Raw genomic sequence first — 144,179 nt, 5'->3', positions numbered from 1 at the left:
TCAAATTCATGAGTCTTTCTGCTGTATAACACATGAATTTTTAAATTGCCTTTAAGGTCTATTAAAAAAATTAGCATCTTTCAATTCTAGTATTAAACAGCAGAGACTGACATAGACATGATTCATCGTAATTGACAAATGCATTGTGATTTCAAGTGACTGAGTCACTATTAAGCACACAGTCATCCCAAAGACCCAAATGCCTAACAAAAACCGAACACTAAGCACACCAAATCAGCGTTTCACATAATCAGACAAAAGACTGCCATTTAAAAATAGTTTGAGTTATTAGTATTTAAGAAAAACAGCATTTAGAGCTCATGAGAATATATAGATTACTTACAAAATCATGTTAGGACAGGTGGTCAACCATTGGAAGGAGAAAAAAGTTAGAATCACATTATGATTGTACCAAAAAACATTTTTAGATGAGTAAATGATGATGAAATTTTGGGTGTGAAAGTCTTTCTAAATATGACTGCTAAGTCAGGAAACATAAACCATTCAATAGATGATTCTTTTTGATATTAAATAGTAGAAAAAACATTCCCATTTGTGGAGATATCTATATCTATATCTTTAGCTGCTTATCAGAGTCACCAATCTTAATGCCAGTCTATGCAGCAAAGACAATGAATAGACAATCCGTGTGCACGTCATATTTGTATTAAATAAACCCACAAAAACTCTGCCAAAAATAACTAAATAATTATGAGGTTATATATGTGTGTGATATAATACATGTGTATAGTACACACAAATCTATGTATATTTCTGAACTTATAAATAAAATTTATAATTTTCTGGTAGAAGTTTTTCATTAGTACAATTTTATTTCCTTCCTAAATTCTGATGCAATTATAAGCATTATAATCTAAAATTTTAGGTTGAAATCATTATCGTTTTAAATTGTGTACTTCTTTAAATAAAAGTTTTATTCTGAAGAAATTTCCAACATGTAATGAACTCCCACATACCCTTTGCTGTAGTAGGAATAATAGTTCCCCAAAGATGTCCACATATGAATGCCCAGAACATTTGAATATATTACGTTGCATGGCAAAAAGGACTTTGTCGATTTGGTTAATTTAAAGATTCTTTTTTAAAATAATGTTTTAAATTTATTATGGTGACATTGATTAAGAAAATTCATTAAGTTTCAAGTGTACAATTCAATACTAGGTCATATATATATATATCGCATTATGTGTAAAAGGGATCAAATATGTGGTGACAGAAAGAAATCTAACTATGGAAGGTAAACACACAATTTAAAGATCTTGAAATGGAGAGATTATTCTGGATGATCTGGATGGGCCCAACATCTTCACAAAGGTCCTTATAAGAGGGAGGCAGGAGGGTTATCATCAGAGAGAGATTTGAACATGATATACTACTGTTGGCTCTGAAGATGACTGTGAGTCCATCAGCCAACTGATGCAAGTAGCCTCTAAAAACTAGAAATATTGAGGAAATAGATGTGCCCCTAGAGCTGACACGTGACAAACACAAAATGATGATTTTCTGACTTTTTTGTTACTTCTACTTTTATTAGTTGGTATTCTCAGTATAAAGGACACTTGTTTGTTTTATAGTAAAAAGGGTCCAGATCTCAATTCCAATTGAGGAGGGGTAAAGGTTTCCCCAGCAACAAGGAATTCTCTGAAACCAGCTCAATTCTGACACTATCTACCCAGCGATAGTATCAGATTCCACAGGTTGAGGGCTCAGTCCTTAAAGACTGTCCCCTCTACCTGCTCCCTCCCTGCCCCACCTTCAGATCCCAGTTGCAAACTTAAATTATCTCATAGCTTCTGACCAACCAGCTACAGATTGGAGGCTCCCCAGGAGTTGAGTTTGATGAGGTTACTAGAGTGGCTCACAGAACTCAGAGAAACACTTTACTTACCAGATCACCGATTTACTGTAAAAGGATGTAACTCAGGAACAACCAGATGCAAGAGATGCATGGGACAGGATATGGGGAAAGGGTGCCAAATGGCCCTGCCTGCTCCAAGCTCACCACTCTCAGAGCCCCTTCATCAACCTACAGGCTCTTTAAACTCTGTCCTTATGGATTTTATGGCAGCTCCTTACAAAGTAACAATTGATTAAATCATTGGCCATTGGTCATTAGTTCAACCTCCAGTCCCCAGAAGATGAGAGATGGGGACTGAAAGTTCCAACCTTCCAATCACAGGGTTGTTTCCTCTGGCAACCAGCCCATCCTTGGGTAACCTAGGGGCATTCCAAAAGTCACCTCATTAACATAACAAAAGGTACCATGTCTCTCTCACCACTAAGGAAATTCCAAAGGTTTTAAAACAAAGCTCTGTGCTAGAAACAGAAAGATCAAATACATATTTCTTATTATAAATCACAATATCACAATAGTATTATTATGGACTTTTGAATTTCTAAATGTTCTATATTCTATTACTGTCATTCATTTTATGCTCAGATTTCCCCATGTTTGCGCAGTGGGAACCTCCTGTGTTATTTTAAGTTTTCTTATTTCAGACACAGCAATATTTTGAAGGCTCTTTTTGTGCTTTCCCTGTTACAGCCCTGGAATTAGACATTTTTCCAAAGACTTTAATACCCTTTAGTGTGGAATGCCATTTAGGAAAATATATGTGGACATTAATTGTGCTTATTCTCATTGGGCTGTTATTATTTCTAGGTCATTTTACAGGTCAGGATTAAGAAATATAGAGCTGTTTTAAATTTTTTTGCCAGAAATTTACCTATTTTGCTGTACTTTTCAAAGAAAAGGGCATGCATCTTTGAAGCGCTCTCATTTTCATCTTCTGTTCTAGTTCATTAATATTTGATCTTCTCTTGATTGTTGACATTTTTATATATTCTGTTCATTTTTTAACCATTTAAGTTAGATGGAGATTTAGTTCTTTAATTTTTAGGGTTGTTCCTTTTTTGTTGTTATATCAGAAATTAATTTTAAACAAGTCATTATAAATAGTTAATATTATATATGATTTTAGTCAAACTATAAGAATAGTTAAGTAAGTCCAATAACTAATGCACACAGCAAGAGTGCTTTGTTATGCCAAAAAGAGACAAATACTATGAAATTTAACATAAAATGTGCATCACAACTAGAAAGAAGAGTATTAGGACATTATTTTGCTATTAGGTTCATGAACTGTTTCTGTGCCTTATTGCTCTTTGAATGTGGGGTATTATTTGGTTTTGATTATTTGGTGCTTTCTATTATAATCAATTACTTGGTAGCAAGGTTGTAAAGGAGAAGCCTTTTCATACCTTTACCTTTAACAATTGGTTGCTACCAGAAGCTACAACAACAAAATCTCATGGCTAATAAGAGTTCATAACATTAATATAAACATTTAGACAATATATATTACTCTATGTATTTGGAATCTGTTTGATATATCAATTTCTGAGACAATTGTGTTAAACTCCATTGTTTTAGTAGATTCATCTATTTCACCTACTTCTATAAATTTTTGATTTACTACTTTGAAGTTATGTTCTAAGATGTATAAAGGTTTATCATTTTAAAGTGTTCCTATTCTGCTTGTGATTTTGTCATTACTGATTTATTCAGATATTTCCACCAACGTATTTTGTACTTTTTATCTGTCCTTTTTCCTTTCATTTTTTTCTCTTCCCTCTTTCTTACCTTCAGTTGGATTAATTAATTTTGTGTTTGTCTGTTTCACTTTTTCTTTTCTTACTCTGGAAATTATACTTTTTATTTCCGATCTTTCATTAGATATATTATAGATATTTTACTACATATGTTTATGTGTATTTAACTTAGATAAGTCCAAATTAGTCATTTGCTTTATGCCCTCCCTTTCTAGCAAGATACAGACTCAAAAAAGTCCGAACTCTGCAATTTGTTGTTCAATCGGCTCTCACATCAGGGCTTTTTTGTGAACATATGCTCCAGAGACATATCACATGGGAATTTTTTAGGCTAATTTTAAAGTGAGTCCCTTATGTAAGAAGGTACAGCAGATAGCCCCAAGCTAACCTGAATTTTACTTTTCTACATTATTTACCCATCCTTTCTGGACTCTTACTCTTACTTTCAAGTACCACTATTTAAAAAATATGTTCAGTACCTTATTTAGCATTTTAATGTGTACGGTACATCTAGCTTGACATGATAATATAAAAGGAAATCAATCTATATTATTTTCTAAAGCCGTCATTAAAGATTTCAGAATACTGTGAGACAAAATAAGTCAAAATAATTTTTAAGTACATTCTTTTATTGTCTGATAGACAATATTATGTAATGTTACCTATAGAGTTTTCTCTAGCCTCTGCAATTGAGTTTTTTTTCTTTTGATTCTATTCAAGCAGTGAAGAATTCTACCACCTTACTTAGAAGAGGGAGGCAAAAGGAGAGATTATTCCCTGGCCAAAATGACTAATAACCCAAGAGGGACCTTATATAAACCAATGATTGGCAGTTGTGAAATCCAAATGCTATTCTTTGCACAGTCGAGACACTGAAAGCTAATTCATTTTTTCCTTTTCTTTAGGAAAACACTAAAAAAATAGTGAGCATGCATGTTTATGTGTGTGACTGAAAAAAGAGAGAGACAACTCAAGAGGACAAGAGAACTTTTCTTCCCTTTATTAAATATGTAAAAATTATCTTCTTGGACAGATGGCCAGAGCTTTCAAAGATCCTTCATCAGAAGCAATAATGAGTGATATGAATTCTATCTCTTTCCAAGTGGAGAAAGAATTGTAAAAGTAGGAAAATATCTAGAAGCTTTTCAGTCTACAAGATGATCATCTGAATGTCTGCAGGAACAGTCATCCTCAGAATATTTCTATGAGCAACAGGAAACAATGTTCTCGCTTCCATTGGGACCATGCCCTGTAAGAAGTGTGTTGCTGTAGTTGTTTGCTGCATTATTTTCTGGTCAAGCAGAGAAGCTCCCCACAGAGAATGAAGATGAGAACAACATCATGGAGAAGCCAAGCTGGAAAATTGCAAAACAAAGACCAGGTGATGTCACTCAGTCAGTCAATCATGCCTACATCTAACACTGCATGTAAGTATTTAGTTTTGTGAGGCAATGTATTCCTCCTTCTTTTATTCTTAAGTGTTTTTCTATTTTGCTTATGTTATTAAAAAAATAATTATGCTAACACAATCTTCCTCTCATAGCCACCTGGCATGCATATATATATCATCAATATTACCAGTTTATATGCAAACATAAGTAAAACTATAAATACCAGTATATAGAAGCATTAGTAATTTTTTTTCTTTTGAATAATTTTATATATTACTCTGGATCTCTCTTTTCATATGTCACTATATCTTTTTAGGTCAATTCATATAAATCTAATTATTTATAAAAGTAGAAAGAATATCATAATGCATTCAACTTTTCATCCTTTATAAACATGTAGACTGCCCCAGATTTTTATGTATTACAAACAGCGCTGCAAAAAAGCGTATTGCCAAATATAGCACTGATTTTAATACATGGTTGAGTTTAGAAATATAATCAGAAAAAGTAGACATTGAAGTAGCAATGGAAATAAAGTCAATCACAACTAGCTTCATGTGTTCAGGTTATTTACTAAGATTCTTTGAACCTTATTATGTTAATTTAAAATGGAAGATTTAAACTATCAAATATGGCTAATCAGTTTTAATTCACCTACACAATTGAAAAGGAATGCAATGTTGAGAGAGATTCTAAAGTTATATTTTGTCACAATGGGGAACATGCTATAAAATAAAAAATTAGTAGCAAATGCAGTATGTATTTATCATCTAGTTTTAGCTTAATATTTTATGACTATACCTTACAAGATGGTATGAGACCTGAATTGTTTTATGAAGCTCATTTAAATAAACTAGCAATATTTGGCTTAGAAAAAGAGAAAAGTAGGAGAATATATTATTTAAAATATTTGACTTAATTCTCAATGTAAGAGTTAAATCAGTTGGAAGTGACAGAGTGAGATTTAGACTTCAAAAAAGGAAGAATTCTCTAACAACTGAGAGTGTTTAATAATGAAATAAGATGCTTCTTTTTTGGATTTATTCATAAGAAGCTAGATCACTGTGGAGGATGTTTTTAGAAACAACTCATGTGAGAACAATAAAGGAAAGAGCATTTACTATGTGTCAGATGCCATGATAATCATTTTCACATACATTACGTCATAGTTGATGATTAGAATAAATTCTCACAAGTAGTAGACATGGAATTAATTATACTAATTATGGTAGAATAAAAGGAAGAATTGATGATCAGTCTGAGAGACAATAGTTCTGAACGCACTTGAAAGTCATTTATCCCAATAAATAAGCCAATTTCGATTAATTTACATACACTTTTCAGTTAATACTCTGTCAAGATTTCCACTGTAAAGACTCATTTCAAAACTTTGTCTGCCACCGCACAAAAGGGTGGAGGGCGGTATGCTATGAGGTAAAACTAAGTCAACCAACTGTCAGCCTAAGCACATTTCTTTTATTCATAATTATATTAAATTGCTAAATGAAAAAAATGCAGCAAAAGAAACATAGTTTATTATGGGAAAATGATGTATGGCAAAACATTAACGTGTTCAAATTTAAAAGTAAATATTATTCATGTTAAATAAAAATGCTAGTATAATGTTTATTACAAAGACAAGGTGACCTCATTTTAAGATTATTCTCTTAATTGACAATCAAGAAATTCAAAATCTCAGAAAAACATAAAAGAAACTACAAATTTTAACCTAATCTACATAATTTTGACAAGATGCAATAATTTCTTTGCATGAACCTGAATAATTTTCTTAGGCTAAATTTTAAGAGGGAGAAATTTAAATACTGTTATTCAGTTTGGAAGAATGATAACTTTAGAGGCAGATGAGTGGTCAAAGAAAATATTACTCTATTTTTAGCAATTTCCTGAGGGTAAGCCTGAATGACATCTTTAGTACAGTATTTCCACTAAAACCACTCTTATCCAAGCCCTAATTATCCTGATTATTATAACTCCTTGTTATGAATTTCACCATCACCTCATCCCTGTCTAGTTTACACAAAAAATCTTCTAATACGATTATTTTATCATATTGTTTCACTGTTTAAAAAACCAAGATACCTCTTTATTGTATACTGCAGGGGCCAGCAATCTGTGTACCATGTGTGCAAAGTTGCTATAAAAGATTATTTTAAATGGTAGAATTAAGGTTTTATCTGGACAGTATTAAGAAGTTGCCAGAGTTGTATCTTTATTTTCCTTCTCCTCCACTCACACTAACTTTCTCACTTCTGGATTCTTTCCCTTTGCTCCATGCCATTTCGAGCATCAGTAATTAAACTTTTTTCAGTTCTGCATTTCTCATGTCTACTCTGTAATATGACTAAGGCACTGCATCCTTTAGTAGTCAAACAGAGTGAAGTAGAATCAGTAACAAAAATAGTCATTTGAATGATCTTTTTAATTCCTTACTTTCCTAGATGGAAAATTTGGGGGCATCAGTTTGTGTAAGGGTTAGGGAGTAGAGACAGGGAGAGTGGCATTTGATTACCATACAAAGAGTCCTGAGGAATACAAATTAACTATTTTTTAAGTGATCGATTATTTTTATTCTAAAAATAAAGTAATACTCATTGTAACAAATTTTGGTAGTGCTAGATCACAGGAGTCCCGGGAGGGTCATTGAAGAGTTTTAAGCAGGTAAGAGATATAGAGAGATTTATTTTTTATTCTTTCGTGGTCTATGAAAAAACTGAGCCAAGAGTTTTGAATGGTTAGGTGATATTTAAATAGAGAAGTCTTTAAATATTAGAATAATGTTAATGACTAATGTCAATTAGATATATTTGCCAATGACAATATCGTCCAGAAAACACGATTTCTCAGTATGGCCAAATGAGATGCCCAGTACTCAGGGATGAGAACAGGAAATCTGGATTCAGGAGATAGGGATAATATTTAAAATAAAAGTTGTGGTCTAATTTCAAAAAAGAAAACAAACAAAAATCCTTTAAAAGCCTTTTTGAATTATACTCTAAATTAGTATCCAAATAGTAAAATAAATTTAGTCTTTAATTTTTATAAAATACCAATTTTTCAAATATTTATTCTCTATATGCACACGTGCACAAACCAGGTACATCGCATTTATTATTTATTATGCTGATATTTTTAATCAAAGAGCTCTTTTTTCTTTTCAGTCACTTTTTTAGTCTCCTATCTTTTTGTATAAATTTGATGTGATTTTTTTAAATTCTCTTCTCAATTCCTATGTAGTGCTCTCCTTTGCATCTCACAATAAAGTATACTATTTCATTTACTTTATTTCTTCTCTTACACGTTGCAAGTCTCTTCCTTTGTTTGGCTAACTTTGGTTTTCAATTCATGTGTGAGAACACACTTCCGGGTTGCCGTACCTGGATAACTATGTGAATGTCCTTGGCTGGGATTCTCCCGAGAACCTAGGCTCTGAGAGCTCCATGTTTCTGTTCAGCAGCCCCCTCTTGGGGATAAGCAGAGTGAGGGCTAATCTATGTTTGGAACAATGTCCATCAAAATACCACCTGTATCTCTAAGGTTCTGATATCTGCATTCTCCAATCAACTCTTACAGTTTCTTTAAAGAGAAGTCTTGCTGAATGCGTTTGATTGTTACTGGGAGTGAAATACTGAACCTCCTGAGCTCTGTGGGTTCAGAGTGGTGGCAGTTCCAGGCAGCTTGTCTCAGGGGCTGTTGCTTCCTCGTATGTTTTATCCCTTATGTCTTAACCCTTCGGAAATGTATTAAATTATCAATTGTCCTCACTCTTTAAATTCTCTTTCTCTTATGCTTGTTTGACTTCATTTTTCAATGTCATTTTACTCAGGCATTAGGAGTAAGGAGAAGCCAGTGTTCAAGAATATTGCATAGTAGCTAGTCATATTTATATTACATTTACAGGTGTTCTTACTTTTAGAAAAACAAATTGAGAACACAGGTTTTCATTAAATCTCTGTAATGCCATCTTTTCCCAAGAAATACAATGATTAAATACGTTTCGAGTATAAAAAAAGAATAAATACACTTCTATACTTGCAGAAGTCAGTGTAGAATAGCTTTGAATCGAGAGAATGCGACCTGAACTGCAACCCCAGCACAAACTTGTGTCTTTGGGGAAGACACCTAAACTCTCTTAAGTCATGCCTCCTTTACAAGGGATGTGCAGTAATTAAAAAAAAAAAAAGCTGAATATGTGTGATGCATAGCAATGTCGGGAATAGAATAATACGTGCTCAATTAACAATGATATGAGTATGAGTATAAGTATAGATGTAGATAGGTATAGAAATAGATATATAGACTGACTACTAAGTGCTAGGCACTCACTATAGTAAGCCCTGATGGTAGACTAGGAAGATAAACACATTTTCTGCCTTTAGAAAACACAGATAATTAAACAAGTAATTAATTGCAGTAAAGATAGGAGAAGCAGAAATTTGTTTAAAAGAGTGGGACTTTCTGTGGTGAAAAATTATTTTCAGTAAACCTTTCCAGAAAATTCTTTCAATACATTTTAGCCATTAGAAAGATTTCAGTCTGCCTACCTGTGAGCTATAATACCCCACAGGGCTCATCAATTCAGCAGAGTCAGGGTGAATCATTTATTAAATTAGAGGCCTACAAAGAGAACGCCCAGTGTGAGTCAGAGAGAGCTGTTGCTAATGCAAGGATTGCCTGCTGGCTCTTTGAAGTGTTGTTGAACCCCTGTCCCAGTGTGGGAGGACCAAGTCAAAGAGACAGATGCGGGGGATGTTTAAACACTACAATTCGATTATTTTTCATTTAAGGGCCTCTACGGGTTTTTTTGTTTTGTTTTTTGTTTTTTGTTTGTTTTTTTGTTTTTTACTGGCCTTAGTGCCAATTTGCAGTGATGTTTCCTTCTGCAGAAGAGAATGTTGCTAAATCAAGGAATTTAAGCAGAAGAAAACTGAGGCTGCTTCTAGAATTTCATTCACAAGATCTATCCTAGGACAAGAACAGCAGTCTCTCTCTCTGTATTTCCTTCCTTTATTTTCATAACTCCCTTGTGAGGTAGGCCCCAACTCTGAGGATACCTCACCCTGTGATGTCCTATTAGTCTTACACTAAGAGTTAGAATCTCCTCTTGAGATACTGAATTAGAAAAACATTTGCATATTAAGCCAGTGTAGAGAGCAGATGGAGAAAATTCTATATAGTCAAAATGGAATTGAGAACTAAGATGATTCAGGAATAATATATTTTTTAGAATGGTTTCAAGAAAGGCAAATTTCCTGGATTAAAAATAGGGGACTCCCCTTTTTTAACTGACTATTGAAACTAAATGAATATAGCCTGTTTTTTTTCTTTTTTCTTTTATTTCTTTCTTTTTCTTTTTTTTTTTTTTTTTAATGCAACAACAAAAAATAGGCTGGCGAGATTTTAGTAAAAAACAATTTTAATTAAAAAATGGAAAATATAGTAGAAATGGCTTTTTGCAAATAATAAAAATAACACTCAAAATGTAAGTTTTGTTCCTAAATATTTACTGTCTGTCCTTTGGCCTGGTGTCCCCAAGCCATTCCTTTATCTGCACATAAAAAGAGCAGGTGTAAGTGCTTTTCTACAATGCCAACCTAATAACATCTTTCTAGATTATTTTTAGAGTCACTACTTTTAATTTTTTTTAAAAAAACTATAAATTCAAACGGATTTGAATCATTGTGATATTTTAAAATTACTCATCAATGATTTTAATTATGTCCTGTCAAAAAATTTTTATTCTTCAATTATCACATGCATTGTACAGTATTTTTTTGAGAACGGTCTATAATAGCATTACCTATATATACTAATCAAATTTAACCTAGTGATATCGCTCATTCTTATCCCAGATGCCTTGTGCCTCCTTCTTTTATCATTCAATTTTGTTTCCTTTGAGGTTGTCTGGTGTCACAAATATGGTTTTCAGCTTAGAATCACCCTTCAGAAAGGTCTCGCATCTCTGCCCTGTAGGCCTTGTTTATGCCCCATGAAGCCTTTCCAGGGACCACTGAATTGCAACGACAGCACTATCTTCCCAGCAGATTCTGTCCTCATCTAATTATTCGAAACACAAAGCACATAGAAAACAACTTGGCAACTCTCTTCAGGACCTTATGTACCCAAGTCTACCAAGATGAGCAGTTTTGTTGTATAATAGCTACACTTTTGCATGTAATGTGTATTAGTTCAGTCTTATAAGGAGTTATTATGGAGAAAATTGAATTCATCAAAATTCCAGAAGATCTGGCTTAGTGATAGGTGGGAAAAGTGGTCTGCATTGCCCAGCCGGTTCTAAGAATGTCTTCTGTCATCAAGTATGTTTTGGAAAGTGTTGCAAACTGAATTATTAAAACTGGAAAACTATGCTGGATGTGATGATTCCCCGCCCCCGCCACCTTATATCTTCAAAACACTGTGGGATCTGATGTTTTCGAAATAATGGAGACTAAAACTTAATATCTTAGTATGATATTGGGTGTAATCGAGCAGTCCAAAATTTCTCAGAAATGGAGACAAAGAAAAAGCAAGAGGAAGTGAGTCATGGAAAGTATGGGGAGGGCCTTAATCTTCCCAAAGTTAAAGAATTGGAGAGCAGGGTAGCCTAACTTTAATCACCAAGGGTCAGGGTGTTTATTACATGATAGAAATATGCAATAGGTCAGATAATCAAAAAACAATAAAAACACTGATCAAAAAAACAATCAAAAACTGCAAAGAAGTTTTATGATAACATGGTGTCCCCACAAGGCAAATGTCAGCTCTTACCAAAACCCCAAGTGACAAAGGAGTCCCAGTTATATGGCTCAGAGAAGGTACAATCTAGGTTCTTATTACACCTTTGGTTATATCTCGTGTTATAGTCAGTCTTGAAATTATATAGAGGTAGAGCTGCATTAAACAAAATCACTTTTTTCTTAGGCTTTGATTTAAATACATATGATATATAGCTCTATATATCTATCTCTCTGTGTACAACACATATATGTCAAAGTAGGTAATTCGAAATTTAGCACAATCTATTCCCCATTACAACAGGCAAAGTGGACAAAGGCAATTGAGATCCATTTCTCACAGTGTACTTCTCTTAACAAAGTTCTTCAGTGAACAGGTTGAGTTTTCCTCTTTTAATTAAAAGTGAAAACTGATCTTCCCATTAGGAGATCTTAGATAACATACCTGGTTGACATTTTACTCAACACAAAGCTGTTGACAACCGTTCATATCTACGGTCCCTGATATTCTGCCCTGCCATTCAGTTTTATGAAAGACTCTAAAGTTACTGGAAGTAAATACAGATGTTCTCACTTACTTTTGCATCTGCTCCAGCTATCAGCTTGTTTCCTTGAACTACTTTTCAATTATTCCCTTAGGTCAGAAAAACATCAGACACATTTTTATTCAATATTTTGAGCGACATAAGAAAACATTTTGGGAAAATAAGAAAATGTTTTGGAGGTAGTAGAGAGGAGATCCTTGCTTTTAATACCTAATTAGAGTGGTCTATAAACATGAATCATTGAATGACTTGATGGCATCTTTTTTATGGCTTGAGTATTTATACTTTTATTGGTACAATGAACACCTGGGATAAAAAATCTTTTACTTTCATGTAATAAAAATCATATCATAGTTTCCTTGTCATTATTGAATGTAAATGACAACCTGACAGATTGAATACAGCAAGTAACTAACTTAACTTTAATTTAATGTTAACCAAATGGATGTATAACCCAGATATCTTCACTGTGTCACTGAATATTAAATCAAAAGCTTATCATAATAAAAAGCACCTCCACATATCAGAAAGTCAGGAAGCTTTCTACATAGCAAGATTTCTTGTAGATTATTTCCATTATAAAGAGATTAATTTGACCAAGGCCCAAGTCTTTATTTTTATTACTCTTTGATATATAAAATTCTTCTTAATGTCATCTGAGAATTCCTAGGTTAAAGAAACAAGTTTAGAAAATGGCCTTTGTATAGTTGCAGGTTTGTGTTAATGTTTCTAACGTTCTGGGCAACATAAAGAATAGTTGTATGTCAGTAAATATTTTATTACCTTTTGTATGAGATGATGAAGGAACATGACTAGTACTTTTAGAAGATTATAGTTTGCATTCGAAATAAGAGAGAAGGTCTCAGGCATTTAAAATACTATCGTAGCTGTTTTCTTTCAATTTTTGTGTATATCAGTTATAGCCACTGTTTCAAGACCACATATCATGACTAAATCAAAGAAGTCATCTACTCTAAAATGTTTCCCTGTTAGAAGTTGTGGATGATATAACATTATCAACATTCATGATTACACTAATTTAAAATAAATTCAAAATTAATGGTGGTGAATCAGAAATATAATTTATATATAAAAAACTTCATTTATATTTGAAATACTACATATATCCATATATCCTTACAGATGGAGATGAGAAAGAATAGTCTCCACCAATATAAAAGAAGAGCCTGGAGAGAGAGATGCTTATGACAATGAGGAGAATGCTCTGTCCTTATTCTCAGAGAATCATGCACACAGGTGTGGCTTAGTTGAAAATAACCCGAAAGTGGGCATGGTGGCTAAACAGTATTCAAGGTGGCATCAGAGGAGCCAGGTGAAATATTAAGATTTTTATGACAGGCTGAATAATATTTTGTATTTAGAAGCCAGGGGAATAATTTGATTTCAAACTCCAGGTCTAGGGAATTTAAAGACCTGGATTTCCGAGGACTCCCCCAGTTTTAGTTCTGAAGGTCCTGCATCCTGGGAATCTCCTCAGTCCTGGGTAAAACAAGGCAGTCGGTAGTTTTTCAAGAATATCTATGTATGGACTTCAAATAGCAACTGTAGAGTACCCAGCTGCAGCTCAACGATGAGCCACAGTCAGGCACCTGGGTTGAAATCTTCTCTTTACTCTTTACTTGGTAGGTGACCTTGTGTACTTTATCTTTCTGGGGTTTAATTTCATCATCAGTAAAAGGAGATAATATCTAATCTAATAAATTTAAGTAGTAATACAATGATGTATATGAAGTAGTCAACACATACTGGGTTTGACATAAATGATCTTTTTATTCTCTCCCAAACTATAACTTAAAAATAAAAGTTTTTCCCATGAAAGAGAATGGCAAAATCAGGCTTAATACTAAAGCTGTTTGAAACCATATCTTATCAATATATCCTCGCTCAAATACATAGGGAATACAATTACATTAAATCAACCTTCTTCTTCTCCAATCACACAACGTAAATGGAAAGCATCCTACACACAGGATGAGTGGCTAGCTTTAGTATAGCTAAGAGATGCTGATACTAAGTACTGATACTTTGCATCACTAGAGGGACCATTCCTTTCAGTCAAGATTTTATGTTTAAAACATAAGAACAAAACAGAGATGTATCACAGCCAAATCACGATGATGAATGCCAGATATTTGCTCCTTCATTTTCTTTTTATTGGGTGAGAGAGGAGAGAGAAGGTCTGTGGGACAGTACAAAGCGGCCTACAGCACCTCTATTCTGGTCTTTCAACTGGGATGAAAAATCCAAATATACAATAGAGGAATGGATTTAAAAGGCATAGTGTCCTTTATTCTAAGAAATGTATATTAATGATTACCAGCTGGAAAAGCAGAAAGAAAACATTCTTATTCCACCCTGAGAGTAAAAACGAATAATTTATAGTATAGCGTAAAAATGATTCCACCTTGTTATTAAAGCAATTGTTCCCTGTGAACCCCTTGCTAATGACAGCCTATCTCCACAGGGATTTAATAGTAACTAAGTTGTGTGAGCTTTCTGATTATTTTCGTCTTCACACAATATTTTTTCTCCGTGTGTGTATATGTGTTTTACGTCTCCTTTACACTATCCCTTTATAGACACATTTACCCCTTTCCCCTCAGCACCCCTAACCCGACACTCACTAATTGGTTCTTCAAGTATATAATTTTGCCATTTCAAGAAGGTTATATAAACAGAATCATACAGTACGTGACCTTTTGAGGTAGGCTTTTTTTTTCCATTCTGGATAATTCCCTTGAAATTCATCCAAGTTGTTGCATTGCTAATGGTTTATTCCTTTGTAGTGCTGAGTAGTATTCTATAGGGTAGATGTACCACACTATGTTTAATTATTCTCCCACAGAAAAATAGATAGGCTATTTCCAATTTCTGGCCATTATAATAAAGCTTCTATAAACATCTTGTATGCACATTTTGTGTGTATGTAGGTTTTTATTTCTCTGGGACGAATGCTCAGGAGGGCAACTACTAAGTTTTACCATCAGTGTACATTTAGTTTCTTCAAGAAACTGTCAAACTGTTTTTTTAAATCCCTTTCACCCCACACAATATCTTTAAATAAAAACAGAATAGCCCTTGTACCAATAACAAATTTGCACATATATATTCTGACTTTTTATGCATTGGTTTTGAAAGTTTCAGCTAATTTCTAATACTAGAGGAGTCATTATTATCACTAAATACATGGGTAAAGTGATGGTGCTTGCTGACAGGAAAACCAATAGTGGAAATAGAGAATTGTCTACATATATCATGACTTTGATTTTTCATACTTTTGTTTCACATCTGTTTCATCACTGGCAACTATAAGTTATTCTTTTATTTTCATTGGCTAGACAGAATCCTAGATTACAACATTATAAGGGTAAGAGGGTATTCAAAAATCACCTGTTTCAAGTTCTTCGTAAATGAATTGAAATAGTAGATGAGGTGAATAAATTCAAATGGTGAATAATCTGCTTGGGAAAAAAAATAAAGATTTGATGATAATAACAGTACAATAAGTGGAGAAGTAATGGGGAAGCAGAATTCGGAAGGGACTGAAGTTAACATTGAGTCATATCACATGGCTTCAAAAGTCATCCGTGTCGAAGAGGGTATTTCAGCTAATAGATAAAAATGCTATGTTTCTCAAAGTTCTTTTAGAATATTATCTAGAAAAGAACCAGCTGCCCATGGTGAGGTCACTGGAGAGGAGTTCTCACTTAAAATGCACATACTTTGAAGAAGTAGTGAAAGGTTAAACTTTTAACAAGGACTCCAGGTGAGTTTCAAATATACTAGGTCTTGAGAATCACTAGACTGTGATTTTGAGGACTCTACTGTATTTATAATCTATTTATAACTTGTCCAGAATTATTATTTTTTCTTTTTACTCCATATTTTGCCTCATAATAGTGAAGTATAAAATATATTACATGTTTATTTTTGTTTGTAGAGGCCGTTTTCTACTCTATTGCTATTCTTGAGAGAAAAGAACTTCGCAAAAACAAAGCAGAGGGATGAGCATTTTTAAAAAAAGAAGAGTCTGATTCCCAAGGGCCCTGGACATCATGAAAAAAACACGAGCAGCAGTTGACATACTCGGCAACTTATCATTTGAGTGGTAGAACAGTGGTAGAACTTCGTAGATTCTATTCTAGTTAAAATCATTATTTCCTCCCTTATCTAGAAAGGCTGAATTACATGGCTTCTCTTAGGAACTAAAAACACAATTTTAATGATTTTGACCTTTTAGTCCTACAAGAACTGAGCCTCAGTTAGGGAATGAGTTAGAAAATCTGGGGCGGGGGGGGGGAATCAGAATTGAGAAACAGGATGCATTAAAATGAAAATAGCTTTCTGAACCTGGAAAAGTATGTAAAACTCTGCAAACATCAAGCATCATTTGTAAAATTAGGAGGTTGAATGAGACGATGTCTAGTTTCCTTGGCCGCGTGGCTTTCTATCTATGGGGGTACAATGCTTTACTCTCTTCCATCCATTCCAGAGGACTCTTAAGTAAGACGTGTTCTGTTATCAAAGAAAGTGTGGAGTCCTCTAAGAGAGAGTTTATAAAAGAAGGAAATAATAAATAGAACTTCTTGAGGTCAGTTGCTTTCTTCTGTTGTATCTTTCTCTGATTGTTCTTTGCTGTGTTTTTCCTCACCTTCTTCATTTCAGTGCAGCTGGTTTGGTAGAACACAGCCTGGGGTAGCTACTCATTAAGGTGGCTCCTTGGGATGGGTCTAGGGAAAAGAAGCAATGAGGATCCTTCCAGCTTCCCATATAGCCTTAAACTAAATTGTCCTTGGTATTTACACATAGTTTAGCTCACTAGCCTACAATATAAGAATCTGATTCACGTTTAGGAGTAATTCACTTAGGTAATGATTAAAAATTAGTTTTTCCTTGGGTCTCCCCCATATGCATATCCTTAGAATTCATTCAGAAGGGAAACCTAACTGTATTTGATTGATCAGGATGCTATTCTCATTTCTCACCTCTCTCGTGATTGTTACTAAGTTCAAAACTTGCTCTCAACAAAATAACAATAATATTCTCTTTTGATTGCCTTAGAAATAACAATTGTGTTTCAACTGTCTGTTAATATAATTTACTTTGGATCAAAAAAATTGACATAAAATACAACCATTTTATTAGAATTATATTAGCATGGATCAGAAAAATTTTGTTTTGATTTTCTATACAGATAGAAAGAGTACCACATGCACAGCCAAAAGTGAGGTGGAAACCTCATGAATGACGAGCTATGAGCATTTTGTAGAATGGACTCTCACTCAGGTGCTGATTCCACATGCTTTTCTTTAGAGATTTTCGTACTTAATTATAGTGATCTCATAGATTATAATAAAACTTTCAATAGTTGGAATAATTTGTCCTTTCAAAAAGTGTAGGGTAAGCAGTAAATAATCAGATTTTGATCTTAAAACATTAAAATGAATTACATTTGAAATTAGGTTTTAGTCAGAATTCAGAATTAGAATAAATTGCACAACTATTAAAATATATTTCTGTATATTTAAGAAAAACACTGAGTAGCACACATTGAAAAGCCTACCCCAAGCTGAAGAGATTTTTTTAAAAAAAGAATCTCTTAATTAAATAAACTAGAATTGTAGTTTTTCATTAAACCCATATTTAACTAATAGGTAACTCTAGAGAGGAAAAAAAGGCTAACAATTATTTTACATAAAATATTACCTTATGTCTGTGATTTAAGATGAAAAAGTGTTTTGTCAGGGACTCAAAAGCCAACAATTTAACCACTCAAAACTCTTCTATGCTTTCTTCTTTCTTGTATTCCCAAATGACTTAGTTTTGAAATAGCCTCTTGCCCTTTGAGAAGAAGAGGAACATCATTTTAATCCAAACAGGTCAAAATTTAACTATCTAAAACCATTCTTAATGCTGGATAATGGAAATATGACACCAGAGGGCATGATAGTAATCAATTTTCAGAATGGTCAAGAGACTAACACAAAGCAAACTCCAACTGTTACTATTCTTGTGAAATGAGCACTTTCTATAGAAATTGATTTGAAGCTATCGATTAAAAAGTCAATATGCATAATGAAGCTAGCATTTGGGGAGCTATGGAGTAAAGCTAATAATCGGAAACAATTATTACTAATACAGACAGATTCTTCAGTTTTCAAAATGCAGTGATATGCTTGTGTTAAAAATATAATTTAATTTATGAAAATTCAACTTACGAAAGTCTTTTCCTGTCTAATTTCCATATTGAAGTGTTACTTTATGATTGTTTCTGTAAAATAACTACCATGCAATAAATAAATGGACTCTTCAGGATTTATCCTAGAGGAACAAAGACATGTTATACAAAAATCTGTACACAAATGTCCACAACAGCTTTACTCATAACACAAAACCGAAAACAACCCAAATGTACTTCACTGGGTGAATGGCTAAAAAAAAAAAACTGTGATACATCCATACCATAGAATACTACTTAGTAATAATAATTAATAATAATAATAATAATAATAATAAAACTATTGATACACACATCGACTTCTATGGTTCTTCATAGAAATACTCTGAGTGAACAAAACTAATTCCCAAAAGATAAATATTGTATGATTACGTTTATATAATATTCTTGAAATGGAAAAAATTATAGAAATGGAGAGCAGGTTGGTAATTTCCAGGGGTTAAGGATGAGGGCGAGGAGACAGGGGAGGAAGTGGGTGTGACTACAAAAGGACAACTGGAGGAATCCTCGTGATGACAGAAATGTTCTGCACCTTGACTGTATCAATTTCGATACCCTGGTTGTGATAACACACTATCGTTTTACACAATACCGCCATCGGGGGAAACGGTGTAAATGGTGCATGGGACCTCCCTGTGTTATTTCCTACAATTGCATGTGAATCTGCAATCATCTCAAAATAAAAAATTTAATTTTATAAATCATTGATAAAAAAACATAAAAATTAAACATAGAGAAAATACTATCCTAAACAAATTCCCAAGTAATCAGATATATGTCACATATAATTTTAAATTAAGAGCAGGGAGATACAATCATTAAATCATATTCATTCAACTTTCAGATGAACAGGTGCATAGAATTATTATACTGCCTAATGACTGCTAATGCTGGCTGAACTGTTGATCTATTTTTCTTTGGTCAGAAAAAAGAGAGAACTGCTCTAATTACTGTTTTACTAATTATTTTTTCAATATAAGCAAAGTCAGACCAACTATTAATTTTCTAAATGTCTCTCTAGTGCCCTAGTAGAAAGTTTCCTAAAATAGTCATCTCTGAAAGGCATATTTAACACTGTGCCACTTCAATAATTCTGTTTAGTGGGTGACATTGCAAGCTTGAGTCTCAACTGAGAAGTCACTTTACCAACAGAAATGCAAAAAAACATTCTCCTCTATCCTACTGTAAAATAGAAAACACCAATAAGGCACAATGTTAAGTGACAGCGAAGAATAAAATAGAGCAAAATTAAGACCAAGACATGAAGTCCTTAGACCCCAAAGACTCACTACAAGGCTCAGGTCTTCACACCCGGGGGAAAAAAAAAAAAGAATTCTGAGGTGAGAGGTAAAAGATAAGTCTGAGCCAGGTCATTGGAGCAGATGCACAAGCAGAGACTGAACTTTTAGAATCTCGGCCTAAGTAAGTGATCTTGTACCACACACAGGCACAAGGGAAATTTGATCATATAGGCAGAGTACAATCTAGCAAATCTTATCTTCCAACAACCCTGGTTCATAATTTTTTACCAAGTCCTTAATGAAGAGAAATGGAAAGCTTAAGTCAGAATTTCCATGCGTATTACTTGTGGTTATGTATAAATATGCATACATTAACAGTACAATTTTACATTAACTTAATAGAATGTCTTATTTCTAAAATTAAGATTTTTCTAATATTCACAAAGTACCAAGTAAAAAAAAAATATACACAGTCTGAACATTATTGTGGGTAGGCATCTGGGGCACAGGATGCCAACTAGAACCAGCCCTGACACCAAAACCCATGTTTCTTTTATTAGTATATCCACCAATGGCAGTTAGCTATCAACCTACTACTAAACTAAAACTAGGTAATGTTTTCAAATAAATTAGACCTAAGTGGGTAATCTATTTACACCTTCAGTCATATTTCTTTACCGCTCTCAATTCTGACATGCAAAAAGGGAATAAGAATAAGATTCTACTTTGAATTGTATATGCCATCCTGGCAAATGTCAAAGGTTTTGTTAACCTGGCATACAGTGCAGTACTGAGAAAACAGTGATGTCTTTGTTTTTACCTTTAGCTTATGCAAAACATCTGATACAGTACCATACTTTTTATCATTTGGAAAAAAAAACAAAAAAGTGATACCAAGGCATTTATTCTTGTTATTATTTTCTTTGTTCAATACAGGACTTGAATCCAGGTTCAGAATCTTCAAATCAAATACCACAATAAAAAACATCATAAATGAGCGAGATATGTAAAGAAAGAAAATATATTTTGTTCTATACTGTTACTAAAAGCAAAACGATAGTTTAACCTCATAGTACATTAGATCTAGAAGAAAACATAAAATCATTAGCTTTAACTTTGTCATTTTTCAATTGTGGAAAGTTTAGGCCCAAAGAGGTTCAGTGATCTGCATTGCATAGCATGGTGCTGGCAGATGGGAAACAAAACAGAAGTCTCTTAGTTTCAGTTCTATTTCTTTTTCCACCAAAACATCTCACTTCTTATCTTCTAGAGATGCTCAAAAATTTACTAAAAAGAACTAGAACATTATTGATTTTCCTCAAAACACAACCCATGTCTAATGGAATGTTTAGAAATAAACCTTTTTCATTTAAGCCGAAAAAGAGACAGCAACAGAAATAAAAATAAAATCACAGCAACTATAAAGTAAACATTTACATTTGATACATTTTGTATGTTTAGATCATTGGCTCTATCCTTGACCTATCTTATAGATTTTGGAAGGTGGCTTCTCTATTAGTGGAAAATATCTCACACATGTGCTCGAGTGGAATCTCTCTCTCTCTCTCTCTCACACACACACACACACACACACACACATACACTCCCATGTGCACATGCACACAAGCACATGTGACAGAAGAAGTGCAAAGCGGAGCCCTTATTAATTTTTTAATGACAAATGGGAGCACAGAGGTCTTTGATCTTTGCATGCCATCCGCATGACAGACTGGTATTTAATGTAGTTCAGGAAAATAAAGCAAATCAAAGTAAAACATTTTTAATTAGTGGTTTAACTACGTGATTAATGATGCCTTTTTAAAGAAAATGCCTGTACCACTAAATGAAAAACTCATTATTTCTAAAAGCTGGTTTTTTCTACTTAATGACTTCTTCTAATAGGCAGATAAATTGAACAACAACATATGAAACCTATTAGCCTGAACATTTTCACAGAGAACAAAATTGAATGTTGTGTTGCAGGTTGTTGATCAGCTAATCTGAGAGTAATGAAACAAACAACATTATACAAAGGCTTCTGGTAAAATAACATACAGCTAGCTTTTAAATGACTGCATAACAGAGCCGAATCTTATTTCCATAACAGAATAATCTAAAATGAAAAGTACTTACAAGAAGATTAAATTAGCCCTTGAAAACACAATTCTGGTTGTGTTAATATACTTTATCTATTTATTTGGGGGAAATTTCAACCCTGTTTGAAATGTACAGAAAATAAAATTTATCTCAGGAAAAGAGGTCAAATAAGTCTTGAGTATCTGGTTGAAAATACTGGCAGCACACAAATATTCAAAAGCAGTGAAACAGTCACTTTGTCAGTAAAATATAGTAACCAAAGTCTTGGTCCCCAGGGCCAGCCAAACTTTGTATGACTCAAGTGTAGTGATTTCATAGATGAATGTCTTAAATGTTTCCTGAATATCACTGAGCCTCAGTGGACTCATCTGTAAGTTGGAGATAATAACATTACCTATTTCAAATGGTTATACTAAAGTGCAAGATGGTGCATGTAAAGCATTTTATAACAATATCGTTATGCTATATGCAAATAAAACATGGTTAATATCTTCTTTACTAATTAATTGTGCTTGCCATTATGTAATAGGGTTACAAAAGCAAAATGATACATCTACTTCTTTGAAAATTTATCCAATTTTCCCTATGCTGCTTTTACAAATTAATTCTCAAAATAAAACACAAACATGACTCTTGTCAGCTGAGTTTTCCTAAGGTGGTTATATCACCCATGAGTATAGACATGGATGAGGGTTAATTTAACATGCTCTAACTTCACTTTTTTGCTGGAGGGAGAGATATGTTTATTTAGGGTGGGAGAATAATTATTGAATCTAATTTAATACACTACCCAATAGTAAACTTTTTATTGGAACTAGTTATTCTTAGTATAAAAAGTGTGGAAAGTGCTTATCTCCTTTCTCCTCATGGCTGAAATCATACTCGTCCTTCAAGGCATAGATGCTATTGTTTTTTAAAAAAGATTTATGCAAATACTGAAGTCAAATTAGAGTGTTCTTTTCTCTCTGGAGCAACATTGAGTTCCTTGTACTTTTCTTTGGCCCTTCTTTCATTCTGTTCTTATTATAATGGTCTACTTTTGTGGACCATAGGCTGTGATCTGCAGTGGCTTCCAAGTGAATCTCAAACTCCTCACAGGGTTTACGAGGACAGATGTGATCTGGCTCTTGATTACTTCTCTAGCCTTTCCCTGAACCTATTGTCTCTCTAACTTATACATACGCCATCTAATGTTCCAGTTCACCACCATCTATCTGTATCTGTATCTGTCTGAAAGGCTCTTTTTCTGTATCTTCATGTGTCTGTTCTCATCCTTCTGGTTTCATCTCAACATTAATCCTTAAGAGAGGCTTCCTCTGACCATACTTTCAAAGTATGGAAGCCACTGTCATCTCTGACCTGGACCCTGACAATAGCATTAGAGCTGGTATCTCAGCTACAGTGATCACGTAAGAACTTGTGTGGCTCATGGTAAGCTCTTGAAAATGTTGTGGTATGGTTTTTTTTTTATCATTAGGATTATATATTCTTTTCCTGACAGTCTTAATTATTTACTCCTTTGACAAATGCGTGTAAGAGCTTTCGCTGTCCAACTCTCAGAATAAAGTGTTGGTAGTACATATATTTTCAAATAGAGCTATAGAAGCAATCTAACTGTCACTTGGCAAAATTCAGCTCTAGTTAATTTTCCCAAAGACAAATTAGGTGTGAAAATAAAATATGAAATAGTGATTTATGATACTGAGTGAATCTATTATATATGGATCACCATCCAAACTAAAACTCAGAAAAACATGGCATAATATTTCAGAAAGTGATTGCTACCTTCCAATATAGACCAAATAAAATTTTTTCTACTTGAATTTTTCAAGTAATAGAGGAAAAATAGGTTTTTAAAAATTTGTTTGTTTTTTTACATTGCATTAAAACATAATGAGTAGTATGCCCAGTTAGTAATAATCACAAAGCACATTTAAACTACATATCTGAGAAAAATAGCTGCATATCTAATGTGTCAACTTATCAAATGTGCAATACCTGTGCTATGGGAAAATAAATGAAGAGTAAAAATAATATATGAGGGTTATTAATTTCACAAATGAAGCTAGTCCAACAAATTCTCATTAACCTCTATATTAAAATACTCTGAAACCAATTTGTGTCCTGCCAGAATAGCATGTTTAATACTCTCTTCATAATTTTAATTTGTTCTCTATCTTTTCTCCACAGACCTTGATATTAAAATTAAAAACTATACATCACCATTATAAGTTTAATCTTTAACTCTACTTGGCTGTTGCTCACCTTTGGCTAAAAGGTAGAGTGATATATAGTGAACGAATAAAAAAGTATATTTTAAAATTTCCATTCGTTTTGTATGTATTTGGTATATCTAATTATGTTCCCAGTGATTTTAAATAATAAATGTAACATTAATTGTGTCACATAATAGAAAATAAGTTGAAATGCTTTATCTTATGACTGCACATTACCAGTGAATATAAGAAAACCATTAATTTTAGATGCAATCATGTCAACATCAATCTACATAGCAGCCAGAGTCTGACTGGGAAATAATATGAACACATGAATTTGCAAAGTTCTCTGTTATGTTTTTATATATGCATGTACATTTAACTGATAGTTTTCTATCTAGGTGGTAGGTAGGTCAATTTTTATCTCTAGGTTGAAAAACCTTATACCATGAAACTGAAAAGGAGCCTATCTTGCATTTTAATTTTCCAGTACTAGCTTCACAATCTCATTTCAGCAAATACTAGGGGTGTGGAAAGTGGCATATGTGAAAACCCACTGATCTGTCAGTTTCTCTTGTATTTCTGCCAAGTTGCATTTTATATATTTTAAGTCTCGGAGACCTCAGAAATTTTAATTTCTATACTAAACTATACTAAACTTAAAAAAAAAAAGAAACAAATTTGTACTGTGATTTTTTACATTCTAGTTATGTATTTCAGCTTTGTCTTCATTTTTTGACTCTATAAGATATTGTTTTATATACTCAATGTTTATTAAATATATCCTCATATTTACTGCTTCGTTTGCTCATGATCACTTCTTGCTTATTAGACTTCCAAACTAGGATTACTTTTGGTGTAGAGAGAGTCTGCAATACACTCTTTACTTCGAGTCTATTTGTAGCAAATGTTCTAGTTTTTGTTTATATGAAAATTCCATTAGTTTACTCTCATGCCTAAAGGATGGTTTTGTTGGTTATATAATTCTATGTCCTTGGTTATTTTCTCTGAGAATTTTAAAGTATTATTTCATTGTCTTCTGGTTTCTATTGAAAACTTAGCTCACAGAACTATTGTTATTTGATTGTAATCAGTCAATTCTCTGTGGTTCCTTATAAGAATTCTGTGTCTTTGATGATCTACAGTTTCACTATAATGTGTCTTTGCGCAAATGACTATTAAGATAGGCTTCATCAGGGAGCTCTCAACCTCAGCACCACCGACATTTGGGTCTGGATAATTCTTTGTTGTGGAGACTTTTCTTTATCTTGTAGGATGTTTAGTAGCAATTCCTGGCCTCTGTCCAATTGACGCCAGCAACACCATCACCACCTCCCTCTCCCAACTGCAGCAACCTAAAATGATCCAGACCTTGAAAAATAATCCTGGAGTTGGGAGGCAAAATCACTTCCTATAAAGAACTGCTTAGCTAGTTTGAACTGCATTAACAAAAAACTTCAAAATTTATCAGTAGATTATAGCAATGAGCTACATGTCCATTGTGGGCTGACTATGGCTTTGCTCCATGTCATTTGTCTCAGATATAGGCTAATAGACAAGACTTACTGAAGGCATTTTCGGGATCATGACAGAGGAGAAGGGAGGCTGACAAAACTTTTGCTATCTCTTAAGGCTTTAGCTAAGAAGAGACCCATGTCACTTCTCCCTCCATTTCTCTAACTAAAACAAGTTACATTGCCAAACTCAATATTAACTAGGTGGAGAAATAATTTTCCTCCTTAGGAAGGAGCAGGAAGTATTTGGGAATAATAATATGGTTTCACGGAATATGAATATGTTTTATTTATTCGACTTATTGATTATACAAATTGTAATCTTTTATGAATTCTAAAATATGAACACTCGATATATCTTCATATCTTTTTTTCTCTATTATCCTTTTCTTCTGGAACTTTAATTAGTGGCCTAACAGACTTTCTAAAACCTCTGTTTAAACTCTATTTCATTTTACACATGCTTATTCCTTGTACCGCATTCTAAATAATATCATTAAATATATCTTCTAGTTCACGTGCCTTCTCTATAGCCATGTTAAAGACCCTATTCTTTTATTGATTACTCTTAACTTTTTAATTAATTACTCTTAAATTTTAATGTGCATATTGGACTTGATAAAGGTGTACATTAATATTTTGTTTTACTCCTACATAATACAAGGAACTTAGAATTTTGACCCATTTTCATTATAATTTTTGCCTAGTATATTAATTCCCCTTTGTGTTTAAAATTTTTTAATTTGCTTTTATAATCATTAAGTTCTTATTATATTTTACATATTTACCAGCTTCTTTTTTTTTTTTTTTTTTTTACTATAGCTCTTTTCTGGGTTTAATTTCTTTCTTAATAAATGTCATCCCTTAATGGTTCTTTCAGTAAAATTCTACGAGTGATAAAAATTCACTCTTGAGTTAAGTATCTTTATTTTATGTTTACTATTGAAGAATACTTTACGTTGATAATTATTTTCTCTCAATATTTTCAGGATCATATTTCTTTTTCCACACTTAATTTTTGCTAAGTGACATTTGCTGTCAAATTATAATTCCTGTGATTATTATTAATAATTCGTGATTTACTTCTGCACATTTTAATATTTTTATCTTCATCTTTGTTCTGCAGTTCTCCTATAATATATCACGGTGCCTTTTTACTGATCAGGATTTAAGTTGCTTCTACAATCTAAGGGATTATTTATCAATATGAAAAAATTCTTTATTACTTATTCTAATTTTGTTTCTTCTCTGTTTTCATTTGTCTTTTTTGAACCCTCATTAGATGAGTGTTGCCTTTGTCTTAGTCTATCTTTGATATTTCAACCTTTTTATATTTTTTATCTCTGTGGGGTTTTTTTCTGTCCTCAACCAACTAGAAGGCAAAATAGCTTCCTATACAGTACACAGAACATTATAAAAGATGCTATTAACAAGCACAAACAAATATAGCACAAAATGACCACTTAAATATGCAAAGACTAAGAAACTTTTCTGTATCATAAATTTAAAAAATCTTTTCAATGGAAAAGGATGAAATATATTTTTTAAGTAAGAATATAAAAACTAACATTCCCATACATTAAAGGCAAATTACTTTGAGAGTGAAGCAGATAATGCTCTTTTTTAAAAATATGTATTTATGTGATTTTTCTGTTGTTAAGAAAAACCCTGACATGGTAATGGTGAAGCATAACATGGAGATTTATAAAAAGTAGAAATGATCTAAGCTTTGTGACTTTCTCCCTAGATTTGTAACTTCTTACCGTCTTCTCGTCTTCACCCTGAAATAAAATGGCAACAATAAAAAAATGGTTTTGGAAAGTCCATTTCATTCAGCTCTGCAATGTTCCTCAATAATCAGTATGATTCTAAACTCAGAGAGATCAGCCACATTTAACTACATGTTCCTTTGATCCTTTTCTTTACAGTTATGCCATTTCATTCTCTTTCCATTGACCAGGACTTCTCATAAGATCTGTCTCAGCTATGCTGCAGTAGAATCGCTTTCCTGCTAATTAATAGAAAATATGAACAAGTTTAAACCTTTGATCATTAGAACAGAAAAATAGCAAAATGAGAAAAATTTTTCTTTGAACCAAAGGAACTGAAATCATTAGTGACCAATGCTATGTGCAAAAAGAGACAGAGAACGAGTGAACAGAGGGGAAGCCACACAAGGACAATTCAGTTCAGCTAAAAAAAAATAATAATAAGTCAAGATATTTTATGAGACAAAATAACTCTAACAGCTATAGAAGATTTTCCTCTTTATGTGAAATAGTCTCCAAAAAAAAAGAAATGCCTGAATGCTCACTATAATAAATATGCTACCAAGCATTCCACATATCTACAATGAATGCTTCTCTTTCTCGATATTACTAAAATCAGCAGCAAGCATTTGCTGAGAACCTATGGTGGTCAAGGTCACAATTTATTCTTATACTAAACGTGCTTAAATGGGATTGGAGCAGAAATATTCTTAAAGAAAAAGAAGGAGAAAGCTACACTACTATATAATGGACCATGTAATTAATGTTTATGGACTCCAGTGAGAAGTAGTAGCCTGAAAGAAATTTTTTCACCTCCTTATAATGTCAAAACAGACATTTCTACCTCAATGATCATTTTTCTCCCCTTTGGTTTGACAATGGGAAAGATGAAAGCACATAAATGATGTATTATTCCAAGCTGGACATCAAGATACCCTAACATTTAATTATTTCTTTCTACAGTCATGTCAATGCTGCACAACAAAGAGAGGACCTAGGTAAGCATCTTTTAAAATGATGTTATATGAAACATTTTAATTCATTACCCGGCCATTTGAAAACTCCTTCTTCTCACTAAAGTTGCCATTGAACTTGCAACTCTATTTTACCCTTGTACATTTGCCATCAAAAACTATCCTGCGATAACCCCATTCTAAACTACTCAAATACACTAAGATGGAAATTTAAGAGAAACAAAACATTAACGCTGATTACAGCATCACTAGGATATGGAACAAATTGTATGTTGAAGTTCCCCTAAAGAATGCTATCTCTCTCACTGATACAGGCGGGACTGTAAAATAGCGTTGGCATCTTAATGCTAGTGTGCTGTAAAGTTCCAGATGACAGCTGCATAGCCAACATTTTAAAGCGATCAGAAAATTTATGCTACACACTGGTCACAGCTGGACCCATCGATCAAACTGGTTTTGCTCAAATGAGATTCAGTAGTTCTTAGAAAATTAAACAGTGCGTATTCCAGACTTTAGGATTTTAACTATGGGAGCTAGATTCAGAAGAAAGCAAAAATTTAAAGATTTTCTTGTTGTTTCAGCCTAACGTGAAGATTTTTAAAACCCTGCATGATTCTAGGACCTTTAAATAGTGTCTGCATTCAGAACTGTGTTCTACGATTGTCATCAGCTGTATCGGTCATCAAAGTGATGAGCAGTTAAATGTTGAGACTGATTTAAAATGCTAATATTCACCCTCGTGAAAACTGTGTTCACTATCGACAGTAAGAGTTTCTTTTTTCTTCTTAAGCAGAGTCCAAACTAGAGTACAGTGGAAAAAGATGGACATCAGTTCCGCTACCCTGAACTTTTGGGCAGTATGTCAGTCAAGACGATTTTCACTGGAAGATACAGAAAACCCTAATTCTAATGGCTCAGATTATGACATTATTATTATATATTAGAGTTATAGAAATTCCAACATAGAAGCATTACAAAGCTAAGGTAGCTCCAAGTTCAGTATAATCAGGGCCCCAGTTAGCTTCCATGAGACTGCTTTGGCTCTGACTTCCTGATGTTTTGTTTTGTTTCCGGCTAACACTTAATGACACTATCTGTGTGTCAGCCTTGGTTTAAGGGCCTTAGAGATGTTTTAATTCATGTCATCCTCAAAATAGTCCTATGAAGGAGACCTCTTATTAGTCTTACTTTTACAAATGAGGGAAATTTAGAGACATATGAATTCATTTATCCTCAAAATATTTTGTGAAATTGACACTATTATTGCCCACATTACAGAGAAAGGAAATGAAGCACAGAGCAATTAACCAACACGCATAAGACTGCATGGTTAGCAAGTGGCAGAGTTGGAAAGTAAAGCCAGCGTTCAGACTCCAAAGCCCTTTTTCTTAACCTTTAATCTGTCTAACTTCATTGCTGTGAGATGGAATAACGGCTGCAGGAATTCCCTTCATACATGGTTGCTTCCAAGGGCAGAGGATGAGCTCACTCTCTTGTTTTAATTTTTAAGAGGCTTCCCCCCTTGTCAGAGGCCTCCTGCAGACTTTCACTCAGGTTGTCTCTCTGTCATATTGCGTGACCTAAATGATCAAGTGCAATAGGACCACTGCGAGGGCCTCATGCTCTCACAATTTGCCCCATGGGAATGGGATGCAGCCAGGTTCTCCTGAAGTCTCTCAGAGAAGGGAAACCAGGACAATAATGAGAGCTCTGCCAGCAAGGACATGGGAGAATGAATGCAGGCTTAGCAGCCAGCAGTGTCTGCTATGGGTGCCCACCATAAAAACTAGGTACCAGGAATGCTGAGTTGAATATATGAAATCATCAGTCTTTAACCTTTGCCCTCTCTTTAGGATTTCAAATTATGAAATCATTATGCTAGGCATACACTAGAAAAGAAAAATGCTTGGAGCTAATTCATTTTCCCCTCAAGTACCTCTTACAGCAGAAATTCATTCTTTCCTCTGACAAATATTTGCTGAAAACCTTCTGTGTCATTTTTCTGGTGCTAGAGATAGAGTAGGAAACAAACAGATATAATCAAGTTTGTAGAGTTTACATCGTAGTAGAGGAATGACTTAAATAAACATTATAATTACAAGATGAGGGATTAGAGAATAATCAGAGTGAGGCAGAAGATATTTTAGATAGGATGGTCAACCAATGCTTCTCAGAGAAGGTGACATTTAGATAAAGACTTAAATGACATGAAGGAAAATAAGAGGTGGCTTCACAGTGTTGGCATCAGGGCTCTGAGGTTCGACTACATCAGTTCAAATCCCAGCGCTGCCACACACAGGCACATACATCACAGCTTTGTGCCTCAGGTTCTTCACCTGTAAAGCTGGGACACCTCATAAGTTTGTTGGGAGAATTAAACGAGTTAACACATTTCCCAGTGCATGTGCTACCGTGCGTTTGGGACATTGTGAGCACTCAGAAAATGTTAGCTGCTGTTATTGCCTCAGAAAGAGTAGTCCAGGTAGAGGTTACAGCAGGTTACCCTTGGAAGAGATGATGTTATTGGGGAGCAGAAGACAAGGTGGGGGTGGTGGGATGTAGGAGGTTAGTGAAAAGGAAGAACATGGTAGGGAATGAGGTCTGAAAGGAGGACAGGGGCCAGCTCACTCCCATCAGTAAGTCCCTGGGTAGGGTTACCTGCAGATGAATTAAATCAGAATCTCTGAGAATGAAGGTCAGGCTTCAGTTTCTGAAATTCAGCCAAAGAGAAAAATCACTGATGTGAGCTTTGTACGCTAAAGAAAAGAGCTTGAATTTTATTCTAAGAGAAAAGCCAAGCCGTTCTAATTTTTGTGATGTCCTGCCACTCTGCCTTCAATCTCATTTCTGCGTATCAAATTCTTAACTACTTTTCAAGGAGTCGCATTTTCTTATATTAGAGTACACCTATTACTCTCTCTCCTTCTTCCTGGCCCTCCAACTCTTTTCCTCTACCTCCTGATGACACACAACTTCACAGATTGTGTTGTGTTGTATACACGCCTTTCTTTCCCCACCAGAAGGTGAATTCTTCAGCAGCGGGAACCATGTATCCTCCAATGGTGTCTTGTATGTTAACACACAATGAGGCATTTTTAAAGAATGAATTTAAGGGCTTTGCTTAGAAACAATTGCTTCCACTAAAAGCTGACATTATACCAAAGCTGTTATTGCTTTAGCAAATCAGTCCACTTGGCAAATATCCAAAAGTCAAGCACTAGAAAACAAAAGCACCAAAAATGGTTTTATCAGGTTACAACTATTTGTAGAAATTGGGAATTCATAGAATGTCAGGATGCAATCAGAGACAAAAACACAAAATGAGAATGGAAATACATGTTTTTTACATGTTGTAAGTGTGATTTCCTCCCACAAGTTAAGAAAAGTAACATATACTTAATCAAAGTTCTGGATGTCATATCATCATGGTACCCAAAAGCAATGGTTTCGATTTGGGAGCAATTTCGAGTAACAGGAAAAATCATAGAAAAATGGGATCTCTCAATTTAAACTGATGTAAGAAAGAATTGTTTGAAGACTTAACTGTGCATTCTGCTTCAGAGATAAAACTGCACCTAGTTCTATGTGCATAATTTATGTCTATTTATCAAATAATCTGATTTTCGTGACTGTGACAGACATCTGGTTTGTCGTAAGTTCACAAATGGATGAACATTGAAGGAGAAAGAAGGCAGAATTACTTTCTGGGGCTTCTAAAGTGTTTTGCAATGTAGTAAAGAGAAAAAAGATTGACTCACAAATGGAAGTGAACCCCATGTGGAACAAAGGCAGTCACTTTACATGGGAACTTACTTTGCATGGCAGTCTACAAACAAGATAAACGTTAAAAAATGGCCTTGTAAGTTCAGGACTGGAAGAGCATTTAAATCTCTGGCCAACTCTAGTTTACATTGTGATATATAGTTCTCTTAGGTGCAGACTGTCAAGCTGAGTTAGTGTCAATAAAAGAAAATGGAAGATGGACTTTCAGATGTTCTCATTCAGCTATAAAGAAAAATACAGTTCAAAGAGCTTTTAGCCATTGAGCTTTTCAAATAACTACTCAGTAGGATGTACACAGTGCTTGGAAGAGAGGGCTCATAGGAATACTCAGAGAATTTGATATCTATCTTCATTTTTAAAAAGTGAGTCCAGGCAATTTCTTCTGTCCTTTTACTTTAAAAGAATAAGCGGTTGCTAAAGATAATGTAATCATCCAACTCACATAGTCACCTATCTAGTGAAGTGAATTTAGAATAGATGCTCTTAAGTAGCTTTCATCTAACTCTTACATCAACCAACGGATGCTTTCTATTATCTCTTAATATGTATTAGTCAGTATTACCCATGGCCTCTGACCTTCCAAACTTCACCTTCTACAGACGTTAGGTCAGGGATAATATAAGTGGCCCTTAAAGTTGATAGAAAGGGCATTCAAGATAATCTAAGTGGGGTCTTTAAAATTTTTTATCTCTGGATATACAGCAAAACCTAGACTGACTGTGAAATGTAAATGTAAAACTTAGACTCAAATTTTAAGTTCAACTTTTATGTAAACTATACTTGTATGCATTGTTCATTGATAACACTCATACCTTTCATTTGCTAAATTCAGACATTTATGCAGCATCTGGCAGTTAAATATTTTAAGCTCTCTCATTTTGGATGGTACTTTGACAAACAGCTTAATTTCAGAACATCACCATCTTTATCAATAAAGCAAGGTTTGTCTTATTATGCGAATGTTTTATTTACTGACTACAATAAAGCATCTGCTTTTATGCTTTGTAAAAATAGAGTGGAAAATAAAAGTGTTGATGCTTATAAGAAGCATAGTCTCAAAAACTTAACGAGGATGGATAAGATTAAGCTGGTCGTCTGCCTCAATAAGCCCACTCATCTGGCCTTAAGTTAACCAATCATGAGTACAATTGTGAAAGCAGAGATAAAAATGTAAGACATATATACAGTTCTGGAAATACATCTTTGAAAGTTGTACCTTAAAACTTCCAGGTATAATTGGAGATCTTATTTACTTTTTTTTTCTTTTTATTGTCTAGAGAATTGAGTTAATTATACCTCTCAATTTATATTATAATATTAATAAATTCTGTATATGTCTTTGTTTGGTTTTGTTTTATTAATTTGTTTTTCTCTTCAACTCAGAGATACCTGTGTGTTGATGAGAGACTAATGCTTTGCCTACTGCTATGAGACCAGCTATTTACTGGTTGGAATGAATTCCAGACAATTTAAATTGCTACAGATATGCAATTAGAAAAAAAAATGAGCTCCAAACAGATATAAATGGTAAGGCTAAAAGCACGTGAGGTCTTAAGGTATAAAACTACTAAATATTTGCAATGTATGAAGAAATGTCCCTAACTGGTTCTAAAGATAAAGATATTAAAATAGAGGATACAAAAAAAAAAAAGAGGCATTTGATATAATTCAGTCTTAGCTCCAATGATAAAACTATATAATTTTAAGTAGACTTAGGCCAAACATGAATGTACTACTAAGATTTAATCAAACACTGAGCAGAGACAAATAGGATTTCTCAAAATTATGAATCTAACTCAGAGAAGCTAAGGGAACAGATGAGTATCAAATGAATTAATTTGATTTTAGAAACTTGGAGTTCTTAAGATGGGAAAATCTGAATAAATCATTCAGTCAGTGCTTTCCTTTAGAGTTGTTCTACTAAAATCTCCAGTATTGAAAATTTTAAAGGGCCATCTTCTCTGCCCAGGCTTCATCTTGCTTCTTTCCTTCTTGCCATTCACTCTTCAAAATGGAAATTGAAACCTCGGGTATCTGAACCAGAAGCAAACAAAAAAGAAAATAGTCATTCAAAGTGAAAATGTGTCAAGGGAGAAGGTTTGAGTCAAATCCAAATGGCAATGTGCCGTGAAATGCTAACAGAACTACTACTCATTTTCAGCAGAAAGCAAGAACAGGCGGTGTTTATGATGACTTGTTAACATCTGTCTATGAATATCATCTCCATGGTACCAAAGTACACCACCCAAACAATGGAAATTTACAATAAAGCCAAGACTTTACACTTTTTTTTACAGAGAATTGGTATTTGAACTGACAGAGAATCATCATATACATTTGAAAAATCTAATTAAAGTATGCCATACCTCACAGAATGATCATTATACTGGATTAGACATGAAAAAGAAAGCAGACACTGAGGAAGTTTTAACATGGAGTTTGCCTAACTGTGCACCTCAGTTGATGGTATCCACTGCCATCAAACAGTAGAATAAGTACTGGCTTTGACGTCATATTTACGTAAATATAATCCTAGATCCATCATTCATTAGCTCTGTTTGCCTGGTTAAATTATTTAATTTCCTTCACTTCAGTTTCATTGTTTAATGAGGAGAACTATAGGCAAGTCATTGCAAGTATAAATAAGATAATGGAGATTGACTCTTAGCAAACTACCTACCTGTTAATGTGTGCTCAATAAATGTTAGGTTTCTTTCTGCTTTTCTTATAAAATAGTATCTGTTACTTTTATCTAAAGTCATAATTGCTCATTCATTGTAAAAGCAGTATATTGAGGCTATAAACATAAAATGGCTTTATTTTTTTTCCAGTTACTACTTTAAGCCATTCTTATTTAAATCCCCTTTCCCACTCCTGAATGTCACCTCTGGCAGATTTTGTAACTCTCTGAAATTTTTTCCTTATTGGAATTCAGTCCAATCCATGTTAAAATACCAGTTTTATATTTAATGCAATGCTTTTCCTTCTGCCATCTCTGGCTATGTTTGTGAAATAGTCTAAGAGAAGGGTCAGTTCTTTTCACTGCATCTCCCATGCCCTCAAAAACTTTAAGCCCTGGATCTTCATGATCAGGAGGATGGACTGAGGGCGGGGAAGACAGGCAGATGTCACTTCAACAGTGATCAGCTGCAGTCCTCCCATGGTGGGTTGTTGTTGCCCTTCTGGATGACGCTGACTGGCTGTCTGTTCTGTTCAGCAGGCAAGCATCCCAGTGCTAGCCTCCTCCTTGAGCACATGTGTGAGGTCCTTGAGAGGTCCTCCAGGGCCTCCTAGAGCACAGCTCCTGAAATGAGAAACTTGGATCTGGTTCACAATCCCGTCTCTAGTACCCTCCAGCTCCAGGATCTGATAGTCCACCCTGGGCCCATTGCTACCAAGATTCCCTTACATAGTGGGCATGCTGACAGCTCACCTTAATCCTCTCTGGAGGGTTCCACTTGGCCTATGAAAAACACACATTTTTGCCATGCCAAAATGGAGGACACTGCCTGCTCCATTTCTCCTAACTCTCTATGAGATGCCCTTTCTTTCCCAGATCACCAACATACACACGCTCAGGTGGGCATTCTGCAGAGAAGCAGAAGTGTTGCCTAAGCAGGTTGACTGCAGATGTGAATGCCTCATTTTCCATTCTCGAAGACAAGCCCTCGAACTTTTATACCCTCCCCATTAACCCTCACTGTTATCAAACAAGCATGGAGATTGGGGCTGGTATTCCTCTTACTTAACTGGGAATAGAGAGACTCAGTTCTCACCACTTACATTAAACTGAAAGCTGATCGCTTTTTCTTCACCTCCTCAGGCATCCCCTCATTTATTCTTGGAGTGGCAGGTTCTCTATTTCATGGGTTGATTCTGCAGGTTCTGGCTGCAATTGTTGGTAGTTCTCTTTAAAGTCTAGGGAATGGGCTATTGGGTTTCAGCTGTAGATACAGCCCATCAATTTTCGGATAAAGAGAAAAGTGTTAATCAATGTTAGATAATAATTATATCACAGATATAAAGAATGGCAAAGTAAAGTTTTAGAAGCAATGAAATTGAATAAATGGCAGGAAACACACATATTAAATGTATACATAGTGTGCTTTTCCCTCTGTAGTGTGGTCATGGACTTAATCCAGCTAGAACCTTATAACTCACCCAGTCTTCTTCACAACCTTCCAAGTAAGATGCTAGGAAAATTTCATCCCGTTAGCTGGGCTGTCCAGCTCTCCTTCACGTTGTTTGATGTATGAATGCAAAGACACTTGTGGGATCTCAAAGGACTGTGGAGAATGGATTCTCAGGTCCATACAGTGGCCCCGAGGTTCTTGCCAGTCTTGGTTATACAGTGGACAGCCTGATACTTCTTGGGGCACACATAGTTTTAACTCTGCGCATTCTGGTTAGCATCTGTGGCCAAATCATCAGCTGATTAAGTAGAGATCTATTAGTGCTCAGCTTTGTTGTGTCCAGCTATCTCTGCTTGCAGGCTCAGCCTTTACTTTGTTGTTCAGAGCTAGACACCCCACAATCTCTAGCAGGTTCCCTGGCCTTTACAGCTTTTGAGGCAAATTCATCTCACCACTACCTCTGTGGGTGCCATGACAGGCCCATTGGCCCTCTACTCAGCATGTAGCCCAGATGGGAACTAAGTAGGATTAGAAGTGCCGATGAGACCTTTATATCTGACATTGCATTCCAATGAGGATACTGGCTCCTCTGTTCTCTGTGGAATGATTTTAAACCTACAGTGTGCTTTTTGAATCAAATCTTTCTAATTCTAAGTTTCCTTTGGAAATTTCCAATAATCATTGGGTTAAGAGACTGAACTACAAAATATTTAGTTCACTGAGATTGTTCAAAATGATCATCGCCTTCCATGTAATTTACAGAAGAAAGAAGCCATCATATTTTGGTAATTTCTAATGGGAATTTTGTAACATTGTTTGTTGCTTCAATTTAATAGAAAAAAAAATCTTACTACTATATCGTAATATGATTTCATTGCCCTCATTAAACAGAGATATTGGGGGAAAAGTTTCCAATAGCTATAAAGCTGTCATTTGTATTACCATTATCTTGTGGGGGGAAGATCTTTACATAGATACATATTATAGAATTCTGTGGTACAAAGAATAAAAGTGGCACTTAAAAGTAATCACAATTAGTACAGAAAATAAACACTTCTTCATAATTTGGAGAAGTTTGCTCCTTTTTAGAAAAGGTACATTAACATCATTTAGATTTTTCAAATGCAACATCTATAAGTTGATAGTTGAAAAAATATAATTACACATAACATATAGGAACTGACACATTTGAGCTGAAAGGTTTTTCTCCAAGAAATTCTATCATATATCATACAACTTATTTTTAAAAATACTAGTTTCATTATCTTCCCAGCCTTTTTAATTGATAGTGCCATGTTAAACCCTATCGTTTATAACTTTGAAAGCCTTAAACCAGCATGTCAAAGTTGCAGCTGGAATAGATTTTAAAACTATTTATGCCCCAAACTACCTTCAAAAATATACTTATGTTGATTTAACTGTTTATGTTACTAAAATTTTTCAGGTTTGAGTCAGTTTTTCTACTTTTTAAAAAATAAAATCATCATTACAGGTGTATGAGATGATGATATATATTAAGCCAATCAAAGAAAAATGTCTCAGAAACTCGAGCTTCTCCAAATTTTCAGAACAATAGAATAATTTGGTCTTTAATTTGGATTGCATTTTTTTATTCTTGTACTAATTGGAACTTTTTTTCAGTGTATGATATTTACTGCTTTTTTAAAATAGCAATGTTTACTTCTTCCAAAGGGATGACTATTAACTGGAACAAAGGTGGGATTCATTCTAACAGAGTCTTTGATCAAGTCTGCAGTAGCAAAGTGAAGTGGAAAACAGAGGCAATTAACAATTCCTGCATACTCCAGCTTTTCTAATATGCACTGTGGATAACTCTGAAGAAAACAACAGTCTCTACCTTTACGGTGTTTAAAATTAAATAGGAAAATCTTTTTAAGAAACATCTATACACATGAATAAATATACTAGTAATTTAAAATATAAACAAATGCAGCAGATATTTTGTTTGTAGCACACATACTTTCAGAGATGAAAATATTGCTGCAACTCTTTACTTGTTTGCAACGGACACAGTTGAAGAAAGAGGAGTAAAGTGCAACACAATATAAAAACATTCTATTATAATACGAAGGAATAAACATAGGCTTCTCACGTCAGAGGAATCAGCAGATCCATTCGTTACTTTGCACTTGAGATTCCTGGTTTAATCAAACTGGTAATACTGTGTTTCTCTAAACTAAAGAGTTCACTGAGAAAACCCAGTGCACAGATCCCAGAGTCCTGGTCCAAGTTTACTGTTGGTCCTTCCATAAAATAGAAAATTGCTTTCTGTCTCAAAGAAAGAGATACAACCTCTCAAAGGCCAAAGTTGCCCTATCCGATCCAGATTGTTTTTAGACATTGTGGTAAGTAAATTATTAAAGTCATCCTAGAGAGATCTAGCTGTCTATTTAAAATAAATAATAATGATATCATTTTTTGTCATTTACATTGGAAATGATTTTCAATTTCTGTAAACATTTTCTTTTCTTTATCTTAAAAACAATTATTTTATTAATTTTATTGGGGTGGCATTGGTTAATAAAATTATGTAGGTTTCAAGTGTACAATTCAATAATACATCATATGTAAGCATTTTTCGATTAATTATTTTATCTTTAGTAAATTCACTATTTTGTTAATTATACTTCATTATGGATGAATTAATCAGGTTTCTGCTGTAAGGATGCTATATAGCAAACATTCATGAAATTTCCATGGCTTACAAAAACAATCATGTTTTCTTCACTCAAATATTGGTGGATGATTTGCCCTTTGGCTGATCCCAAAGGGACTTGCTTTTTTTTTCCGGAACCAGGCCGGACCAGAGGCTTCAGACTGGTTTGGGTCTTCATTTCCGGATCCAGGCTAAAGGAAAAATAGATCCCTGAGATATATTCTTCTTACAGCAAATGTTCCTAGAGTATTGGCTGAAACTTGCCACTAAGGCACCAGTTTGGAACAGACACATGCTCGTTTCTGCCCAATATTTCATTAGCCAAAGCAGGTATCACTTGGCTAAGGATAAAGTCAATAGATTAAAGAAATATGTCCTTCCCACAGGAAAGCAATGGCATGGCAGGGGAGCGAGGAAGAATTAGGGACCCATAATACAATCTACTCCAGTCACTTAAGTAAAGGGATGAATAATAAAACTAGTGTCTGGTGATAACTTGCAAATACAAGTCTAAGAAAATCACACTTGCGAAAGAAGTCAGGATGTAACAATTTAAAACTGCATAATAAGGATGACTCAAGCTCATACCCAGACTCAAAGCAGCTACATACCTGTCCTGTCACCTCTTAGTTTTATAGCTCACCTTCTCTTCACTTTCATTTTGTTTAGTATTTCACTAATGACTTTCCAAACAACACCTTTCCTTGTGAGTTTAGCTCTGGCCTCTGTCTCAGATATTCACTCTTATCAAATCTTTCATTTTTTCTTACTCAGCATCGGCCAACTATTTGTAATGTCCAAGTTCTCATCATAAGCATTTGGCACTTTGAACCTGACAACCATGATTCTTGACCGTGTTCTACCTTAAAATTAATTAACCAACTTGTTATCAAGAATGTTTATTCTTGAAATATGAAAGTTATGAAAATATATTATGCATGTAGTACTTAAAAATAACACAAAGAAAAATTGTGATTAGATTTTATGTATTTTATTTTTTAAAAAAAAACAAAAGAGTAAATATAAGCTATTGGGCGTCTTAAATACGAGAGAAGTCACAAAATACAATAGAATACAATGGTTCACGCTTTTATCCTTGCCTTTGTCATTGAGATTTAAAATTACTTTGCACATGATATACATCCCTGTATTTGATCTCTTGGTAACCTCAAACGGTAGTATGAGCTTTCAAATAATCCTACTCAATTGATACTAAATATTCAATACAAAGTCATAAAATTATCTTTATTAAAGACATGCATATCTTTTATTCAAAATTAATCCCAATCACACACATTTAATCCTTTCAAATGAAAGTTTAGAAATTCCATACAAGTTCAACAAACAAATTTAGATGACACTTAAACATTGGAAGTTTTACTTTATTATTTAGTCTCGAATCATAATTGCAGATGAGCATCTGATATGGAAGTCTCAGTCTCATGAACTGCATCTTCATGTTATTTCTTTCATTGAATCAGTCACTCATTTCGGAGAACATTCAGTGATCACCAAGCATGTATTGGGCATGTATTGCTCCACAAAGTATGAGTCAACAGTACAGATAGCCTTCCGTCATCATGAAGATTATAGTTTACAGATATCATCTGCCAGGAATACAGACAAGAAAGGACAAAATAAATTTAAAAGAAATATACCTTTGGATTGTTTAACATTTTGGAAAGAAAATAAACAGATGAATAGGATAGAAAATGAGTCTTAGTAAGGGTGCTACTTGAATTACGGAGAACGGAGACCGAGAAAGACATTTGAGTTGAAATCTAAAAGAAGAAAGAGAGAAGCAGTGTGGCTCTCTAGCCATGTGAAGATCTAGAGAAAAGATCTGTAAGTTTAGAGAAAAATAAGGGAAAGGTCCTCATGTATGAATGAATCTGTGGTGTCCAAGAGACGTGGGAAAGAAAAGGCAGCATACTGATGCCCAGTGAGCAAGGGGGAAGGATATAGTACCTGGTGGGCTCAGTGTGGTGGTCAGGGGCCAAGTCACTGAGGGAGTTTTGACATAGGTGATGATGGTCTCCACGGGGTGGTATGTGCGGGCCAACAAAGAGAAGCAGTTTGCCTATGATGAAACAGCAAGAAATGAGTATTTGGGAACCTGATTTCTAGTATGCTCTCTCATTCACTAACTATATAAACTTGGCCAAATAAACCACTCATGGATTTCATTTTTCTCACCTATAAAATGTAGAAGTCTTAACTGTCAAGGTGCCATTATAGACTTTAATAAATTAAATTGAACAAAAATCTAATGATCTAACATTGATTGACAACTAACAAACACCATTATAGTAAGCCTCGGTATTTTGTGTTACTTATGCTAGGAATCTGCTATATACTTCACCCTAAAACTATAATATGCATAGCTTATGCCTGGACAAAATGGTATCTTAGCAACAAAAAAATAAGCACTTTCTTTGCACCAAGCTAATAACCTCAATATGCTCACACATAGATGGAAGGAAAAATGTTAGGGCTCTGATAGAAATAAAAATTCTTTCCCAAGATAACTAATAGGATAGAATTCAGAAATTCATTAATTCAATACTTTTTTGTTAAATGCCCACTAAATGCCAAACACTATGATGATTACTGAGGACTTGAAGTTAATGCCCCGTACGGTAAGGGTTTAGGAGTTTTGTATTTAACAGATTATTTATTGAATTGATAAATAATCTTAATTAGTAAATTATTAAACAAGTGACTCTCTGGTTTTAATTGAAAATATATTGAAGAGAGCCCAAGTATCTGCATTAGTCAGGGTTCTCCAGAAGAAACAGCACCAAGAGGACGTAATAGGATGTGTGTGATTCCATGTGTGTGTGTGTGTGTGTGTGTGTGTGTGTGTGTAGATATATAAAGATATTTATTATAAGAAATCAACTCATGTGATTTTTGGAGGCTGGCAAGTCCCAAGATCTGCAGGGTGAGTCAGCAAGCCGGAGACCAAGGAGAGTGTACAGTTCAAAGTCCAAAGGCTTGAGAACCAGGAAAATTGATGATGTAGTTTCAGTACTGAAGGCCGACAGGCTCAAGACCCAGGAAGTGTCCTTCTTTCATTTTGAGTCTGAAGGCTGGAAAAAAGCCAATATCCCAGTTTGAAGGCAGTCAGGCAAGACGAAGTCTCCTTTTCTGGGGAGGGTCAGTCATTTTGTCTTTTTGTTCAGCCTTTAAGTGATTGGATGAGGCTCACCCACATATGGATAATATGCTTTATCCAGCCTATAGATTGAAGTGTTAATTTCATCCCAAAGCAGCCTCACAGAAATACCCAGAATGATGTTTGACCAAATAGCTGAGACCCCCCCTGGCCCAGTCAAGTCGAAACATAAAATTAATTATTACAATGTCCAATTTTGGATGCTAATGGAATAATGCTGGTGAGCAAAAATGACGGCAGTAGAGAAGAAAGAACAGCAAAGATGTAAATGATATTAGAAAGAAGGAGGGACATGGGGGCGGTGGGGTTGTAAAACAAGCATTGCTATTTGCCCAGGTCATCAGGTGCTTTTTCAACAAGTTTGAGAAGGAGGTATGTACAATTCACACTATTGGCATAAAGTTAAAGCATCTCCGCCCACTACTCTCTCTGTGGTACTGCCACTTGTGACTATGTATTTTTTGCATGTTTCTGGCTGTATATGTGTATGTGTTTGTGCAAATATGTGACTGGGGAAGGAGATGATGAGAAAAAGGAAGTTAAAAAAAAACACAGGGACATTTACTAGCCAAAACAGTATGCACTCTTCCTTTGTTAGCTCCTGTTTCTTGGAGACGGTGTTGCAGTTTCAAGGCAACTGGCAAACACATGGTTGTGAGCAAAATATTAATGATAACCTTAAGAAGTCATACAATTCAATCTTTTGCCTTCCAATACTCTTGTAAGTCTTTCAGAAATGAGATTCTATCTTTTTATTTTTCAGTTTCTCCAGAAAGGAACATTCCTGTGGCTAATTCATTATCAGAAATATCCAATTTCCTCTAAAATACTGTCACACAAAATATTAGAGCATAATAAAAGATCTCTTAGAGTACCGAGGTGCTCTGATAATGCAATTATTGTTATATTAATACTGTGGACCAGTTCTTTGCTCTACCGTCAACAGACATGATTGTGTGACGGGACTTGTTGATTAGCCTCTTTGGACCTCAGTTCCTTCAATTGCAAAATCAAAGTTTGAATTAGAGAGTCATTATGGAGTCTTTCAGTTTTATGTGTCTATGATTTCTATAGCTTTAATGCTAGATTTTTTCCCTCTACCCAATCAACCGCCTTCTCTTAAAAGGTACTATACTGCCCTCATGTGGTCAGCCTTGAAATAATACACAATTACTGAAGCAAGTAAAACAAGCTTTGTTTTCATTAATGCCAACGGAAATCCTATACTTTAAATTAAAATTCATAAACGGGCAATTAAAAAAAATCACTTTGAATCACCTATCCACTGAAAGTTAAAAGGTTTTACTCATAGTGATGTAAAATTTTCATGTAGGAATAATAATATGAATACTAATAGTAGTTAACATCGATGAGCAGTAAGTACGAGGTACTATAAATATTTTACATATCTCATCTCATTTGATTGTTCAAAGACAGTTTTTTTTAACATAGCATATTTTAAATGTAAAAACTCAAACACAGTTGGAAATGTTGCAGAATGTCACAATAAATAAATACATGAGAAGGCCAGTCTCAGTCCAAGTTGCCTGACTCCATAGCCCAAATTCTATCACCATGATATTCTCACCCAATCATTTTATATTCACGAGAGCTCAGTTTTTAAAACCCTTGTATTTCAGGAAACATTCATAGGAAATGGACAAAGAATTTTTGAAAATGCAATGAAAAAATATATATGAAAATTACACAAACGCAATGCCTGATATGAAAATAAGAGTTTGAGGGATGTAAATTTATTTTTGAATTACATATTCTATTGCTAATAGTACAATACTGCTTTGTTTCATAATTGATATTCACTATCAATCATGACATGAGTCAATAAAGGGATCAAATATTTTACACCAACCATTTTTCAACAGTTCATATATTATTGCTGGTCAATGTAAAAAGCTCTATTAGAAATTTTATGATGAAAGATGTTCTTTTTCAGGTTTATAGCTGTTTTAGATGACTTCATCAAACAAATAAGCAGTGACTGTGTTTCAAGTTGCAAAAAAGAAAAAAGTCATTTTAAATTTTTAAAGTGGGGGGTCTACTTATTCAGAGAGACAGTATAAGATATTAGAAGTACAATAGAGGGCTCAGAATACCATGCTGACCTCTGGCTCTCCATGTGCTAGCCATGTGACTTTATTTAGAGGCTCTTCATCTCATGAAGAAATTTTTCATAAGCAAATTAAAGAGACTGGGCTCTAAGATTTGTATATGCTCTGCTAGCTTCTGTATTCCATTAGCCTGGTGATTCTAAAAAACTTGGGCTCAGATTCACCTTCACCTTTGGCCTGCTTTGTTTAATAATGCCACAATCACTTCTTGACTATATTATTTCAGAAAGCCGCCATGGTAGGAGTATCTGTGCTTGATTAGGCTTTATATAACTTACTTAGCTATCTCTGAACCACTTCTCTAACTACTTGAGGTTAATGGTCTTATCTCTTAGTAACTTAGTGATAGAGTACATGCCATCACACAGAGAGAGCTAGTGATTCAATTTCACGTAATATCTTCTCTTCCCAAAGGCTATGCAGAAACCATGCTTCTGACTCTGCCCTTTACCTCTACTTTCTGTTATAAACTCCAAAAAACTCTATTTCCTTCAATACCTCCTACTATAAAAATATAAACTTAAACAAAAATCCTCTGAGTTTTCTGGGTCAGCGAGACTGTCTAAGATGAAATTATGGCTGTATTTATAAAACCTAAACAAAGTCATTAGGAAATTATCTTATTCTCCCTATTAATAATGGTAGCTAGATCTTATACTATACTATTACCAATACAGTGTTGACATTATGATGCAGAAGAAACAAGAAAAGACTACAGTCTTCAAATATGAATTTATTTGTCTAGGGACTTAACAATGAAGAAAGTAAAGTCTACAAATTTTGGTTATGAATCTTTTCCCAAAGGGAAACTATAGTTGAGCAATTACAGCTACTATTATAAATCAACTTCCATGACTCAATAATCCTCGTAACAATACTAGAACTAGATATTATTTCCAATTTATTTATTATGAAATGAAAACTCAGGAAGGGTAAATAATTTGTTAAGGTCACATAGACACAATGAGCAGACAAGAGTAAGAACTTTCATTTGCACAAATCCAAGGCTGTGTGTTGTCCACTATATTATATCATACTTAATTTAGCATTATGTAAGGTCTTAGCACAAGGATTACCTTACAGACTTTGCAATACACAAATGTAGTATTACAAATGGTGATCATCAGGAAAAAGGCATGGATGTCCCCCTCTGGCCACTCTTTTTCAAAATTATACTGGAAATCTTAGCTAATACAATAAGACAGCAAGAAGAAATAAAAGCTATACAGATTTGGAGTGAAGAAAAACTTCCTTTGTTCAAAGATGACAAAGTCAGCCATGTAGAAAATATGGACGACTCAACCAAAAACTCCTGGAACGAATAAATAATCATAGCAAGTTTGCAGGATATAAGGTTAGTATACGAAAGTCAATCTCTTTCCTATATACCAGCATTAAACAAGTGAAATTTGAAATTAAAAACACAAAACCATTTAGATTAGGAGCTCTCAAAATTATGTTACAAATAAATCTAATCGAATACTTACAAGATCTATATGAGGAAAACTACAAAACTCTGATAAAAAACATCAAAGAAGAACTGAAAAGGTGCTCTATATTCATGGATAGAAAGATTCAATTTTGGCAGGTGTCAGTTCTTCCCAATGTAATCTGTGAATTCAACACAATACCAATCAAAATCTTAGCAAGTTTTTTTTGTGGATATCAATGAATTGATTCTATAGTTTATACATAGGCAAAAGATACACAAGATTCTTTTCAATAATGAAGGAAAAGAACAAAGTCAGAGGGCTGATACTACCTAACTTCAAGACAGCATAAAACTAAAGTAATTAAGACAGTATGGTACCGGTGAAAGTACAGGAAAGTAGATAAGTAAAACAGGATAGAAACACCAGAAGTAAATGCATGTAAATACAATCAACTGAACTTTTTGACCAAGGAGCAAAGGCAATACAATGGAGCAAAGAAAGTCTTTTCAACAAATGGTGCTGCAACAACTGGATATCTATACGCGAAAAAAAATTTACTCAAAATAGATCATAAACCTAAATGTAAAAAGCAAAACTACAAAACTCTTAGAAGATAACATAGTTGAAAGCCTAAATGACGTTGGGAATGGTGATGACTTTTTAGATTCAACGCCAAAGGTACAATTCATGAAAAAATAAATCATAAACTGGACTTTATTAAAATTAAAATTCTGCTCTGTGAAAGACAATGTCAAGAAAATGAGGATTCAAGACACAGACTGGGAGAAAGTATTTGTAAAAGATACATCCAATAAAGAATTATTATTCAAAATGTACAAAGAGCTCTTAAAAATCAACAGTAAGAGTACAAATTAGTAGTTGATAGTCACAGGGATGGGGAGCACGGTACAGGGAATGCAGTTAGCATTAATACGATAGTTAAGTGGAGGGCCAGGGGAGGAAGGGAGCAATTGGGAGGATCGCTTTATAAACTATATAGATGTCTAACCAATGTACTACTTGAAACTAATTGAAATAAATAATTTTTTTAAAAAAGGAAAAAAAAAACCAAGAAAGTGAATAACTTGATTTAAAAAAATGGGCCAAAGACCTCAACAGACCTCATCAAAGAAGATGTACAAATGGCAAGTAAACATATGAAATCTGAATTGCAAATTAAAACAAGATATTACTACATATCTATTAGAATGGCTAAAACCCAAAGCACTGACATCACCAAATTCTGTCAAGGATATGAAGCAATAGGAACTCTCATTCACTAATGGTAAAAATACAAAATGGAACAGCTTCTTTGAAAGACAGTTTGACAACTCACAAAACTAAATGTATTCTTAACATATGATAAGCCTTTGAACTCCTTAGTATTTACTCAAACGGAATTGAAAACATGTTTACACAAAGTCTATACATGGACGGTTATACGAGCTTTATTCATAATTGCCAAAACTTGAAGCAGTCGAAATGTCCTTCAGCAGGTGAGTGGATAAATAAACTGTGGTACATCCAATGAAATATTATTCATCACTAAAAAGAAATGAGCTATCAAATAATGAAAAGACATGGAAGAAATTCAAATGCATGTTACTAAGTGAAATGAACCAATTTGAAAAGGCTAGATACTGTGTGATTTCAATTATACGACATTCTGGAAAAGGCAGAACTATGGAGACAGTAAGATTGGTGGTTGTCAGGGGTTAGGAGGGTAGGAGAAATGAATAAGAGCACATACGATCTTTAAGGCAGAGAAACCATTCTATATGATTCTATAATGGTGGATACATGTCATACAATTGTCCAAACACAGAATATTCAACACTCAAAAGTGAACCTTAATGTAAACTATGGAATTTTGAGAATAATGATGTGCCAAGGTAGGTCATCAACTGTAACAATTGCAGCACTCTGGTGAGGGATACTGATTGATAGTGGGAAAGGTTCTGTGTGTTTTGGGATAAGAGTATATGGGAACTCTCTGTACTTTTTGCTCCATTTCGCTCCCAACCTAAAACTGCTGTAAAAACTAAAGCTTATTAATTTTATTTAAATGGTGATCAACTAAAAATCGTTTAAACTTAGTAATCTTTCAAAGCAATAAAACGAAATCTTTCTGCAGCTAACTGCCTCAGTGATTTGGCAATGAGTGGCTCTTTTTCATATACTGCCTGAGCAACAGAATTTTCTAGAATTGTTAAGTATAAGGCTAGATTTACAATCAGGATGAATCACCCTCATTTATACAAATTCCACCTAAAGACTGGTTTTTCTATAGCTCGTTCTTTCCCTGTGAGTCTTCCTTTATACTTATATCTGATCTTTGGGATAATGCGATTTTTGAATAGGCAATAGAAGTCAAGAGGTATAAAATTCTTGTAGGCTCCATCTAACTATAGGAGAATGGAGAGCTATTAAAGACAATGTATATTAGTATTAATGACAAACTCAGAATAAAGGGTACCAGAATCATTTTCTTAGATCATGAAAATTCCTGCTGCTTAAAATCATTACATGAAAGAAAGAGCATTTTAGTCTCCTGCAGAATGTTATTGTCATGTAAAATGTGTTGTTTTTACCTACTAATCTCAATTTTTTCTGAAATACTTAGGTCTATGGAATAGTCTGTGTCTATGAGGATACAAGTGACACTATTTTGCTACGAGCAGTTAATAATGGTTCTAAGATAAACCCATTAGCTCTGTCTTCACAGTATATTTAAGGCAGCAGAGCTAAAGCATTCCTCTGTTCACATTTATTCAAATGTCAGCAGAATAGAAATGGATTGAGGTTTCCATAGAAACCACTCATTGTTTCAGGTGTTTTTCAGAGCATTTTGTACCATTATCTGTTTGGGGAAAGATGGTACATATTACGGCTTTTCTAAAAGGTTTTATTTTTTATTTTTATTTTTTAAATTTTATTAAATTTATTGGAGTGATATTGGTTAATAAGATTATATAGGTTTCAAGTGCAATAGTATTTTCTCTCCTCATTAGAAGCTGGTCAGTGGAGTCACCACATTCTTCCTTGAGTTCCTTCATTTTTGGCAGCCCGTGTTGCAGCCTTGCCCCTCCAGCTGAGAAACTGGAATGAGCTGTTTATAAAACCTAACAAATCCTGCCCATTAGCACTGGCTGTTCAGACAGCATTTCTTCTTTTGGCCAGAAAGGAAATTTGAAAGTCTAAGGCTAGAAATTTGTGTAACACATTTTAATATTCAGGATATATGTAGTCCCTATGAAATGCTGCCAGTACAAGAAGTCAAGGTCAACTGCAATGATCCTTGAACCCAATCAACAACAATAATGAAAAGGGAGCAGGGGAGGATTTCATGGCATTAGTAAAATTTTCAGTATAAAATCCAAGACTGAAGATAATCAAATCTTTCAATCCAGATAGTAACTAATCAATTGTCTAGAACTATAAATTCTCTTCCCATAATGCAGGAAAAGAAATGAAAAAGGAAAACAAAACAAAACAGAAACCTCTTCAACTCAGAGATAATACAGTGACTCAGGTGTATTAACAACTGTCATGCTTTCCTGTAAGTTATAGTAAACATGGAAAGCTCCTAGTGGATGACAAAAGATATGGTTAATAAAGAAAAACCAACGCAAAATTAAAAAAATAAATAAAATAAAAAACAACCGCAACATATGCCTTAAAGTAACTGAGGGTAGCTTGGCACAGCTGAAAAAGCATGCAATGGACTCTGAAGTCTGACAACTCAGTTTCCATCTCACCATGGCCACTTACTGCTTAGGATCTTGAATAAATTCCTTAATCACTACACAAGTCAGTTTCCTCATTTACAAAGTGAGCATAATAATTCCTATCTTGCAGGGTTGTTGTAAGGATTAGTGGTAATGGACAACTTTTCTTCTTATCAGCATATTCATTATCTGAAATCCGGCAGTCAGGAGGTAGTACAGGGATGCACAGTCTCTCATATCATGAAAACAATCATGAAAGAACTAATCTCATAAAATTAATATCCATCTATATGTTTTCCCCAGCATAACACAAGAATCTCAGTTTGCTTTAAATTATTTGACACTCTTCAGTTGATTATTTGAAATTTACCATATCTCATGCAATTATAATGCTCATCAATAACGAATTAATAATGAATTTCTTGAGAAGGTACTGAATTTCATGAAACATAAAAATAGTGATGAAGAACTGGGGACAGAGATGGCATGGACTAGTGACAGACCCCCACCTATTCGAGTACTAGATCCACCAGTTAGTAGTGCATAACTTTGAACAATTACCTTAACTTTTCTGTGCCTGAGTTTCCCCATCTATACAGTAGAAATTATAACACTATTTACTGCAAGTATTTGTTATGAGAATTGAATAAAGATAATATTTGTAAAAGTATTTAGCACAATGCTTGGTAAATCATAATAAATACATGAGTGTTTATTGAGTAAAAATTTTTAAAAACAACAAAATAACTCCATAACAAGGTCATTTAAAATAAAGTAGAATGATTCAAAACTGAAGAGAACCAGAAGGCTCATAACGGGATGGAAACAACAACAAATAATGATTTGAATATCATAGGAGCTAAGATGCATTTGAGAAAAATGGATGAGTGCCTGATTATTTTCATACACAAAACAAATGATCATTTTTTTTGTTACTGGGCAGCTAACGTCAAAGATGAGACTGTGGTGGCTAGCTGGCTTTCCAGATGGCATCCAAGGAGCCCCACTTGCTGGCATTCACACCCTTCTGTAATCCCCGCCTCCCACATTGTACTGCGCTGGGTCTGTGCAACCAAGAGCAGAAGAGATGGTATGTCACTTTCAAGATCAGGTTATAAAAGACACTGCTGCTTCCATCTTAGTCATCCACTTGCCCATTCTCTGTCTCTCTAATCACTCACTCCTGAGGAAGACAGTTGTCACACCACCAACAGCCATCTGGAGAGCCCAGGTGGTAGGCTTCTGTCCAAAAGCCTGAGAAAAACCAAGGATTCTGGCCAACAGCCATGTGAGCTTAAAATCGAACCCTCCAACCCTGTGAAAACTTCACATGAGAAACCTTCAGGTGACGGCAGCCTCTTCTGACAGCTTGTCTGCAACCTCATAAGAGAGCCTGGGCCGGAATCAGCCAGCTAGGTTATTTCCAGATACCTGTGCCACAGAAGCTGTGTGAGATAACAGATGTTGGTATTTTGAAGCTAGTTAGTTTGAGCGTTATTTGTTATGCAGCAATAAATAATTAACATGGGAGCGAAGGAACCCTCATGTGGTATTTTGCAAATTCAGTCAAAAAATTACACCTCCCATATAGATGTAATTTACAGTGTTTATTCCAAAAATTAGCAGATACTGTTGACCTTCACTTATCAAGATAAAAACTTTTCAAACTTTAAAAAATTAATAATTTTGATAGCTCTTTAATGTACAAAGACCTATATAATCTGTATGTTTCTTACTTATCTCATCCTCTGCTCTAGCCTCTTTCTCTCCACTTCATCCACACTGACTTCTTTTATATTTCTAGAACTTGCCAGGCATACTTTCACTTCAAGGCCTTTGCACCAACTCTTCCTGTCATTTTAGTTTCTCTTCCCCAAATACCTGAATCTCTCTCTCACCTCCTTCAAGTCTTAGCTCAAAGGTCTCTTTCCCAGGGAGGTCTATCCCAAACACCTGAGTTAAAATTGCAACCCGAGACCCTCACACTCCTGACTCTCCTTACACTGTTTTATTGCCCCATAACATTTTTATTAATTTTTTTGTGCATCTCTCCTCACTGAATGCCTGTTCCATGAGAGTGGGAATTTTGTATATTTTCTCACTTATGTACTGATGGATCCTCATTACGTGGAACAATACCTGGCACTTAATAGGTGATCGATAAATATTTGTTGATGTAAGCTTAGGAAGTAAATTTAGTTCAAATGGTTTTTTAACAGGACCACTTGTGCTGGGGTAAGGATGACTGTCTATGTTTAAGTTTCCTGACTCAATAGGTTGCCAATAAATAGTAGTTATCCGAATACAAACCGTTATTTTGGTTTTTGTTTGTTTGTTTGTTTGTTTATCGAAGTATTAGCATGAGTAAATTTCGGGAAATGGCTAGGCGCAGAGAATTACAGAAGTTAACATGAACGTTGATCTACAAACTATCTAAATTAAATCTTGATCACCATACGCTCCCAGAGCAATATATCTCATCACACACCCATGCAAAGAAAGCTTCCACGTCTTTACTGTTAATACCCAGAACAGATGTCCTTTATTTTTATTACCAATTTTGCTTCAGAGAACAACATGACTCACTGCACCTAGGTAAAAACTAAAGACATAAATTAGATGGTGATTCTAAAACGTTTAGGGTCATGATATCAATTTCAAAGACTTCCAAAAACCTCGTTTAGAAAAGGTTATAATAGAAAAGCTTTGCAGAGTTGCCTTAGTGGATGTGTGGCCTGTGCAGTCACACAGGACCCTGTGTTTAGAAAGATCCATCGCTTGGTTTAATGTTCTACTGTTCCTGTTTTGAAATTATTAATAACATATGAATAAAGGGCCTCCATTTTCATTTTGCACTGGACATGCAAATTATGTAGTTGGTCCTGAGGCCCGGAGAAGATGAAATTACTCAGTAATATTGAGTACTGACTACTCAGTTTCCAAGGAAATAAGCAGAAATGGCGTGTCGAGAAAGGCATTTAGAATTTTCTTTGAGATTGATACCCCAGCCCTCTTCCCACTTTCCCCCTGTGTGAGAACTGGAGAAACAGTAGCAGCGGTGTACTCGTATGCTCCTCAGAGTGTGACCTGTGCTACCAGCAGCAGTAGCAGCAGCCCCTGGGAGCTTGTTAAAAAGGAGAGCCAAGATTCACGCCAGAAGTGCTGAATTAGAATTTCTATTTCCCGTGCATTTTAAAATTGAGAAACAGCTGAGCTGTTCCAAGAGTCATCCAGGACCTGTGATAATGGACATTTGAAGTCACCCAGTCTCTTCGAAGAGGATTTTCCCCACTTCCACCAGAAAATCTTTAATCCAAATTGGGATTTTAACTGATTTGAACATTTCTTTTGTTCCTTCTATGAACTATTCTCTAGGATTGGATTAATATAAAGTGAAATAGTTCCAAAAAAAATAAAAACAAGAGGAAGAAAGTGTGAAGAATGTGTTATGAATTCAGTTGAGCAGGTGGAAAGCAGTGTAGCAATAAGCAAGGGGGTAGCTACCTTAAAAATAAATAGCCAACACTGAGCAAGTAAAACGTGCCAGCCATTTTGCAAAGTGTTTCACATGGATTATTTTATTTAAATTGTACCATAAACTTGAGTGCTATCTCTATTTTCCTGTGCAAGTGGAGAAACAGGCTTCAAGAGTTTTGAAATGGCCATAATATAATACATCAAGAAGTTGTGCATTATTTCCACAACTGTACCTTTTTGTTACATATTGATAAACATGTGCTGAATGAATGCCTTTGTGCAAGTTCGCAAACATTATTTCAGAATTAGTTTCTGAATGTGAAGCATCGTTGCAGAAGAAATCTGACAGGATTAATGCCAAGTTAAATTCAACTACTACCTGAATCTTTCAGTTTGAGGTAAAAGGAAGAAAACTAAAGGACTTAATTCTGAAAGTGCACATCACCCAATAGTTGGTATTTGCATGTTACTGTATAAAGGACCCTCAGGCTTTTCTCTGATCGATGGATGATGAAACCAGAAAGCACTTGGACATATGCCCGATGCTTCTACCCCGCAAAAGAAGAGAATCTCAGTTCTCGGTTAAGTGAGCAAAGGGAACTGAGGCAGCGTCAGTCTGCAGGACCGCACACCCCAAACTGGTCTCCCGCCCAGCAAACCCGGCGAGGAGGCGGAGCAGAGGAATCGAAAGGGAAACCGACGCCGGCGGGCGGCTGCGGTATGGCGCTGCGGGCCCTGTGGCACCTCTGGCTGCTTGGCTGCTGCTGGTGCTGCGGCAGTGGCCGTGGAGCCGGTCCCGGTGCCACCTTCGCCCGCCCTGGACCGCGGAGCCGCGAGCGACAGGCAGCCGCCTTCCGGGTACCCACCGCGCGCCTCCCCGTGTGTCTGTCTCCTTGCCTTTTCCTTTGCCGAGTCTGGGCTGGGGCAGAGGGGTCACCTAGAGTTGCCACTCCTGGTGGTCCCCTTGCCCTCAGTTTTGCGACGTGTCTGGGGTTTCTGAGCTGGGTTTACGCCAGCAAACTTCTTCCGTTCCCCACGTGCCTGGATCTCACTCTCTCTCTGTCCTATGCCTTTGCTAATCGTAAGATTTTTTTCCAGGAAAGATTTGTGGCTGCGGATTTATGATGCACCCAAAGTAATTCATGAAACATGTCCAAAGTATTCTTGATTGGAAGAAGCACCCCCTTTTAGCAGAACCCTTTGACGGTTCTCACCCTTGCAAAACTGTCCCTTTAAAAAGTAACGGGAACCAGAAATAAGCGGAAGGAAAATGTCATTTTTCTTCGACGTGGGGAGGGGGGACTGATAACCTCCTTCTGTAATCAGAATTTTATAAATAAAGAGCCTGCATTGAGCAAGCTCAGAGGATTCTGTGCATTTATGATTTCCCTGAACTGGGTCTCTTTAGGCTCATGCACCACCTTAAAAGTTCACCTAACGGTGGAGACTGATTGAAGCATTTCATTTCTTTTTCTGATTATTTTGAAAAGGCCTCATAATATTGTTTAGATTTTATACCAGCATTAAAACACTGGTACGGACAAGTTAGCTGAGTATTAATAAGGTTGATTCGAGAGAGGACGAAATATTTTTTAATGTCAAAATGACATGTTTTTCCTAGTTTTATCATCATAAAATAATTTCCTCAAGTTCTTTGAGCCTGTATCCCCTTCCAGACAGGAATTGGGTCTATCTTATTGTAACTCATTCAATTAAATGTGTTCGGTTAAAACAAAACAAAAAATATGTAAAGATAATTATTTTTCACCAAATCTGTTTAAAGGCTGTTTTGATTTATCAGCTCCCATTTTTCAGGTATGTGATCCATTTGTTTTTCAAACTTCTGCACTTTTGAAAACTGCTAATAAGTTTCCTGTGTAATCCCTAAAACTTTATATCTTTTCATAAAGGAAATTAAAATTCAGCTCCTTCATTTTAATATTTTATACAGCTTTAGGGATGTTTACTATGCAGTTGATCAATATTACATCCTCCATTGTCTTACATTAAGAACCTATGCCAGTTAATCCTTTACTTTGTCAATTCTATGACAGGTTGTTATTATGCTGAGGAATTGGAGCTCAATATAGACTTACAGTTTGTGATGCTTCTATGAAATCTGCTCTAACAAGAAGAATCGGAGTAGATTAGAAAAGTCACTTGAAAGAGTAGTTCATTTCAAGAATGAAATACAGGGTTTTTTAAAATTTAAATGATTTTAAACCACTGTTGGGTGGACTTAAGATGTGTTCTATTAGAGCAAACAGGAAGTAATTATTCATGGATATATTGATGCAATGGAAGCAATCTGTGGCTTCTCTTTCTTTTCTTTCCTTTTTTCCCCTCTTCCTGCAGAATTGGTGGCTGTGAGAGCAGATGGGTAGAGGGTCACGGAGAGCTATCTGACTGCAATGAAGCTCTGAGTGAAGGAGAGAGGAAAGGAAGGTTGGGGGAAGTGCTCTACACTGCTGTGCAGGCCAGGGAAGGATTGGAGAGGCTGTTAGGGACCCATTAATCAAAAACCAGCTTCCAGAGGAGTGCCATTTCTCCAAAATAGGCCAGTCTGACTGTTCAGTCAGTCATTGGCTAGGTGCCGCCTGTGGGAACCATGGCCTCTCGTGGTCTAATCCTGGTAATACACGGCGCAGAAGTTAAAATCCCTGTAGTTGGAGGTCTGTGAGGCCCATCTCAGGGCTCCCACATCGACCTACAATGTCCTACATTGTCAATGCCTTCTACGGTTACATCAGCTCACAAAGATGACCAATCAGTACTTTCAGAATAAATGAATTCTCTGGACTACTTGGCAAAAGCCATCTCTGGCTTGTGTTTCTTACTTGCCATATACATACTCGTTTTGTGTTTCAGTTCTATTCTTTGTATTTATACTTCTCCTCTTCAAGTTACCTTTAAAGCTCTGATTCTCAAGATTATTTTTAAATGCTTAAAGCTCAATTTTTTTTTTTACACCTATAGCACCTGGTAGTCCTAGGTGGTCTCCCATCCAAGTACTAACCAGTCAATAATTTTTTATTACTTCATTTATTAGCAACTGTTCCGGGCACGTTCCATAAGGAAAAAATAAGATTATGATAAATCCTAGTGATAATTCATATAAAAATAAACTGTTTAAAGCTCTTAAGGGCGTGACATATATAAAATGTCACTTATATATTTATTCGGCAAGAGATATTAATTAAGCATCTATCGTGTGCCAGGCATGTACTTGGTGTGTGAGGAACACAGTGATGAATGACAGACAGGCCTTACTCTCATTTTGCATATAGGTTTAAGAGACAGACACACAATAAACAGATAAATGAATAAACAAATACAGAAGAGCTAGAGTTGGAAAAGTAATAAATGGTGGCCCCCTGAAGTTTTATTTATCCTAGTCATTTGGATAATATTAGGAAATTGAGGCATGTTCACATAAAAGATAAACCTAAGATAAATTATCACAAAAGCTGAGGAATCTAAATAATGCTAATAGTTTCCATCCAGCTAGACAAACCAACCTATCTTCCTGGACCATTTCCGAGGTTTTACCTCTTTCACAAAGCCTAGGACCCTAAATTTGATAGAGATCAATAAAACTCAAATAGAATCAGATTTAGTTATTCATTATTTACTCATTTCCTTTTTCATACTTCATTACTTAGTACTGGGAAATAAAAAGATGAAGAAGACACACTTTCCAGATTCATAACTGTTTAATCGCCTGTGTCTGTTGGTGACAATTTCCACTAGTACCTAGTACTTACTTGCAATTTATTTTACTTTTTCCATTATGTTAAACAAACATATTTAGTGCTTTCAATGTGCTAGTGAAAAAGAATTACAAATGAATAAGACATATCTTTCCTAGCCTCAAAAATAAACCTGAAATCAGATAGTAGTTCTAATATAAAACATTTATAAATCTGATCTCATTATCGTATACAATCTCTCTTAGTGCTCTTCCGGAATTAAATCAAGCTTTGACTTTTTCATCTGAACAATATCTCCAAGTTAGTTCTACGCAAATTGTTTTGGAAAGTTAATGTAGGTGACATAAATTAACTTTTTTTTTTTCTTTTAGGAAAGTCTTAACAGACATCGATACTTGAATTCTTTATTTCCTAGTGAAAATTCTACTGCTGCTTATGGAATAAATCAGTTTTCACACTTGTTTCCTGAAGAGTTTAAAGGTATGATGCAATGATGCTATTGGTTGTTTGGTTTCCTGATTTTAACTTGTTTCCTTAATTTTTGAAGAATTGTTTGATTGCAAATCTAGAAAATTGAGTAATAGTTAATATTTATCAAATAATTACCAAATATCAAGGATGTACAAGGTGCTGACAGAAAAATAAATTTATGGCCACTTTCTAATTATTGCTTAAGAACTAGATATTATAGGTACAGACATTTCCATGTGGCTGTAGGGACAGCATCTCATTTCTCCTTCAGTTTTCCAGTGCCATTTCTGTTCAAGTCCCCCATGGTTCCATGAGTGACGATAAAACAAATGATGCCAAGTACACTCATTTTTGATTGACCTGGTTCTATCAAACAAGTCATTTGATATGGCAGCTCCAGCCCTATTGTAGGAATTCTTCTATAACCTTCAGTTGACTGCATTTCATGTTATGGAAAAGCACATGGAAAAATCACAAATGTCAGGCTCTATTAAAAAGCTACTATTTCTGTTTGAAAATGTCCTCCAAAAAAGAACCCCGAGGGATCCTCTCTATAATATAATATTACCTTTTGGTTTCATTTTCTATTCAGCTATTTATTTAAAAAGCAAAACTTCCAGATTTCCTAAATACTCAGCAGACCTGCTAACAGTCATCTCCAAGCTGCCTTTGCCATTAAGATTTGACTGGAGAGATAAGCATGTTGTAACACAAGTGAGAAACCAGCAGATGGTAAGTTTTAGGGATTTTTTTTTTTCTTTCCTTCTTTTTTAATCATCTTAGCATGGGAAGTCGTCTTTGAAGTCAAGGTCAATCAAACTTGTAATGGAACCCATCATTTCTCTAGGTAAAAATCACACCCCAGTCATTCAAAAAATGGCAATAAGAGGAGAATTTCTGGCGGAATGAGAAGCAGATGTCAGTGCCCGACTTTTATTCTGAGATGAATCTTCCTTGCTGTATTCGCTCTCTAATTACCATTGCCACCAGCACACTGGCTCAAGGGTGCTTCCCAGTAACTGTGTCAGTTATCAGACCTTCAGTAGAATAACAGGTGGAAGGCTGAGGAAGGTAAACTTTACTACTAAATGCTTAAGTAGTATAAAAAGGAAATGACACTGAAAAAGTGACATGATACCAGATACACTTAGCGACGGTGTAGCCTGGTCTCCTGGGTTCTCAGGCCTCATCCCTTGAGCTCTCTGAAAAACCCTGTTCCCTACAAGATCGTACACTTTTTATCTGCAACTCTTAGAAATGCAGTCAGTTATACTATAATGTGACATATACATTCCTAAAAATCACCACCTGTGCAAAACCCTGCAGCAAAAACAAAAGATGTTATGGGAGAATGAGTTTAGGGCACAGCATTTAAAACCTTAGCGACACATTTAAAAAAGATAGAAAGTAGTAAAAGTAGCAAGACAGTTTTCCACATGTTAAATGATTAAGAAATATGTAAGTACCACCATAAATGCAGCAATTTACCTTGACAAAAACCCGAAGTGTGCCTGTGGCAGTGGGCATTGGAGGTCTGTAGCCTGTGCGTTATTGTGATGGATGGAGGGTTATCTGAAGTCAGAAGGTAAGCGATAATACCAGATGTGGGTGGGTGTGCTCATAACACACAGTGAACCAGTCTCGCTGGTGACGTTCGAGGGGTGTGTGTACCTGCTTTGCTGACATTCTCTAGCCCTTTGCATTCCCATCATTGGCATGGGGAATGTCAGCTGACCAAGGAAAGTCAATCCTCTAATCGCATGGGTATGGTCTCAATTTGTCTGCATTGGAAACCTCAACAGCTCATTCGTCCTCTCATTGTATGGCAAGTATTTTTTTAATAAAAATGTTTTTCAATTACAGTTGACATACACTATTATATTAGTTTCAGGTGTACCACACAGTGATTAGACATTTATATAACTTACAAAGCGATCACCCTAATAAGTCTAGTACCCATCTGACAGCGTGGCAGGTATTTTGGACCCAGCAGTTTCTCAATCACCATTTATTGAGGATGATCCTTTTTTATTTCTCAGATTCTATATTGCCATGAATTAGATTTTACCACCAAATCATTTGCTTTATTATTGGATTCATAATCAAGTGTGAAATAGTCTGAAATCTAATCCTTCCAGGAATGTTTACATTCTATTAAAGGGAGAATTTTAATTAGGAATCTTTAATTAAAGGAGTATATTGGAGAGATATTTTTGGACAGAAACTGCCCTCCTGGGGAAGCCAAAAGTAGATAAACTAAAGCTAGCTATAGATAGGATGTCAGCAGCCTGTATTCACATTTCTCAAGGGTGGAGATTCTGCAGCCGAGTCCCTGAGCATTTTACTATGCCGTAGGCACTGGAGATCTAGACATAAATAAGGCCACTTGAAGCCATAGAGTTGCTCAAAACTTCCCTCCGCGATGACATCCAATTCTTCTTTTCTTTGCTTAACTCTGCAGCACATGGTCCTGCAACTAAATCAGTTTCGCCCAATTCCAAATCCCACAATCACCTCTGCCTTTTCCATGGATTCGTCTTTCTTGTGCATGATCCTTGATTCCATTTGCTCCATCTCCTCCCTTTCTTTTGGGACCAGTCTTTTTATTCTTTTGTTCTAGTTTGTCCAATAAAAGCAAGTTAATAGATCCTGACTCACGATGATTGCCAGCCAATATTCGGATGAGGAATGACTAACGTAGGTTTTTATTATTGAGACATTTTATGTTCATTCATAATACGCACATACTAGCATCTTGATAGTCTAAAAAGTAATTCATTCCGCTCCTGTGTCTGTCAAATAATGAGTCCAACATATACCACATACATCCTCACCCCACTTCACCTCCTCACTGTCTTCCACCCTTGAGTAGAGATGGTAGATAACACAGAATCATAGTGTCAGGGGTGAAACAAGAGGGATTGGAGAATGGGGTGGGAGCTGGTACACTTCTTAAAAACAGAAGTCACCTGTTCAGTGAACTGACTAGTCTTTTAAAACACCATCAGTCTGGTTTCTCAGTCTCTAAAATTCGTTTTTATCTGGCATTGTCTAATTTACAATAGTGATACTACTAATTTACCTTTAACTAATTATTAGAAATAACTAATCATTTCTAATTTACAATAGTGATACTACTAATTTACCTTTAACTAATTAAAAGAGAATTTTGGTTTTCTTTTCTTTTTTTAATTTGGAAATTGAGAGGATAGGCATTTATATTTTGTCAGCCTCCAGATTCTGCTCGCTTACTTGATTTGGTAACTTGTGATGTTGAAAACTGTTGGTAAATTTGATTCAAACATTTTTTGATAATGCTGTTTCATGTCTATTTTTAAACAGTGCGGAGGGTGCTGGGCCTTCAGTGTGGTAGGTGCCGTGGAATCAGCGTATGCAATAAAAGGGAAGCCTTTGGAAGACCTCAGTGTGCAGCAGGTCATTGATTGTTCATATAATAATTACGGCTGCAACGGAGGGTCTACTCTCAATGCCTTGTACTGGCTAAATAAGGTGACTGGTTTCTCAGCCTTTTAAACTCTTTGATTCTTCTTTTGCCTATTTAATGTGTGTTCAGGATCCAAACAGTTTACTCTCGTTTACTAAATATTGCTTTTAAGTTTAGAAACTTAGAGGACCAAAGCTTGAATTAATTGAAAGATTTTGAAATGAATTGCTTCTCAGCAAGTCATCCATCGGGTTCAAAGGGTGAAAAATCTTACCCGAAATCTGTTTTCTGAAAAATATTTACTTCTTTTTAAAAAATATTTTATATATATTTATATTTATTTACTTATTCTGATTACTTATTTCTTAACATTAATAGGTAAATGCTATTTTTCAATAAATGCTGTTTTCTTTTGCAGATACATGTCACATAGTGACTCAGAAAGATGAGAATACATTATTATCCATTTCCATTGAATTTCTGTATCTTAAGGTTAAAAGGGACGGTAGAGGTCAGCTAATTTAGTAACTCTTTATATACATGAAAAAGTGAGACCTGAGAGATGAGAGCATATCGCCACATCGGTAGCTGAGCCAGGTTTGCACCTTAAAGTACTCTGCCTCCTACTGAAGCATTTTACCCAGTGCACCACAGTGTCTCTTGGTATTCTTAGGGTACTCTTTGACATTGTCCTAGACCCCACATCGATTGTGTGAAACCGGCCAATGAGGGTGCTATAGAGTTCCCCAAACTAAAATATCCTCCCTTTATTCATTTGTTGTACTTGAGTCACTGAGTGCCAGAAGTTGCTCCATATTATGGGCAACAATGAATCATGTGTTCTCTCCCTTTCATACACCCAATAGTCTGAAAAGGAATCGTCTGTATAGACAACTATAAAATATGTGGCATATGCCAAATGAATAGCACAGAGGAAAATAGATAGAAAGGACAGGTGATCTAATCATTACCTTTGCATAAACCACTGGGCAGAGTGAGACTCAAAGACTTGCATAAAAACAGAGCCCCAAAGGAAAGTGGCTCCCTGTTGTGTACTCTTAGGAGAAAGATGACAAGACTTTATTATCAGATTAATAAAGGTTCTAAAAAAGGAACATAGAGGAAAAACAACAAGCGTAAAAGAGAAATAAAAATATTGACTCTGCCTAGGATGTTCATAACAAAGACCTACAGATTGAATTTAAGATCTTAAAATTATCCAAAGAATACCCACACATCGAAGGTATGGCCAAGCCGAATCTTATTTTGACACATTGCAGCAAGTTCTGTTTGATTTTTAAAACAATGGCATGACCGAAAACACTCTGGGTGATTATTTTCTCTTAGACGCAAGTGAAACTGGTGAGGGATTCAGAATACCCGTTTAAAGCACAGAATGGCCTGTGCCTTTACTTTGCTGATACACACTCTGGATTCTCAATCAAAGGTTATTCTGCACATGACTTCAGGTAAATGCCTTATTCCACTGTGTTTTACTTCCTATTTCTTAATTTATGATCTGTTGACTTCAGAATTAATAACTTCATTGAAGGCATCACTGAATATTTGTTATTATTTTAAAATCATGTTACTAGAGAGACTGTCAGTTACTGTGGAGTTTTATGGATGTCGTTGCTTAAATATGATCTGCTTATTTTTCCATGTGTCATTATAATAGAAATAACCTTAAATAACACATTTAAATTCAGTTAAAGATATAATTTATATTTACCACCTTCCTCTTCCTCAATTTAAGTGTCACAATTACCATTAGTATATTTCAGTTTTCCCGTCGAATTAATCGGAAATTGCTGTGTAGCTGCTCCAGCTAATATCAAGCAGTCTGCTTACCGAGAAGCATTTCTGAACACACTCCATGTTCCTTGCATTTTCAAAGCATCAGCTATAAGACAAGCATAAACTGAAACTTTCACATTACAAACTGGAGATTGATTATGTAGCATATACCATACACATGTTGTGAGTGCAAGGATAGATACAGATAGGCTCAGGAAGAGGACTCGTGTTAGAACTTGAAGGGCAAGATGACTTTGGACAGATTCAAGGGAAAACAATCATTAAAAAATGCTTTCACATCACATAAAAAACTCAAAGCCAGCTAGAAAACTATTGTGATCATTTGATATAGTGCAAAATAGGTGTTCAAGGATGATAAGGACAGAGGAAGACTCAACCAAAATACTTTATTTATTTTTTTTTAAATGAAGGGAGCTTTGCACAGTCTTTTGAAACAGAGAACACAGAGAAGTTAAATTCGGATGAGGTGATAGACTGCCCTATAACTTTTTGGTACTGAATATAAAAGAATCTTTTCATCCAGATAGTATCTACCCATGGGACCTGAAAGGAATCAGTGGTGAAATTGGACCCTTGAACAAAATGGAACTCCTTTAAATAAGCATGTATGTGTCAGAGGATTGGCAGACTGTCAACAGAGCTCCTGTCCACGAGTGCTCTTGGGTGACCGGGAAGCTTCAAGTCCACAGACGACAGGCTACACAGGATCTATAATAAAATGTGCAGAGTCACTGAGTACAGTGGTCAGCATCTCTTTTGAGTGTAAAGATGACACATTTTTTAAAATGAGAAAGTGCCTCTGTAAGCTCTTTGATCCTTAAGGGTATAAGTGAAGCGTGCACACAAGAAGGAACTATATTATCAAAATTTCACTAAAAAGGGATTCAGGGAATCCCCTTGTCATGCATAGCAAATTGAAAAAGTTAGAAACAAAAGAATGATAGGCATTACTCTGAGTTGGAGAGTGAGAGAGAGAGAATGCAAAGGTCACTGGCATTGGGCCTATAACGAGATTTATCTAACCCTTTGATTTAACAGGAAGAGGTCACTATAAAAATCTCTACATTTACACTAACATTGAACTCTGGTAATACAATGCTAAGGATTAATAATATATCCATTATCAACGGTGTACATTTCGATAATAGTTCTAGGTTGGGCTAATAATGGAAATAAAGATGCTGTTTGGAGTATATTTTAAAAGACCCCTTTTCTGAAATACAAGTGAAAACTATGTTATTCTGGTGCTAAATGAAATATTTGTCTGCTGATTTCGACTATGGTGTGTCTTCCCATTTCATAGTTCTCAGTATCTTTGATATCTTTTCTTTAGCCCTGCCCCAAAGCATGGATTATTACTAAATTGTTTCTTCGATCCTACACTATGAATTACCCTTTGCATTCTAAAAAGTATTTCTCCTTCTTGATCTTCCTCATTCCCTCATGCTGTCCCCGTAACTGAATCATTGATGTCATGTATTTACGGTGTATATTTTTTGTTATCTTAAAAAGGTGGAGACAGCTGTGTTGATTAATATAGAGATTATCATGTTTGTCACATTAGGATTAAAAAGTATTTTTTTAATTGAATACAATGAAATATACACTAAAACCTATGTTGGGCAAAATTAGTTTATTAGATAACTTGGAAATGAGGGACGAAAACAGTGTTTATTATAAATGTACAGGAGAATTTATGGGTTGGGCCTGCTACAAAATTTATACCTATAAATTTCATTCTTATACTGATTCTGCAAGGTAGGTGGAATGACTCCAGCATACAGCTGGAATGCGAACCCAGGTACGTGAAACTTTAAAGCCTATACCTTACTATGATGCCTATTAAGAATTATATAATTTTGCCTGTCTCAAGGTCATTTTAAGGAATAGCAATTATTATTACAGTAGCAAAAATTAGAAATGACTACTCATACATCTCCCAAAAGCAAATCTTCAAGTTAAAAGATAACATGAATAAATGTGTAAAATGAATGTGTACTTTTTATTTTAATAAATTCCACTATTAGTCACTCAGTTTTCTCCTCATCTCTGGAGAAGATATGCCTATGAAAAAAATTGAAATCCAATGGGGCATAATGAGGGATTATGTACTCTCTCAAACGACTAATCCATCCATGTCTTGTTATAGCAAACTCCCAAATGCTACTTCATGGCCTGAAATATCAGTAACTTGGTTTCAGTGTCCTTCACTCACAAAGTTTACCTTTCAAGATGTAAATAATGTTTTACTCACGTACTTTCAAGATCAATGAAGGCCAAATGTTATGTAACAAAACTTTATCAACAGATGTTCATGTGTGAAAGGAATAGCTGTGTGTATTGCAGTCTTCCCAAACTATACTAGTTCTTCTGGCATCTTCACATCTCTTCTATCATATAATTATATTTGCCACTTTTGAGTATCCTTTCCCTATAATTTCTATATTTGACATTCAGTAACATAACTTGGTCAGTCTCTTCATTCTCACTTGGTGTGGCAGAGATATCTCCATACATCCAGTCTTCCCACTTATTCTATTAAAAGGATCCCTGTATTGTAAGCTGGATACTTTGCTAGCTGCAAAACTCCATTACCTTTCTTTTTTTAAAGGTAGACTTAGCCATGTGACTGAGTTCTAGCCAGTGAGAGCCGTGCAGATAAATGCAGAATGTGTGTGTTACTTCTGGGAAGTCTCCTCAACAGGAATATATCACTTCTTTCTACTTCCTGCTGTCTAAATAAAATATGTGTTAAATGGCTGGAGCTCCAGCAGCCATATTGGACCACTAGTTGACCTTGAGAATGGAAACCTCATACGGCAAAGCAATAATATGAAAAGAGCCTCAGTGCCTGATATCCTGAAGCCTCACTACAGTCCTGCACTGCCAATCTCCCGAACTTCTTTTAGTCCCCATCTTAGTTTAGGTCTTCTGTAATTGCCACCAAACCTACTTCTAACCATACAGAGATTAAAGAGGTTATTTTTTATAAAATATTCATACCTTAAAAACTAAACCAAATATTTCCTCTTTTGGTAGTGACCAAGAAGACGAAATGGCAAAAGCACTTCTTACCTTTGGCCCTTTGGTAGGGATAGTAGATGCAGTGAGCTGGCAAGATTATCTGGGAGGCATAATACAGCATCATTGCTCTAGTGGAGAAGCAAATCATGCAGTTATCATAACTGGGTTTGATAAAACAGGTAAGTGCTGATAAGACTTGATTGATTGCTTTCCAGCTTAAATTCTGAATGACAAATGATCTCCGTCCTTTAAAATGTTGAAATTTAATCCTGCTATATCTAAGTCCTCTTAAGACCTTTATAACTTTTTAGTAGACTTCCAGATATAAATAACCCATCATGTTTTCCCTATCAATTTTGGTGGAGATCTTGTTAAAATGATGATAATTCTTGAATTAAATAATGTACATTTTCCATCTGGAATGTTTAAGATAATTGTTGGGAAAATAGAAGTGTCTATTATTTTATCATACATACCTAACAATTATTTTTTCCCTTTTCCTGGAAACATGTGTTTTCATCTTAAGTGGGCCCTGTATTAAATGAAATGAATTCAAACATTTTAACGTTAATTGGAGTATGATACTAAGTACAGCCCAAGTTTACTTGGCTAGCATTCCATTAAGTTAGCATTCCATTACAGTTTTAACTGTTTTCTCAGAGCTACTACACTGATCAAGAAATAAACTTTATATAAACACATATTCACAACAAATATGAGTTTGTTACCGTTTTGTTTCGTAGGAAGCACTCCGTATTGGATTGTGCGGAACTCATGGGGGAGTTCGTGGGGAGTAGATGGCTATGCCCATGTTAAAATGGGAGATAATACTTGTGGTGAGTTATAAATTTATGTTTAAAACTTCAGACTAAATATCAAGGAAGATACTTTGAACATATTAAAATTATAAACCTGTCCAGTCCAAAGTATACTGCCAATGTACTCAAATCACTTTTACAGCAATAGTTTTCATCCTTTATCAACTGATAAAAATAAAATAGTGTTTTAAAAAGAGACACTACTGCACATATTTACACTTTAGAAAGCAGTAAGACTGTAGTAAAAACAAATACATAATAAGTAAAATATTTTAAGATTAAGTAATAATCTACCAAAGTTAACTAATTCAAAAACCAGATAAACAATTTAGGAGGCTGAAATTCTCCAAAAACACCTCTTAGTTTCAAATTTACTTCTATAACTATATGAATTTTCCTTAATTTGCATACTATAATACTTGCTCAAGCATTATCAAGAATCACTTTTTCTTTGAATCAAAATGTATGAAAATGTATGAAAAAAACATTAGAATTGTTTCTGATTTAATATGTCCTTTGGCACCTGCAAAATTCTGATATAACACCCATGATTTGAGAGGATTAATTAAGCAAATACCAAACTTGCTCTTTTATAGAATAACAATTTCTTGTGTTAGTTAACCACAAACCAAAATAAAATAGCTAGTTAAGTATTTTAAACTGTACTGTAAAATTTTTATATCTAAATTCATATTCTAAAATTTTTGATCTGGAAAATCAACATATTTTCTGTATCAAGTTGAAACCAAACTGTATTGCATATGAGAATAATCACTTAATTTCTCATCACAATTATTTCTGGCATATATCCAACTTTTTAAAAAATTATAGAACCTTCCACGTTGTGAGACTGATGAGAGTTATAGAAAAGTTTGAGAGTTTATGTTTTGATTCAGTCAGTGAGCATTGTCTAATCATTCCATAAGATAGAATCCATGAGAACTAAAAAATGGCCTGATCTATCACTCCAGTAAAATGTTTTTCATAAATTATTTATTAAAGAGAGCAAACATCACAGAAATCTTTTAAGTCAGAACTCTAACAACTCAATCAGGCCTGCACTTTTTAGCATCGTTGGAGGCTTTTACATTGTTAGAACTTGCAGATAAATTACTTCTGCCATTCATTGAACCTTTGCTACTTAACATAAATTATCTCTGACTGTGATGCCTGGATCTGGGCTGAGGGGTGGCAGAAGCTCTGGCAGAAGAGTTTCAAGAACATAATTTGGACATTGGTTCATAATTGCCTCAGTTATACCTATGTATCATTCCTCCACGTCTTCTCTGGCCCCCAGCGACTGGGGGTGAATTGGAATAAATTCTCCTCTCTACTTGTTTCTCAATTTGATTCTCTGAGGTCCTGCCTGGTTAGTAATTATACGAGGATCCAAATTTTTCCTGAAAGTATTTCCTGAAAGTTACATACTTGATGACAATCACATTACTCTTACGAACAATGTTATAAGGCAGATAGCATTCTGTGTCCGCAAGAGATTTCAAAAATATAGCTAATTACAGTGAAATTTAGTCTTCAAATGGGCTATTTATTGTTTTCACCATGATATGGACATCTGTGCTATTGTGTGCTAAGAAAACATAGCAAATTCGTGATTTACTGAATTTTTGCTAATTAAAATTCAAATCTTAGAGTTTGAATTTTCAAATTGTATTAAAAATAATTCTATAAATTATATTATCACCTCTAAGCAATGTATATGAGTGCGATAAAGATTTCAGACACATTCACCTATTCAGTTAATAAGTCATTTGGGTTGTTTTGGGTTTTGGGGGTTTTTTTTTTGTAGTTTCTTGAAACAAATTAGTCATCTCTTTTAATATCTGCTTTTGAGGTTACTGTTTATAATGACAGATAGCTATAACCATTAAATTATTCTTAATAGACACTAACTTTCTGAACCATAATGAAAATTGTTTTAATTTGCTATTTAAAAGGCATATAAAGAGGAAATAATTTCTTTTTTCCTAGGTATTGCAGATTTCGTTTCTGCCGTATTTATATGATATTTTGATCGACTCAAGAGGCAACTACAAAATGAAGGTTCATAATGAAATGTAGCATGGTACTTCATTCTTAGTATTACTCATGAAAGGTTCTAGGGCCTAGTAGTTATTTAAACTAAGTTGTAGAATGTTCCCTTCTGATAGGGAAATGGACAACCATAGTCAGTCAGAAGCACATCGGCTAGCACCACGGCCTGGGAGGAAGTCTGCGGAATAATTTCCTACTCTGGGATGAAGATCAGTTTAGGAGATATTTTAGGTGTCTTTGATTTGAAGAGGCTAATATCTGGGTTTATTTGATTATTGTTTTTGTTTGTTTTGTGTTTATGTTTAATAGCATATTTCAAGTAGGGTTAAAGAGGTAGTAAGAATTTCTTTTCCTTTGTGGGATATAATCACCGCCTTAGCTTACCCCTGTGTACAAGAATAGCCAACCTAAAGCTATGTGTGCCTCTCACAGTTATACTCACAGCCCTCTGCAATAGAATTTCATAAAGATCTTGAAATGCCAATAGCTCTGCCTCAAAAATGCCGCTTACCCCTTGAACTGTAAAGAGATCGTGTAATAAGAAATAAAAACACAAAATCACTTTTTAAGAGACTGAAATTAAGTGACCAATATGGCAACTAAGTAATAAGAAAAAACTCAAGCATTAATGCCTGAGAGACAAATTATTGTTTGGATATTTTCATTGTCAATAGAATTCCAATAGAATGTATTTCTTACTTTGTTCTCCCCATATTGAGGGACAATGTATTTTCGTACATTTTTCCCAGTCTCTTTCTTACTATTCACTGTGATGCTGCTAAGTTTTTGTGGTGGTTTGGCTTCCCTGGGTAAGAAGTCTCATTATTTACTATTCATTTCTATTTTATAACCATTGATCCTGCTTCACCTCAGCCATCAACATCAGGCTCTCATCTTTCTCTTCCTTCCATCATTTGTAGGCACCACCCCTTTCAAAGTACAGTCTCTTTCATCTGGAGTATCAGCCAGAATATGAGTTCCCCAGCCTCTCTTGTTTCTCCCATTTTCTGCTTATGTTTCCAGGACTTCCATTCTAATTATTTTTTGTGCATCCATTTGGCTTTTTTCTGGATCTTGGTTCTTGATGGCCGAATTTTCTCTTGCCTAAGTCATTATGTGTCGCTGTGTTAGAACCCCAGAGTATAAGAGCTGATCTTCTGATTAAATATAAAAATAACTATATTAAATAAATTAATATAAGAAAATCCTATCAAATACTACATATATTTCTTCTCTAAAATGTCTGGTTGCTTTATAATGTAAAATAGCTTGTATTGACTCAGGTTTAGAAATGTTCTAGAAAGACAAAAATCGACATTTTAATTAATATTCTCATGATCTAAGTATACTAAAATGGAGCATGTTCGCATTTACCGACTGAATTCTATGCAATATAAATGTTTTTCTGATACTTTTTCAAATGCTAAAGAACTTTTAAAATTAAAAAATGATTATTACCTCTCAGCTGCTCTGGATTTTGATAACATTTATAATAAAACAAACTATATTTGACTTTAGGTTAAGAAGACTCTATCCATAAGTGTATGGCTTATATTTCATGAACACAGTGTTACTGTGCTTTACATTCACACAAGAGTTTGCTCAACTCCAAATCTGTAATTTTGGTTTTCTCCATAGACACCTTAACTTCAGCATCTCCAAAACTCCATTCTCATCTTTTCCTCCCCTCAAAACAAAACAAAACAAACTTATTCACTTCCTAGAGCCTCTATTTCAGTTAACTGCATCAACATTATGTAATTGCCCAATCAGTAAAATTGAAGGAAATTTAGATATTTAACTAGATCCATCGTACTTAATAACCGATCACCTAATCACCTGCCCCTCTCCATTTCTACTGTCCCTTGCTAGATGCATGTTCTTTAGTATCTTATCTCCACTGCTTAGTAGTCTACCCAATAAACCCCATGTTCCATAATCCAAGGGTTCTCTAAGTATAGTCCTCAGAACAGAAGCTATCTGAGGATTTGTAAACACTTTGTTTTAATAATCCCTCTAGATGCTTCTGATGGATGTCATTATAATCCATCTATTCTAGGTCCCCTGTTTCTTAAAGACAATGTTATATTATTCTCCTGTTTTAAACTATTTAGGGACTCTCCAATGCCAACTTTTTAAAATGAGGTTTCACGGAGAAGTCTCCTTCTACCTTCTCAGCTCAATCTCTGCTGTTCAACAGAGGCATATGCTGTGCTCCAGCCATCACAAACTACTTGAGGTTCACTCAGTGAGGCTACGACAACAGCAGTGAAATTTCACATAATAATTAGGAGTCATAATGAAAATCAGCAAGATGTTCTTGGATGTGATCTTCCAAAAATCTCAAAATGAATACTAAATTAGGCAACCTTATAATCACTTTGTGACCCACTTAAGAATTATTACTTAAAGTGTACCATCAGCACTAGAAGGAAGTTTGAATAAGGACAAGGGTAGAAACTAGTATTACAAATTGTTTTGACATGTACATTAAGAATTACTGATATACCTTTTGAAAAAATACAACTCCATAGCTTTGGAATACCAAGAAATATAGATAAAAAGAATTAAATTATTTAGTTTGTTAAAGAAATAAACCTTGACAAATACTATTTATTCCAAGATTCCAAGGCATCTTGGTGACAGGAAAAAAATTTTGATTGAATAAGTCTTTGTACAGAATGATATATTTTATTGCATGAAATATTTGAAATAGCTGAAATTTACAAGCTTATAAAGTATAAAATAATGAGATAATGATTAGGTTAAATGATTACAGTAGGTAAGTATCAGGGGACATTAAGTTTTTAATAGGAAAATTCTTATGTACGATGTTACAATTTAACTGAATTAATTTTATCTTAATGTTTTATATCATCACAAAAATTCTTAGTTTTATATTGTCACAATACATAAAGTAACATTATTTCCAGGAGTAAGATCACCACAGAGCTTAACTATGAATATATGTATATAACATTAGGACTCTTCAAATATTCATCAAAATTTATAGGAAAAAAAAACAGAAATCAGTGTTCTTCATAGATTTTTGCAGATGATGTTAATCTGATTCTTCACTCCTGGAGTAAGAGCTATCACAATATTCAGCAATGTAAAGGAATTTATGAATATTTGGATTCATCTTCGGTATCCAGTGTCGGGGAACCAGGTATGTTGAAAGATCAAATAAATCTACAAATACCTTGTACTTGTCACTGGAAAAACACATATATACAGATGTTTTATTGACATGAAACTTTAAAATTTCCCATAGAAAAATTTTATTTTTCAGATAATGATATTTTGCCATAAATAATTAGTATGCAGCATTATATTATACATTACATGTTATTATATCTATATTTTATTAAGTAATATTAATATGAAAATTGCCTCATTTTTAGTCTGCATCCAGAGTTCATGCCCACATAACAGTATTATGTGTTTCATTGATTCTGCCCAGTCTGGTTCATATTAAAAACTAGAATTTTATTATTGTCATAGTAACTTTATAAAGACAGTGGAAAGTTTGTTCTTGTTTCTGACTTTAAAAGGAAGGTATGAAAAATAATACATTTAAATCATCAGTGTTTTCAGCTGTTCATTAGAAAATATTTTTTACCTGCAAAGTAGCTTCCAAGTAACTGACATGAATGGGTTAATAAATCAAAATCCCATCTTAGATTCATAACAAATGTCTGTAAGAATGGTTTTAACACTTATACTTGCTTTCGTGTTTGTCGACTATTTTAACTGTTGTAGTTTTATATCAGAAGAACATTTGCTTTTAAAGTCAAATTTAGGTTCAAATCCTGTTCTGTCACTTGCAAGTTATGTAACCTTGGACAAGTTGTCCAAACCTCAGTGTCTTGGTTTCTAACTCTATAAAATAAAAACTACAGTCCCTTCCTCTATCCAGGCCCTTGTGAAGATTCGATGAATTAATGACACACTAGAAATGCTGTTTGTGTTAATTATTCCCACCACCCACTGATGTCCTCATTTTGTACAACCATTTTTACTTTCATACTTAGAGAATTTATTCCCAGAGAAAGAGAAAATATGTACCTATTGTGAAAATTCACACCGATGAATTTTCTAAATCATTCAATCTAGAGTTTCTTCCCAAGGAAAGTGAAATATAAAAATGATGAAAAACTGAACCTGTGTATTTTATAACTTAGTCAATCTGGTTGGTAAGAGTAGGGATGAAAAACTATACTAAAAAGAATTTTGGAGACTAAATGTGAATAACATTCTTGAACTGATTCCCTTATTTCAAGGAGCCTTGTAAATTTCCCAGTTTTCAGATGAATCTTTATATATAATCTGTCATTTGAATATTAAATAAAATAAGATAAACATAATAAAATCTTTCTAGCATGTTTTAAGTGCTCAATAAATGTTGAGCTTTTTCTTGTGAAAACATGAAAAAGGACCCTTTTGGAGAAGATGGAAGTAGTTTTTATGCTATAAGATAGAGTCATATCAGGAAACATGAGACTGTTTTTTATCTGTGTCATTCATATCACCAAGAAGACATTAGTATACTTAATGATAACTGTTTTAGTCTAGCCTAAACTTTAGCCAGAATGAGTTGAAAAATTTTCTACTTGGATCATTTCTTCCGTGTCCTCAGAGATCATGTAGCCATGAATACCATGTCTCTTTCATCACAGGATCAAATGATGAACTTCCAGAACTAAAGATTTTTACAATGACTGCCAGAGTTTCTAATAAAAATACCTTAACCTAACTTTAAATGTTTTGTCAGCCAATAGACCAAGTATAAATGACTTTTCCTAGACAACACACATACATATGGAGAAACAAAGACTTGCTGATTTCCATCAAGATAAAAAGGTGAATTTTCCCCCATCTTACCTTACTGTTGAGCGCAGGTACTGGTAGCCTGATGACCCACCTGTGCCACTTTTGCTACCCAGCATTCTGTGCACCAGGCACACATGGTTATCTAGGCAAACACGCAAATTAACTCCATGGATATTTTTCTGCCATTAGTTCTAAAAACAAGGGGCTGGTAATGGTTATTGCTTCTGGGAAAAGGCTCGTATCTTATCACTTAGCCATATGGAAGGTTCACGTGTGAGAGCCAGATGAGACCAGCAGGTTGCCTGGCAGCCCGCTTGGTTCAGGCTACATGCATCTGACTCTGTATTTACAATTACCTTATGAACACAGTAGGGGAGAACAAGGACACATTATGACTTTCATGAGCTCTGGTCATTTTGCTTTTATGGGTCTCTTCCTCCATTAAAAAATTTTTCTTAATTATAATTATTTTAAAATTATATTGGTATACAGATGAATAGATTACTATTATATGTTAAAACATTTGCTTGGATCTAAAGTTTATTTTTTTTTCTGATTACCAAATAAAACATTTTCATGGGCCCCAAAAGTTGCCTTGGGCTGTAGGCACTGTGCCTGTTGTGTATACTGGGTAAGTAGACCCTGGGAGAGAGTAATTGTTAAGCTAATTAAACATACACGTTACACACCAAACACAACACACACAACACACAACACATCACATACACAAAAGGGGAAGGAAAGGAGAACAGGAAGAAGGATAGACAGAAGGAGAAAGGGAGTAAAAGAACAGGATGCGGGGAGAAGAATTATGGGGTCAGGATGAGAGGGAGGACATACATCTCCATTTAGTCATGAGTGTGTCAATGTCCATAAGAGAAGACAGCAACTGAAAAGGGACCTGGAATCTAGGTTCTTCCCTAAAAGAGAAATAAGAAGGAATCTAAGCAAATTTAGTGTGTTAAGAAGAGCATGTGATTTACAATATCAACTTTGCCTCTTAGGCGCTGTGCATTTCTGCATTACTCTCCTAGTCTTAGTTTTTCATCTCAAAAATGGAGGTACTACCACTCAGCTTACAGTGTTTGTTTGAAGAGTCTAAAATATCCATGTAATATACAGGAAGTAACGAGATTGAGTCCCACCTAACATCAGTTCTCATTAAAAGGTAGACACACAATCTCAGGTTTCACAGCTAATATTAGTCAAAAAGGTCTTCCAAGCAAAGATATTAAAACAGAAAAAAAAAAAAAGACTGCTTTTTTTTCCTCTAAAAAATGTGTTTTGTATGTATTTTTTTCCCTTTTCTTCATCTAATCCTTCAACTCAGTACAAGTTCTGCTTAAGATACGTAAGCTTGAGTGGCATACTTTTAATAAGAATTTAGGAAAAGAGTAAAAAATTTTGATTATGTTGCCATTCTAAGGAAACAGATTTGAGAAGATTAAAAATTAAATAAAAGTAAGACATCCAGCAAATGGGTATTTTCACGAGTGTGCTATTTTTGCTAGTGTTCTGACTCATTTAATTCATGATACATGAAGATGAGACATTCAAATATATAAAATAGGAGTATGTGGACATTTAAGGGTCACCTCAAATGTATTAAATAGTGAAGACAATTTTACTTGAAATTGTTGAATAAGAATAGTTTATAAGGTGTTTTCAATTTATCTATTCTTTTTTTTAAAATATAAACCAGGAATAACTACAACATTGTTTAATGACAGAACACATTTCATGACTGAATTTCTGTAGCAAATTAAACTTTAGCCTTTTAGAATTCTTAATGTCTCATGTAATAGAATATAAGGATATTTGGTTAATTTGTGTGAGTGGGTTTTTTTTAACCAACTACAGAGATACAATTATACTCTTACTATGTAAAAGAAAGAAAACCTCATAAAACCTCACAATTTATTTTCTAAACTTTCCTCCAAAACTAAATGACTTATTAAAACAATGATTGCAATGTATAAGCTTTATACTTGATATATTATTTATAGCCAATCCTCACTTTTAATTTTTACTTCTCTTCTAATTTGCTTTTACCTGTAAAAATAAATCATCAAGGCCCCCTGAAGTGCTCTGTATGACAGTCGCCTTTCACCTGCAAGATACACAGCAAGTTTCAATAGGTCATTTAGGGTAGTCATATAAATTTGGCACCATTGCCTTAAATAATTGTTATATGTTTTTAAAAAACAATGTAAGTTTTAGTTTAACAATTTAGCCCTTAGCTTGAAATTGGAAAACTATCATATCAAACATTGTTTTCATACTGGATTTTAAAAGGGAAACAAATATATATGTACACACATATATATATATCATATTTAAATTTTGAGAATTTAAACTGTATATATATCTCAAAACATTTTTTGAATTCTCAGAACCTTTAAATTCATATTAGGAAAATCCGGTATAGAAAATAATTAACTTCCATGATAGAATGTATTTTCCAAGTAAAATAGTGTGACGACTTCCTTTTATAAAGTTAAAAAGGACTTATTCTAAGTTTCATTTGAAAGTACTTTTCGCTGATTCACTTAAAATTACTTAAATTACTTAAAATCACCTGGCTTCAAGGAACATAAACATTATACAAAATCTCGTATATGTTATACAACAAAAGGCTTTGCTCTGTCTGCAGGAAAATAAGACTGCTATTCTTTACTGAGGTTTGATAAAAAACAGGCTAATGACCTTTAAGATTATAGATTTTCATACTAATTTCATATACTGCTATGCCTTATACTTAAATTCACAAAAAAATGTTTCCAATTTGTATAGGTACTTTATAATAAAAGTTCTAAATAAAAATGAGCATGAGTTTCAAACAGATAAACAATAAAGATATTGATTGTATTGGTCAATTAGTTTCAGAATATAATAGCTCAGTATTAATAATGCCAGAAGTCCCAATGTGTGCTTTTCCTGGTCTGCTTGGGAAACTAATTTCCTTACCTAAGCTCCCCTCACCTTTACAATGGAGTTATTCCTTCTCTATCCTACTGTTATCATAGTATATTGCAATTACAGGGTTGTCTTCATTTCCGTATCTATTAGGCTGAGAAACCATATTCCATGTATCTTGCTAGCCCTCACATCTCACATATTATGAAAGTTTCTACCAATGTCTTTGAGATAAGCTGGGCATTTAAACCCGTTAATATAGGGTTATCATAGATACTATTAATCCAATCTTGTTTCTATGAATGGAATGTCAGTTTTCCTTTTATTTTTCACAAGTAAGGTTTGATCTTTTGGTCTCACAGTAGTACACTGCAGGGAAATGATAATAAAGAAAATTATTACCTCTACTCATATAACATCACTCACCTTTACTAAGGAGATTCTCTTGACGTTTCTCATCAAATAAAGAGAGTAATATCTCTTTTCGTTGCTGAAATTCAGCCATTTTTTCCTCTTTTTCCTCTGACTCTTCCTTAGCCTTTGGGGGAAATACTGCATTAATATTCTCATTAGAGAGAATAGATTCTTATTTTAGAAAACATTGCTTGTGAAAAGTAGACTCACAAGGTGCAGAAAGGGTATACTTGGATATGTACTATTTACTATTATAACTTGGAAATTATAGCTTATAAAAAGGCATCTTTCTCACACTATTGTGATCTGTTAGTCTAAAATATTCTCAATAAATATCATGAGAAATGAATTCATTGGGTACAGTGGTCAATAATGATCTAATTTTTGACAGAAATTATTTAACACAGGAAGTAAAGTGATTTCACTTAAGAAAAGTTAAGAATTTCTGGTTAGGAAAACTATTAACTCTATTGAAATTCTATATTCAGTATTGTATTCTGTAAATATAATGTCTTAGAGATATTTTACCATTATATTTTTATTCATTTGCTATCTATTGATTTGTTTAGGAAATTTTTTATTTTTCTTCCTACAACACATGCTCTACTTGCAACTCGACTAATTAGGCTGGAGAAAAAATTAATTAACCCAATTATCTTCAATTCCGCAGAACCACACTGTGTGGTAAGATCTTGTATGTAGATTATTGCCAATTAATTATTCATTTTTGCAGCAAATGTCATGCTAAGGTGATAGAGATAAAATTGTGAGCAAAAATTGAATCCCCTGATCTTATGCAGTATAATGTCTGGGGGAACAAGACATTGAACAAATAATCATTTGCAAATTAAATTGCAACCATGGACACAAAGGAGTGTCCTATACCATAGAGTGGCATACAGGAGCAGTTTAGTACCATGGTAACAGATTAGTAAGGAGATCAGGAAAGACATTCCTGCAGAAATTTTCCTCAAGCCAAGACCTGAAGGTTGAAAAGAAGTTACCTGGGGAAGAACATTCAAAGCCCTGAAAATAACACATAAAAAGACTCTGTGGTGGTAAATTTGAAGAACTAAATTCAGTTTAAAGAAATTTATCATGTTTTGGTCACATGAGATTACGAAATACCTTTATCGTTATCCTGAAAACAATGGGGAGATATCAAAGTGTTTTATGCAAAAGCAAAATATAATCAGATTTGAATTTTTGAAAGATTGCTCAAACTGCAGTTTAGAGAATAAATTAGAGCTATATTGGGGAGCCCTGTTAAATAGTTGAAAAACTGCTACTTTAGTCTAGGTGAAAACAATGACAGTTTGCACTTGATTGGTAGTGGTAGGTTAGAGAGAAATAGTTGACTTACTTAGAAGATTAAGTTAGTAGCATTTGGTGGTAACATTTTGTTGATTGCTAAAGAAAATGGAGTGCAAAAAGATAAGTTTTGCGTGTCCTACTTGACAAACTATATGGTTTACAGGAGAAAAACTTGAAGATCAAGTTGATACAAGGCTGTATGGAAGGGGAAATTTTTTTAGGTTTTGTATTTATCAGTGTGTTTTTGAGAGGACCAGGAGGAAGTATAAATTAGGGTGTTAAATATATGTTCTGAAGTTTAAGAAGATATCTATGCTAGAGGTAAATGTTTAAGAATTATTGGTGTATAGGTATACATTGAAGCAGTAAGTATACATGAGTTCATTCAGAGAAAGAGCACAGAGAAAGGATATAAAGGCTATATATAAGCCACTGCTTTGGGAAACCTTACAATTTATTGGTCCGAGGGATAAAAATGAGCCAGTAAAGAAATAAGGCCCAGAGAATTAGATAAAGACAGAATGTTGTGTACTAAATCCAAGGGGGGAGGAGGGAATATTCAAGAAAGAGTAAATAGTAAATAGTACTGAATGCCACTGTTAGCTCAAGTAAAATGGAGATAAAAAGTGGCCATTGGATTTATGAACATGGAGGCCATTTACGAACGATGGGAGAAAAAATGATTGATTGGTTCAAAAAGGGAAGATAAATAATTATGCTAACTACTGTTCTAAATATTTAACAAATATTAATCTCATTAATATGAGGTAGATACTTTTATTTTCTGTTTTACCAATGATGGAAGTGAAGCAAAGAGAGTTAAGCAGCAGAAGTTCAATGTCACGCAATTAAGAAATGGAGGTGGGATTTGAACCCATGCACTGTGATTTCAAAGTCTCTGTTTTCCATACTACCTGCTACAGCTTCACAAGACAGAAATGAAACAACTCTTTCGAGAAATTTAGTCATGAAAAGAGGATGAGTGGCCTATAATTTGAAGAAAATGAAGAATTAACAGTATTTTTTTAGTGAGAAACTTGACATTGTCTGAGAACCAGTAGGAAGAACTCAACGAATATATAAGAGCCAAGGGAAAATTGTATGGCTAAATATATTTGGCTAACTGGTCCTTTGTGAGTCTACTGCTATCTAAAATTGGTCATAATCAACATTTTTAGAATAGAAATGACAAATATATTAATCTCATCTATTTATCAAAGATAAAATCTTGTCTATAATAAACTCCTTATTTTAATTTTTATGGTACATAAAAAAATTAAATCTGTCATGTAATATATTCTAAGCAGATGAATTTGTGAAATAAACATAAGAAAATGAAAGTTAAAGGGAAAGTAGAGAATTGTTATAATTCCCAATACTTTTCTATAGTAAGCTTATATTTACTTATGGAATCATGAATACCTGAATTTTTGTGAATTCTTTTTGTAGGCCTTTGACAATATTTTTTTCAAACTTTCCCCAGAAGTTAAATCCATGCAGCTCTAGACCTGGAGTTCTTTCCAGCCATGCCTTGAATAAATATTATTTTAAAATGAGTACATAGTAAAAATTTAAATATGTAAAATACATTTTAACTAACATTTATGAACTTGGAACAGAAAATTTTCATGTTTTTGAGATATAAATGTAATGTTTTTTGTGTGTAAACGTGTTCTTTTTCCCTTCAATTTCTTCATTTAAAAATAACAATATATTGTATTTCATCTCTTAATCTTTAAGGCAATCATGTTACTAATATTTACTCTTTACTAAGAAATATATTATTACAGAAATCCCAATTTTGTTCTATAAACCTATGAACGTGTCTAAATATTGTTTTAATAAAGTTTATGGTTTATTTTCAAAATACTTTATGTCTTAGTATCTGAAGGAATTATGACATGCATAATAACATATGATCTCTTCTAAATGCAAGAGCATGGTATACTTAACAACTTTGAAATAAACTGCTCAATTATTTTAAGATTACAAAAAACTTTTTAATCTAGAAATAAAACATAATTCATGCATCTCTGTGGGTTCTCATTTAACCTATTTTGGCTTTGAAATTAGGTTTGTGATTCTTTTTCTCCCTATCTTTATAAGCTGTTATATAGCATTATATGTTAATCTTAATTTTCAGTACCCAGGATTTGTGAAGGAACTCAAGACCATACGATACTTATTTAATAATTTACTTATGAAAAAACAAATTAATTATTCCCCAGAACTATTTATAGACCTACAGGGAATTAAGACATGAAGGAGAAAATTCTCAAGAGTACATACTCTTAATAATTTCATTTGAGAAAAATACACAACTCATGGAACTCTCGATTAAGAAATATTTTGAAGAAATAAAGCTTATTCAGTAATTTAACCACACTTAGTTTAAAAATCAGCTAATTAAATGTTACTTAGTATGAATGTTTAAAGGATTATTTTAATAAGATAAGGAAGTTATTAAATAGTAATATGTAATTGCTTATATCAATATTTCTAAAATTCTCAACAGTTCTTAATATTTTAAATATTATTTTAAATATAAATATACAAATTTACAAATTTTTATAAATTCTTTTTTATTTACAATGAATGATACCAAATTTTGATATGAGTTTTACAATTTTTACCTAACAGAAACTAAGTTAACAAGATGTATTGAAGTAGACTGTAGAAATAGTATTTGCGCATGTACCTCCACTAGTTGCAGAAGTGTTTTTTCTTGCTGGGACTTAAGCAGCAGGTCATTATCTTCTCCTTTGAAGTTATGGTAATGTCTTTTGTTGTGAGGAACTTGCAAACGCTGAACACCTAACTTGTTTTCTAGTAGTCGGAACTGCAAACTCTGGAAGCCTGATGCTAGAGATAAGTACTCTCTGAGAATAAATGGAGGAAGGGAAGAGAAGAAAAAGGCGAGATAAGTTGACATTATAAATTACTGTAATGATTTCTTGTATTGTGAGAGATTGTCAGTTTTACTCTCCTACATATTATCAAGGATGCAGACACACAACTGCCTAGAGTTGGACCTATAGTTAGTTCAGACCTTACTAAAATAAGGAAAATGAGCTACTTAAACATCATTGTTGATGTCTGTCAATCAATTTAAATTTGACATGTTTGTAGAGTTTGCAAAATGTGTACGTGTATGTATGTGTGCTAATTTTTTTTTTCCTAAAATAAAGACAGATGGACATTGAGCAATATTTTTTCAAGATTTTTTATAAATTATAAATAGTATTCGATCCCTCCTAAAACTTACATTCTTGGATATTATCACTGATTTCACCACCTAATATTATTATGACCAACGATGAGATACCACAAGCAAAATGAAGGGGATATTGACTAGGACAAAATAAACAATTAAAATATGTTATTACTCCTACCCTACACAACCACTCAATCTCATAATTTTTTAAATCTACCACAAAGGCATTCTGTTACATTTCTTTTGATTGTGAAACATGTTGGACTGCCTATTACATCATTAAATGCAGCGAATGTTCTAAGAAAATTTATCTTCGAATTTGGTATGGCTTTGACTGCTTGGAAATGTAGAGTTAAAAATTGTAATTCAATCCATAACTTATACTAAATGACGCTTTTGCTGATATCTTTCTTTATATACCACTCTTTTTTCCCCTCATTTCTCTACATTCTCTTCAAAACGTTTTGTCTATCTTTTTCATTATAGACATCCTAGTGGATGTAAAGTGGCATCTCATTGTGATTCTGACTTTCATTTTCCTTGGCTATGTTTATATTGCTCAAATATGCTTGTTCTCCTTATAAGACTGACATTTTGAAGGAAGCAGACACTTTTAGCAAGTTTATGTAAACACAAAAGAGTGACTATGATGATAAGAAAAAAAAGAGCTACATGTTTCTCTTTCAGGCTTGGAGAAATCCAATTAACCCTTCCACTAAAGATACCCTTTGCATTTTTTTAGCCAGTTAAGATGTGTCAGAGGAAGACAGTATTCTTTTCATATTTTTCTCATAATAGAAGCTGAAGCATGTAGATTATAAAATGAATTATTTATAAATAATAAACTAAAAGTCTAAAATAATTTTTTAAATGACAAAATAATACTGGAGTTAATTCACAATGGCAGAGGTTCTCTTTCGTCTAATATAGTTCCACTCTTGTTCCTCTTTTATTTTAAGATTTTATTTTTAGATTTTTTTTAAATTTAGTTATATGTATGATATCAGCCATTTTAGCCATTTTGATAAGTTGTTTAAAATTCACTTTGGATAAAAACAAGGCACGACAATGAATTGAAATGACTTGATCATATTATGTTTATATGTTAAAGTGAGTGATGAAATGTTTTTCATAACTTTTCAAATGCTTTGTAATTAAGACTCCCAAGCGCTGATAGTACAAAGCGTCAGTAGGACAGTCTCCTCATGTCACACTTGTTCGCCTTGTACCTCACTCAGGTGAGAAGGTAAACCACAGTGCATGAACACAAAGCCACAAATGCACACCTGAAGTCATTGAAGTCCAAGGCGGCCATCGTTTCTAGAACGGAAAACTGCTGCACCAGTAGTTTAAGGATCACTACAATGCGATGCACTCGAGTAACAACCTTCAGCATGTTCCTTTCATCTCTGAGCTGATGGTTAAGAAATGAGACAGTGGATAATCAATTCTGATTTCTAGAAGATACAAAATAGACTGTGACGGTAATGCATTCCTATTAGTTTCATCTCTGTTAAAAAAAAAAAGGAACATTGGAACTAAAAATTGCTATAAGAATATGTTGAACTAATGGCAGCTATGCGTTGTGTGCAAGAAATGAATGTAAAATCAGAATTATTTTTCTTTCTTTTAAAATAGAAAATTACATGCAAACAATTTAAAAATAAATTCTGGAACACAACACACTGATTTTAAAGTAAATTTCTCCTTAAGTTTGCTCCAAGGAATAAAGATCAAGGTAACATGGAAACTTCTGGGTGAGGATTAAGCAGTACCTGAATAAACCTGCTCTTTACTGAGGGAGTAAGTAGCCATCGACATAAAAAGGAATTGTATTCACATATAAAAGAAGAGTGTTGTCTGTATGAATGCTCTCTTTTCCCCAGCCCGTCCTGAAGCAGGGGCTCAGAGGTAGAGGACCTCAGGCTGGGTCCCGTGTCAGGAGGGCTGTGGGAGCAGGAAGCAGGGTGGGAGGTAGGAAAATGCAGTTCAGACTTCTGCCACCTCCGAAGCTCTGCTCTGTTCTCCTCCCACTCTGATCCTCTCTGTCCTTTGTCCTCCTCTCTCCCTTGATTCTTCTCTTTTTCTCCTCCCTGCTACTCTTTTCTCTTTCTCCTCTTCCTGTTCCACTTTCCTCATTATTTTCTCCTATCTTCACACAGCACATACTCATTAGAAATACAATTCTGGTACCTATTTATTAAAGGCTCTATATTCGCTAGTCTGGCAACCTATCATCATGTGAAACAACTTTTCTTAAGGGCAAAAAAAAAAAAAAATAAGTTCTAAACAAGGGGCTTGAAACTGAAATTTGAAAGGAATCTTAAAGCAATGTGTAGCTCTAGGGTAGCAATGGTGCTGGGAAAATATGATTAAAGCCTTGTCCTCAAAATAATTTTTTTCATCAAGCAATAATTTCACCATTTGATGTTAAATTTTTCTCATTAATACTATTTTCTATAATCTCCAAAAAGAGTATAAACTCAATATTGTGACACAAGAACTCACATGGCCGTTTTGAAAGATCTCTCGAACAGAATCTAATTCCCAGAGAATTTGTTTAAACCAGAGTTCATAAGCTGCAATGAGAAAACCATTGTCATCTGGAAAGCTTTAAGAGCCTCTTTGACCATAATTATATAAAAGACATGGTTAACACATTGAAAATAATAAAAATGTAATTTAAAAATCAATAAATACCAATATTGCCCTATTTTATGCTATAACCAAATATTAGTAATAAACTTATAATAGCCTCCATTTATTGAATGTTTTAATATGCCAGGCGTATAGTCTATATGCTTTATATTTGTAATTATTACACTGATTTCCCTCAACAAATATATTGTTTAGATCTTTTAGGATATAGCACATAATCTAATTCTAACTTTCTACTGGAAGCTGGAGGTATGCAAAAAAGCAGAAGTAATACTCAACTTTATTTATAAACTGAAACATCAGCATTTACTCACCTAATGTATATGACAAAGTTTTGGTTTCTAGGGGCTTAGAATATTATGGGAAGGACAAGTTTATGAATACTCTAAATCTGAAACTTTGTCATATTCATCTATTTCCTTCAGTACCTAGCATAGTGTTAGCATAAGATAAACATTGGATGATTATTTTATGAATAAATGAATTAAATAACCAATGTAGTCATTAGATAAGCATAGAAAATCAATAATCTTAGAAGATCTCTAGAGCATTCTATTTAGTACTATTATAAGGGTAAAGACTATGTTTCTGTACAAATAAGCAGAAATTATTATATTTTAAATTACATTTAAAGAGACTTTATAGATTGAATTTTCATATTTGGACAAAGAGCAAATCAGTTATTTATTAATTTATTTAAACTGGTTTCAAGTATACAGTACATTGATTAGACATCTATATAGTTCATACAATAATCTCACCAATTGTTCCCTCCCTCCCCAGGCCCTCCACCTAGCCATCATATTAATGCTAACTGCATTCCCTCTGTCATGCTCTCCATCCCCTTAACCAACTATCAACTACTAATTTATACTTCTTTAACCCTTCACCCCATTCTCTCAGCCCCCAACTCTCCTCTCTGTCCATCACCAAATTGTCCACTATATTTGTGAATCTGTTTTTGATTAGTTTGTTCTCTTTGTTCCTTAGATTCCACATGTAAGTGAAATCATATGGTATTTATCTTTCTCTCTTACTTGAGTAATATTCCATTGTATATATGAACCATAATTTCTTCATCCAATCATCTGTTAATTGGCGTTTAGGTTGCTTCCATATCTTGGCTATTGTAAATTGTGCTGCCATGAATATTGGAGTGCATAGATCTTTATGAATTATTGTTTTGTTTTTCTTTGGATAAATACACAGAAGTGCAATTGCTGGGTCAAAAAGTATACCCATTTTTAATTTTTTGAGGAATCTCCATACTGTTTTCCATAGTGACTTTATCAATTTACAATCTCACCAACAATGTATGAGGGTTCCCTTTTCTGTACATCCTCACCAACACTTGTTATTTTTTGATTTATTGATGATAGCCATCTGACAGGTGTCAGGCGATATCTCATTGTGGTTTTAGTTTGCATTTATCTGATGGTTAGTGACAAATCAGACATTTCTGAATCATTTTGTGTATCCACTTTTCTGGTTTAACTTCATGTGGCTATTACTATGACCCAGTGACTATATGTTGTAACTAAAGGATAGAAAGAAAGCCTCTCTATCAAATAATGATACCTATCATTTGTTGTCTGCTTATTATTATTGCTATACCTTAGGCTAAGTGCTTAATGCACATTATTTCATTTCACCTTCATAAGAACTCTATGAATGAGAAGGTACAATAATTCTCTACATTTTACACATGGGGAAATGGAGAGAATTACTGGTCAAGAAACCATATCAAGGTCACACAATTTATAATGGTAGAGATGGGATTCTAAATATGTACTACTCTGCCTTAACCCTCCTCTACTGATTTTGCTTTGGTGTAAGCCACCGATAAAAATGTAAACATAAAAACAGGACAAGTAACACATTAAGCCAATCATTTTCCATCTTTAATTTGTTTACTCAGAGGAGTTGATCATTTTAGCCAGTCAGTGAAGCAAACAACTATTTGAGGAAAAGACACAAAAAATTAGTAGGGAAAGGAAACATGTCTAGAAATGGGGAATGACTGGCTCAGATCATTGGGCCCTTGCCAACCAGAGCACAGAATTATGACACCAATAATCTGAGAGTAAATCTTAATATTTTGGGGTCACAGACCTCTTTAAGACACATATTCATGAAATTTCGCACATGATTTCAAAGAGTTCAGGGACTTTCTAAATTTCTGAAGTCATGAACTGCTATGTTAAAAACCACTGCCCAGAAGTTATAAGTCTGAAGAGGATAACCACACATTTTAGAAAAAATTTACGTTTCTGTTTAACATGTTTAGATTTATGTGGGATTATGTAAAGTATCAATCAATTTGAGTAGTCTATTTCTTGAAAGTAGTTTTTAAAGTTCCAAGTTGAAGAATAGTAACAGCTTGTAAATTCTTTATGAATTCGAAAAGATAAAACATCTCCTTGGATTTAGGACAAAGCTAAAGCTCAACTTGATCCAATTAGCAATGAAGTAACATAAATAAGACATATATTCCAGAAGTTGGTCCTATGAGAAATTATCTAACAGCAAAATATCCTCGAACATTTTTAACAAAGATGATTCTTTGATCTTTCACCATCTTTTAGTTAAAAGAATTATAGCTTTCTTCATTATTGATGGGACGTGCCTATGGAACAAATATTATCTAACTTTTTGTGCAACATACCTTGATGAGTTATGATGAAAAGATGTTCATCATGGATTTTATTTCCTTTTATTTCACTTTGAAGCTCCTGTGCATTCAAAATTTTTTCCAGCTTTAAACAAGGAAATAGAAAGACAGATTTTGTACAAACTTCCAGTTATAAGATAAATAATTTATGGGGATCTGATGTAAAGCATAGCAATGATAGTTATTAACCCTGTATTTTCTATTTAGAAGTTGCTAAAGGGGTAGATCTTAAATGTTCTCACCACAACAAAGACATAGTAACTATATGACATGATAAGACATGTTTGTTACCTAATGCTATGGTGGTAATCATATTGCAACATACAAATGTATTAAATTAACAAGTTGTATGCCTTAAACTTGCACATTATTCTGTCAATTATATCTCAATAAAACTAGAAAAAATTAAATGACTGATTTGAAATTGCAAAACTTGTTTTTTACTAACTTTAATAAGAGGAAGAATACAATACTGAAAAAATCCTTGAATTCTCAAATTCTCAGGATTCATTCTATTTTCTTTTAAATAATTAGTCTCATTGTGCATAATGAGCTAAATTTGTGGTTTTCATTTTTTCTGAAGAATTTTACATTTGGTGGGATTCTATCATAACAAACGTTAATACACTCATTGTGGTCATGTTTCTTTTTTCTCTTGAGATGAGTATGATAAAAAGCTTAATATCTTGCTTAGCTGACTGCATATCTTCCATTCTTCTACTTAAGAATCTATTCTAAGATCTTAACGTTCTTTATCAGCTCATTCTTAGAAATACACTGATGACGACATCAAGATCTTGAATCATTTCACCTCTTAAAAATATGAAAGACAAATAGACTGAATCTTACTCCAGAATAATCTTCGAATACCTCATTTGTATCATCTCGCTTTTATTTATTAATGATTTAAATAAAATATGTTCCTTTAACATTTCTACTATATAATAAAGAGTTTAAAAGAGAAAATTTTCTGGAATCATTTATAATTATGTAGGTTGAGATTTAGTGACCATGTCTTATTTATATAGGTTATACAATGCCTGCCAGTTATCTACACTAATCTTATTTATACTTCTCTGCTCAAATTCTCCATTTATTTACTTTTTTTACTGTACCTCTGTTGGAGAGGTGAATTTTCATATGAGTCTCTTGAATATTTCTAGCAAAAAAAAAAATGAAAAACCATACATTTGTTGAAAAGATATCATTAGGTCCAGAAAACGATTTGATGACTGAGAAAAAAATAAAACAAACAAACAAACAACCCCCCCCAAAAAAACATGAAAATGTCACTTAGCAGAATTTAGTGCCCAACAATAGAAGCTAAACACTGTAAGACACTCAGCCACTCACATGCAGATAATTGCCATAGTTAAGTCCTTCTTTGCTGGCTCTATTTATACCGGCTTGTGATTTGTCTTCTTCACTGCCTTCTAAAGAGCGTTTTTTAGAATCATATCTGAAAATTAAATAAGTGAAGAGAAAAAAATGGAACTTGAGAAAGCACAGTAGCTAATAATATGAGTGATTAAAATTCTCTTAGATTATTAATCAAGGGAACAAGGGAGACAGTTTTCAAATGCTCTCAAAATTCAGAAATTAAAGTGTTCATACTTGGCATTTTTAAGAGTCTCACCATACATAAAATACAGGTAAATACTTACCCAAATTTATCTCGTAAAAATGGGCAGCCACTCATAGTGAAAACGCACTGTCTGAGAAACACCAGAGTTTGGTTCTGGCTGAATGATATTGACCCTCCTAGATGTTCTACTGCTGCCTTTTATTTATCCTACTCACCTTGAATCTGCCAATCAGCCTTCTCTTTGTACTCCTAGATAGGCTCTCATTTCAATTGGTTGAACCTCTGTAAACTTCAGAATGGATTTACTGTGGAAACAGTTTGTTTGCTAGAATATTAAATATTCTGTCAAACCAAATCATTTGACTTCCCAGGTTCTATTTTTGTATCCAAAGTAGCAAACATTAAATAAATAAATAAATGGAGGTTAAGTCTTTAAAAAAGATATCTAACTATTCTATTTCAAAAACACATTTGGCATGTTAGGATATGTAAGATGAGGAGCTTGTAAAGTACTAAATACCTATTCTCTCAGTCTCAGGTGTGGATATTCTTAGAACTCCTAAGCCAAAAAAACTAAACTAAACTCTTAAGCTAAATTTAGAAAGTGAATAGGAAACTAAACTAAACTAAACTGTTAAGCTAAATTTAGAAAGTGAATAGGAATTTATTCCTTCAGCCATCACCATTTTGGTTTCCAGCAACAGGGCATGTGTAATCTGCTGTGGAATGTTACATTACCTTCTGTCACATCACCCTCATTGCTTAGGACCACAGCAACTCCCACCTCCACCCTGTAACCCCATTATTTACATTTTTCTTACTCGATAGCTAGAGATTGCAACAGACTCAGAAACCCTAAGCCAAAAGGGGTGTTCTCATGAATAAATGATTCAGCATCTTATTTTTCAGAAGATAATTCAGAAAGTACTCTGCACTTTGCTCCACATATTGTTGAGGAATGCCCAGTTGTTCACGGGGTTGACCTCAATATTGAATCCTTATTTTGGCCTTTTGTCCTTCCCTTCCTGTCTCACACTCCCTACTCTCTCACCATTTCCTGAGAACACCTCTCAAATACCTTCTCACCACACACTTCCTTATCTCAAATTCTGCTTTGGAGAAAGCCAAACTAATACATAGGTCTCTTATTCATCATGAGATCTAATATATTTAGGAACTGAATAATTACTTTTTGGTCTTTGAAAATATTTTTTCTTTCCAAGAAAAGGAAGTTCCATAAACATAGCAGCCATTCAATAGGCCATTCATTTAGTTGATATGGTTTATGGCTATTTGTTATATGAAGTGGGCCTTTGTTTTTGTTTTGTTGTTAATGTTTTGTTTTATTTCTATAGGCAGGAGTTTGCAGAGAAATTAAAACTCCTTAGTTGAGATTTAAACTTAGTCAAACAAGTAGGAACTTTTCAAAGTCTCTTTGATAAAACCCAAGAATGTCCATCAACAAGTAATGTTTGTTCAGCTGTAATTATTATGGCAGACGCTAACTAAAAAAAAAAAAAAAAAAGCAGAAACCAATAGGACACCAATTTTAAGGGAAGGAGTACTGGTGTTGCTAATTATGCGACTATTTCTTACTTCTGTGTGAATTTTGGATGACTAGTTTCCAAGGAAAGAAGAAACAAACATTATAGGAAGCTGTTTTTACATAAGGTTGCTCTAGGTTATTTTGTAGAAAATTGTCCTGTCTCACACAGCAAAAGTATCACAAAGGAGACAGGAACCAGGGGACCTTTTTTTACCCTGGGCTATGGAATGTGGTATTCGTGGAGATATGCTTGCAGATAAACATATTTTTCTCTTCTTTTCCTTACTTATTAAAAACCATGAACATTATAAAAACAATTCCATTGATATTTTAAACATAAGTTGTAATTTCAAGCACAAAGTTATAAAAACTGCTTTTGTCCACAATCGATGGTGCAACGTATTGAAAAAACTCCAATCAACATTTTAACATTCACTTTTTCCCCAGGTTAAAGGTGATACGTTGCCATTTAAATTTTGTCAAAAATCATGCTTTTTATTATATAACAATAAAATTTTTTAGATTACTGTACTATTTGTAAATGATGATTTAAATTATCTGTATAGAATGAATTGTATTAAAATAAACTTTATAATATAATCTTCATGTATCATATACTTTTAAAAAGTACTAAGAGCACATAACTAAAATTATGTGTTCAACCACATTAAAATCAATAAAATTATGAAAAAGTTTAGAAACTGTAGTCATAATATATAGTTTGAATCTTATGAAATTTTTGCTTTTGTGAGTCAGAATGGTTGAACGCCAGCAATTTCATATGGTCCACCTTATAACTATTCAAGTAATAATGCGAAACAAAAAAATATTATTAAAGGGGCTTTTGAGTTAGAAAAATTTGCAAAATGCCCTCATAAACAAATCTGTTCTTCAAAGGAGAAGAAAGAAGCAAAATCTAATACTTAACAGGATAAATGCATATCTTGAAATCTTTAACAAAATATGCATAATGCCTAAACTATTAGCAGAGAACCAAAGACTTCATATTCTTACAACAGATTGTATAATTTTCAGATTTCATTTCCCATCACTTCCCATCAAAACACCTCATAGTAAATCCAGAGCACAGAGACTAAGTTCTGAATCTCCTAAATGCTCCATGCTTACAGTGATCTTCCTACCCCTCCACCTACTGATTCCTTAAGCATTCTTTGAAACACATTTTAAATAGCACTTCCTCTCTGGCATGCTTTCTATGATATCTTCAGTGGAGTAATTTCTTCCTTCCTCCTCGGTGATTCCACAAGGCTTTGTGTTTAAGTACTTTGCACTTGAATCTTTTGCACCTGTCAAAGAGCCAGGTAAATAAGGACACAACAAACATTCTCAGCAAAAGTGGACCTCATCTTTCCATCACTGTTTGTTCAGTCAAGGCAAAGATAAATTTAAAAGCTCAGGTAACTAGTAGAGAAGGAGCAGGTTGTTAGTATTTGGAAACATGGGAAAGAATGAACATGGATAATTTAGGAAGAAAGTCAATAAGCTTTGTTTTAAAATGATGAAGCGTTAGATCCTATGGATTGTATATTTATACCTAATCTTTGCACACAGGCTAGTCAGTAAGTCAAGAACTCGTTGTCCCGGTGCAGTTAACGATCTTCAGGGCATTTTGAATTCTCATGTGTCCAGGATTAAATTGATCACTCCCAAATAATCAGCCAATACGTGTGAAATGATTGGCACAAATGGATGGAGAAAGTTCAATAAAGAGAAAGAGACAAGAATTACACTTTTGTAATGCCTACTGTATCCCATACATTACGCTAAGGTCGTTCCTTATGATTATTCATTTAGTCCTCTGAGAACTGAGGCTACTGCATCTGCTGGAATCTGGGGGAGAAGAATGCCCCCTTTCTACCTTCCTTTAGTTTCACAGCTGGAAAATAATAGAACAATAAAATTGATGCAACACTAGATTGACAGGAGAGCAAAAGAACAACTTCATACACGTGCATGGGAAAATCACAATGTGATGCTCAGATCACAAAATGAATCTCAAAGAAATGATCGAACTAGGCACCTTCTTCTCCTTTTTAGACAAAAAAACAATAAATTTGTGGGAAATTAACAGGTCGATAGAACTTGGTATTTTGAGAAAGAAATCTAAGCAAGATTTGGGCTTAGCTAACAAATTAGTAAAGTCTTACAAGATTTGTTTATACTGACTTTTGTCACTCTGGATTTTATAACTCTTGTGATAGGATTGTCTCTCAGCCCTCAGGGAGAGTTATTTTCTGCATTTAGAGACACAGGATTGTCCTCTGCTGGTTTCTGCTGTTTCTGCTGTTTCTCAAGTGATTTTAATTCAAAATTATCAATACGCCATTGTGTGAGATCTTGGGGGGGGGTTACTCATCTATGGGCCCCGATAGTGGTAATTGACAGAGCTGAAATATAAACCAAAGACTCTCACTTTGAAGTCCCTGCTCTTTCTCCTACACAGATCCCCAGTTGTTGGACTTCGGATAGCATACTGCGAGATAATAGAAAATATATATCGGTGTCTGCCGCTAGTTCCTGGCACACAGCTCCTAAAACCCTTGTAATTTCCTGGGTGATAGGAGTATCTTTTGTTCTAATGAGGCTGACTCTGGGTGGGCTCCTGGATTGCTTCCGGATGAGGGATGGTCGCTGGAAAGAACAAGCCGTGATTAGAAGCTTAGAGTTTTCAGCCCACCCCTCCTCCTTCTCTTGAGAAAGGAGAAGGTCAAAAATGGAGTTGACAATCCATCAGGTCTATGTGATGAAGCCACCTTAAAAATCTCAGTACTGTAGATTATGGAAATGTTCTGGATTGATGAACAGGTGGAAGTGAGGGAAGAGAGGCACACTCAGGGAAGTCACAGAAGCTCCATACCTCATCCTACATACTTTTCCCCATGGACCTCTGTCTATTTGTTCATCTGTATCTTTTATCATGTCCTTTAATAAACTGGTAAATGTAAGTAAGTGTCTTCCTGAGTTCTGCAAACCACTCTAGCAAATTAATTGAACCTGAGGAGAGGGTTGTGGAAACCCCCAATTTATAATTAAATTGGACAGAAGTTGTGGGTAAACTCTACTTATGACTGGCACCTGATGGGAGCAGTCTTGTGAGACCGAGTCCTTCACTTGAGAGGGGAGGGGGAAGTCTGACACTATCTCCAGAGAGACTGTGTCAGAATTGAATTCAATTATAGGAAACCCAACTGGCATCTAGCTTTCTTTCTCCTTCCCCTTGGATGCTTTATGTTCTTGCTTCTCCCATGTGGTTAGTTGGGAGCTCTTGGTGGTCTCTTTACCCTGTTGCTCTAGGGCAGAGCCTCTGCTTGTGAGGACCACTTCTTTCCTGTCCAGTAGCCATTGTCTGGTGGAAATACGAGTGGCCGCAGGCTCACCAGCCATCTGCTTTCTCCTGCTCTCACCAGATGTCCAGGTGGGATTTTAAAACCTGCATTGATTGCAATAACAGTTATCAGTAATTCTGGACAAAAAAGAAGAGAAAGAGACAGAGAGAATTGCTTGCTGTGGGGAAAAACCTCCACATATTTGGTGGCTAGAAGCGTTCTGTGTAAAAGTAAAGGTGACACGACAGGTAGAAAACTGAGTTTTTCCCTTTTATATATCTTTACTGATTCTCTTCTCCATCAAGGATTAAGTTTCATGTTTTGCATTGCTGTAAATCTAGAAATACCTTTAATTACTTTAGGCTACAAAGGAATTAATAAATAATGATTTGTTAATTTGACTTTGAATTTAACATTTATTTTATTACATGACAAAACTGCAAAATCCAGAATCTGACCCATATGACAAGTTTACTAGCGTCTCCAGGAATTAAGGCATTTGTGAAAGAATAGAAAGATCCCTTTTTGCTTCAAGGCTTAGGTATGTTTAAATAGACAAATTGGAAGAAATGTATCAAAAGTTAATAGGGTAAAATATCAATAGGAACCAAAAACTCATATCTCTGGTGTAAGAACAAATTCTTAATATTTTCTACATAATATATCTTATTTCATTATATTTTACACATTTTAAATTCAGCCTAGGTTTTAGAAGTTAAAAGCCAGTTACAACATCTATCCAGTAGTAAAGAATCCTTTAAAATACTGTACCAAAATATAATCTTAAGTATTGATTTAAATTACATATATTATAAGGTTATTTGAATTTGTACTGAAACATTCACTCACTCAAAATGAGCATGATGACTATGTTATAAGCAATGTTGCAGGCCCCAGGATTAAAATGAGCTAGATGGAAAATATTCATTCTTTCATGAAGCTAATACCCAATAGAGAAAAATTACAATAAGAAATAAGACAAATTAAGAAATGAGGTAATGATTTTAGATCACAATAAGGGCTATGAATAAAATAAAATAGGACAATGAGCCAGGGAATAACAAAGAGTAGGAAGTCTTGATGAGAAAGTCCCTCTGAGAGGATGATGCTAAGCCTAAATGGTGAGAAAGAGTCAGCCAGATCTAGATTTGAGTGAACATAATATCAGATATTAGGTGATTTTCCTTTGCATATGTTAAGGGTAGAAAATTTTCAAGTGAGCCAACTAGCTAAGTCAGCTACAGGGAAGAAATATCTTTAGATACCAGAAGTTGTCCTACTTGCTTGTGTGTGGTTTAGGAAGTGTATTGTATAAAATATGAAGATGGCCAATGTCTGCTTCTGTAATCCATTTACTTGTTAATTAAGGGTGTTGTTCCGGGCAAAGATATGCTAACAGCCAACTTCCATTTCTGTAATCTGCTGGCTTGTTCAGGAGACCACCAGGATATGGCCTTAAGCTTTATCAGCTGCCTTCTCTGAAAGCTCGGGGCTGATCTCCTCTAGCCCTGCGTGGTAGAGTCAGTCGCCAGCCGGCTAATAAAGGCTCATGATTAATCTCAATTGGCTCCGTGGGTCTCAGAATCGTTTGCGCCATAACACAGAATTTTAACTCCAAAGCAAATTTGCAAAAGCATAGAAATAAAACTATATATCTAATAAATTTAAATGTATACATCTAACTCAATGTTCTGTTGAAACTGTGTGGCAATCCAGTGTAGCTATTTACACTTGTTTCAATGCAAGTCTCTCAGGTTTTGCTTGCCTACAAGGACAGGGTCATGTGATGTCTCAATTCTTCCAGCACTTTTGTCTATTTAGACAATTATGAAACATCTTTTCCAACAAAACACAGTGTTAACATCCTGGCTTTGCTTAGTGTGAACAGTCATATATCTATTAAGCTCACCTGTATTTTTGTCTCATTTGCCGAGGACAGTTAGAGAAGTTTTGGGTTATGACATTAATATAAATATAGATCCTCATATCACTGGTTAAATACAACCAGAATTTTCTTCTGCCTACACAGAAAACATCGTCAAGGCTGAAAGGGTGGGGCACAGTCTCCTCATTAACCCTAAACCCCTGCAGTTGAACACTTTGTGCCATGAGCATGTGCAATACAGTCAGCTAAAACTGAGAAGCTAAAAAATGCAAAAATATTGTTGTTTAATAGGAAAAAAATAACTTATTTTAATATATAATTTTCAATCCTTTGACATCCTATTTTCAGAGGAATTTAAAAGACAGAATAATAATGATGTCATTTTTTGAATATTTTTCAAACTACCTACTCCATTTCAGATATTGAAAGTGAATTATAGTGTTAATCTGTTTTATTTTAAAGTTTTGATTACACGAAAGTTTGTTCTTCCTCGCTCCCACTGAACAAATAAACTGACAAAAACAAAAACAGCTCTATGAGATATCTATTTGAAAGGCCACCGACATGTTAGCTAACTCTAGTTGCCCACAAGTTTTAGATCAGCCCCGTGTTTATCCCACGTCTGACAGAAGCTGGCCCTGTCATTTCTTTCTCCTTTTCTAGCTGGCAGTATGAAATTAAAGATTTGTTATATCTCTCAGAAAAACTACTTGGCCTGCAATCTTTAACCTAAACTATTTCTAATGAACTCACATCCCAGATGAGGAAACAAAAACCAAGGGAATTTCAAAATATTGCCTAATAAATGTAATAGGAAGTTAGAGAAAGAGTTAGGACAAAGCCACATAAAAGTCTCCTAGGTCTTAGAATGCAGTCGTTACATTTTCTAAAAGAAGACTGGGTTGATTAACAAAATGCCTGCAAGTTCTTTGGTAAAATACTGCTACTTATTATTTGTTTATATTTTTCCGATTGCAAAAGAAAAAACAAACAACTTTAAGGCAACTTAGAATATACATTTAATGAGCATGGAAAAATGCAACTAAAACTAGGCAGATAAAGAGAACAGGGCAAAAGGAAAATAAACATAGGAAAATACAATAAAGTAAAAAACGAGATTATTATAACGCAAGCTGTAAGAATCTGGAGTTTTTGGACATAGGTCAAAATTTAAGTCTAAGTTTTCTAGTAGCCAATGCAAAGAAGGATTTTAGATAAGTATATGATTTAGAGTTCCATTAAAATAAAGATACATCAATTATTCAGGAAATCCACAAACAGTCCTGGTAAGGACATGAAGAGAAATTTTCTTTGTTCTAATATAAGGAGATTATCCAGAATATGGAGAGTGGATGGGTGAATGGATGAATGGATGAGTTAGGCACTAATCTCAGTCAATAGAAATTCGATTGAGGATTCTGATGTGCCTGAATTGCCTAAGAAGTTTTATTAATACACTGCAGTTTTAACTCATCACTTTAGGGAATAGCCTGGAACAAAATTTCCTACACTGATTTCACAGGAATAACAGAAATAAAGGTTTCTATAATCAAATGCTGGCTGCACACAAGCAGGCTTAGATCCTGCAAGGCTTCTTAAAACCTTTAAAACTGTCAAAGTGCATTGGAAATCACCAGTTTGGGTTTTTAAAAACCTAGTTAAATACAACAGAGATTTATCAAAACAAAAACAAAACAAACTGGTAGCATAAAAACCTAGTTAAATACAACCAGAGATTTACCAAAACAAAAACAAAACAAACTGGTAGCATATAGAACAAAACTTGGGAAATACTGTATCGAAAATACCATATACTGCCTACTTCTCATCAGAATCTTAATATCTCATTAGGTAAATTTAACATGGTAAAATAAATGAAATACAAAAAAAGTGCTGTGATTATACAATTAATGACTGGTGATTGGGTATTATAATTTCCAGAAGTCAGGAGGAAAAAGTGGAGCTGGAGCTTTCATTGGAGAAGTAAAATCTCAGATTAGCAGAAGAGGAAATTTGAGTTCAGATGGGATCTTTTTTGCTGTGGAAAGTAATAAACACACTTTCGTAAGATGTCTTCATCCTGTACAAAATAATGGATAATCCCCCAATATTTCCTTAATTCTTCAAGATTTGGTTGAAGTCCTTCCTTTATCATAATGTCATCTCGCAGCACCATCAGCACACAGTGAAGTTAAATTCCTGTGATTTCAGAGGGTCTATTATTTATCTATTATGTAAAACCCGTATGCCTGTTATAAAAACTCATCCGACAAATGTTTTCTTCATCTCTGAATCTAGAGGGCAGGCTTTATATACACCAGAAAACTCCATAGCTTGTCCTACTCCTGGTAGACACTATGACATTTTGTGAATTTGATTTTATGATACTACACAATCGATTTGATTATATAAAAAATTTTATTGATGCTAAAAAAACAAATAAAAGACTCTAGACTGCATATGACTTTGAGAATTTAAATTATAATATCAATCTAAAAATTAGAAAATATTCTTGTAATGATAATTATTGTTCAAATTTTAACAACAAAAAAGAAAAACTTGTACAAGTCATTCTTAATTGACAATATGGGCTCGTCTGTAACAATAATTGCTAACACATATCGAACCTATCATATAGGAGATACATGTTATTTCACTTAATTCTTCTTTATATATGCCACTGCAGTCATTACACAGAAGGAGAAATGGTACCTTGGAGAATCCGAGTGACTTTTCATGGTCACTTAGTCAGGAAGTGGTAGAATCGGGATTTGAATCTTAAGTCTGATTTCAAATACTATCTTCATCCATTTGGGCTGCTATAACAAAAATATAACAAAAATATAAACTAGGTGGCTTATAAACAATAATCATTTATTTCTCATAATTCTGTTTGCTGAGAAGTCCAAGACCATGGTACTGACAGATTAGGTGTCTGGTGAGAGCCTACTTCCTCATTGACGCTCACTTGACAAAAGGTCCTAAGGACCTCACTTAGGTCTCCTGAATAAAGTACTAATCCCATTCATGAGGGCTCTGCCCTCATGACCCAATCACCTCCCAAAGGGCCCATCTCCTAATATTACCACTTTAGGGGCTAGGATTTCAACATATGAATTTGGTGGAGAGAACCCTCAGTCCATTCAAATACATATTCTTCCTATTCTCTTATCTGCTGCCCTCTAAGAATAAAATAATTTTTTCTCTTAAAAAGTTTGTCATCTTAATATTTGTTCAAACTGGTTGACAAAGTATAACCAACCTGATGAATTATAATAATGGCAAGTAAGAAGACCACAAAATGTAATATGAAAAAATTCTACCAACCAACAAAAACAAATTAAGATTCTAAGTTAAAAATTTTAAATGCCAGAAAAGCAAAGCAATGGCAACTCTTTTCTTTTCTTTCTTTCTTTTTTTTTTTGTGTGTGTGTTTTTAAGTCAAATTATCATTCTGACTTTAGGGAGTTGTGGCTTATTTTAAGCAAATGTTTTCCATCATCTCAGTCTAAAAAGGCTGTTGTAAAAGAGCTGCTACCGCCAACCAAGAAACATTTCATTTCACAGAAGAGAAAGAATCATTGCTCTCTCATCGATTGTTAAATTCATTTCATCCATCAATAGCAATTTCTCGGCAACTCTTACGTCAATAGATTCCAGCTATCTTTTAGCCACCTGCCTTGATGTCTACTTTGAAAAACCTGTTTTCCCTGGCGAAGTTTAGTGTTTGCTTTGTATACAATGAATGCTCAGAATTGTTAGAGTAGAAAATAATTTTTCCTTGATCCTTTCAGTGTCCCTAGTTGTGTCCAAAAATTAAACTGACAATGACAGATTAACAAGAGAAAGTATAAAATTTTTTATTAAATTTGTACATGTGCATAAAAGACTTCACAAGAGAATGAAGACGCAAAGTGACCAGAGCAGGAAGCTTCTACACATTTTAAACGAAGAAAAAATAAATTTGTGAAGAAATGACATGACAAAGGGGTATGGGCTGGAGGTAGTAAATGGTGATGAAATAACTATAAAAATAAGAGATAGCTTAACAAGGTTTATGTGCAGATTCTTTTGGTGTCTTCTCTGAACTGGTGTGAGACTCTCCTCAGTAAAAGGAGAATTTATTTCCTGCTTCTGGGCAAAAAAGGAGGAGCTTTTTCTGCATTTACTGCTTCTTAATTGATTTTACCTCCAAATAATGTTTATGTCAAAGAAGCAGATTTTGGAGTGACATATTCTGGTTTCCTTTATTACTGACCTCTTGGTCACTTTATTTTTTATATTTATTAATGTCACTAGATATTTAAAATGCACACACACACACTCACACACATGGAACATTCTCACTCAGCAATTTATTTGAAAACCTCTTGTTTTCTTCAGTAGAGAGGTTATATCAAAATAAAAGACCTTAAGGAAAGACTAGGTATTAATTTTTCCTTATTCAAATAAAAATATACATATTGTAACAAAATATCAATACAAAACTCCATCACATGGCTTGGAAAAAGTGACAATTTGACTTTGTTCTCAATTTAAGTGTCTTTTATTTAGTTCTCTTGCTTGATTGCTCTAGCTAGGAATTCCAACACTATATTGAATAAGAGCGGTGAGAGTGGGCATCCTTGTCTTGTTCCTGATGTTAGAGGAAAAATTTTCAGTTTTTCACCATTAAGTATGATATTAGCTGAAGATTTGTCATAAATAGCCCTCTTTATGTTGAGATACTTTCCTTCTATACCTATTTTAGTAAGTGCTTTCATCATAAATGGATGTTATATCTTATTGAATGCTTTTTCTGCATCTGTTGATATGTTCATATAATTTTTATCTTTTATTTTGTATGATGTGTCATATTGATCAATTCGTGTGCGTGACATAGATGTTGATGGATTATTTCTTGCCATTGTAATAGTTTATTCTGCATTTATCCTCACATTCGTCTGGATTGTCATATTTGTTGTTCCATGGAGCTGCAAAAGAGTTTCATCTCGTACATAAGCTCAGTGAACACTTTTGGAAGACATAGCAAAGCTAGGCTTTGTCATCAGGCTTAAAATTCTTGTAGTTGCCAAGGAAGCTTATAACTTTTTAGGAATCCTCAGTTAAAATCTATCAGATTTTCCTTCAGTGTGTGTACTACTTTCCTAGGACTTCCACGACAAATCACAAATACGGTGGCTTAAAACAACAGAAATTTATTCTCTCACAGTTTTCCAGAGGTCCTAAATTAAGGTGTTGCCAGGGCCACGCTCCCACTGAAGGCTCTAGAAGAGAATCTTTCCTTTCCTCTTCCAGCTTCTGGTGGCTCCTGGGGGTTCTTGGTTTGTAGCAGCTTAACTTTAATCTCCGTTTTACTCTCTGTACGACTCTGTGTCCAAATCTTCTCTTTTCTCTATAAAGACAACAGTCATTGGATTTAAAGCCCACGTTAAATTCAGGTTGATTTCAAATTGATGATTTCTTAACTAATCACCTTTACAAAGACTCTCTTTTCAAAAGAGTCACACTGAGGTTCTGGGAGGACATGAATTTCGGCAGATACTATTTATCCCACTGCAGTGTGTAAAATCCATATGTTATGGCGTGAACGATTCTGAGACCCACGGAGCCAATTGAGATTAATCATGAGCCTTTATTAGCTGGCCTGCGACTGACTCTCTACCACGCAGGGCTAGAAGAGATCAGCCCCGAGCTTTCAGAGGAGGCAGCTGATAAAGCTCAAGACCATATCCTGGTGGTCCCCTGAACAAGCCAGCAGATTACAGAAGTGGAAGTTGGCTTTTAGCATATCTTTGCCCGGAACAACACCCTTAATTAACAAGTAAATGGATCACAGAAGCAGACATTGGCCATCTACATATTTTATACAATACACTTCCTAAACCACACACAAGCAAGTAGGACAACTTCTGATATCTAAAGATATTTCTTCCCTGTAGCTGACTTAGCTAGTTTGCTCACTTGAAAATTTTCCACCCTTAACACATATGGGAAAAAATTTAAACCATTTACATTATACTTACATGTTCCATTTTGAAATTTTGTCACCTTCGAGTTGTTTGCTTGTTTGTTTGTTTTGCTTTCCTTTTTGTGAGATGCACTAAGCATACAACTTATAACCCTCCTATGGAATAGTCCCCAAAGGTATGAAAATAATGGTAAATCTATATTTTTGTTATAAGTAATTGGCAGGCAGGTACATTTCTCCCAAATGATCTACTGCACAAAGAGATAGGAGATCCGAGTTGAGAAAACAGACAGGCTGGTAGAATTGTAATGGCCTGCTGAAATGTGAAAGGGTTAAAGAATAATTAAAACCTGAAATTGGACAAAGGAAGTCTATAACTTAGGCCTAGTTTCTGGAACCCTTAACCACATTCTGTTAATCATGAAACTTGTAACAATGAGCTCATACGCTAACTGCCAATTTTAGCCTGTGTAACCTTGCTTGCTTGCGTGGCATGAAAAATAATCAATTGTATATAAGCTGAAAATTACTGTTTGGCCATCGCCCATGGGAACACTGGCTATTGTCCATGGGAACATAGGCTATCACCCATAGGAACATAACATTCTAACACAAGCTTTCTGCTTCTGTACTTCCCACTTGCACACCTGACCAGTGGGTTGACAGGTAGTGAATAGGAGAAAGATGGACCTTTGTGTTTAAGACAGAATGAGGAATAGGATTTAGGGCTTAAAAACCTTGTATCTTGGCATTTCGGGGCTGCTCCTTTGCAAGGACAGCCGCCGGCTAATAAACTGTCTCCTGGTTAAGAGCACTCAAGTTGGGTCTGGTTATTCTGGACACAACAGAATGTTTGCGTAATTTGACCCTCTCCAAGTAACCTTGACACATAATGTCATGTACACATAATTTTGCAACCTTACCAGTCTACAAGTTAAGCATTAGCGGAGTCCATCCCCTTACCTTGACCAACGACAAAAACATTTTCAGTACGGTATTTTGCTGATGATGTGGCTACTACTGAGTGACAAACAGAAACCTCTCCGTAGACCGAGCCAGTTGCAGACTATTGCAGAGAAGTGGAGTAAGAAACTCATGTATAGATTTCCCAAAGCACACCAGCTGGGGATGGGTTTTCTGAATAATCAAATAATTAGGATATATACATGGCATGTTTAATATATGTTTGTTAATGATGATGTCACAGATATGTAACATTTTCTTGCATAGGGGTTCAGAACAAGCCTCCCCAAAATCTACCATTTTGGCATGTGAATTATTTTGAGCTGAAAGCAATCCAGACCATGAGAACTCACAGGAAACTTTTACTTCTCCCTTAAAGAATTTAAATTAGGGGCCTTGGCCAAAGTAAGAGTTTCACCAGAAATAACTCCTTATGCTTTATCTATAGGACGAGCCAAACTTCTAATTACGAAACATCTGCTCTTCTTAGCACCCTTCAAAGATCTTTCTCCCCTTTGAAGCCCCAAAGCATCTTACCTCATTTTAGCTCAGAATGTCATAAATACCTCATTTTCCCTTTCTGTCTCTGAACTTCTCATGCATATAGGGTCTCTGACTCTCACATGTGTGTGGGGTTCCTATACAGAGGCATGTCATTAAATTTGGTCATTTTCTCTTGCTAAAGTGTTTCATGTCTATTTGACTATTGGACCAGCTGAGAGAACTTAGAGGTAGAAGAAAGTTTCTTCCATCCCTACAGTTGGTGCTCTGAGCAGGATACCTTGCCAGCTGGACACTGCTCACTCCAAAGCTGTTACAGTAGAAAGACCCTGGGAACTCTAGCATGAGCCAGCCAAGGTAAGAATTCTTGCCAAGTTAGATTCTCGGATCTCTGTCTGCAGAGTGGTAGATGCAGAGTGGTGAGAGTCTTTTTTTTTTTTTTTTTTTCCTTTTCTAAATTTAGATTAGCAGGAAAAAATATTTATAAAACTAGTTTCTTGGGTGTAGCAATTTGGGGGTATTTGGTATGCGTATTCACAGGGTTTTGTTCTTTTTTCCCTTCTCTGTCTGGTTTCTCTTCTTTCATCTTGTCATATGTCCTGAGATTCTGGCCTTATGACCAGTGAGAATATTTTCTCTCTGGCCTCCGCCATCTCCAGGGTGAACGTACCGTGTTGTACCTTACTGTCTGCCCGATCGTGCTAAGTTTTCAAGGGTGTGTTCTGTGTCTATTCATTTCCTCTCAGAGATGGTAAAAACAGGGCCCTTCATTCTTGTTTCTCACCAGTTAGAGGATGCACATGCATCTGGCAGGCATCCAAGCAGGCTGCAGATCTGAACTGAAGCAATCTAAACAGCCCATTCAGAAGAGGGGGTGGGTGGGGAGATGTGACTTCCCTCTTTGGGAATGAACTTTATCTTGACAAGGTTGCATTTTTTAGTATCCCTCTTTGGGAATGCTTCTTCCGTCCATCAGCCATAAAAAAGCTTATTGCTTTGAGTGGCTACTAAAATCCTACTTGTCAGGGCCAGTAGGATCTGATGGATCCTTTGAATTGGAAAAACTTCTAAGTCAAAAGAAAGAAAGAAAAAAATTTTTTAGAGAGCTCTCATATTGTTATCATGGTTAGTCATTAAGATTCCCTTAATAAGATGGAAGGACAGAAATTAGAATAAAAATCAAAGTCCATTCAGACCCCTTTCCATTTGCCTTCAGACATTTACAGTTAAAAAAGAAAAGAAAATCAGGACATTAGAAGCAATATTGTCTTGTAAGAAGAAAAAGTTAAGAGAAAGAATAGAAAAATCTTACTAAAAAGCAACCTACAATTTTTATGTCCTAAGAGATTGGCTTAGTAACTGTCAGGTTGGTAGCTCTAAAATATAGCCACATAGAAATGTGGGTTATACTTCATCTATGGCTACGGTCTTACCAAACAGTTGCCAGCCTTTAGGGAAATTATAACCTAAAATTACAAAGACTATTATGAGGAATGATGCAATTATATCAGATTATTTAAGACCACTCAAGAGCAAGGGCTTCCAAGTCAAACAAACATAATTAAATACCTATTTTTAAATGTTGATAAGGGTGAAGTAAAGAGAAAAGAGTCACAGGACTCATCCCTGTAGGGTGCTAATCTTCAAATGGTTAATTATTTTTTAATGGGGATAAATAAAACAGGTCGATGGGGTTAAAATGAAAGCTTTGATACAGCACTACCAGAGGCTGGAGGGGCCAACGCAACCCCCTGTTAGTACCCCAACATCAAATAACTCCAAACCAATCTACTCTATTTATCCCATTTGGGGAAATTTAAGAAGCTGCTAGGAAAAGGTTACAATGAGAAACCCGACCAGCAGTCTCCTAGGGCAGAAGTAAGGCCAGTTTATTAAGTTCAAAATTGACAAAAAGCCAGGACCCCTTAGCTTGACCCCCTCACTGAAGACCCAAAGTCTTTTTTTAAAAAACACAAAGATGGGTAAAATGCTCAGGAGATAGGAAAGAGAAGTTTCCTGAACTCCTTCATATGAGAGTTCCATGAACTGTAATACCAAAAGCCACTGGTGAAGCCCTAACTCGGGCTGTTATGGCATGAACGATTCTGAGACCCACGGAGCCAATTGAGATTAATTATGAGCCTTTATTAGCCGGCCTGCGACTGACTCTCTGCCATGCAGGGCTAGAGGAGATCAGCCCCGAGCTTTCAGAGGAGGCAGCTGATAAAGCTCAAGACCATATCCTGGTGGTCCCCTGAACAAGCCAGCAGATTACAGAAGTGGAAGTTGGCTTTTAGCATATCTTTGCCCGGAACAACACCCTTAATTAACAAGTAAATGGATTACAGAAGCAGACATTGGCCATCTAGTATCTTATACAATACACTTCCTAAACCACACACAAGCAAGTAGGACAACTTCTGATATCTAAAGATATTTCTTCCCTGTAGCTGACTTAGCTAGTTTGCTCACTTGAAAATTTTCCACACTTAACAGGGCTACAATTAGATTTAAAAATATGTAGAAATGTAAGGATTAATAAAATTATAAAAATTGGAATGTTTAAACAAGCTTTATGTAAAGATGCTATGTCACCTTGAATGTTTTATGGGAATGGATAGTATGTCCATTCTTCTACCTTTTGTAGAAGAAGCTACAATTCTACCTTTCTGCAATTCTTCTACCCTTCTACAATTCTTCTACCTTTGTCTTACAAATCTTTATGAAACCAGAAATGCAGCTCTCCAAGCCATTCAAAGCCTTCCTATCTTACCATCCTCGATTACTAAAACTGAAGAAAAAAATGAGGGGGAGCGGTGTAAAAAAGTTTTTTTTAAATACGAACAGCTATGGAAGCACCTTTACTTCTAATCTAGCCATAGCTTCCATAATATTGTCTTCTCCATAAATATTAATAAGAAAAAGCATTAGCCATCTGAGCAGATAACCTTAATTTAGTCCATCTTTCAGAAACACCGTTCTTTAATTTATATCCCTTGAAATTCCTTTTGTGAAATTTCGCTTTCACAAAAGACAAGCAATTTATAGTACTGAGTTTCCAAGAAAATATATGTAACCATATTAATGGTTAGTGGTTACATACTTATAAAATATTACCAAGGCAACTTTGAGGCTGAAAATAGAGATGCATGCAATTCCTCAGCTGGGTCAAGAGATGGTGCCATTAATATACAATAATGAATATTCCTCAATTTATTATTTAATATAAAAATTCTACTAATTTCTCAAAACTATGAATATGAATACATAATTGGCCTTTGTACTTTAATGAAGTCATATGCTTTCAGCAATCATTTCGTCTTATGGTGATTTTTCTGGTGTTTTAGTTTGTTATTTTTACTGATTACTATTTCTGTTTTAAAATAGCTTCATCTGTTACTGAAAAACTTCTACCAGGAAAAGACAGCTTTATCCTCAAAATTTTATTCCAACTGCATTTTGATTCAAACTTGTATACACAGAGTGGTAGAAGTAAGAGCTAAAGAGATTGTCATGCAGGTCCCTGAGTGTCAGCTGGCCTGGTCAAGGGTACACTGAAACCACAGATATTTGTTGGGATTATCTCTTTAATTCTGAGAAAACAGTTTCCTAATTCTATTTTTTGGTTTCACTCTTTGATAGATTCTCATTAGTCTGTAAATGTCCATAAACTTGCTCTGCCAGTATTTTCGGTTTGCATATTCTGTACTGAGACAAAACATAGCAACACAAATATTTAAATTGCCCCCATGTTTTACAACCTCAACTGCTGTATTTAATATAAAGCCACAAAAGGAATATGATTATTGATGAAAACTGGGTGTACCCCAAGGACTCCTGCATACTGAACTTGCAAATGGAGCAGACTGAGAAATCAAAAGTACATGCTGAAAAAGGTGGGTAAGAAATAAAATCCTCAGAACAGTTACAACTTTCATTTCTAACGTCTAGAAATTAGCAAAGGGAAAGAGAGATTTTCTTTTTTGTTTGAGAAATTTGATTTCAAATATTTACTTGGATATACTAGAAGTAATACAGTTTTTGTTACTTGGGAATAATTTATATGAGGAAGGTAAAATAGTTTAAAATATTACTATATACTAGAATTTATTTGATGTTCTTCAAAATGCCTCAATAAAGATCAATATTCAATACAAGGTCCATCTGCCATAATCACATAGTATATATTTCAGTTAGGAAAGGAAGAAGTTTTCTGCAGGATGATCGGCTGTTTACTAAACCAGTTTTAATCTTTCTCACAGTGATGCATCATCTTGTTTCTTCACCATTTGTCTCAAATAACACTTTTTAAAAGAGCTTTCTAAAAGACCTTTTTAAAAGCTCTTTTGAAAGACTAGCAAATGACTGAGAATACTCTAGAATAGCCAAAGCAATTGTCAAAAAAGTAGATCTATATTAAACGAGCTAATTTTTGACAGATAAAATTGAAACATATTTTTCAGGATAATGGTTGCAACCAGCAATACTTCACTTGGCCACTTTTCCCCTTCTAACAAAGCTGTTAGAAGTGAAGAGATCACTTTTCCCCTTCTAATGGCTTTGGTCTCTGTATTAGGAAAATTGACTTGTGCCCAGAGAATGAAGTGTCTTTCTGTCAGAATCAACTCTTCATGTGTGTTATGACTAATGGCTAAGTAATAATACACAAAAGAATATTAGTAAACTTATTTTGCTAACGAATAATAATAACAGTATTTCTTTTATATTTCTGATTTTTCCCTTCATCTATACCAATTACTTTATATATAGTACTTAATTTGATATTAAAAACAATAGTAAGTGGGGCTACTATAAAATTTTAGTCAAAATTCAAGCTAATCAGATTAATACAAACTTTCCCGCTTAGTGTATAGTTTCTGCAAAATAATCATAATATAATTTGTAATTGTGTCCTAACATTTTACAAATGAAATTGAGTCCCTTAGGAAATGTTCATAAGTGCATTTTATGTATTATTATATGTCGATGACTTAAGCTTAGCTATTTGATTGAGACTTATGAAGTATTTAATAATGATTTAATGATAAGTAATACTTGAAATGTTTCAGAAGCAAATTAATGCTGATTAGTTGATGAAAATAATACTTCTTGAAGCAAAGGATATAAAAGTTAATTCACCTAATTACGAACATTTATGAGACTATTAAGAATTCATTTCCTAAATGAAAATTTTAGACAGTGTTTAAAACTCTCTAAATATTTTATCATTTACCACATCACTACTAAATTCACAGAATAATAAAAATAGCTAGTATTAATTGAGTACTCATCATGGTCCAGGTAGTATGCCAAGCCATTCTCAGGTATTATCTTATTTAATACTCACAATAAACCCATGAAGCAGGGACTACTGCTCCTATTTGACAGCATGGGAACAAAGGGTTAGAAAGATTAAGAAACTTGGCAAAAATCACACAGGTAACAAGAGGTAAGGCCTGGACTCACCAGATCTTTCCATTGCAAAGGCCAGTCTCATCCTCTGAACTGGACTGCAGCCATCTCTTGGCAAAGGAATTCTCTATATCTTCTACAGAAAAACAAAAATAAATTAAGCCAAAAGAAAATTCATAATATATATTGCACTGAACATTTTAGGGCCTCCTTCACTGGTCTTAACAATCAACGTCAATAAACATGATTTGATTGATTATTGATAGTCTTGAAAGGATAAATTCACTTCCTAAGGAGGTGGAAAATAGATTACTTAACTACTAATGCAACTTTAAACATTATGACTAAATAACCAACTGAAGTTAATTAGTTATGTATCAACGCACATGAAGCTATGGAAGTTACTTTTAGCCGTACAATATGGAAGTTACTTTCAGCCGTACGACTAAGATCAGCTAGATTAGCTGAAGAACAGATTATTCTTTAGTCTCACTTATGAATCTCAGAAGAATCAGCCTAATTTTGTTCATGATATCTAAGGGACTTCGTGATTGTTCAGAGAGAAAGAATATTTTAAAAATTAGAGATTTTTTTTAAAGATTATGAGTTGTTATAAGCAACCCATTCAGTGCAGGTTGATTTTGAAACTGGAAGTAACAGCATATAAATATGATGGCACTAATACATTTGCACTAACAAGAAGCATTCTATGAATAGAATTAGTGTATTCCCATTAGACCCATGCAGTCAAAACTTCTATCCCTAAATAGATCATATAACTCAAGAAGAAATTTTATGTATTACACATAAAAAGGATAAACTGTTTAAATGTATGCGAGTTATGTTTTTTACAGATAGCATTAAGCTTTCTTAACGCATTACTTTTTTTATTTATTTATCTTATGGGCAAAACTTTAAGGACTCTTGGAAAAGATAAAGCTCTGCCTTTCAAAGAAACCACTGCCATCTCCCAATGACCGAAAGAAGTTTGACCGCGACTTTGCCTTCTCCACTTCCTTTCATGGGGTACATAATATTGTTCGGAACCGAAGCAAAATTCGCAAGGTGATATGGCTGGTGGTGGTCTTGGGCTCGGTCTTATTGGTGATATGGCAAATCTATAGTCGCCTGGTCAATTACTTCACATGGCCCACCACGATGTCTGTAAAGGTCCAGTATGTGGAAAAGATAGAGTTCCCGGCTGTGACATTTTGTAATTTGAACAGGTAAAAATTACTCTTTTAATAATAATGTCTCTATAACTTTGGTAGTATAACTTTTCTTGGATGACCGAAATAGAGTTTTATTATGCAATATTTAATATGCAAAATCATTTCAATTCTTAAGTTGTACTTAAACACACAAATTCAGGGAGCAGAAAGCTTACTGATTTCTTCTTTTACTTACCGTTCTTTTCTTCTTTCCTTTAATCCTTCCACCAAATGCTGTGGTTTAAATAGATGTAAAAGTCTTGATACTTGCACTTTACAAGTTTGTTAATCAGTGAAAAAAAGAGAGACACAATATCTTTATTGTATCGTACAATTACCATACATATTGCATTGTGATATGCACAATGGGCAACGACTCTGAAAGCACAGAGAACAGGTGACAGTTTCTGTCTGGGGTATCATGGAAGTCTGAGGATTAAAGAATGACAAGGCAGTTTCTAGATGGAGATGAGAAAGAACCTGAAGAGAGAGCTACTGTGCTAAAGTATGGACATTTGAGATGTTCTGGTGTGTATATGATAAGATATTTAATGAAATAGAGACAGGGCCATTTTCATGAATGTTTGACGTGTGCAGCCTCACAGGGCTCTGAGCCCAGAAGAATCTAACACTCGGTTTAATGTTAATGAATCTAACATTGGTTTAATGCCCTTGAATACAACTTCCTCCAGAAAACTGCAGTTTACTGAGTTTTTCCACACCAAGCGTGCTGTGGAAAGGGCAGCTTTCCCCAGGAGGCCTTTCAGGCAGTCCCATAGTTGGCAATGGTCAAGCCTGAAAGACCTTATACAGCATTTTCGCCTTGTGGGGGCGGCAGTGAGAGAGATTGAAGGTTCCTTGAGAACCACCACTTATCAGCTATTTGACCATGGACAAGTCACTAACCTTCTTAGCTTTAAATTTTGTATGTATAAAATGATATACTATTACCTACCTCACATGTTTATTATTGCATTAGATGAGGTAACACATCCACTATTTTGTCTCACTCCTGAGACATTCTTTGGACAAGTGCTCAATATATAGTCAATATTATAGTAAGAATTTAAGAAATATATCAAGGTCCTCAAAATAAAATCAAATCTACACCCCCAAAAGATGTTTAATACTATTGCCTCATACTATTTTAAATTGTATGTGTTCTAACAAAAGCAAAGATTAGTTGCTGGTATATCGTATTAAAAGAAAATATATGTACCATTTCCAAAATGGGAGTGTAAGGAGCTCCACAAATTCTCTCCTCACAGAAACAACTATAACTGCTCATAATTTATTTTAGCTAAAGCATTCATTTAAGAGTTAATCCTACAAAATATATACAAAACTCAATAGCCATAAACTAATAACCCAATTTGAAAATGTTATAAGTATTTGAATAGACATTTCTCTAAAGAAGACATACAACTGGTCAATGGATACATGAAAAGGTGTTCAATATCACTAGTCATCAGGGAAATGCAAATCAAAACCACAATTAGATATTACCTTGTATTTATTAGGGTGGCTATTATCTAAAACCATGAAAAACAATAAATACTGACGAGGATGTGAAGAAATTGGAACACTTATACAGTGTTGGTGGGAGTGCAAAATTGTGCCTTCTCTATGGAGAACAGTATGGAGGTTTCTCAAAAAGCTAAAAATAGAACTATCATATGATCTAGCAATCCCGCTTCTAATTATTTATTCAAAAGGACAGAGGATTATTAGAATCAGTATCGCAAAGATATATTAGCACTCTCAATGTTCATTGCAGCACTATTCACAATAGCCAAAATATACAATTTAAATGTCCATTGACAAACAAATGCATTAAAAAAAGTGACATATGCATACAATAGAATATTTTCAGCTTTTAAAAAGGAGGAAATCCTATTCAATGAAATAAGCCAATCAAAGAAACACAAATACTACATGATTCCACTTATGTGAGGTATCTAAAATACTCAAATTTATAAAATCAAGAGAGCAATGGTGGTTGCCAGGAACAGGGCAGGAGTACATGAAAATAAGAAGTTACTAATCAACAGGCATAAAGTTTCATGTATGTGATACAAATAAGTTCTAGAAATCTGCTCTAGACATCATACCTATAGTCAACAATACTGTATTGTACACTTAAATTTAAGAGGATATATCTCACGTTAGTGTTTTTACCACATAAAATAAACTTTTTTAAGTTAGCAGGAAAAAAGAGAGAATCATTGTTTCTACTAAATTATTGGAATATAATATAATGTACCTAAATATATTATAAAACAATCATTAAAAGTATATGAAAATTGTCCTAAGGAAAAATAGCAAACGAAATATTTATTCAAGAAAATTTACTAAATCTCAATAATAACATCAAGAGTCTGTAGAACTTAAGCCACAAACCACTCTCTTCCTCCACCTTTCTATCTCGGCTTGAAAGAAGCTAATTCTAAGTAAGTTTGGCCCAGAAGTCAGGAGTCTGTCTTCTCCCAGTTTTTATTCAAGGGCTGTAGCTACAGCCCTTGAATAAAAACTGGGAGAAGATGCAGTCTAGGAAAGGCAGGTTAACAAAGTTTTGCATCCAACCCAGCTCTATGTTGCAGAGGCTAAATTTCAGATGAGTGTAGTTAAGAGATTGGGGTTTCCTTCATGTGACTCCTATTTACAGTGTGGAAACTCTACCTCAGGTGTATTAGACTGAGATGCTTAATCACCAGCACCCCAGCCTGCTCACAGAGCAGAGTTTCCACAGTAAGAGAGACAAGTTTAGAAGAGTAGAAACTACTACCTTCCCAGAACCTGGCTTGTAAAGATTTTTTTCAGTGGGAGAGCAGGCCCTAAGAACCAAGAACTCTGAAGCTCTCCTTAATAGAACTCTGCTTATAATAGTATGGTGAAGTTCAAGTCTAAGAGAACTTTCAGAAATAATAAAGATTTTGGTGGTAAACAGTTAAGAGGAGCCTAGTAGCTCCATGACAGCAATAAGCTAAACGACAAGCCAGCTACTTTTCTAGTGAGAATCCAGGAAAGAGACACACAAGAAGAGTCCTCCTGGGCTCAAAAGAACTCTGTAAAACTGACATCAAAATAAATTTTTTAAGGGGCCAAATTTAATTGAATCAGACCATAGAGCAATTTATGACCCAGAGTATGACATGGAGGTGAATTGAGTCAAAAAAATAGTTATTTTTAAAATACTGAGCCCAAACTTCCAAATTTGGAAAAAAAAAAAAAAAAAAAAAAAAAAAAGCATTAATCTACACATCCAAAAGATTAATGAACTTTAAGTAGGATAAATGCAAAGAAATTAACAGCCAGGCACATCATAGTGGAAACATAGGAAGCCAAAGAAAATAGAGATTCAATATTCTAGAAATTATAATTGCAAAATAAAAAATTTTTTAATTTAAGAGAATTATTCTTTGTTAAGTGACAACTAAAGCATCACCAGTACAGTAGGAATGAGACACCCTCAACTCTCAAAGTCTAATTTTACAGATAGATCCTTTGGATATCAGTTCATGAGTATCTTATACAACATTGTTCATAAAATTATTGACAGATCAGAGAAAGAACTCAAGCTGTCTACTATCTGGTTCTTAAAGCCAAAGTTCTTCAAACTTTTTAGGAGCTTTGAAAAACTATGTATGCTACTTGCATACTTTAAATTGATATCTAAATTTTTAACCATAACTTTAAGTTTGTCTTATTTTTAGATCAATAATATTGTAAATTTTATGACAAAATAAGATAAGGATTGACTGCAATAGGAATAAATATTTCACATGATTCCATAAAAATTTAAGTACTTTATTAAATAAAGTACATTGAAATAAAGTATGTAAATTATTATCTGTAGACTTTACTTAAATATTTCAATACTCTGGAAGACTCACAGAATAACCCAGTTACATTTAAAATAACAAATTTCTTTATATTACTTCAGGTCTTCTTAATTTAGAGGGCCCCAGTAAGGGCCAAAATACCTTGTTTTTAGTGCTGAGCTTCACCCTAACCAGAAATACAGGCACGACAGCGTAAGATAAAGCGAAAGGAGACTTGATTAGCTTTAAGAATTAATCAAGGCTCCCTTGAAGCAAGCTACAATTTAATTATGCCCCCTTAGGAGCTCTGAGCTTGTTACATACAAGTATGCTTTATATGTTAAGATTCTGTGTTAGGTGACAGGTAAATACTCTTATAAACAGGGGAATATTGTGAATGCAGAGTCATTTTTAAGATGAGAGGATCTGGAAATTTATTCCCTTAACATTTTCTGTTCATGAGTACCCTCAGGCACACGCCCATCCCAGTTTGAAGACTATTGTTCAAACTATATTGCCTTCAATTCACCAGAGCAAAAGTAAGGCTTAATTAGCATTGCAATTTACTTTAAGTTACTAGCCAGGGACTGGAAAAGAGATCTGCTGACAGATCCTTATTCTTAAACTCTTTGTGCTAATCTACCTTGACAGCAGAAATGCAACCCTGAGATGAGGAAATTTTGCCAAGGGACTGGATTATTAGGAGGGATTTACCTTGGTACCAGGGGCCTATCCAGAGTATATGGCAGCTCAGAGCAGATCATTTTTTAACAGTCCCCTACTCCATATGACAAAATTATTTTCAGTAACAATCATAAAAGTAAACAAATGATAATAATGACCTATATATACTGATTCCAGTAAACAATGTTTAAAACTTAAATAAGTATAATATAAAAATAGGAAAAAAGTAATGCATTAATATTTTTAAGATTAACGTATATTTGAAATAAAAAAGAAAGACTTTAATTAAAGTTTTTGCAGTGATGAATAATAGCTTTGTGGTTGCCATTTTTCAGCCGTTTTTTCTGTACATTTGTCAATAGTTTCATCAAAATTAACCTTAAGTATTCATGTTTAGGAGACAGCATAGCAGATTGTTAGTCTAGCTTTACTCACAGTTGATTGAAGAATACTTATTAATTTTAATTTTGAAAAGTTTCTTTCATTTGAAGCAATGGCTATTTAAGACACTGAGAAGAATACATTTGGCAGAAATTCATAAAAATCGCATTTCACAATAAATTACTATCTTCCCAAAACCTATTGCGAATTCACAATAAATTGCAATACTGCTCAAGACTGTATTTCGGGGAGATCAATTTTAGTGTCTTTCAAATGTCTCGGTGTCAAAAATTTACTAAAATATCTTCATCACATAATTCATCTTAAATTTCCATTATATTTGGTAAAAACAACTCCTGAGATTTGTTTTCTTCTACTAATATCAGAAAAAAAAATGACTGGAAGTAGTACTAATGTTATTTGATCATGGTTTTGAGGTGAGTAATTCAAGTTGTTTCTTCATTTTTATAATAATTATTGTGTTTCTTTGTTTATTCCAAATCCACTGTTTAAATGCAAAAATATATGTTAAATGATTTTAAATAAAAGATGGAATCATGGACGTGGTTCCATAGTGTAGCGGTTAGCACATCTGCTTTACACGCAGACGGTCCTGGGTTTGCTCCCCAGTGGAGCCACGGTCCATGGTCTACAGCCATGCCACCCTGAAAAAGCCCGATATCTGATCTCCAAAGCTAAACAGGGTCAGGCCTGGTTAGTACACCTAGGGAGATCACCTAGGAAGACCAGGTGCTGTAGGCATAAATAATAATAAATAATAATAGTAATAAAAAGATAGAATCATAACTCTCATGCAAATATAAAATGAACACATCAAAGATTTTATTAATTACTGTGAGAATTGTAAGATATTAAAATTAGCTGACAGGAGAATGCAAAAGCAGACATTCTTCCACATTTTCCCTCTACAAACAGTGATTTATAAAATATAAATTTCTTGTTAATACATGGTAGACTTAGATTTGTTTCAGTGGGCCTCAAAAAAGAGCTGAATTAGGCATCAACTTGGACATCAGATAAAATATTCATCTGGGTGATATAATTTGGGGAAATGTATTTTAGAGGCATTAACATACATATGGACAGATTTAGCCATTGGTTATTAAACTGTATAAACATCAATGTAATTTTACTATTATTTTCTTTTACTAACATCTTACTAGTATGTTAAATAAAAGAAGAAGGCAAACTATAACTAAGATATTAAAAAATATATACTTGGAAGGGTTTTGAAGTTTGAAGTTGAAAATAAATTCAGAGCAAAACATTTTGGTTTTATGCTGAAAATTTCACAAAATTTTTCACTTCCTTTGTTCCAAATATTGTATTCATTAATTTCAATTCATCTACTTAAATTACCCTTGTGGTCTCAACTTTATTAGTATAATAAAAAAAAAAACATTTAAAAATATTTTTAAATGCACTCCTCCCCTTTAACCTTTTTAGTCTATTGTATTTATACCTCCTATACATGTGGTAATTCCTTCATTTTTCTGCATAATTATTTTTAAAAGAATCCAGTGAGCATTGCACGAGGAGGTATTAACTCCACTCGTGTGAGGTTCCAAAGTCGCAGGATCTGCTGCAGAGCACATCCTTTCAGTCATTCAGAGTCAGAATGCCAAAGTGGGTTAAAGGTCTGTCACTCAATTTAGGACTAACACTGTTCTTCTCCCCCAAATCCATTACTAATGGAGACTATTAACTCCTCAAAAGATCACTAGAATCACTTTTGACAAAGAAAAACTCTGTCGTTAGATATATTATAGTTAGGTAGAATACCACGATGATGGAAGGTTAGGTGTGTCTCTAAAGAAAGGCAAAGTCAGATGAGGATATTTATAAGGTTCTAGAGCCTGGGTTAGTGGCTTTATGACAGGCCTTGCAAGGCTCAAAGCTGGTTAAGTGAAGTGTTAGAGGCTGATCATGAAAGCAGTTTCTCATCTCTAAATTAATATACTTTTTTTTTCTTTCCATTTTTGGTTTTGTGTTTGCCCTACCTTGACTGAAGAGAGTTTAATATGGCTTGTCTGAGAAATAAAAAAAATACATAAAAGATAATATAAAAGAAAGCGAAAATAAAATACAAAGTTTGGGACCTAAAGGAAGCCCAGGAGTGAGGTTACTCACAAGCCACATACCACATGGCTCTCCCTGTACACTTACCAAGAGTGGATCATACATTTCATTTCATGTTTCTAGCAGTCAATTTGAAGAGAGAAAATCTGTTTAGTTTCAAAATTTATAATACCAAATACTAATCACATTTTAAAATGAATATAAGGCATGCAAATAAAGAACCATGCATAATTCAAGGCAGAAATTGCTCAGCGAAATAAGAAAATAACAAATTACTTATAGCAGTTAGTTCAAATAGATTAATTCTGCTTTGATTGTCATGAAAACACTTTGCAGTAATAAAGCATATATTTAATGAATATTTACTTAACACTCGCTATACTCCAGGTACTCTTCTCAGTGTTTTAGAAAAGATGAATTAATCATCAAATAACATTCTGAGGGAAGTTATATTAACATACACCAACTTTAGAAGTGAGAAAACCAAGTCACAGTAAGATGGAATTTGCTAAGTTGTACTATTAAGTGGCTGTAACAATCGTGACTCAACCATAGAAACAGAACCACTGTGAGTGACATAAAACAAGGAATGTATTATAAGGATTAAGCCTCACTGAATCACGGAGCCTGGTAAGCAGTCTTTGTAAGACCATTGCCGCTGTTTCTGGTCAGGGCCTGAAGTCAGCAAGGTCAGCAGCCAGAAAGGAAGATAAATTTTAAGTGAAGGAAAAGAATACAAGCTGGAAATGTGTGTGTGTTTACTATCATCCATCTTGATGGTGACCTGCAGGATAAGTTGACATGTTCTCCAGGCTGCACTCTCTCTTGACCCTGAATTTGAAGAAGCTAAAACAGGAGATTAAACAGGAGCTGGAGGAAACATAGTTTTGACTATTGGCCCATACCGTGAGTTGAGTCAAGAGATCAACCACAATGTATGTGAGTGACCATAGCTTCTGCCCTACAATGACCTTCAGATTGTAACCACATACATACAAGGAAGGAGATGTTGGGAATTATCATTCCAGCATAGCCATGCAGATACAATAGAATGGTGGAGATGTGATTTGAACCCAGAAAGTCTGGCTCCGAAGTCTATATTCTTGACAACTATACATTTCTACCTTCCCCTTTATGCTGAGTCCTTATGAGCATCCATCAGGATGTATTCAGATCGAGGTCTGAGACGTATTCCAAGTAAACAAAATTATATGTATAAATACAAGGTAAATTGTGGGATGCAACAAAGACCTCTTAGGAATTCAGTTATGCTTGAATGTGTTATGAATAAGGGAGAGTGTAGGAGAGAAGCTGGAAAAGTAAATAGGGTTCAGATGTTTGGTCTCTGTCCTCCGGATAATAACAAGTTTTCATTATTCTAAATAATATCTTTATTCTTACTAACAGGTTCCAAACAGATGCTGTAGCCAAATTTGGTGTTATTTTTGTCTTATGGAATATTGTATCCAAAGTCATCCATCTCCAGGAAATCAATGTGAATTCCACTAGCACTAAAGAGGCTATTGATTTTCTTGAGAGTCAACAAAACTTCAGCATTACAGAGTTTGTCAAGAAAAATGGTTTTTATCTCAATAATAGTACTTTGTTGGAATGTGACTTTTTTGGAAAGCCATGTGGCTCACAGGTAATGATTTGATATTTCTTCAAATATCAGCAATATAATAAGCTACTTTATTGAACTGTTTCACTTTAAGATAAAGTTTACTCCCATGGGCAATTAATTTATATTTTCTCAGAGATTATGTTTCATTAGCTCAGCTTGATGATATTAGGGAGTGTGGAATACATATGAGCCATATTTCCTTTTTCAAGTACTTAGATAAGAAAAGGTAGAAAACAGCAGTCTTTGGTTACCTTTCTTGCAGGTAGTCCTTCCAAAAGAAAAACAAATTTAACACAAGAGGATATTTTAATTTTTTCCATTCAGCATATTCCAAGATAGCATTTTCATTATCATTAAACAGCTAACACTCTGTTTTAATGCTTGTGGAATTATATTAGTAACTATAGAAAATGAGACCTCAGCATTTGACTACAAAAATCATATATGTATTTCTCTAACAACTCATAAAATCTTGATTCTATTTATATAATTAATCTACACTTAAGATAAAATGTTTGAAATATCTGGAAGCTGTTAGCAAAAGGGTATGCAGGCAATTTAACTCCTTATTTTCCGTATCAGCAAATCTGTAGCACATGTTGTTAGGTTATTCTAAGCAAACTCTACAGATTCATGTTTCTGGGACACCCTTCCTTATCTGTTGATAGCCTTCTTTCTCATACAGTAAACAGAGAAGACATCTGAAAGAGATGAAACTCCGCTCTAAACTCTTAATTTGGAAAAGAAGCTCTTCTCTGTTGTTTTTTGTTTACTAAAATGTTTAAACTCTTCATCAAGGAATTTTGTATTAAACATGACTTTTTCAGTTGCAAATTTTAGAAACTTAACCCCGATAAACAAAAGAGTAAAAGGAATGAATCGGTTTAATTAATTGGAAACATCGAGTGGGACTGGCTTCAGAAAATCTCCGCCGAGGTCTCTGAAATTAGTATTAACATTCTGTTTCTCTTTCCATCTCATGACTCCAACTGGCTTATTTCTGTATGAGTTCTCCTCACACAGAGCCAAGACGGCTACTGTCTCTAGCCTCCCATTATCATAGGTTAACACTCCAGTATTCATTTACTAATGCCATGGGAGACTGATTAGCTCTACTTGGGACACATATCCATTCCTGAGCCAATCTCTGAGAGGAGGCAGTAAGGTATTAAGATTGGTCCAGCTTGTGTCAAATGTGCACCTCTGTAGTGAAGGTGGCTGAAGGAGGAGGGTCAAATGAGCAGAGTAATGTGATAGTTGTCCCACCATAACCATGTAGGGTTGGGGGAGGGGTGGCTCTTAAAGAAAGAATGCTAAAGGAGTTCTCCATAGGTAAAAATATGTTTCCATGAATCCTTAGTAAATATAAAACAAATAACTTTTTAAAATAATTTGTGCTTCTTTCTTCCCATGACACAGCAGCCTCACTCTTTATCCAGATGCCCCATTCCATTTTACTTCTACTCTCAGCTTTCAAGTCCACTCCCTGGACCCTTCCACTTTCTTTGGCCTCCAGGCAGCCAATTCCCATCCTCCTCCATATTTCCATACTCTCTTGTTGCCAATTCTACCAACCTCCCTTCTCCTATTTGACCTTATACTTTCTCCACGGCCATGATCCTCACCTAACTGATTCAACACAAGCGGCCCATTCTCCCCCTCCCCCACTCTCACCCTGGACAGTCTGTTTGTCAACAGCAGGGCTTTGGACCACCAGCAAGCATACTGCTCCTGGGACCTTGGCTGCTGTCGAGTTCACTGCCCAGCCAGGCTGGGGCAACCAGAGACTGGGTCTTTGGGGAAGAGAGTTGGGTAATATTTTATTAGGCCTGGCCAGAACCTCAGAAGGCAAGGTTCCATGTCCTCTCCACCAACCATGCTGCCAGGCCCAGCCCCTTTCCTCCTGAGGCCAGGAAGTCAGAGAGCTGAGGAGACTGAGCTAAGCCCAGACATGTGGGGCACAGAAGAGAAAGAAAAAACAAAAGTTTTGAATACGTGCTAAACTATATATGAAAACTGTCTCAATTAGATAAGCAAATACAATAATATGACTAGTGCATATTATTAAAAAAATGAAAACTCATTGAATACAAATATAAATCACCAGATTGTCTATTCTTTCTGATATTTCTGCATCCTCATGTAGACATCTGTGATTTAAGGGGAAACAAGTCATAGCAATTTAAATTTAGAAGTGACCAAAATACCAAACTGATTATATTTTATTTGGTTCATTTCCATATTGGAGGATTTTGCACATGTCTTCACTGAATACGGAAATTGTTTTACTTTTAATCATGGTAAAAATATCGAAGCAATGAAAAAAGTGAGCGTCTCTGGAAGAGGCTTAAGCGTGCTCTTCAATGTCAATCAGGTATTGCATTATCTTAAACTCAGCCAGAATTTAAGTCAAACAATAATGGACGGGGCTTTCAAAAGATCTAATAAGAATATTTTGTCCTGTCAAGTTGATCCTACAAGTTGGATATTATTTTGGTTTTCGTTTACTTAGTCTTGGGTCCTATGGATGCAAATATGACTTAGAGATTAAAAAGACAAAATTTAGAGGCATAACCTGGACATTTTTTAGCTACTACTGACTACCATTACTGTGACTCTAGGAAATGGTCATGCCACAAAATAAAAAAATAAAAAAATAAAAAACAACATTTCTAAGTCACATTGTACGTCATTAATTTTAAATGACACTTTGCATTTTAAAAATATTTTTTATATTTACATGTAAATAAGGCAACACATTTTAGAAAGCAGCCATATATAGATATTTGACAAACCATAGAATCTATAGTCTAAAGGTGATGAAAAAATAACTGCTATGTAAAGGATATTTTATAAATGGACTTAGTCTAAATCCAGTGTCTGAAAATACATAATTGATCTAAAAAGTTCCAAGTATTTAGGTTTTAGATGTCCAGAAACCTAAGGAAACCAGTGGTGCTGCCTTCAAGAGTACCTGATAGAGCTCTCACTCAAGGTTAATTCTCATTCAAAGTCAATTCTCACCTTCTGTTTTTCACAATCAACTTAGTATTACACATTTAGTGGTATTAGATTCCATTGCTGTGGTTTTATAAATGAATATTCTGAAATGCTGATGAATTAAGTATCCAAAATCTCACAATTAATGGCAAAGATGAGAAATAAATTTTGTCTCCCCAAATCCCATCAAACTATCCCACCTCTCAAGTGAATGAAGTCACTGCCTACTTTCAAAGAATTTCTCTCAAAGTACATTCTTATATTCCATTCAAAATACTTTTCTTTACATTTAAACACAGCACTATACAGTGTAATGCATGTACTCATGTTCATACACCTATTTAATTAGTATTTTCAAGTTATTCAAATATTAGTCATATGGTCATTTCAAATATAATATTATCTATCTTACAAGCCAGAATTTCCCAAATATTTTTAGAATGCAATTAAAATCTGTAAATTTAATATAATATACCATAAGCAAATGTCACTTAAATATTTCTTCATATTAGCCAGTTAAGAATTTCTTAGAGTCATAACAGGCCAGAGACAAATAGGCTCCTGAGTTACGAATGGAATATTAATCATGTTTGTTAAATGTAATTACATAAGCGGTCGTCCTATTCCAAGAAAGATCATCATATCCAATCTTTATAGACTGAATTTACAACTAATAGCAAAGTCACCAGAAGTTTAGTCTTAAATTTTTTCATCTGACATAAGATTTAAAAACCAGAGCAGTGGTATTAAAGAAATTATATAAACCTTCACTCTTATGGGAAAATTTGAATTTTAAATAAGGCTAGAGATTTTAATTACAAAGAGAAGAAGAGAGTCAAACCATTTTTTAAAACAAATGAAGCAAAAAGAACAACCGAGGAGAAAGCAACAAAAAAGCAGCTAAGGAGAGAGCCAGAGGAAATCAGACAATTGCAATGTGTGCTAATGCATTCATATAAGGTGAAAAGTGATCCGTGGAAAACTGGCAAAGCCATAAAATGTGATTCAGCCATAAAAAATATCTCTTAGGTGTTTAATTTTTATAGTTTGACTATAAAAAGATTGAAAATGGACATTGAATATTTTTTTAAGTGAAGTCAAATGTTTTCATCTGATGTTAAAATTAAATCTCAAACTTGTGTAAAATTGATATCAACTTGTAATTGGGGGGTGGATGTATTTTTATTTCAGGATAAATTCACTGATGACCCCACCCTTGGTTTTGTTGATGCTGGGATCGTCTTTGTTATTCATTCACCGAAGAAGGTGCCACAGTTTGATGGTATAGGTTTGTTGTCACCTGTGGGAATGCATGCACGCGTAACGATCCGCCAAGTGAAGGTAAATACTGAGAAAACATATAGTTTGAGGGAATTAAGTGGGGTAGTGAATGTCTATATGCATAAATAGTACTTTTCATTAGAAACATCTTTCTTTCACGCCTTTAGAGCACTGCTGGAAATTCCACAGTTTTATTTCAGATATTTTTCCTTTACTAGTAGGTACACATTTTGTAAAAACAGTGAATTCACATATACAGTGCAAGTGAAAGCTGGGAGACCTAGCAAATCCAAGATAACTTTAAATTTCATTAGAGATGAGAAGGCTCAATGAATATGAGGAAATAGCTGTGTTGCTAAACTCTGCATTTTCTCTATGGTACATTCTGAGAAGAAGAAAAATTAAAAATAAGTGGAAAGAGCAAAAATCTTGGAGTCAGACATGTCTGCCAGGTTTCCATTTGCCAGTTGCTTGGATGACATTTCCTTTTCAAAGTTATTATGAAGTTCAAGTAAAATCATATGAAGAAGGCACTTACCATATTGCCGGGTACATAATAGATGCTCAATAAAGGATATTTTTGGTAATGTTGTTGTTTTGTAGGTGATTAAAATGCTAACATATCATTTCTATAAAGGATAATATTCTTTTTATATGAGTCAATTTTTAGAGCAATCAGTCTGTCTGATTTTATTGATTTGCTATAGGTACAGAGCATTTGGGACATATGTAAAAGGACCACTATTATTCTTACTTGCAGAGATTTTTCAGGTTAGTAGAGTAGACAAAACAGGCAAATAAATGTAGTCAAATAAAAAAATCAAAGACCTCTGAGAGAAAAGTAAAAATGTATATCAGCCTCTCTTCTTTGGGATGTAAAGGGGTGGATTGACTCAGATAAATCTCCTGAACCAGGTATTTATTTTATCTTAAGACAGTTCATCAAGAATATCCTTGGGGAGAATGCAACCCTAGCATCAAGCTGCAGAATTTTAGTACCTACAGCACTTCTGGTTGCTTGAAGGAATGCAAAGCAAAACACGTAGAAAAGCAGTGTGGATGTTTACCTTTTCTGCTTCCTGGTAAATAAAGAATAACAGCTTTCCCCTTATTTAATTATATTTACTTAATTTGAAACATGGGAGGTCTACATATTATAAAATTGCTTTCCATTCTTATGAAATTCTATGCTGGAAAATCATCTCCTTGGCAAATACAATCTCAACTTATAAATTTTAACTTAAAAATTTATAACAGATTTCTGGAAAAGAAAAGAAAATTGTGTTATTAGGGCCAATAGCCAATTCTTATTTTCAAAATATAAAATTCGGTGCTCTCAAATATCTAAAACTGCTCATCACAGTTTTCTCAATAAATCTTACCTACCCTGAATATTTCATTATGGGAAAACTCTTTTCTTTGTGTCTGAAAAAGAAACTCCAGAGCCATGGATATTTGAGACAAGCATTGAACGAGGCAGTAGAGAACGAGAGTGAGTAAGAGTAAGATCCTGACCCAGGCTGCTCATCTCAGTTCCACAATTTCTCATCTATGTGACTTTGGACTTAACCTCTCTGTGTACCTCCTATAGAATGGAGAGAATACTGTTGTCCTAATCTGCAGGGTTGTCATAAGGATGAAACAAGCATGTAAGTGTTTTTAAAAGTGCCTGGCTCAGAATACATTCTATTTACGCTTTGTATATATTTATTCAGATTTCTTTCATCCCTCTCCTCCAGCATATTTATAAAAAACAAAAATGAATGGACCTAGATGTTATTACGCTGAGTGAAATAAGTCAGACAAGGAAAGATAAATACCATATGATTTTACTTATATGTGAAATCTAAGGAACAAAAAGAACAAACTAATCGAAAACAGACCTACAAATATAGAGGACAATCTGGTGACGGCCAGAGGGGAGGGGAGTGGGGGGCTGGGAGAACGGGGTGAAGGGTTAAGGAAGCACAAATTAGTAGTTGAGAGATGGTCATGGGGAGCAAGGCATAGGGAATGCAGTTAGCAAAAAGGTAATAGCTATGTGTAGAGCCAGAGGGAAGATAGAGTAATTGGGGTGATTGTTTCATAAACTACATAAATGTCTAACCAATGTACTGTATACTTGAAACTACTAATAAAAAAATGTAGAGTCTATTAAGGGTAAAACCAGTTTGGCTCTATAAGTTTGCCACTATGGCCCATCTCTCTCTCTCTCTACACACACACACACACACACACACACACACATTATACTACACTACACTGAACTACACTACTCTAACACACAGATATACAAATGCTACCTCTGCTCTTATAACGACAGTCTCTACTTGGCAAACTACATCTTAGGTATTTTGAGAATCATCATTTCCATCTTTCTAGAATTCTGAAAACTGGTCTCTGACCCCTCCAAAAACTGCCTTTCTATAACTGCTATCTCTGACTCTGACTTATCTTTCCTAATTATCTTTTCAAAGTTACTAGGAAAAAGTCTAAATTGATAGATGGAAAATAATGTTTATAATTTTAAAATGTATTACTTGTTATGAAACACAAATGGAATACTAATATGGACCAGAAACTAGGCAAGATGAAATATAAAGCACAAAGCATGACATTTGCACCAACTTTAGAATATGCTAAATTCTTTCAGGATAATATTTTATTTGGTTTGATTATCACATATCCCTCTAAGTTTACTTATAGATGAGGAATAATTGAGATATATAGACATTAAATGAAATAGCTGAAGTACCTCCACGAACAATTTGTGGAGACAGTCCCAAAAATCATCTCTTCAGGTATAAATTGTTTCCAAAATTTCATTGTTCTTTATAATGGGAATAATAAAAGACATATTTTGGAGAGATGCTTTTTACTTAATGTTGGAGGGAGGCTTTTGTTTTGTTTTATTTTGTATTTTACTTCTTTTAGTTCCTTCACAAGGAGAACTTCCTTATAGTTAGCCAACCTGTAAGTGTACATTCTCTTTTGGTTATTTCACGGGTCACTGAGTAAACATTGACGCTAACCCCAGAGACCACATGGGTTATAGAAATAGATGAATAGTGTACTGAGGTGCAAAGTCTAGGGTTTTTGAGTCAGCATGGGATTACATCTAGCTCTGATACATATTGATTTTACAATTTGTCTCAACGTCCACAGCAGATGCTTAATAAATACTGGTACTTAACTTGTCCCATCCTGTTTCTTGTTTGTAATTATGTCATTTAATAAAGTGTAAAGTTTCTATAGTCACATGTATTCTTTTTAAGGAAATGGGATAGAATGTGACCTACAAAAGGCAGCCCACCAGGTATGTGAGGTGAGTATGTGTGAATGTGTATGTATGTGTGTGTATATATATATTTGGTTTGATCACACACACACATATACACACACACATACATACATACATACATACACAAATGATAGAGAGAACAGGATAGAAGGTGAACGGAATGAGCCAAGATCTCCCTCTAACTGCTTGAGCAAGCCACATTCTGAACCTTAGTTTCTTCATTAGTAAAATAATGATTCTGCATCACAGGAATCGCATAGGTAAAAATGAGATGATAAACATAAAAACAATTTTAAATTTCAAAGCTACAAACATTTTAAAATTATTATTCCCACTTAAAAGATTTTAGAATGATACAGACAGATGGAAAGAAACCTTGAAATAAACAAAAAAAAATCTTCCCAATGCATATTTTCACTGGATATTAGTATTTTTTCATATATATTTTTTTTTTTGCAAAAGGAGGGATAGATGGAAGAACGGATGGATGCAAGAAAGACATGTTTGTAATTATGTCATTTAATAAAATATAAAGCTTCTATAGTCACATGTGTTCTTTTTAAGGAAATGGGATAGAGTGTGATCTACAAAAGTTTTACAACTGTGTTTCTCCTGCACTTGGTAAGTGGCTTAATTTATTTCTTTATTTTCAGTATTTATATGAAAGTTGTTCAGAATAACACAAGACACTAAATTATGCTATGAATATTCCATAAATGAAACAAAATAGAGACTATAAGAGGGAGTATTTCAATGTTCTTAATTGAACAGTGGTTTACATAGACATAGTAAAACAAAACACAGAACCCTCTGATTTCATTTGAATTACAGATACACAGTGACAAAGAAACAGCAAGAGAGTTCAGGCTTTTATTCCTAAATTTATGTTTTTCTAATTTTTATACTTTTTATAATCAAATAACTTTATTGTTTCTTTTTATTACATAAATAAAGTATGCTTGTTGTGACTGGTTTGAACATTACAGAATAGCAGAGAATCATGTGAAAATTTATATAGAAGTTGCCTCATTCTGAGATTTAGGTGACCATCCTTTATTCTTTTAATTATACATACATTATATATAAATTCATATGTAAAAATTTTACATAAATCTAGTTAGAATTATACATGCCATATTTATTGGGGATAACTTCGTAATAAACAGCAAATTATTTTGCTTACATGCATATCTCTTACCTTAAGCCCCAACCAATGTTAATAGTTAGTATATTTCATCATAATTTTTTCTACATATATAACTTTATATTTACAATTTTGAGTCATTGGCTGTTTTATTAAAATGGAATTGCATTATGTACCCTTAAATGAAGCTTGCTTTGTGGAAATATATCCAGGACAAAAGGAATAGATTTAACATGTTCTTTTTAATGATCGTAAACTATTTCATGGAATGGATGTGGGTAGAAGGGGTCTTATATTTTTTACTAGCTTAAAAGCTAAATATGCAGAAATCATATTACTGAAAAACGAAGTTAAAGTTATGTTGCCAAATTTCTTGTGATTTCCTATCCTTGATGAGGGCTGGAGGGGAAGTTTGGGGTAATAAATCATTCATGCAGTTCTTCAGGGAGTGTTGTGGGTAATGGAATCAGAAGAATGTGGGGATGTCTCTGTGTGTGTGTGTGTGTGTGTGTGTGTGCGTGTGCTCGCGCGCGATTGTATATATTTGTGTGAATATAGAGTAAGAGTAGTGGTTATTATCAGTAGTCTTAAAAAACTAGAGGATGCACATAAAATCATGCCCTGAACGGGTATCAAAGTTAGAGGAAAACAAGCCCAAAGTTGCTTATTAATCAAAGGACCTTGGTGAACAAAGCATTCATAAGAACAAAGAATTTCAATGACAAAACCACAGGAAAACAACAACAGGAATGTCTACCAAGCGGGAGGAGGAGTGAGATTGGACACTGGGAAGTGATCCAAAGGAAAACTCAAGACGAATACCACATCCTTCCAGGGCTTTTACCAGTACTCACTTGCAAGGAGAGCTACAGGGGCCAAGAGAGGACAGAGGACAGAGAACCTCTGTGGCTGAATTAGGCACTCTAAATACCTGGCAGCGTATTTCATACCACTGCAAGTTGAGAGAAGCTCGAGGTTAATTTTAGTTTAAACCTTAATCATTGGCTTTCAGTATTACATTTAAATGTTCCTCTCAAAGTGACACAAGTTCACAGCAACAACTTTGCATTTTTCTCCTGTCCAAAAGTCTGATATTATATGGAAATATGCCCAGAGACTTTCTGGAAAGAATTTTTTATTTCTAATGAAGATCTGATTCCAGTGAATCAATTAATTCAAGGAGAACAAATTCTGTGTTTTATATTTGTCTCCTTTGCTGTATTTATATTAAAAACTAAATAAAATATAAGCACCTTTTGTTAAGAAAGTACATGAAAACTACTTCTTTTTTTTAGCGTTGACAGTGTAAGGATACAATTTTTAAAAGCTCTGTCCTCCCGACTGTGAATATCCTCATCCCTGAATATCCTGTCCTGATTTTCTTTTCAGAGCACATTCAAGTTAAGGAATTGTGTACAATGGGAATACATAATTCTAGTTGCCCTGTTCCTTGTGAAGAAACAGAATACCCTGCTACTATTTCTTATTCCACTTTTCCAAGTCTAAGAGCTTTGAAACATCTTTCCAAGAAGTTGAATCAAAGCCAAAAATACATCAGGTAATCTTTTCAGTCTCATAAATTATTTGTCATTAACACAAATTCTTTCTCTACTCAAAACTTTCAAAGACTCAGGAAATGAAATTCTGATCAATCAAAGGATGCAAAGGATTCCATCACTGAATTAACAATGAAAGCCTAGAATTTTAAAAGTAGATAAGATCATATCTTTCAATTCTTTAGTTTAATTGTATGAAAAGTAAAATAAGGTCTGCTTGAGTGATTTGCTCATGATCTTACCATTATTGGCCCAAGTGGGAAAAATAATAAAGTTTTAATGTCAGTTAATAATAGTATCAATTAATGTTTTAAAATATGAAAATTTTTTACTTGTGTAGTATGTAGTTTGAGTCTCCTAATCACTGTATAAGGTAGATGGAGCACAAATTATTATTCTCATTTTATAGATGGGGAAACTGCAGCACTGTGTTTCAGGTAACTGTCTCCAGAATGTAGTCAATGGCACAGAAAGAAATTATGCCCAAACCTATGACTCTCATCTCCATGTATTCTTCCACAGAGATATAGAATTCCAATTTTGATTAGCAGAAGATTAGATTAGCTTTTTCTGCTGCCCCATGCTGATGACTCTTAGAAATTATAAGTCAAACTTCATAAAAAACTCTCTTTTAAAATCAGGGAGCAACCTTTACGCTTTTCTTTGTTTTTTATTTATATTTTTAAACAGAGGACGTGAAATAGCAATATAGTACGTTGGTATTTATACTTATATTTATTATAATAAAATATTTTAACTGTTCGAAAGCTGATTTACTTCTGTACAATGTATTCCCATTGTACACCTAACTTTGAAAGCATGTTTTAATTCTAGCATTAGCCTGATATTTATTTTAATATAATTTTTAAAAATGTTGTCCCTGTGTAAATGCATAAACAATAAAGTGATCTTTACAAATCAGGAAGAAAAAATATTTTCATTGAGACAGGGCTGATAGGGTATGATTTCAAACAGCAGAGAAAAAGATGTAAAGCTAGAGAATTTGCAGTTATATCTTTTTAACACTTCTTTCTCCTACAGATGTCTCTTTGTATTCCATTTTAATATGGAAAACTAATTTACTTACAGTACTATTCCTGTTATATACTTAACTTTGACTGAGAAGAGCACTTTGTGTGATTTCGAACTGATAGAGATTTCCCGAGTTTTATAATTATTTAATAGGCAGAGAATGCAGACATGACTTTAGAGACATACTTGTGAATCAGAAAAGAAATACATGTACAAACAAGTTGATTCTAGAGGACATTGTTTTTTTCCTAAAACTTACATTATTATTGTAGGGGGAAAGACCTTTTCTCTTCTTCCCTTCTACTTCCCTTGGTTGGTCTAATAATTAAATTGACATTAGACAGATTAATAGGAGAAAAACAAATTTAATTTCATAAGTATGGCAGCCCATAAAAATATGAGACTCGAAGAAATGACAGATGCAGGCAACTTTTATAACTTTTAGACAAAGAAACAATAAATTTGTGAAAAGTTGACAAGACAAAGGGGTATGGGGTTGGGATAGTAAATTAGTGAAGAAGTAACAAGGTTTAATTATACAGCCTCTGGGCCTTGAACTCTCAGTCTCCAGGGATGATAATGTTTTTTACTCTCATGGAGCACGGAGGGTACTCTTTACGTGGGAGATTTATTTTTGCTTTCAGTGAAACAAACAAGGGTCAGAATGCCCTTTTGCACCGGCAGTTTCTTAAGTAACTTTAATTAAAAATAATCAGTCTGCCTAAATGGCATATTTTGGAGTGGCATAGTCTACTCTTCTTCATTGTAAGTCTACAATAATCTTATTACATCATTGACATGTGGGGACCTTACGTTGTTGTGAATATTGGAGGCCATTACTAGAAAGACTAAAGCAAGTAGCTGAAGAAATGCAGCTTACCTCAGGAGTATGCAAATACAGTCAATGGTTAGAAGTCACTCATATAATTAAGAAATTGGTTTATGCAAAGGTATCATATATTGAAGAGTAATAAATCAGAAAACACAAATGCAATTTGTCTGGAGAGCAGACATTAAACCTTAACAGCAATACTATTTAAAACAAAGCAACCCCTAACTTAATCATGAAGCCTGTATGTATTTTTTCTTGTGGCAAAAACCAACCCCCAACTTTGACCAATCCAAGGACTCATGCGGCAGTTGAGATACCCCATTGAGAAGATAATAAAGAGCTTAGCTTGACTGAAGCAGGTGTGCGAAAGTGAATATAAAAGTAAATTGTGGCTGAATTTTGGCCAATTTCATTAGTAAAACAAGTGAACTTTGTAAATTGTTCTGTTTTATTTTAAAAATTTTTCAAGTAAAAATTGTATAAAATTGTTTGTTTTGTGCAAATCTTATTCCTCTTAATACAGCACACATACTCAAATACCTGGAAGCATTTCTTTAGTATTTGTAAATGCAAAAGAAAACCACTCACTATTTCTTTGACATCCTCACCCTTATTAAAATTCAGATTTTACTATGTAATTGTGCATTTCCTGACACAAATAAATATTCTTGAACTTAAATTTTGAACAATTTCACTAATGTCATGAGGCATGATTCAATGAGACCCAAATTACTGGGCAAGTCACCTGCCTGAGAGAAGTTGAGTAAATATAACGATATTTTTGTAGGTGATGAATTTATCTTCTCTCAAAAACACAGATAGATAAGCTTGGAAATGATTATGAGTTTTGTGGTTGGAAATTAAATAGTATTATCAGTGTACATGCAAATTAGGAGCACAGCAGAGGACAAAAATATTGCAGTATTACTAAAATTTCTAGATTTCCAAGACAACTTTATTATTTCCTTCACTTTGACAACTGTTTTATTATTTGTAAATATTACAATACCTCTTGATTATCTACTTTAACATAGTACATTATTCTGTTACTCAGGGCCAACCAATGGAAATTAAACTTATTATTGATATATTTTGAATTAAGTATATTTGGAAATATTGATTTTAAGAACTGTAAACATTAAGGAGAGTGATTTATAACTATCTTCCTTAGATATATTAAAGAACACCCCACAATTCCAGGAAACATTGCTAATAGAATCCATTCTTTCCTTTTTTTTTTTTTTTTTTTTTTTTAACACCTACAGCTCCTGGTCTTCCTAGGTGGTCTCTCATCCAAGTACTAACCAGCCCCAATCTTGCTTAGCTTCTGAGATCAGACGGGACTGGGCATGTTCAGGGTGGCATGGCCGTAGACTAGAATCCATTCTTAATGACAATTATTATTGCCAACTGAAAATTCACCAGGTGATTGGTTTTCTTCTTAGCTTATAAGACAAGTTAATATTTATCCATTTATTAATTGATTTTATTTTTAATCTGTCCCCTTATTTGTCCATATAATGAGCACCTATTATATGTCAGGATAGAGGGGTGTTCTAGGGATTAGGGATCCACTTTGTAAAAAAGACAAAAACTCTGCCTTGTTGCATTTGTTTCTATTGGGGTAAAGTTCAAGATGGAAGTCTGGTTTGGAGATGTGGTAGTGTAAGGGTATCTGAAACTACATAGAGTTTTACCACTTAAAAATACTGCTTAACCACTCTGGTCACATACAGAGATTTTTAGAAGACACTAAAAAACAAGAGTCTCTTATATATTAATGACATAAATGACTATATTTATTGTATACCCAGTGTAGTCCAATTCTTTAATAAATTATTTAGTTTCGCCTCATCATAAGTTTAAAATCCTGACTTTAAAATCTTGACTACAGATGAAGAAGCCAAGACTCAGAAAAACCATGTGGTTTTTCTAGGATCACATAAGTTACAAAGGACGGTACCAAGATTTGAATTCAAACTAGACACGTGCTTAAATATCGGTAAATAATGTACTCCATAGATATTTACATTTAATGTTTTTTCCCAATTTCTCAGGAATGAGGCATAAAAAATTATTGGGTCTGGAGAAAAATTATTTTCCCTAAATATCAACATGACAAAAAGTGCCTTCCAAATGAAGGTATTATGATTAGTATTAAATGCAATAATGGTGCGTCTAATTCCACGTAAATAACATCTGAACCAAAAATGAACATTACATTTGTCAAACTGGAATTAACAGTAGTGCTGACAATTTCGAGCTAGATTAACTCTGTTTTTCATCTCCAGAGAGAATCTTGTAAACATTGAAATAAACTATAGTGACCTAAACTATAAGATAACCCAGCAGCAAAAAGCAGTGAGTGTGTCTGAATTACTTGGTAAGTGTTATTTAGTTGCTTCTCAACGTTTAAACAATTTTCTATCAGTTTTTTTTTTCTTTTGTATTTAAAATTTAGCTTATCAATGGAGGAAAAGAAGCAATAGTGCTTGTCATTCACCTGACATTTAAATCTGACACTTTTCCACTCACTGGCAAAGATCTCCAGCAGATCTCACAAGCTTTCCCAAAGAAAAGGCTGATGTTCATCATCTCATTTTCTCGTGCAGCACCTTACTTTCCATTCAGATATCCCTCTCAGCAATTAACTATTGTAGAATGTTCAGCAGTCCTACCAGTGAGTAGAATGTCAGCCATCTCAGACCTTCACCCAGAACCTCTGCCCAGAATGAACTGAAAGAAGATCCTGAGCAAGTAAAATTCACCATTTAAGTTGCCACCATTCTGTGCTCACACTCCTTCATCATACAGTCCTTAACGAACTTAATTGCTGATTCCCTGCATCTCAAGGCATGTTCAATGAAGTCATTTGGGAGACAGAAGAGGATATCAGAGTCAGGGAAAATAGCAGCTGAGCCCCTAAATAGGGAAGAAATATACAAATTCCTCAAAGCATGTGGGGAAGTCTATACTTCACCATGATTTGTAATCCTAAGAATGGCCCAGGGTGATAAGGAGAAGATGAATAGTATGATCTCGTTTGAAAGGCAATGCAAGAGTCAAATTCATACAGACAAAAAGTAGGATAGTAGTTGCAAGGGGCGCTGGAGAGGGAAATGAGAACTTATTTTTCAATGGATACAGAGTTTCAGCTGGGCAAATGAAAAAGTTCTGGGGATGGATGATGATGATATTGTACAACAATATGAATGTACTTCATGCCACAGGACTATACAATTAAAAACAATTAAAGTGATGTTTTGTTGTGTACATTTTATCACAATAAAAAAGCACAAACAATAAAAGTAAATATAGGTTTAGAAAATTTCTTAAGAAGATGGCGGTGTTGTGTTAACATATTTTAGTTTAATGAAATATTACAAATATTTAAAAAGAAATCGTTTGGATACTTGAAGTCACAAATTGCTTAGAAAGTTTTGTTAATGAACAACATCATCACCCAATAATGCCATCTGAATGTCTCATTTCTACTCTTCATTAGACACATGGAAATAAATTTGTAATTGTCTAGGATGTTTTATAAATTCATCTATATTTAATATCCTCCAAAGTCTTTGAGTTAAATTTTGGATACAGATTTTACATTAGCTTTTTCTCTCTCTTTTTTGAGATGATTTATATGAATATTATTTTAAGATATTATTAATTGCTATTATTAATTTATCTCAAACTTAAACTAATATAATCGACTCATCTTCATATAATATCAGTTATGATTAACTTATAAGCTTCAAATAATTTAAATTCTAGTGAAGTTTGATTTGCTTTTTTATCAAAAATATGATTTATTCAACTTCTCTATTGGTTTTATTACAGCAGAAGTTGGTGGACAACTGGGCCTATTTTGTGGGGCAAGTATGATTACAATTATAGAGATTCTTGAATATATATTCACTAATTTCTACTGGATATGCATTTTGTTCTTGCTGAAGATACCTGAAATGACTTCGAGGACTCCTCCACCTCAGACTCATTTGGGGGATAAAAATAGCATAGAGGAATGTTGATGGTCACTTAAGACAAGAACTTTTGCTTTAACTCTTCACAATACCTTCAGATTTATTCCTGTCTAACTCATTGTTACGTAATTTTATGTTATAGTTTTGGAGAGTCAATAAAACTCATTGTAAATATCTATCTCTTTACACATATTTTTATATGTCTGTCTGCATTCATGTACATATATTTAAAAAGAAACAGTCACTTTTTGTTTTCACCATTGAATCTCAACATCTAGAATGGTAGAGATTATATAGTAGGCATTTCGTAAATTTTTTTGATGAATGGTTGTTTTTGTGATGGAAAAAGACATTCCTTATGACTAAATATGTAAATCAGACCTGATAAATAAACTATATATGAGGAGACAAGAAACCTTTTCACTTAGGAAATAATATATGTAATTTGTGCATTAAAAAATTTCTGAGATTTTCATTTTCATTAAAATTCAACATAATTTTATTTCTTTTTTTGGTCTGGAAAGTTCTATAACTGACTTTTGGAGGAGCAGGACCTATATTCATTTCCTATTCAGGTGGATACTAAAATCAATTTGAAAATAAAGCTAAATCTGTAGAATATTGGTAGGACACAGTGTTTATCAGTTTCTTCGAAAATCTCTGTATATTTATTTAACATAGAGAAGAAATTCAAGAATTGCAGTGTTTTCATTACCCCTCAGGCAATCAACCTATTTTCAGTCTTTTAGAACATTCATTCAATCAGTGTCCATAAGCCTTGTCAAATGCATCTAAGAAATAATCATCAAGTCGTAGAATTCTAACTATAAATTTATTCTGTCGTTTATTGCTGGGTCTAGTTTCCTTTCTGGCCACATGAGACTAACTCTTGAAAATCTTAAGATCTTATTTTCAAATTTAATTATAAGCGAGTGCTAGTGACATAGGAATGAAGTGAGTGCAATCTGACAGTACTCAGTCTAATTAGAAATATTTGTATTATGGCCCTGAAATCCCAATCGTGGATACATATCTTAATTCATGATTTCATGCTTGGAATTCTACAACCGTCTCCTGGAACTTTATGATCTCCTCTCAACCATTAACTACATGAAAATATTGCCAAAATAATTTCTTAAACATTTCTTTTATCATGAAATTTTCTTATCCCAAATTATTTGATAGTTTCCAATTTCTTATCACCCTTTATAAGCTAAGCATCTTATATATTAAGCATTATTTTTTAACTTCGAGCTTATCCAAAACAGTTCTTTCTCCGGCCCAAAAATATTCTATAAATTACCAGTAATTTACAGTAACTCTCCTCATCTTCTCTTTTATAGCAATATCCTTCTCTTTGTGAAAATACCAAAATCTTTTCCATTCTTTACGATTGTGAATTCTCTGTTTAGTTTCCCCCAGGTTCTTCAATTACTATTTTTTTTGGTCTAAATATAGGAAGGCATTTAATCAGTACAGCATGTTTTCAATAGAAATAATTATGAATGGATTCCTGGCCCTGATGTTAATCTGGAAATCATGGTCCATCCAAAAGATGAAATTTTATGCAAACAGTATATAGCTACTCTATGAAAAAAAATTAAAGATATGGAAAAATGCTTACAAATGATATTGAGCAAAAGGAGAGAATACGAAAGTATATAACTTTTAATAAAAAAATATAAGCGGAAAAACTATAACTACATGTATATTGTTCCCTGAATATATTTGGAAAGCGTGAGAATTTTCTATTACACTAAGTATAGAGTAACACAGTGAGTTATTTTTAAGCATTCAAACTATATTTTACACTGAAGAGAATCTCTTAGCTAAAATACAGGATAGTTTAATTCCAAGTAGGTGTTAGTAATTTGACTTAACTTTAGATCCATTACTCAGACTCTTTAGATTGTTTCCTTCTCTCCCCAAGTAGCTGATCCATTCATAATTATTTCTATTGAAATTATTCTGAAAAGAAAAATCGTTTCCTATGATTCATTTATTTAATTTTTTCAGTCATTTATTTATATCAGTAGAGTCAGGGAGTTTTTTTTTCCTTTTGGTTACAATCCAATATTATCATTATTTATTTTGCTGCTTAAATCAGATTCATAATATGAATCACTGAAGAAATCAGGTCCCTTCTTCTCTTGGAACCTGATAAAATACTAGAAGAGTGAATAAAGATTTTACATTTCAGTGTCATGGAGTTACTGTTTTCAGTCAAGTTTGGCAACGTAAATAACTTAAAATCCTTGGGAAAATGATACTTTTTTGTTATAAAAATAATATTCAATATAATGTTAAATGCTGATCATTTTGTTTTTGTTGTTATCTAGCTTAACCTGTGCTTTAATTTAAAAAGAAGCAAAACTTTTAATACAGTATAGTAATTTAAAAACTTTTAATACGGTATACTAATTTAAAAACTTTGAATACAGTATAGTAATTTAAAAATCAATTTAAATTCAGTTATTAAAATGCAGATAAAGATATACAATCCCAGGAAAATTATGTGTAATTTTTAAATTACTGAGTGAGAACCACAGGGCAATGTGCTTTATCTTTTTGCTTCCAGTGGTGGTTGCTTATGGTAAATGTCTGGAAAAATCATTAAGAAAAGAAAAAAAGTAAATTGATAAACTCAGTTCATCATATTACCATTCAATTACCATTGAAGAAGATAATGGTAATTAAAATTTTGAGATAATTTAATATATATTTCAGTTTTAGAATGAAGGTCAGCATAATATTTCTTTCTTTTGGACAAAAAGAAACGGACGAATAAAATAAAATATTTTTATATACAAAATACTAATTAAAGTGATAATCAGTTAGCAAACTATTGGGATTTTATATTTTTTAAGGTAGTGAAGTGTTAGAAAGTAATTAAACCTTTGCCTTTTTTTACTCTTATTTTCTATGTTAAATATAGATTTATGATATAATACAAAATTTATCTAATTTAAAATATCTTTAAAACAAAGAGGGAAAATATAACAAAAAATATAACAAAATATAACAAAAAAAAATAACAAAAATCGAGGAAGCCTTTGAATCAGCATAATCTCAGATGCTCAGCAGCTAGGGTTTTGTGTTTATTTCCCTGAGGCGTTTTTATAGAATATCACTGATTAATTTTATTACTGAAAGCCAGCACCTGGACAACTGGGAGTGCCAGAGCTGCCTGTTGTTTGTTTTTCTCTTATTTAAATGCCAGAGGGCACGACATTTTGGCATCTCTTTTCCACCTGTCTTCTTATAATCTCATGAAAAAGCAAAGCAAGTCTATATTATTTTGGAGTTCAGAAAAAACAAGTAAACAAATAGGATGTTAATTTTAGTTCTGTTTAAGGAAAAATAAAAAGTAAAGAAAAATCTAGTTTTTGAATCTCCTTAAATTTTCAAGACTTTAAAATTCAGATCTATATCTAAGTATGAGCCAAGTTTCTTTAGGTATATACAATTACCATTTTAAATCTTGTTAATAGCATCTCACAAATTCTCTAAAATGCACACACACTCATGCACACAAACATGTGCTATTGGTGAAAGCAGAAGCTATTTATGGGGAAATCTAGGTAGATTTAAATGAATAACAGTTAATAAAAGCATTATGTTCTAAAAATAGCACTTTACCTCAGAAGTCAAATTAAGTACATATATTGAAACTATATTTAAAAAACTCACAACATATATGTCGTTGCTAATTATGTCATCTTTGGATGGTACCACTTAGAAGAATGTATACACATACATATATACATACGTGTATGTGTGTGTACACACCATTAAATACTGAGATCTGTTCATATGTATTAACAATATTTTATCTGATAGTAAGAATAATTGCTAACAATTTGAAAACTCTTCCCTTAAATTAATGATACATTGTCATTTTTTCCAGAGATCATTAATAAAAAAAGAAGTAGACCATTCCTCCAGGTGAGCCAAGAGAGATTTGGGGACACTGGGTCTTGGTGAAGAGAAAAGATAGGAGAGACCGAGCTGAGGAGAACTTTGGCAAGAACTGGATTTGTTGTGATTCAGTACAGCCAGTGAAATGTAGAAATTTGAAAATAATAATCTTAAATTTTTCATATTTTGTGTAGCTACTCCCTCTAATATTGTCCTTCAAAGCTTCAGTGAAGCTTTATTAAAACTACGATTTGGTATTCGCTGTGGAGGTGCATGTGTACATGAAGTGAAGGCTCTTACAGTAAATAAATCTACAGTCAGAACAAAGAAGAAGTTGCTAAGTGGAAAACACAGATGCTTTACAAGCTGGGCGACTATCATACTCCCTCCCCACCAGATTCTCCAGGATTTAGAAGAAGGACACCTGACAATTTGAAACCTGTGTGACAAAGCTCTGGCCTGACTGTGGGGACTAATGAGCAAACACATGGTCTCTGGCATGAGTTCTTCCACAGTCAATCTGACAAAAAGACAAGTCATCAAAATGATAGTAGAAGAGTGGTAGCTGGTTGTAAACAGGTACCGTGGAAGCACGGACCTAACTTAGGTTGAGAAATCAGGGACATTTCTTCCATATTTCTGGGAGGCCTTGTTAAAAGCCTTAGAAAAAAAAAAAATTAAGTTTCTTTGGTCAGCAACCCTTATAAATAAAATGAAAATGCTAGTCAATGGAGGCAGGGTGCAGGGGAGTGAGGCTGAGCACCTTTACAGGGAATTCTCTCCATATCTAGGGAGCCAGCCCTTTTAGCTGATGCCTTAACAGAAGGTACAGTCAATGATGTTCTTTCCACATCTACAGTCCATCGGAGCTCACTACTGGAATTAATCAGTTTCACAACCTGCAAACTCTAGGGCCAATCTGTTTGTCAGGCAGCATATAAGTTTTTTATACTTAGAGGGACCAATTATGACATTTCTCCTACTGCAAATCGTATAGATTCTCTTGATCTTGCCTCACAATTGCAGCTGCGACCCACATGGAGTTTTATCATGTTCCTCTAGACACGCTTTGGCCCCTTCCTGTGCTCTAGGCCTTCAAATCCTGTTTTTCGGTGTTTGTCATAAGACTCATATCTGTCATATCTTCTTTACACTTCTCGACCATCTGTTTAACTTGAATTTTATTACCTAACACATAATCATCTAACAAAACACTCACCAAATCTCACCACTTGCCAGCCGCTTTGCTTACCTATAATTTGAGAGATCAGAATATGCTGGTTGGAAACACAGGCTCTGGAACTAGCTATTTTGTTACTGGCTTTTCCACTCACTCTCTGACTTTCGGCCAGTCACCAAACTTTGTGTGTTGCAGTTTACCTTTACTGTAAAATGGAGGTGATAGTAAGAGTATTTACCAAATAGGTTGCTACAACAATTAAATACATACAAAATGTTTAAAATAATGTTGGGCCTATGAAGTACTAGGTGACTTTAGTATTGTTCCCCAATTGCCAGCTGGTGCTGCAGGTTTTACTGTGGATCTGAGGGGCAGCAAGGGTTCTAATCACCCTTTATCTCAAATTTTTCAGGCTTATTAAGTTCAATTAGCAGTTACAATACAGTACAACATTTAAAGAAATGTACTTTTTAAAAAGTTTTGTAACTTATAGTGTTAATAAATTTTTTAAAGTCTTTTAAAAGTATTTTTAGCATTTTATTTTATTATTAGTTTCAAATATACAGTACATTGGTTAGACATTTATATAGTTTATGAAATGATCAGCCTGATTACTCTATCACCCCTCTGGGTTTTTTAAAAGGCCTTCACATATTAACAAATGCAAAGAGCTGTATTAAAGAGTTTCAAATATCAAACCTTCATAAGTTAGAAACAACGTTTGGTAAACTCACAGAAAAGGTAGGAACACTTCCTCCACTAAAGTCTGAAGAATTTGTACAATTCTGGGACATTCTGTTAAGCACGAATCAAGTAAAATTGTTCATATGCACACAAGTGTGCATAACTTCTATTAGTCATCTTTTGCGTAATTCTTTTTTAGTTAATACTTTGATAATATTCCTGTCAAGTGCAAAAATAGTAGGTTGGGTCGACAGAGAAAGAACAGCCTTTAACAAGAATACAAATGAAAAGGAGAAATGGAATGTGGGTGGTAAATGAATGACGAATTAGATCTTTATAAAGAGACTTAGGTTTGTCAAAGATAATAGGTGTTGTTTAAAGCATTATAATTGCTTCTTATGCAAAAATTGCAAAAGAATTATCAGATGAAAATTTAAGGTCCTTTATCCTCTCAAAACATTAAGTTGCTAATGCTAGTAACTTATAAAAAGATGTCCGATTTTTTTTCTTAAATATTTTTCTAAAAATTCCTGAATAACTCATTTTCCTTTATTATTCTTCTTATCATTAACTATATTGTTTTATTACATGGTGTTTAAGTTCAAAAGAAATGCTCTATTTAAAATTATACATTATAAATTAAATATATAAGCACACATACTTTTCATTTCTTTATCCAATGCCTACCTTCGCTTTCAAATATTTAGATGTTATTCTCATTTTGTTTTTAGACATAACAAGGTGTGGTTACACCTTGTTAACATGTGTTAACAAGAAGGAAACAAAACAATCAAAAATCTCAGATGACGATTCATGTCTTATGCAAGATCTAATCAGTTTCCTGTATATCTAGACCTGGACTGTCTAATGATAGCCACCAGCTTCATGTGATTATTGAACACTAGAAGAATGGCTATTTAAGTCAATTAAACAAGGAAGCCATTAGACTGATGTGGCTCTAATGCCGTGGTGACCTACATAAACAACCCAAAATCTAAGACTGTAAGTGCCTCAAGGTTATGATAGTGAAACTTAAGGATAAACAATCACAAACAGCCAAATTACAGCTTTAAATTATAGCCAATCAATAATTTCTTTACTCTCTAAAGGTCTCTGCCCCAGTTCCTGTTAGCGGAACCACTTCTGGCATGGTGCTGCCAGATTGGGATGAATTTGCGCTCAAATAAACTCAAAAAATTTTAATATGCCTTGATTTAACTTTTAACGGTAGTCTGAATTGAGATGTGCTGCAAGTGTAAAATACACAGTGGATTTCAAAGTCTTAGAATGAAATAGAGACTATAAAACGTTCCATTAATAACTTTTTGTGGATTACATGTTGAAATGATACTATTTGAGATATAGTGGGTTAAATGAAATATATTATTCAAATCAATTTCACCTGTTTCTTTCTACTTTTTGAAGTGTGGCTACTAGAAATTTTTAAATTTGAAATTTCCTGTCTTATATGGCTCACATTTATGTCTGACATATTTATATTCAACCACGCTCATAGTCTACCCTTACAATTTTCTAGTCTTAAAAATATTGTGCTTTAGAGGATAAAATAGTTACCCTAATACATCAAGGAATTATAACCACCCCGTTATTTAATATCTTGTTCTAAGCTTAAAATTGAGGATATAAAGTCACTAGCAGATATATTCCAAACATATCAGGGCACACACAAACTGGCACCCTGCAAAAGGCTTTAGACTCCAACATACTTACCTCACAAATCTTTTCTGCCTCCAACTTTCTAAGTCACTCGCTTGTCTTGACAGAGCACTAAGTTTTCCTGCCAGGTCCTAAATTTTAGTTCTACCTACTTCCTGAGGTTGATATTGTCTTCAAACCCTACCTTCACCTTGTCTGATCCTGCGATATAAACTCCTCACTCCCATGGACCACCCTGCCCACTGGCTCAGCCTGTGCCTTACAATGTAATGATTTTTTTTTCTCTCTTTTTACCCATTTATTCGATAACATGAAGAGCCCTATTTATCCAGGCACAGTCTTAATTTCTGGTTTATTGGTATCATTATCGTGTCTGCAAGTAGAAGCATTCTTCCCTTTAGAACTAAGACATCTAGACCAGCAGAGCCTAAAGTCATAAAGACAAGAAGAAAATACTTTGCTACTGTATCTTCAGTGTATGAGGGGGAGAAGCAGTTTCTATTCCCAGAGCCATAATTTCAGGCTACGAGAAAAATAACACTGTACATTGGATGCTAACTTAGAGCATATTTCTACCTTAGAGCACTTGGTAGAAATGCCCCAGCCCAGCAAGATTTCACCACCTGGCTGGTACTGTAACTGGATCTTAAAAAGGCTATCCCACCATTCCATTAAGCTAACTACTTCAAGATGATGGGGTACAAGGCAATCCCTGTGACTTCCAAGAGTGTGGGCCCATTGCTATAGTTCATTTGCTGTTAAATGGGTTCTACACTGTAATGATTTTTACACAAAAACATCCGAAATCTCTTTGTAGATATTATTTGTACTAATACTTTAAAAACTGCATGCAATCATAATGTCAAGTTTTGGTGCTGCAGTTGCCCAGAACTTTATGATTACATTATATTCATGGGTATGTATAAATTATATTGAAGTTTTTAAACTTTTTTTATTAAAATTATTTTCCCCAGCTTTATTGAGGTATAATGACAAATAAAAATTACATATATTTAAAGTGTGTACATTGTGAAATGATTACCACAATCAAGCTAATGAGCATATGTATCACTTCACATATTTACTTTTATTTTGTGTGTGATAAGAACACTTTAGATCTACCTTCTTAACAAATCTCAAGTATATACTACATTGCTATAATTAGCTACAGTCATTTGGCTGTACATTAGGTCCCAGAACTCACTCATCTTATAATTGAAAGTTTGAACCTTTTGACCAACCTCTCCCCATTTCCTCCAACCCCTTGTCCCCCAGTAACCACCTTTCTACTCTATTTCTACACGTTGAACTGTCTTAGATTCTACACATAAATGAGATCATGTAGTATTTGTCTTTCTGTGTCTGACTTATTTCACTTAATGCAATGCCCACAAAGTCTATTCATATTGTTGTAACTAGCACAATTTCTTTTTAAAGGCTGACTAATATTCTGTTTTTGTGTGTATGTATGTACCACATTTTCTTTATCCATTTATGAACACTTAGATTGTTCCCATGTCTTGGCTATGGATTTCTCTTTTTAAAGGGCAATGGTTTGTTAAGTTATTACAAAATGGGCAGTTAATTTCATTAGCAATAATTTAAATATTCCCTATGTAAGTCACTGGCACTTCTTGTCTTTAATTTTTAAGAGGCTATTTTCTACGCAAAAGGATGACAACTTGAAATAGCGGTACATTTTATCCTGTTACTTTTAAAGAATCATAAACACAACCCTTTATTAAGGAATTTGAACTTACAAAAGATCATTAGATAAATATGATAGGGCCAATTTTTAACAGGAACACATATTTTAATACTTTTATACACTAATTTGGGTTAGTTATCCTGGTTTTAGCATAAAGTTAGGTTTAAACTTCCTCAGTTGATCTACTCAATGTTCCTGGACTATTAAAGAGATTATAGTTAATAGTTTAGATTGTCTTTCTAAGTATTCCCAAAAAGGCCAGGCCAAAGTCATAGCATCACTGCACTGGAATTTTTACCAAAAAAAAAAAAAAAAAAAGATGAAATTTTAGAGCAAGGATTAACTTTAGCTATCATCTTGTCTAGCTCTTTTTTAATAGATAAACTGAATCTTAAGAAGGTAAATGACTGGTCAAGACTGCAGAGCTGGCCCTGCCAGAACTGGACTCTCGTCCTTGTCTCTCTGTCTAGTGTCTCCTGTTTTGTGTTGGGTTTTTTTTATCTACCCTGTACTATTTCCTCTCTCCAATATGGTAGAAGTAGCAAGGAAGAATCATTTAAATGCCTTTTTTATTAATGTAAAATAAGGATTCTCATTTTTCTCCTTGTACATAAACAGCACTTTTTATTTGTATTTGATAGCTTTTTAACCTGAACTAGATGCAACTTAGTTTGCCTATAATTCCATACAAATGGCCTCTACTACAAGCTGCCTGATTTAAAAAATTTACACAGCTTCCTAGAGAATCTATAGGAAATATTTGGGTGAAATTCTGATCATGGTATGTGTGAATAAATGTAATGTTATACAAATGGTCATAACACGGTACAAATAATTATTTTTATGAGATTTCCTTGAACCTAAGGGTTGGTGGAAGAGATGAATTCAAGGTTGCACACAGGGAAGTGACAGTCAGTTGGGAACCAAGATGGTGAAATGCACTTCTATGAGAGACGCTGTGTCCTTCCCTGTTCTTATTCAGACTTGGATCCTAAAGAGCATTCTCTGGCGGCCTTCAGAGGTTCCAAGAGCCATTAGTGAGGGCAGCAAAAAAAAACATACTTAGGGGTAAGCAGATAAGTAATTATTTTTTCCCCTTTAAAAATTCTGCACCTATTTGTTTCTTTTCCCGCACCACCACACAATTCTCAAGACACAAGCCGAGTGTCCTACAATTCAACTCAATTCTGACACTATCCACCAGAAGATAGCACCAGATCCCACAGGTTTTGGGCTCAGTCCTACAAAACTGTGCCCACATCAGAGGCCAATCACAAGCCCAGGTTGTCACCTGTGCTTCTGACCAACCAGCTATAGATTCGAGGTTCCCACAACCCCCTCTTTAGATTCCCTTAATTTGCTAGAGCGGCACACAAACTCAGAGAAACATTTTACTCACTAGATTACTGGTTTATTATGAAAGGATATAACTAAGGAACAGCCATATGGAAGAGCCGTATGGGACAGAGTTTGGGGAAAGGGTGCAGAGCATCCATGTCCCCTCCACGAGCCTCACTCTCCCTGCATCCACACGCTCACCGATCTGGATGCTCTCCAGCCGGTCC

The 144,179-nt window shown here is 34.3% G+C and overlaps 3 protein-coding genes across 6 annotated transcripts; 2 read left to right on the top strand and 1 right to left on the bottom strand.

Annotated features, from left to right (window-relative positions):
• The first annotated feature begins 53,421 nt into the window (after nt 1–53,421).
• Nucleotides 53,422–69,784, top strand: CTSO (cathepsin O). The gene is made up of 8 exons (XM_039876221.1): nt 53,422–53,787; nt 57,011–57,119; nt 57,703–57,842; nt 60,453–60,620; nt 61,903–62,024; nt 65,413–65,576; nt 66,141–66,233; nt 68,205–69,784. The coding sequence occupies exons 1-8, from the start codon at nt 53,437–53,439 to the stop codon at nt 68,237–68,239; spliced, it is 1,182 nt and encodes a 393-aa protein (XP_039732155.1). The 5' UTR covers nt 53,422–53,436; the 3' UTR covers nt 68,240–69,784.
• Nucleotides 69,785–70,956: 1,172 nt separating this feature from the next.
• Nucleotides 70,957–97,427, bottom strand: TDO2 (tryptophan 2,3-dioxygenase). 3 transcript variants are annotated; one of them, XM_039876220.1, is made up of 12 exons: nt 97,363–97,427; nt 87,641–87,746; nt 86,282–86,372; nt 83,467–83,537; nt 82,245–82,372; nt 80,443–80,623; nt 79,167–79,274; nt 76,443–76,554; nt 75,153–75,210; nt 73,941–74,020; nt 73,152–73,242; nt 70,957–71,482 (listed from the first exon to the last, which is right to left on the bottom strand). In XM_039876220.1, exons 1-12 carry the CDS (start codon nt 97,386–97,388, stop codon nt 71,329–71,331), a joined length of 1,206 nt encoding a protein of 401 aa, XP_039732154.1. In that variant the 5' UTR covers nt 97,389–97,427; the 3' UTR covers nt 70,957–71,328. The 3 variants fall into 3 exon arrangements, with proteins under 3 accessions (XP_039732154.1, XP_039732152.1, XP_039732153.1); XM_039876218.1 differs by lacking the exon at nt 97,363–97,427 and adding an exon at nt 92,721–92,852; XM_039876219.1 differs by lacking the exon at nt 97,363–97,427 and adding an exon at nt 87,952–88,039.
• Nucleotides 97,428–101,647: 4,220 nt separating this feature from the next.
• ASIC5 (acid sensing ion channel subunit family member 5) lies at nt 101,648–133,631 on the top strand. 2 transcript variants are annotated; one of them, XM_039876216.1, is made up of 12 exons: nt 101,648–101,705; nt 102,270–102,442; nt 105,872–105,981; nt 108,417–108,723; nt 117,102–117,339; nt 119,567–119,692; nt 121,510–121,659; nt 122,534–122,681; nt 125,465–125,521; nt 127,434–127,602; nt 131,756–131,847; nt 133,305–133,631. In XM_039876216.1, the coding sequence occupies exons 2-12, from the start codon at nt 102,429–102,431 to the stop codon at nt 133,493–133,495; spliced, it is 1,602 nt and encodes a 533-aa protein (XP_039732150.1). In that variant the 5' UTR covers nt 101,648–101,705; nt 102,270–102,428; the 3' UTR covers nt 133,496–133,631. The 2 variants fall into 2 exon arrangements, with proteins under 2 accessions (XP_039732150.1, XP_039732151.1); XM_039876217.1 differs by having other exon boundaries at nt 105,918–105,981; nt 133,305–133,593.
• Nucleotides 133,632–144,179: the final 10,548 nt, after the last annotated feature.

The sequence above is a fragment of the Pteropus medius genome, unplaced genomic scaffold (assembly GCF_902729225.1).
Source record: "Pteropus medius unplaced genomic scaffold, Ma_sr-lr_union100, whole genome shotgun sequence".
Classification (NCBI taxonomy): Eukaryota; Metazoa; Chordata; class Mammalia; order Chiroptera; family Pteropodidae; genus Pteropus; species Pteropus medius.
This window is presented reverse-complemented; position numbering and strand designations above follow the sequence as displayed.

What these genes read in the sequence shown, in the direction of transcription:
- CTSO (XM_039876221.1), top strand. Translation starts at nt 53,437, where the DNA reads ATGATGAAACCAGAAAGCACTTGGACATATGCCCGATGCTTCTACCCC. An exon ending in AAGTGAGAAACCAGCAGATG is followed by an intron (nt 57,843 to 60,452) that starts GTAAGTTTTAGG and finishes ATTTTTAAACAG; the next exon opens with TGCGGAGGGTGCTGGGCCTT. An exon ending in CCTTGTACTGGCTAAATAAG is followed by an intron (nt 60,621 to 61,902) that starts GTGACTGGTTTC and finishes ATTTTCTCTTAG; the next exon opens with ACGCAAGTGAAACTGGTGAG.
- TDO2 (XM_039876218.1), bottom strand. Translation starts at nt 92,782, where the DNA reads ATGGCTACTGGACAGGAAAGAAGTGGTCCTCACAAGCAGAGGCTCTGC. An exon ending in AGATCTTTCAAAACGGCCAT is followed by an intron (nt 82,373 to 83,466) that starts GTGAGTTCTTGT and finishes CTTAACCATCAG; the next exon opens with CTCAGAGATGAAAGGAACAT. An exon ending in AGAGAATCTCCTTAGTAAAG is followed by an intron (nt 75,211 to 76,442) that starts GTGAGTGATGTT and finishes TGTATCTTGCAG; the next exon opens with GTGAAAGGCGACTGTCATAC.
- ASIC5 (XM_039876216.1), top strand. An exon ending in TAACGATCCGCCAAGTGAAG is followed by an intron (nt 121,660 to 122,533) that starts GTAAATACTGAG and finishes TTTTATCTTAAG; the next exon opens with ACAGTTCATCAAGAATATCC. An exon ending in GAGTGTGTCTGAATTACTTG is followed by an intron (nt 131,848 to 133,304) that starts GTAAGTGTTATT and finishes GTTTTATTACAG; the next exon opens with CAGAAGTTGGTGGACAACTG.